Source organism: Mchenga conophoros, linkage group LG5 (genome assembly GCF_057382185.1).
Source record: "Mchenga conophoros isolate Kocher_MC1m ecotype Shallow Benthic linkage group LG5, M_conophoros_male_GT1.1, whole genome shotgun sequence".
NCBI lineage: Eukaryota > Metazoa > Chordata > Actinopteri > Cichliformes > Cichlidae > Mchenga > Mchenga conophoros.
In genome coordinates this window covers 6,701,689-6,836,022 of record NC_140530.1, presented here as the reverse complement: position 1 = coordinate 6,836,022, position 134,334 = coordinate 6,701,689, and the positions used below count along the sequence as shown (strand labels likewise).

At 41.4% G+C, this 134,334-nt stretch overlaps 5 protein-coding genes across 10 annotated transcripts in view; 3 read left to right on the top strand and 2 right to left on the bottom strand.

The window, feature by feature from the left end:
- sox13 (SRY-box transcription factor 13) overlaps positions 1–49,424 on the top strand; it is a 51,791-nt gene extending 2,367 nt beyond the window's left edge. Inside the window, exons 1-14 of one of the 4 annotated variants that reach the window (XM_085272968.1) lie at positions 3,740–3,771; positions 26,891–27,107; positions 27,243–27,345; positions 29,044–29,130; positions 31,330–31,502; positions 31,899–31,967; positions 32,098–32,212; positions 34,603–34,679; positions 35,241–35,406; positions 35,911–36,029; positions 38,593–38,698; positions 40,317–40,487; positions 42,600–42,816; positions 45,093–49,424. In XM_085272968.1, coding sequence (XP_085129094.1) covers positions 26,892–27,107; positions 27,243–27,345; positions 29,044–29,130; positions 31,330–31,502; positions 31,899–31,967; positions 32,098–32,212; positions 34,603–34,679; positions 35,241–35,406; positions 35,911–36,029; positions 38,593–38,698; positions 40,317–40,487; positions 42,600–42,816; positions 45,093–45,378 — 1,905 coding nt within the window. In that variant the 5' untranslated portion in view covers positions 3,740–3,771; position 26,891 and the 3' untranslated portion in view covers positions 45,379–49,424. Of the gene's footprint in view, positions 1–3,739; positions 3,772–17,990; positions 18,074–26,890; positions 27,108–27,242; positions 27,346–29,043; positions 29,131–31,329; positions 31,503–31,898; positions 31,968–32,097; positions 32,213–34,602; positions 34,680–35,240; positions 35,407–35,910; positions 36,030–38,592; positions 38,699–40,316; positions 40,488–42,599; positions 42,817–45,092 lie in introns of those variants that run through there. The other 3 variants (XM_085272966.1, XM_085272965.1, XM_085272967.1) reach the window with 3 other exon arrangements.
- Positions 24,926–25,967, top strand: LOC146573668 (uncharacterized). The gene is made up of 2 exons (XM_085275433.1): positions 24,926–24,966; positions 25,067–25,967. The coding sequence occupies exon 2, from the start codon at positions 25,311–25,313 to the stop codon at positions 25,965–25,967; it is 657 nt and encodes a 218-aa protein (XP_085131559.1). The 5' UTR covers positions 24,926–24,966; positions 25,067–25,310.
- Positions 49,425–56,939: 7,515 nt separating the features above from the next.
- Positions 56,940–75,843, bottom strand: etnk2 (ethanolamine kinase 2). Its single transcript, XM_085272964.1, has 9 exons — positions 75,431–75,843; positions 70,456–70,593; positions 70,246–70,367; positions 69,639–69,779; positions 66,033–66,175; positions 61,651–61,734; positions 61,398–61,558; positions 61,227–61,300; positions 56,940–60,934 (listed from the first exon to the last, which is right to left on the bottom strand). The coding sequence occupies exons 1-9, from the start codon at positions 75,575–75,577 to the stop codon at positions 60,862–60,864; spliced, it is 1,083 nt and encodes a 360-aa protein (XP_085129090.1). The 5' UTR covers positions 75,578–75,843; the 3' UTR covers positions 56,940–60,861.
- Positions 75,844–91,933: 16,090 nt separating this feature from the next.
- LOC146573665 (EF-hand and coiled-coil domain-containing protein 1) lies at positions 91,934–98,703 on the top strand. Of its 2 annotated transcripts, none has more exons than XM_085272963.1 (8): positions 91,934–92,666; positions 94,143–94,584; positions 94,688–94,822; positions 95,200–95,270; positions 95,568–95,709; positions 96,564–96,651; positions 97,077–97,190; positions 97,637–98,703. In XM_085272963.1, the coding sequence occupies exons 1-8, from the start codon at positions 92,060–92,062 to the stop codon at positions 97,844–97,846; spliced, it is 1,809 nt and encodes a 602-aa protein (XP_085129089.1). In that variant the 5' UTR covers positions 91,934–92,059; the 3' UTR covers positions 97,847–98,703. The 2 variants fall into 2 exon arrangements, with proteins under 2 accessions (XP_085129089.1, XP_085129088.1); XM_085272962.1 differs by having other exon boundaries at positions 94,143–94,611.
- A 900-nt stretch (positions 98,704–99,603) lies between these two features.
- On the bottom strand, positions 99,604–128,807 carry slc41a1 (solute carrier family 41 member 1). 2 transcript variants are annotated; one of them, XM_085272959.1, is made up of 11 exons: positions 128,554–128,807; positions 125,967–127,097; positions 119,565–119,672; positions 113,763–113,834; positions 110,329–110,473; positions 108,305–108,451; positions 107,228–107,375; positions 106,610–106,689; positions 106,144–106,278; positions 104,454–104,602; positions 99,604–104,309 (listed from the first exon to the last, which is right to left on the bottom strand). In XM_085272959.1, exons 2-11 carry the CDS (start codon positions 126,450–126,452, stop codon positions 104,124–104,126), a joined length of 1,656 nt encoding a protein of 551 aa, XP_085129085.1. In that variant the 5' UTR covers positions 126,453–127,097; positions 128,554–128,807; the 3' UTR covers positions 99,604–104,123. The 2 variants fall into 2 exon arrangements, with proteins under 2 accessions (XP_085129085.1, XP_085129086.1); XM_085272960.1 differs by lacking the exon at positions 128,554–128,807 and adding an exon at positions 127,255–127,476.
- Between the last annotated feature and the right edge of the window lie 5,527 nt (positions 128,808–134,334).

The following is a 134,334-nucleotide window of genomic DNA, read 5'->3' as shown; positions in this document are numbered from 1 at the left end:
TATGCATTGGATGTCTCCATCAGGGCAGCAGAGCAGACTAAGTTTTTTCCTCGTCTTTCCTCCTGACCTCTTGTATCCTCTGGACATTGTTCTCTGAATCCTATTGAACCAGGAGTCCACAGATAAACAGCACAATGGAGAATAATGGTGTGTCTGTGTGTGTGTGTGCGTGTGTTCCTCAGCCTGTCCTTTAGCGCAGTGTGAGGCCAAGCCAATCAAAAACCCCCACCATCACTGCATTTTCTCTTTTGGAAGAATCGCAACAAGCATGAGCGCTACATACATCACTACATCACTCTGCCGCTTGAGCGACAGTATAAGCATGTTGTCTGTCCGACTCTTCAGACGGGTCGGCATAAGGACTTCACTTATATTGTGCAGCAACCTAGAAATTAAATATACGGTGACAGAGTCATATCATTGTATCACATCAGCTCACTGTGCTTTAAATTTTTGCTGTTAATCCATCTTCCTGAGGGTTAAACCTCCAAACTGAACAAATTAAATTAGTTTTCATGTGCAAAGAATTTGGACAATGAGATTTAAAAATGAATAACATAGTGTAGTATAGTCGACAGTCGATCAGCTGAATCATTATTTAACCCAGGAGTCTTGAACCTGCAGCTGGTCCTGAATGTGGCTGTTTTGTCCATCTCTAGATAAAAAGTAGAAATGAATATTTAAAAAAAAAAAATTATTCCTTTAACCCTCTCGAGGCAGGCATTGCCGATTTGCAACAGTTAAAAACTAACAACCTGATTACCCCACATACATATTTTATGAGTTTTTTTACTCAGAAGTACCACTGCAGGACTTAGTTGTGCATTAGCAACAAAAAGTTTAATTTGAGCCTGAGGGGGTTAAGTGGTTCTTTACATTCTTCATCACATTAAAAAAATATTGTGTCATAGCACAGAACAACAGTCCCTTGTGGTGTGTGATACTTTAAACTGTGTACAATATATTAAAGCTAATCAGATTCAAAGCGCCCTGCAGAGGATAGTTACAGACAAACATTTTAGAACTGTGGTAGAAGTTTTGCAGTGTTTAGCACTGCTGCCTCACATCAAGAAAGTCTTGGGTTCAACTCCAGCAGGCAGATGGACCCTTCTGTGTAGAGTTTGCATGTTCTCCCTGTACCTGCATGGGTACTCTGCCTTCTCCCCTTTTCTGGAACTTGGTTGTCTGTGTGTTAGCCCTGCGTTAGCCTGGTCACTTGTTCAAGGTGTAACTTGCCTCTTCCTCTAAGACCTCAGTTGGAAGAAAATGGATGGATAGACTCTCGCTTTTACATGTTTCTATTAATTAGTAATGAGCAGTCATACACAATTCCAACAAAGACAACTTAGCGATAGCCAGTTTAGTAGTGCCTAAGTCCTTTTCATTCTTTTTATTTTATTTATTCCATATGCTGCTGTGAAAAAGATTGGCGTTGAAAGAGTTTTGTTTTACAAAAATGCAAAATGACAATAAAGAATTTGTTTACTTTGGCAAATAAACCTGAAAAAGTAAACAGTTAAAACATTTTTTTCATAAACAGTATTATTCAAAATATTCCTCCAGCCTGCTGTACTATTGTTATATGTGGTAAAAGATTTAAATTATTCACACCTATTAGTAATGTTGAAAGGGTTTTTTTTATGTGGGCAGCAGGTTCATAATAAGGCCCAATCATGTTTGAGATTTCTTTTGGTCAGAAATTGTTAAAAAACAACAACAAAACAGCTCTTTGATAGTAAAGTTTACCTGACTTAACACTGATTTAACTATATATTCAAAAAAGTTGCATGTTTTCTGATCTCTGATGTGATGATTTACTGCTTTCCCTACTTTTGCATGTTGGCTGGCTAAAATATGACAGCTTTAAATGTAAGAAAACATTTTTAAACAATTTAAATAAAAAAAAAAATTCACAGTTAGATATCGAAAAATTTGTATTTGTATTTATTATCATTTTATTAACATAATATTAATAATTATTATAATATTAATTAATTAATTAATTAATTACTCTTTAATTATAATATCAATTAATTACTGTGGTAATAAGTTCACATGTGATAGAGTTTAGAGACTTGTACTTATATTGATACTTCTGCAAAGCCAACGTTTAACAATCCCTTAAAACATATAAAATCATGTGTTGTGTTTATAGAACATTATTAGAAAAGAAATTCAGCCAGCTGATTGTTATAAAAACAAAATAATATCTACCTTTTAATTTTGACAAAAATCCGTTCAAATCGCAGTATTTTATGGCGTCATCGCTGCCCACTGTTGGACAAACTATGTAATGGCAACACTATACCTAATGTCCCACCTTCATCTACTCTTAAATGTCTTATTTGCCTTTTTTTCTGTCTTATCTTGTAAAGCCCTTTTTTCTTTGTTTTTAAAAGGTGCTACATACATGAAGTTTATTATTATTACTATTAATATTATTATTATTTTCTGAGTCAAGGCTAGCCTCTCAGACCTGCGCTTCAGTTTCTTATTACCCACTTTTACTCTTACTGCACCTGACTTGTGTATAGGTGTATCTCCCGTAAAACGTCTCACTGACTTATCTTTTGGTCTGCAAAAACAAAAAGTTAAATTGAGCAAAAGTAATTTGGCTCCTCGTGCAGAAATAATGTGCAGACCAGTTTAAATGGCTGCGTGTTCAAAAGCTCTCCCGCCTGGTGCCTGCCTAAAGGAAACATCTGTTGAATGCAGTTAGAAGAGACTCATAAAAAAGTAGGTAAACTGTGACATATTAGGTGTCAGTCACCAAGATCAGTAATAACTTTGCTTTGTTGTGTTTTGTGGCAACAAGTTAATCAACTCTTGCAATGCTTTAAATCATGTTCAGTGAATTGTTTTTGAGTGCATTTGGATTATTTGATTAATCGATGGCGCTGTTGATGCTATTTGCTGTTTTTCTTAAATGAAAATATGCTGAATATCTAAAAAAAACTGTTTTTTTTCTGGTAAAAACAGTGCTTAGATATTCAGTTTAATTTGATGAAATATTTCTGTTTAAGATCACACTGTGTAAATTCCTGCCTGTGTTCAGGCTTCTCTGGTGACGAAGGTGCTTGGCTTTTATAAAGTGTGATTATTCTGGTTAATTCTTCACCATGTCCCTGATAGGAACGTGATATCGCAGTCAGCTTCTGTGCCTCACAATGGGCTTTTTTGCATTATCTAACAGCCTCTTTTTCCTCGCGTTAAGCCATCGTGACCCGTGAACATGTAGTCTTTAATGATTCTGTACATCACTATCACAAAGACCAAAGTGTGGTGCGTCGAGCACACGTGCCGAAGAGAGGGAGCTTTTGATAGAGCGGATGAACGGAGAAGTTTCAAGGTGCTCCTTGTATTCATTTCTGTTATCTCTGAAGCAAACGGGGTGAGAGAGTGCAGTAATTAAAAGTGGAGATGGAAGGATCTCAGGTGGAGATGTTAGAAGTCATGTCTTTGTGAAGGAAACACAAAGGTGGAGAGGTTGGTTGAATGCCTTTGCTTCATCTTAACATCGCTCATCACTCTTCAGAGGACTTTTTAAAGACACTTTCCACCTGTTGCCTTGGTACAGGAAAGAAAAGAAAGATAACTGTACACACTTGAGAGGAAACACACACACACACACACACACACACACACACACAGGAAGACTCATCCTGGGCGGGTGATAAAACACAAGTCTTACACTGGTGATGGGCCACTTTCAGAGATACTGCAGCCGCGCACACACACACCCTGCTGTGTACATCTGCACACACCTTCAAGGTAAGATACCTGCTTCAACCTCGGCAAAGCCTTCTTTTACCAAACTCACTGTGTCCTCGCGGTTGACTGTCTTGCAGGCTTATATCTGATTGCACGGTTGAAGCATCTAATCACTAAAAGCTTCACATTACACTTGTTTTGTTTATCTTTTTAAAATATATCGACGGGATTGCTGTACCCCTGGCATGTCATTCATTTACATTCTGCCAGCTGTGCTTTGAATGTGCGCTCACCCATCCGTGAATGCTGTCATAAAAACGCGCTGTAAAGCCAGAGGAGGGGGGCGAAACCACAGCAGGCTATTTATCAACAGCTGTAAATCATCTCCGAAGAAGAAAGAACGGAACCCTTCTCGAACGCTGGCCCCTGCGCCGTGTTTCTCATGCTACTTTTGATCACTTTCTAATCCCTTAAGAAAAACACACAACAAGGAGAGAGGGAAAAAAAGTTTTCTGAACTTTTCCTCTCCACGCCTGCATTGCATGCACGTGTGTTCATTCAGCACGCAATGTCAGAATACAAGCTCCTACAGGACTTAGGTGTGTTTGGCTGAATGTTGCGCTGGAGAGGGAGGCTTTTGTTGGAAAGTATGCAGCGAGTTTTTCTTTTGTCTCTCTTGTTCCCATAATGCTCGTCGCATAACGGCTCTCTATTGTTTGGCATGCGGGACGTGAATGAGCAGGTTTATGTAGACTTTTTCGTGCCCCTTAATTTGAAGAACGTACAAAGAACAAAAAAGGAATAAACATGATGATGAGTGGATTTTGTGCCACTCTCATCAAGATAAAAGTGCGTTAAAGAGGTTATTATTGGCTTAATAGATAGCATTAATGCCTGCACTGATCAGGTTCGCTGACAGTTTATTCATTTTTTTTGCTGCTGAGTGACATAAAGGCCTTATTAAATTACGTTTCAGCGCCTTTTACTGCTTTCTCAGAATTAACCAACAGATTTGCATGGCTATCAGAGAAGTGCACATGGACATACGTCTGTTTTTGTTTGCCACGGTTAAAGATAAAGGTATAATCGGCTTGCTCCCACCCTTTTTCCAGCCGATTTGTTTATTTCTGAGAGAATTCACAAAAACTCTATTGATAGACGAGCCCTGCACACACAAATAAAAACACACCGGTTTCCTGGTTCATTTACATGACTTTCTCCTGCACAACGCTGCTCTGTTGTTATGTGAAACCTAAATTTTCAAAAAAAAAATTCAGGACACAAAACTGTATACCTGTTTGTTGTTTGTTGTGTGTGTGTGTGTGTGTGTGTGGGTCTATAGTGCCATTTGCAAATGACCAGAGACCGTTTGTTTGCTCCGCAACAGCTCCACCAGCATGATTTGCATTTCCTTTTTAAAAATCAATGAAATCTAAAGCGACAGTAGGCCATTATGTGCCGGTTTGCTAGAAGTTAGTTGCGTATTTGAGTTTGTGGTGTATGTGTAGCATGGAAAACAGGCCAGCGCTCCTCCGCTGCATTGAACTTCTTTGATGACTTATCATTTGTGGGGTAACATTAGATTGTATTAATGTTAAATGAAAGAGGGGGCATAGGGGCGCAGACACACATCGTCGGTAATGCAGGAGACACTCTTATGGCTTTTATCTCCCACTCTCCACAGCTGAGCGCGATAACTTGTCTAAAATCATGCGCTCACATGCATCCAAGCTGTTGTATCTCTGCAAAATAAAGAGAGAAGCGAAGCCGAGTTACAGCAGTGGACACCGTCATCCTCCGAACACCAAACCTTTGCTGTTCTTACTGCTGTTCCTTTGAGATAAGGATTTAGTTTTCCATGTTTTAATTCTTGTTCACTTTCTTTCAGTTTTATCGCAGCCTGAAGTTTAACACAATTGAAGGCAAAACCACCCAGATAAATTTCTGTATGTGGCATTGAAGCACCTTATCAGCCCGTCACCTCCAAAAACAAAAGATGCCTGCTAACTGGAAAGAATGGTCAGCTTTCTTTTCAAATCCTAGAGCTATATTTAGTTTACTCTTTAAGCTACTTCATTAGTCAGCAATAGTATTTAACTAGAAGTAGTCAAAATTGGGGGAAAAAAGCATTTAAAGTTGTTTTTTTTTCTTTTTTTTAAAAAAAAAGGCTCTGTAATTAAAACAGCTGGGCACAAACAGCAGGACATAGTGCACTTGTCTTGGGACTATTTTCAGCTGTGGATTCGTATGCATTTAGTGCTCTAGTGAGTATTTACAGCAGCAGCACAGGTGTGTGCCACAGTAAAGTACAGTGTGTGTGTTTGTGGCGTTGAAAGAGCATGTCAGCCGGTGCAAAAGCGGGCCTGAGTCAGAGCAGTTGTGAAAACAGCAGAGCTCCGTGAAACAAAGGAATTAAAAACGATAACACAGTAATTGCTGGCAGATTCCATCAACTGCTGATTTTTGGCTTTCTTCACCTTATTCATTCACAAAACGAAAAGCGTGGAAAAACACAAGCTTACCCTCTCAAAAATAATCTGCTTGGCAAAAAGTGTTCAGTCCTGTTTGTCAGCCTAAAGTTAACCTTTAGCTGTTTCTGCACATCTAATAGGAAAGGCAGCAAATCCATTTTTCTACCTGGGCTCTTCTTTCTTCTCTGTCATCTGGCAGCCCAGGAGATAAGCACGCTGTTACTGAATCTAAGAAAAAGGAATGAAAAGAACCTTTTCATTTTCTCCCCAAAAGTCGAATGACCACATTTTTTGTGGTTAATGCAGATAAGAAGAAGGGTCTGCACGGGGTGGAGGTCAGAGTGGATGGATGGGTTAACAAAACATCAGACAGTTGGGTTTTAAAAAACAAACAAACATTGACTATTGATTTGTGGCTGTGACTACATGTTTGTTATTACATTATATTGTGATAATGAAGACCTGCTAACCTTACCTTAGTAACTATTTTACTCCATATCACCAAGCCGTTTTGTATGTAAAGCCAACCAAACTTTTACCGTAATGTTAACACACCATAACGGTTTTATTAATGTCTTTGTATCGCTGCCATCTATGATGCCGCATCAGATCAAAAACTCTTTCAGTGTATTTGAGCAAGTGAAAACTTTTGCTATATAAAACATGGTGTTGTAGGCAGCTAGTTACTGAGTGCAGGCAGCTGGTAGTACTCAGTCAAGCTCAGCCCCAAGATTGCTTTTACACTTATTATTAAACTATAAGTCGTAGTTGCTTTACACACGGTATATGCTCACTGGTCACTTTATTAGGTATACTTTGCTTGTGTCAGGTTGGACCCCTTTTGTCAAACGTGGTGCATTGCATTGAGATCTGGTGACTATGGAGGCCAGTGAAAATGTTGTAGCACATTATACTGGTGGAAGCAGCCATCGTAAGATAGGTAGTGGACATAAATGGACATCCTAAGCAACACTGCTCAGGTAGGCATTTAAACAACCCTGAACTCGTACAAAGGGGCCCCCAAAGTGTGCCAAGAAAATATCACTACTCCACCAGCACCAGTCTGAACCTTTGATACAGGGCAGGATGGATCCATTTTCTTGTTCTTGTTGACAAATTCCAAATCTGTTATGTTGCAGCAGAAATCAAGGCTGTGTGTTTCCAGTCTCCTGTTGTGCAATTTTGATGAGTCCGTACGAATCGTAGCCTCAGTTTTTCTGTTTGTAGCAGGCGGAAGTGGCATCCGACGAGGTCTTCTGCTGCTGTTGCCCATCTGCTTCAAGGTTTGACCTGTTGTGCGCTCAGAGATGCTTTTTGGTTGTAACAAGTGGTAATTTGAGGTCAGCTCGAAGCAGTCTGGCCATTCTGCTCTGACATCAACAAGGCATGCTCTCCCACTTTCTGTTTTTCAGATCATTCTGTGTGGCAAAATCCCAGTAGAACTCCAGTTTTTACGACATCCTGATGTACAGCCTGAACTTCAACAGGGCGTCTTGATTGTGTCTACATTTGTGAGTTGCTACCGTGCAATTAGCTGATTAGACATGTAGCCTAGCAAGCAGTTGAACAGGTGTACCTAACAAAATGGCCAGTAAGTGCATATCCTGACTGTAGAATATCTAGAGCTCCCCTACTGCTTTCTGTTCTCCTGCTTTCATCTCTCTTTCTCCTTCTTGAACAGGCCTCTCTATGTGAATGGATTTCTCTGTAAGCCCTAACATAAGAGGCAGTGGCTTCTGTTGTGTATTCCTATTTTCAGGCACTATCTTGATGTATGTGCTGTGTAGTCAGGGCCATGGGCTGGGTCTGTGTGCGTAGCGAGGCGGACTGTGTCATTACGGCGGTCAGCCAGCTACTTCAGACATGATCTCCAGCTTATTGGAGCTGGTTAAGATCTATGGCACTAAGTTGTTGCATACGCAGCTGTACTTGTGAAGCTGAAGCACACATATGCACTCGCGTGTGCGCGCGCACACACACGCAGCAAAGACCTCCTGCAGTTTGCCAGTGCCGAAACAAACAGTCCCTCAGCAGAATCACCTGTTGTGCTCCTACTGCTCAAAGGCGTTGCCATAGTAACGTCTCAGAGTCCTGGCCTCTTGGTCTATGAGACCCTCTGCAAATATAGACCCCCCCTCTCCCCCCCACTACTGCTACCACCATGACCATTAGAAACTCCTGAAAACATGCACACACACACACACACACACACACACACACACACACACACACACACACACACACACGTTATGTACATGTGGGTGCTCTCAAGAAGCAGTAAATGGAGTGAGGATATAAAGTGTGCCAGGCTAAAGGAGAGAGAGCACATTGTGAGAGTCGGGCCTCCTTTGTCTGAGCTAGCCTGAAGGAGCAGGGGGTGGAAAAGGGAATGGGGGTGGAGGGGCTTTGTGAAGGAAGAGGAGAAAAAAAGTGGCCTTCATACACATCCTTTCTTCTCCTTCTCTTGTTCTATCTCTTTATTGGGAGTGTGTTTTGTCTTCTCTCTCCCCACTCACCACACCACCACCTCCTCCTCCTCCTCTGATAAATGCCACAGTAGCCTTTCGCTAGCCGCCACAATAGACGACCTGTTTCGGTGAACGCAACGGGAAGAGAGAAAAGGGAGCGAGAGAGAGGGAGAAAGAGGGACGAGAGTGAGACATGAAAAGAAAGATGGCTGCTTTTTAACCTGTGCTTCTGAAAAGCAGGAGAATAAAAGGGGCTGTGACTAAAGCCAGAGTCCTGTTCTCCTCTCTTTTCTCTCTCCTCGGTGTCTTTGTGAAGGGCACGGTTGTGTCATCAGCCTATTTATACATCTTATTTAGAAAGCTTTTGAGAAAGAGAGAGGCAGTGGTCATAGAGAGAGCACATTATGAAGCGTATTAAGCAGGATTTAAACACAGAGGACGGGTTAGATGTGTTTGACGTTGATGTTAGTGTACTGGAGACATACAGTCACATAAAGTTAACAACTGAGTTAACTCTAAATGTTACTCAGACTTACTTTTTTATCACTCTGGAGTATTTTCATATGGATGGCTGTAGTGGAAAACGAATGCATAGACTTTGCATCAATGTGTAAAAAGTACCATATTATAGAAAACCTAGTAAATCATGCATTTAAATGTTGTAGAAAATGAAAAAAAGTACATGTATCATCTGCAAATTTTGAAAAAACAAACAAACAATAGAAGCGTGCATTATACTGTCACTGAATGGAGTACACTGTGTAGCGAGATCAGTTTCAAATTTGTATACTTGGAGTATTTTAGTCGGTGACAACGAATTCTATTTTAATCCATTTTTTTGTTGGCCATATGATTTGAATAAAACCTCATTTGCAAAAGAGCTCTGGCTGTATTAAAAAAGACAGGGTATTGTGGTAGGAGCATCACAGTATACCTGTACTGATGACAGTGACATTTCAAAGTGAAATGCTTTATAATACAATTACATAAAGTGTATAACATGGATTTGTTAATACTGTAACTAGTAGTACAGTTTCCTGTGTTTGCACAGTTCTTGCTGCAGACTGCGTCCACCTCTCTATTTTCTACTATTTTCTCATTTTTTTCTTTCTTTTCTTCCATAATTTTCCATTGAAGCACATATAGGCAAAGGTCAGCTCTACTCTAGTCAATATTCTACAAATGTTAACTTTCAGCCAAATACACTATGGAGGTGCATGCTGTAAGAACATATAGGCATCACTGTCACGGCTGATATATTTCAGTACAGTGGTGTTACCATGATTAGTAGTACTGTGGAATATTTTTATATTCCATATAAAAACAGACAAACACAGACACATAAGTCTTATGTTTATTTTATCTATTTCTTTTACATATATGGACAACTACTAATGGATTTGTCCTTTTTTAGTGTTTTGGACACTGAAACACTTAATTCTGCTGAGAATCACAAACAATCCGTGCTTGAAAGCAGCGCATTGAAGCAGCACAGCAGCTGCTGTCTGGAGAGCCTGTGAACTTTAAACTGTGCTCTTACCTCGCCTCACGTACCTGTTGACTGGGAAGATTGTTGAGCTGAATCTTTTCAATATTGCCTTAAAAGTCTTTTTTTTCCCTCTTCACCTCCCCGCGCTGTTTTTCTGTGCTTGTAAAACCCTCACAGTTGTGCTGCTTCTGTTGGAAAAGAGAAATTAAATTGATGGCATGCATTTGTCTGTATTCGCGCATGCTGCTCTATCTGACAAAGATGAGAAAGTAATTCCATTCTGCATCAGTCTGCTTTAGTTTAGCAGTCAAATACACGGACTGTATGTTGTAAATTGTAACAAAGTGCAGTAAATTGGGACTTTGTGTGGCAACAAATACCCAAACTTTTATTTTGGAGTACACCAGTGTTGGCTGTGGTTGCTTCTACCTTGTTAAAAGAGAAACACAAAAAGCTTGTGCTTATCAGTTCTGCTGAAAGTCAGCCACACCGCAACAAGATGAATAAGAGAAACCACAACCCCTTACACCGTCACTCAATAGAACAGATGAAAACGAACAGAAGACAGTAGTATGCAAACCAAGGTAGGATGCAAAGTCAAAACGATTCCTTTAATGAGCGATGTCAGGGGTTAGTAATATTCATCTTTAAATGTAAATTCTTGATTGTTCTTATCAGAGATAGACTGAAGCTGTTTGACAAATACCACACAGAGCTTAAGACAAAGCCTGACTCATTCCTGTATTAATAAGAAGGACTGAAATGGGACTGCTTTTGAAATCAAGCAGTTGTCCCTGATCTCTTGACGACAGACAAAAGTCTTAGTGGTTTTGCTGAAGAAACTAAGCACATCTTTGTGGTCTGTGTTGACTCATACGCAGTGCGTGTTCAGTCTAAGTCCTTGTTAAACCTTCAGCAGATACAGATAATTTTTTTTAGGGAGGAAGGAAACAAAAGCAGAAGCAGCGTTGCTGAAGATCTGCAGATGACTCAGTTTGGGTGAACTCATTTATAGGTGCTAATCAGTTATTCAAACTCTATGTAAATGTATTATTATAAGTTACAAATAAAAACACCTATGTGACAGATGGACAAATGCTGACATGCAAAATTACTTTAATCACCTAGTAAGTAAGGCATTTATTTTTCTACTATTCTGAGCTCATCGGTGCAGGAAAACAAAGGGGCACGCCTTATCTAAGCTAGCCGATCATACATCGGGACTGAAAGATGATCTTAACTTGTCTCTTAGTATTCTGGTAACGTCTATGTTAAACCCATCTAATTAAAATGCATACTTCATTGTGTGGAGTATTAGAGTAACTAACTGATGTTGAGTTAGCTTGTTTTTCTGCAGCATGCAAACCAGGCCTTGATATTTAGAACCGCCCATCTCTTGTTAAAGAAATGTCCATAAAATCAATGTGATGGTTATTAGCAAAGACGATATCTCCGTCCTCTATTGTCGGGCTGATGAGGAGACAGACTCTTTTACTTGCTGATCTAATAGAAATAAACTAAATGTAGGTTTTGAAGCCTTAAGTCTCAGATCAAGCCAAACTAAGGTTTACTCCTGCTTCAGGCTTTTGCAACCAGAGTTTGCTCAGTTATTATGGTTTTCCAACTGTCCGTGATTTCATTTACCTGTGAAAAGCACAATCCTCTTCCTGTTTTGGTTGCACACTTGAGCCTCCATTTTCCCAGGGAATTTCATGTGCAGTTGGTACTGCTTGAATATAGCTGCCGCATTGGGCAACCAACATTTATTTTACAGTATAGTCAGCTAAAATTGTGATGTCACTATGAATCAAAGCACTTTCGACTCCAAGTCACATTTTAACCCTACTTTGGTAGATGTTATGCTGTCCCCTTCTACACACTTTATCTACGGTTAACCTCACGTGCACGTCTTTGTCCTCTTGCTTTGAGGTGATGGTGCCCATTTACTAAGAAAGCAGCTGTCCCACTAATGTTTCCATCTTACTGATGTTAGGATTTGTATGGGGAGCTTGTGATGGGAACTGCAAAAACTAGTTATTCAGCTCTATATTTGGTTAAGATGGCATGGGTTACAGTTGACCATAACAACAACAATAGAAGGAGGTAATATGTGTTAACCCTCTGATCGCTAAGTCATGTAAACACTTAGAACAGGTCGATATGACCAAAAATATTTATCACGATATACATTTGAAAATTTGCGATAATGATATAACTGATGATATAATTGACACTAGACAAAATACTTTACAACTCCACAACTTTATTAGTGCAAAAAAAACCCCCATCAATTTATTTTCACTTAAACAAGCAGCTGTTTTTTATGTGCATTAAAGTTATATAAAAACGTAACAGTGCAAATTCCTTGCTGACAGTTTAATCAAAAAGCATTTCCAGTGGAAACTGGCCGACATATCCTCAGCATAACCATGTATAATATCCACAAAACTTAAAAAGAGGTTATACACACACAATACGGTAATATTATGTTGAAGCACAGTACGTATCACTCCGCGAGGCTGCTGCCTACAATAGCCGTAATGCTCCGACAATCCATCAAGCGGTGTGGGTTCGTAGCTTAGCAAAGTTGTACTGAAACATTTGACAGATTTTCGAGTGCCGTGTACCACATAAAATCATTTCGAGGTCAGTAAACACAACCAGAATTCATACATAAGGCGCACGGGATTATAAGGGGCACTGTTGATTTTCAGAAGTGTGCCGTATTTTCCAAAAAACACGGTAATAACGACAGCCCGCTAGCATGCTCTACCAAAAATAGTGCTTTGTTGTGTATCTGATGGACGAAAGCCGCTTTCGCCCTTCTCATTCTCCGTCGCCACCATGCTTTTTCCACCATGTGCGTATGAAAACAAAGGCACTGCGCATGCGCATTTTATCCATATTCTATCGCGATATTTCATTTTCTTATCGTTGCCCAACATTATACCGGTATTACCGTGAAAGGTATGATATGGCCCAGCCCTATAAAAACTAAACTGTATTGTGGAGAAAGGCATCATGTACTATTCTGGGGAAAATACATAGTTTTTAATATGTCTCATTTAGAATGAGTGTTGACTTGTTGACTTAGAGGAACAATACAATAAAAACAAAGATGACATATTCTCATTGACTGGAGATTATTTGTACTTTTGTATTTTTCGGACAATAAAGCACACTTAAAATCCTTTAATTTTCTCAAAAATCGACAGTGTACCTTATAATCTGGTGTGCCTTATGTATGAATTCTGGTTGGGCTCTCAAAAATCTGTCAAAAAATATTTTAGTATGACTTTGGTAAGCTACAAAGCCACACCTCTTGATGGATTGTCGGAACATTATGGCTACTGTAGTCAAGAGGAATCTGGGTCCAAAACTCCGTCTGCTTCAGATCCCGAAGTCAAACAAACACTGAGAGTAAAAAGCTGTCTAAATTCTTTCATCTGTAATAAAATGATCAGCGTTGCTGCTTCACCAGGTGTAACAATTAAGTCTAACATCCAGGCATCCATGAAAACAGAAGTTATTCAATTTAACTGAGTTAGACGTTAGCAGGAAGTTAGCTACATGTGCTACATGGTGGCTAGCTACACAGCTATGTTAGCATAGCATAAACACAGTGAAGCTTGAGGATGAAAGCCAACTTTTTTCCACTCGATAAAAATTAATGTGAGGGTTCCCGATGGTTAGGGACAAATGCAATCGCATGGCAGGATGCTGTAAACGGACCAAACTTCATTTAGGAGAACGACTGAGATAATCCATCCACAATACCAGGTTAGTCATTAATAAACTGCAACAACACGTGAACAGACGAGCTGCGAGAGACTTCAACATTAATGAATCAATGGTACGCAAGTGGAGGAAGCAGGAAGAATGAGTTGAGTAAAGTTTGACTTATCTGACTGTTTTGTTTCGCTTAATGCGTCTTATAATTCGAAAAATACAGTATGTATTTGCTGCAGCATTTAGTATCATATTTAAACTATTTGGCACTCTTGTAAGTGAAACTCTTTAGATATGCTATCTTAAATTTCTGATAGCAGAATTTTTCATTTCATGGTAAATTAGGAAAATGTTTGATGTCTACTTTGTACGAATAAATATAGGTATACTTGTGTGTCATTTCGTTTGATTAGCTCACAGCCAGAATATATTTCCCCATGAGTTTCTTCTACTGCAGGTTACTTCATGTATGCCACAAACACCATGAGCAGTGCATAGAATGATTCTAGTACCTCAGATTGTCAGGAAGTCTATTCAGGGGCCAGCAAGCAGACTTATTTTGTTTTTCTTGCCACGCTCATGGTGTGTGTATGAGATTTTCAATCCTCTTGCTTTCTTATCTGACATGCAAAACATTTTTTCTTCGCTCGTTCGTGCCGCTGCTGATTCTCAAATGTATTGTGATGTAGGGCTGTTCGATATAACGATATATATCGGATGACGATATAAAAACGTCTATCGTTTCATTTTACGCTATCGTTTGTTTCGTGGTGTCGCAAAATAAACTGTTTACAGCAATATTTTTTTCATCGTTTTGATGGTCACTGTAGTGGCTATATTAATTTCTTAAAGTTCTCTCTTTCTCTTATATTTTATATAACCACACTACAGATGGACAAGTGCCTGTTTTTATGCGTTGTCGTTAGCAACAACGACGGTAAAACCATCGCGTGTCCGCTTGTTTATGTTCCACATAAGCCTTTCACAATAAAGCTCAATATCCTGTTGAGACTTTTCAAAATACACTGAATCACGTGAAAGAGCAGATTATTTACGGATGAGAAGCAAAAAAGAGCCGTCAGGTGCTAAAAAATAAACCATAGACTCAAACCTTAGAACAGGCTTTTTCCCCGCAGCACGCCGTGTAATAAATACTCACAAAGAAAACGGCGGCCGTTACAACTTATGTCTGAAAATGTATCGTTTCATGCATCGGTTAAAACACTCGACTCCAGCTACACGATGCAAAGCTGGAAACACTTCACGCAAGTCGAGCTGCCCGAGATTCACAGAATTTACAGAAAATGTTACATTTTTGTGATTTATATCGTTATCGAGACGATAGAATTCTTATATCGGGATATGAGATTTTGGTCATATCGCACAGCCCTATTGTGATGTGTTCCCTTCTTGTAACTATTTTCTTCCCTTTATTAAATATGGATTTTAAACTTCCAACCCAAACAGAGCTCAGTCTACATACAATAAAGTTGCTCCACAGTGTACGAATTAATATGCATCTCTGCTAAATGTCTTCATTCATGTTGTGTCTCTTTACGTAACCTCCACTAAATCTATATTTGTTGCATTTGCAAGTACGAGGTGATGTAGAGATGTAATGGAATGGTGTGTGTGTGTGTGTGTGTGTGTGTGTGTGTGTGTGTGTGTGTGTGTGTGTGTGTGTGTGTGTGTGCTCAGTGCAGTGGGTGGACCCCTGAGGGGCAGCCCCTGAGCTGCAAGAGGAAAAGGGGAGTAAAATGTAGTCTTTGTGATGTCTCTATCACTCTATCACAGTGCGGGAGCTCCCAACACTGCTCTTTGTGTGTGATGAACTGACCAACGACCACAGAACAACAGCAACTTATCAGGCCTTATAGTATGTACACACACACACACACACACACACACACACACACACACACACGCATTCATTGCACACTAAAAGGAAAAAAGAGAAACTTGAAAAAATTGGAAAACTGTGTGTGTATGCTTGATGAGGTTATTCTTTGGACTATGCACCATGGTTCAGTACTCTTGACATCAAAAGGCCAAGAGAACAGAAGAAGAGAGGGGAAGGAAAGAGGAAGAGAGCAAGGCTTTTGTGTCTCCAGTCCTAAGAGCTCATTCTCTAATGAGGCCCAGTCAGCAACACAAGGAAGCTGCTGTGTGTGTGTGTGTGTGTGTGTGTGTGTGTGTGTGTGTGTGTGTGTGTGTGTGTGTGTACCCACATGTTACCAAACCTCTCCAATATTTAAAATAAATAAATAAATAAAAAAATCCAAGACCAAAACATACTCTCACAAATCTTTGAGACCTCATCTCTCAGCGCGATCTTACAAGTGTTCAGTACAAGTGTTGTGTTGGACGGCCTTGAAATGTGATTGAAAAGCAGCTTTTGAATGTGAAAGCAGCCAGGTAGTGTTAAATAAAAGTGACTTAAACTGTTGGAGATCCAGAGAAGTAGAGCTTGAAAAGGTGTGTAAGTCAAGTAAAACTGTGTGCATGTTTGAAATTCAGGAGTTTAAAGTGTGATTTGCAATTGTGAGACAAATTGCAAAGGAATGCTCACAATAAGCTGCAGTACATGTCTTCGTTTTTTTCTTGCTCACCTGACATCATCCACTGGTTTCTAGAGTTTGAATTTTTCATCCTTAGGCCATTGAGATGTTTATTTTCTTTTTCTCAAGTCAGGGATGATTATATTTAGATGAGCGGACTGAGTGATAAAATTTCTGAAAACACTGCCATGCATCCATAAGCTGCATGAGTGCAAACTTTCTAGATACTCTGTACCTCACATCAAGTCATAATACACTATATGGACAAAGGTACTGGCCACTCACAGGTCATGAAACACGGCGTGTTTACGATGCACCTCAGCATAATGGCTTAATGGCTCACTTTGGCTGTAGTCAGCGCCTAATGTAAAGAATAAAGTAACATGCCTGACGGGACAAGTAGAACAAGAACTATTCTGTGCTGGGAAATAACTGAGTATCCAGTTCCTTTGAGGTTGAATCCCCACCAGCACCTTTAACTGTTTACGCTGACAGACACATGGCATTGCAGAGGTTCTTATTAACGACACATTTTCTCTTCACAATGACAAACATCATCACGTTGCTATATGGACCACATGGAACGGCTTCTTGTTATCTTTCAGGAGATAATTAGTGCTCGGAACAAAAGAGGGCAAGTAAAATCATGTGTGTCTCCCATGTAACCTTTGTGGAACATCATAAAGGTGCGTTTGCTTACTTGTATCTATTTACAACATAGTTGACTAAACATTGTTACCTCACTGAAGCTTTACTTATTTTCTTCAAAAAACTACTCTCGCAGCGCTGCCAAACTGGCTGATATTGTATCTCGCATCACACCAGAATTCCCTACATTTTCAGCTTGAGTGTGTCCGATCAGATTACCTCTGCACTATACACCACTGTGCACTTACGGCAACTAATTGTGGAGCTCCTTTCCCCACTTGCACGCAGGAGTCAGAGACCAAACTACATCCAACAATGTAAAATGAGAGGTAACAGTGAGGGAGGGGGCTTTATAATACTGCATTGTACATCAAAATGTTGAAATTTGTGCTTTATCAAATGATCTGATCACGATAAAGCAATCGGAGCTTTGATTAAAAAGTTTTTGGTAAATAGTAGGGTAAAGATTTTTTAAAGAATTTTTTTTTTTTTTGCTTCGTTTTAAAATCGTTTGCTTGTCTCTTTGATTCGTTGTGACCGGTTGCCTTATTCCCTTACCTTTACAACCACCCACCCGGCATTTTTCTGTCCCCCCACCCCTCCACCCCGCCACACATCCTGGAAATCATAAAAAGCCTAGAATAAAGCCGACTGTGTTCGAAAGTGTCTAAAGCCCGTGAATGTGCTTATCACACCGCAATCAAACCTGTTGGCTGGTTGAGGTCCGATCAGTGTCATGCACGTCTGTAAGCAGCAAAGGTTACCTGCAAACAGCATGCTAATTATGCAAACACGGCGGCTATACGATGGGATTTGAACAGGCTCTTTGTACTTCCCCTCTTGGGGGGGGGGGCTGGTCAGAGGTAACAGAAGAGTAGAAAAGACAGGCGTTACCGGTGAGGGAGAAACACTCACTATGACCTGTGTCAGCAGATCTCTTCCAGTTCTTCCAGTCAGGGAGCGCTGTTGGATCTCCTCACTTCCACTCTGCACTACCAGGTCAGTACAGACAGCTACAGAGGGTAGATGGATAGGTGAGAGTCCAAGGTGTGCTTGTGTAAGTGTTTGTGAACATCTTTTAATTCAGTCTTGCTTTTCCTTTAAATAGACACTGATCAAAGTAGGAGATGCATGTTTCTTTAAAAAAATGAATATGTGTGTTTTTAATGCTCCGTGTTACTAATGAAGCACAACCACTGACTGAACTGGTGATGTGGTTTGCTTGAGTAATGTTTTGCTTGACGCTCTTGCCGTGATAAGGCTGAGCCAGGCCCTGTGGGCACACTGGCTCTATAGCTGGTGCGGAACGCTAAATTGTTTTATCATCCCTAATCAAATAGTGCTAGCTGCAAAACATATCCACAAACACTTGTTTATACATTGGTTCGCACTTGTCTTAACATGACTGCACAGCAGGTTGGAAACTTATAGTGTGAGTTCGGTCATGGGACACCGCTGACAATTGAACAACAAGTGAGAAAATTTCCTGAATGCGATTGTGTTTCAGAGATGAAACTGGCTACGGAAACTCGTGCAGATCAGGGTCTGAGTTATTTTACCTTCTTCTTTGTTTGTTGCATTTTTTTTTTTTTTTGACCTGATAGATTCTTGTGCCTGAGCCAAGTATAAGTAAGTGATTTTGTGTTTTTGTTTTTTGCATTTGGCAGAAGGAACCTTCTGCCATTACAGCTGTCAGTCTCACTACCGACAAAGAGAATGTCTTTATTTGTTTATCACCAAGTAGGCTGCTTTAGATGTCTAACATTTTATCCTGCTGCTCGCTACTGCTGAGAATGGCTCCTGGCACTCTCTCTTACGTCTATTGTGCATTCTGTGCTATTCTGCCTCAGGCAGCAGTTAGAAAGCGACAAGGACGATATAAACCCAGCAGCCTGCTCTTGTTGGGAGGGGTAAGGTGAAAAGAAAAACAAGCGGTGAGAAAAGAATAAAGAAACAAAGGAAGAAAAGAAAAGAAAGGGAGAACAACAGAAGGGATTTGCATTGCCAAGCCTCCTGGGGGGAAATGTTGGGTTTTACATGTTACAACTTGTTGGGTAACTGAAGGTTTTGTGTGAAGTGATTCTTGTGTCATGGGAAGTATAACGTTTCAGTGTTTTGAGTGCTCAAAGGAAAGGAGGCCATTTTTGTCAGAGGACAGAGGTATGCTCTCTCCCTGTCATTCTCCAGCCCCTCCCTGTCTGTTGTGGCGGGAGCGCTCAGCTCGCAGCGGGTAGTCCTGGAACAGCGCAGCCATGACTGTGGTTGGATAGCGAGGCCACTGTGGTCTGCTTTCAGAGGATCAACTCCCCGAATCCTTCCTGTCAGAGACTAATTACGTGTTTTGTCGAATGTGATCGTATTTTAATGACGCTAGAGCTAGGAATTATTAATTAATAACAAAGCTAGCCAGAGCTAGTGGAAGTTATCAGCTAACGCTAGGTCTGGCTAGCTTTATTCTAGTTTGTTTAGCTAGGTGGAATCATACGTCTCTTTAATTTTGGCTAGCAAAAACTGCAGTTGCTTGTTTTCTAAGCAGTTAGGTTAAGTTAATAACTTGCAGATATAGAAATAGAATACTTTCTTTAATATAATTATTTAATATTTTTGTCCACAAAGAAGAGCATGTTACCAAGAGATGCAACTTGCCACAAGGCAAAGTATGCAACTTCTCGGGTCTCCAGTCAATTTATGGTTCAGCAAGAGGAGCTTGCTCATAGTGTGTAGATAGTTAGGGATGGTCGGTCTGGCCGTCAGTGAACAAAGTATGTCGTTCAGCCAGTCCATGGGCTATTCTTGCTTGTGTCACTGTTGGTCTGTCAAACTGCTGAAGCGAAAAGTGACGTTCTAACATACAAAGAGCTGAAGTGGAACAAAGAATTAAACTATGCAAAGTGTCCACTGCAGCCACTGTCTGTGCTTTTCATGCTGTACTTTTGATCTTTAACGTCTTTTCACGCTTCTTCCTTGTCAACCAATCAGCATTTGGCAGACGCTTAAATAACGTTCGGAGCACTGCATGGGGGGACCCTGAGGGCCAAGAACCCTAGAACTCTAGAAGTACAGCAGTGGCATTGTGCAGTGTTCCTCTTTTTTAATGATCTGCCAGGCCTTTACTGCAGCAGCTTTCAGTTGCTGTTTGTTTGTGGGCCTAACCCTAAAGTTTAGTCATCAACAAGTGCATGCTCATTTGGGTTAAAATCAGGTGACTGATTTGGCCATTCAAGAATATTTGACTTCTTTGGTTTAATAAACTCCTGGGTTTCTTTGGCTGTATGTTCTGGGTCATTGTCCATTTTTATTATGAAACACTGCCCAATCAGTCAGACACAGTATGTCTCTGAACTCCTCAGAATCTGTTCGGCTGCTTCTGTCCTGTGCTACATCATCAATAAACACTAGTGTCCTGGTGCTACTGGCAGCCATGCACACCCAAGCCATTGGGCTTTGGACCATGAGCTGTTCCACGCCTTCTCCATATTTTTTTCTTGGCATCATTCTGGTAGAGGTTAACCTTGGTTCCATCTATCCAAAGGATATTTTTCCAGAATTGTGTGTTGTGGTGCTGACTTCATCGGTGCTTTCTGTCTTTCTCAGAATGTAACAAACGCTGTATCAATGCTGTATCAATTTCTCAGAAGGGTTTTTTTCTGTTTTCTCAGCTTAAGGGTCGATCGTGGCTCAAGAGTTGGGAGTTGGGAGTTCGCCTTGTAATCGGAAGGTTGCCGGTTCGAGCCCCAGCTTGGACAGTCTCGGTCGTTGTGTCCTTGGGCAAGACACTTCACCCGTTGCCTACTGGTGGTGGTCAGAGGGCCCGGTGGCGCCAGTGTCCGGCAGCCGGACAGTGCGCCCCAGGGTGGCTGTGGCTACAATGTAGCTGCCATCACCAGTGTGTGAATGGGTGGATGACTGGATATGTAAAGCGCTTTGGGGTCCTTAGGGACTAGTAAAGCGCTATATAAATACAGGCCATTTACCATTTTACCATAAGGGTGGCTTGTTTCACCTGCATGCAGAGGTCCTTTGACCGCATGTTGTCTGTTCACAGCAAAATCTTCTAACTCAAGCACCACACCTCAAATCAACTCCAGGCCTTTTACTGCTTAATTGATAATGACATAACAAAGGAATTGCCCATACCTGCCTATGAAATAGCCCTAATTGTGCATTTACTTTTGGTCCCTTTAAAAAAAGGGTGGCACATGTTAAGGAGCTGAAACTCCTAAAACCTTCTTCCCATTTGAATGTGGGTACCCTCAAATGAAAGCTGAAAGTCTACACATCATCATGTCCATGTCTATTATATAACTATAATTGGAATATTTTTCAGTAAACGTGAAAAAAACAACTCTTGGCTGCTCTGAGGTCTGTTTCATTGTGATTTCTTAGCAGCATGTGGTGAGCGCCTATAAAAGCTGAATAACACCGTAGGTGGTTGAAAAACAGGCCTCAATCAGATAACCTTAGAAGAAGCCAGTGCTATTTAAGTCATGCAACACACCGCATATATACATGTATGCACAAGGTCAGGTTCCACGTAGGTGCAGTCAGTACAGATAGGCTAAGTGTGTGTTTAACTAGAGAGAGATGTGAAGGCAAGCGATAACCTGATAACCTTGACTGGTTTGCATTGTTCACCCTAAGGCACAAATTGTATTGTTTTTGAAGTACCTTTGTGCTTGTGAAAATGCTTGCACCTGGACGCACATTCCTCGCTGACAACAACAGTGCGGCCTTCTGAGATTCTGTGCATACCTCTGCACTTGCTGACACACACACACACACAGAGTATGTGCAGAGGCGTGTGAAAGCCACCTGTGGCAGCTCTGCGGTCCAGCCCCTGTGGAACGTGAAGGGAAGACCCAGGAATAACTTGCTGTGTGGGACTCAGCTCGGTATGTTGCCACTGCCGCCTGCGCACAACCCTCCAACCCCCTCTCTTCCGGCAATCAGCCCCTCGCCACCACATGGACGGTGACTGCTGCGGTTTTCGCTTATAACAGTTTCCCACCTCCATCCCTCCACAATCGTTCCTTCCCAACACCCTACAAAACTACACACCACAGCTGAAAGCAGACGTCAGACAGGATTAGGCTGATGAACAGTGTTGTGGGTTTGAAGCTGATGGTAACTTTTCCCAAATATGACAGATAACAAATGCAATCAGGCAGTAAAATTTGAAGCAAAATCACAGTTGTTGTTTTTTTAATATGAAAGATATACAAATGAGTGTGATATCATCTTTAAACCAAGAGTAATCAAACAGGTGGCAACAAATGAGTTCAATTGCTGGTGATCCCCCTGCTTGCAGGTGTGTTTATTGTGCTTTTTAGTTACCGTCAGCTGTGTAAATTAGATTTTCTTTTATCGCTTTGTGATTTGAAAACACAACGAGTAATAAATGCACACACATTCACACAGGTTTAGAGCCTAGCCAGGCAGGTGGGTTTGTGTTAAAATGCACCAACAACATTACTGTGTGTTTCCTAGAGTGCTGGAAATGTGTTTTTCATGTTGCTTGGCGTTGGCAGAGGGGCCGGTCAGGAGCTTCGGGAGTGTTCCCAGAGGGCCGCGTAACTGTTGAGCTGGTGTTCTCATAAACAAAATATGTTCATTAAACTCATCAGGTAAGTAAGGGACGTGTCTCACTTTACAGGGTTGACACTGCAGCCTTTGTAGAATTGCAAAGGGAAATCGCCCTCTTCAAGTTGGTCCAAGTTGTCATTATCCTTTCTCAAGAGGTCATAGGAATCCACGTCATCTGCTGAGAAAATTAAGTGTGGCATTTATTATTGACGAACTGAATTTATAGTTCAAGACAAATATCAATCTTTAAAGATTTTTTAATCTAGTTGTCAGGATTTCCTAAAAAAACAAGCTCATAGTAGTGAGTGAAATTCAAGTGTTTAGCTGTTTATTCTGCCAATTTCCTTGAAGATTAAATTAAACATTATTCCAGTAGACAAAGTATCTCAATAGTTTTCTGTGGTTATTCTTGCACCACATAATAACCTTAGATTTGCTTGATGTTGCTTGCTGGACTAGTACCAACTGCAGAGCAACTGCACCCATTGAGTTTTTCACCTGAATTATGCTCCGTTGCAGACATGTACAGCTGACGGCCAATTATTCATTCCTGTTATAGTTCTTTGAAATCTGCCACCTGGAGCGTAGTGTAGTTGGTGCATTGCGATGTAAATTATCTGCAGACAAGTCCTTGTGGTCTCAGGAAACAAACAGACTTCACGGACGTTCCTGCAAATGCTTGCACTCTCTATCCATTACTTGGAGCTAAAATCAGACTGTAAACAACTCTTCTGTGACCACATGGCAGCTGAGTTCGGTGCACAACGTTTCTACCTGTGTTTTGTAGCTTTTAACACACACACAGACACACAAACGCATGCATATACATCACTGAGGTTTGGAGTCTTGGACCCTGGCAGACAGGTGGCTTTGTTTGGAAACACAGTGTGCAAGCTAAGGGGGGGGGCACTAATCATTCTTATGCTTTCCGCAGAACGGTGGCGCTTTTTTTTTTTTTTTTTTTTTTTTTTGCCATGTTCCTGAGTTGGTCGGCACATTCCGCTGGCATTGTTATCCGGCCTGTTTCCTGCGGCCGGCGGCTTTTGTCAGCCTCTCCCCCATTGTCTCGGCTTCCTTTGTTCCCCGGCTCCAACAATGGCTTTTTTTCTGCCTCTTTATATATATGTGCACTTTTTGCCCTTGTGTGTTCTGTTTGTTTTGTTCTGCTGTCTGCTGTGTTTTTCTTTCCTCCTGCTGTAGAGCTGGGAAATAACACGTATGCACACAACCCTGAGTTGATTTGTTCAAGTTCACTCTGGTTCAAACCTCTCTCACTCAACCTGTCCCCTCTTCAGTTTTCTGCTTTTCTTCCTCACTGAGGCGTTGTCTGTCTCCCTCCCCTATAACCTCTCATTATTCACTGTCACAAACTGAGGGAGACACACACACACACACACTTTAACACAACCACCACCTAACTCTCAAAACTGAATTCAGGAGTCACCTTTTTTTCTTAAATTTACCACCTCAAAATTAGGGTTTCCTTTAAGAGGCAGAAATGTCACAAATTGATTTAGCTATTTGTAGCAATTATTAAGTTATAAGCAGGATATAAGAAAATTGTATCTAATTATGGAAAACCAATAAGAATCTTTTTTTTTTTTTTTTTTTTTTTTTACAAAAGTCCTTTTTAAAATTTTAGATATGCTAAAACTTGCAAGAGTAATAAAAAAGTACATATTTCGATTGCTTAGAGTCAGGGTTTAGGGTTAGGGATATCACTAATGATGACTTAAACCTTGGAGGGATAATGTGAGGTACTACTGATGTGTAAGGCTGTCCTGATACTGTTTTTTGGGCTTGGAAGATGTGCCTGATGAGCATTGGGAGAGACTGGGTGCTGACGGAGGTCAGGCAGAATAGCTCTCTCAGTGACGTCATCAGCGAGAGACCGGTGACCAGCATCGCGGAGCATGACGTCCGAGCGGCACTGAGGAGAGTGAACACAAGGAAAGCGGCGGGGCCAGACGGCATCACCGGCCGTCTGCTGCGCTGCTGTGCTGACCAGCTAGCAGGTTAGTTCACTTACATCTTCAACGAGTCCCTGGCGAAGTCTGTGGTCCCCACATGCTTCAAAAGATCCACCATCATCCCTGTGCCCAAGAACAGCAAACCCTCATCCCTGAACAATTACCGGCCAGTTGCACTGACCTCGGTAGTAATGAAGGTGTTTGAGAGGCTGCTGAAGAACATCATCTCCTCCTCCATCCCAGACACCACAGATCCGCTGCAGTTCGCCTACAGATCCACAGAGGATGCCATCGCCCACGTCCTACACACCACTCTCAGCCACGTGGACAAGAAACAGGGTAACTATGTGCGAATGCTGTTTGTTGATTACAGTTCAGCGTTTAACACAATAGTGCCCTGCAGACTGTTCACAAAGCTGAGGGATCTGGGACTCAACAGCCGTCTGTGTGCATGGGTGTTGGACTTCCTCACTGGCAGAACTCAGGTGGTGAGGGTGGGCAGGTGCTTCTCCAACAGCATCACCATCAACACAGGAGCCCCTCAGGGATGTGTCCTCTCGCCACTGCTCTACTCCCTCTACACTTCAGACTGTGTGGCCACCCATGGCTCCAACACCATTGTGAAGTTTGCTGACGACACAGTGGTGTTGGGTGCCATCTCCAACAACGATGAGGCGGCCTACATGGATGAAGTGAAGAATCTGGCATCGTGGTGCCAGGACAACCACCTCCAGCTGAACGTCAGCAAGGCCAAGGAGCTGGTGGTGGACTTCAGAAGGGGTCAGCACAGAGACTGCAAGCCCATCATCATCAATGGAGCTCCAGTGGAGAGGGTGCAGTCCTTCAAGTATCTTGGTGTCCACATCTCCTCAGACCTGACATGGGCTGCCCACATTCAGGTCCAGACCAAAAAGGCTAGGCAGCGCCTGTATCACCTACGACAACTGAGGAAGTTCAGGGTCTCTCCAAAGATCCTCAGGATTTTCTATACAGGCGCTGTGGAGAGCATCCTCACACAGAACATGACATCGTGGTTTGGGAACAGCTGTGTGAAGGACCAAAAAGCTCTCCAGAGAGTGATCCGTACAGCAGAACGCTGCTGCAGGATTGCTCTCCCCCCGCTTCAGGACACCTACACCAGGAGATGCCGGACTAGAGCAGCGCAGATACTGAAGGACCCGTCCCATCCTGACAACAAACTGTTCCAACTTCTGCAATCTGGTAGAAGGTTCCGCATCTTCCGGGCAAGGACAGAGAGACTCAAGAGGAGCTTCTATCACCAAGCCATCCGTGCCCTAAACACACACACCCGCCCTCTCACATCATCTATAATTGACTGAGACAGGACTCTCTTCCAGACACTCTAAACCAAGGCACAATGTACACTTCAATTCCTTTAATTTTAAATATGTTTATATTGTCTATCCTGTAAAATAGTCAGATGTCTATTCATATTAATGTACAGAATTCACCTGCTTGCTGCTACTACTGCACATTCACCCAGTGTATATACTATATGTCTGTATATATATATATAATGTTCTTCCTCTACACCCCCCCCCCCCCCCCCAATTTTTGCACATGTCGAGGAGCGTGTCAGGCTACATTTCACTGTGTGTTATACTTGTATAACTATGCATGTGACAAATAAAGAACCTTGAACCTTGAACCTTGTAAATGTCACAAAACAAACAAACGAACAAAAATGAATATCCAAAACCCTAAATGGCAACCAAATGGTTTGGCTATCTGAGAGGTAGAATATTTGTGTGCATGCCTGTAAAAGTAACAGCAATCAAAATAATGGGGAAACAGCTAAACCGAATTATTTTTGGAGTAAAAGATCGCATAAGTGTTGGTATCCAGTATAAATGCTCATAGTACTCATTATTTATTATTCACAGCTTACACCTCTTTGCTTTAATCATGCTCTATAGCAGTATTTGATTACAAACTTCTGTTTAAGACCATATTGTTTATTTTCCCTATGACCGTTCATAAAGCTTCATAGTTGTAAGAGTCTCTAGCCCAGTTGCCGACACACCTCTAAGGATTCCTTTTTCATCCTTAGCTTTAGTCTAAATAAAATATCTGAACAGCAAGGGATGAAATTTTCCACCAACAAATTTTCTATTATTTTTTCTTCTTTGCTGTCAATATGTTTACTCCCAAATCTAGAACTGGGAGATGATTACCCAGTGCCCAAACCTCACCACACCCAAATGACAGCTAGTATTGTGTATTTTTTTTTGTCTTTCAACAGAATGGTTGAGCCCAGCCCTCCAGCACTTCACATTCACTCCAGTGGGGATGTCAACATGGCAGGCGTTGGTGTCAAAGTAGAACGTGAAGACTCTGGGGGAGGGGCTGCAATGGATACCAGCGGCGAACTTCGTAAAACGTCTCCTTCGCGTGATTGGTCAGGAACTCAGCCCCTCGAGGCTCGCCAGTTGACCCCACCACTGTCTCGCTCCCCTTCAGTAAGGATTACGAAAGGCATGACAGGGAATTTTAGGAAGTCAACAATGTGTCATAGATTGGTATATCAAAATATAAAGTATATTTGCATGTTCTTGGTGAGATTTTAATTGAGGTTCTCTTTTCTGTCCTGACAGGAGGGATCTCCAGGGAAGGACCTGCCTCACAGACAGAGCCCCATGGGACTGAAGGAACCTAGGATGCATGATCGATCAGAGGGACAATCCAACTTGAAAGAAGGTCTGTCAAAAGCAAACGCCATTTCATAACTTTATTTACAACCACAGAGGTGCAAACCGAGAGTCAGTTCTGTCTGCCATGGTGTTGATGTTCATTAGCCTATTGAATTAATACATATTAATAATATGTAATTATAGGATTCATTGCTAGTTTTATTATTTCTTGATTGTTTGATTGCGTGCTGTTTTTAACTCAAGAGAAAGTTTTATTTGTATCATACTCTTATTTATAATTTACTTGGTGACTGACTGTACCATTATGGGTTGATGTCTTGTGCTGGTTTTATCTGTTTACCCCCAGTAGAGTTGTTGTTGCTGTAGCAACAGCTCACAGGGATCGGAATAAAGAACAAAGTCAACCTCCCAAGAAGGAAAGAAACTGTCCTGCTATTAGGAGCAATTTGGGGTTGAATGTCGAGTATTTACCAGGAGCATTTCATTTAACAGGGTGGCCCTAATATTAGTCATTGAAACTTGCTAAGTCAATTTAGCAAAGTACTTTATACATACATTAATTTTACTTACAAATGTTCTGCAAAGAATATTTTCCCAGTTTTATAAGAGACAGCACAAATACTCGCAGACAGCCAGATACCGACAATTAGATGATATCATTGTCACGCCTGCCTACAAGCACGAGGCCTGAAGGTTTAAGCTTAGCAAAACAAGCTTTAGTCACTGACATGTAAAGTATGTCATTTTTGACTCGTGTTTTATGCAAATATTGAATGTGTGTTTTGCTTGTATAATGCCAGTTTACAGCAACGGTCGTACGGTTAGTAGCCAAACCAGGATTAGACAACTGTGGGAAGGAAGAACTCAATTTTAACAGGAAGAAACTTATAATATATTATTATTAATTATTATTATTAATATAAAACCAGGCTCAGGAAGGCATAAATACTTAAGTTCATTAAAATTGTCAGTTGTGTATCTTGAGAGTAACGTTTTAGATCCAAGCTGTTTGGATGTTAGCATGTAGTCGGATTGGCACTTAACAGTTTTGCCTCAGTATTTACTGGATTTCAGACAGTATCAATTCAGCCCTCAGCCTTTCTCTTTTCTGCACCTCAGTGTTATTACCTTCTGTGGGAGTCTTTCTCTCTTACTCGCACACACGTCCATATAATTTTCCCATCTCAGACTTTGATGACTCCATATCTTACGTGTTTGAGAGCGCTACATTCTGCTGCTATTCAGCATTAAACAATGCAGTCTGCTTAAAATCGATGTGTGGAAGTGATGGTTTGTCTCACAAAGCGGGGGTGTTGTTTGGATTCCTGAACGAGTTCAGGGGCTTTTTTTTTTTTGTATGTGTGATTGTGTTCAATTTCTTTGGTAGGGAGTGAAGGGCTTCTCTCTGAGCCGCGTGCAAGACTCTCGTTGCCCTCTAGTCTTTAACCAGCCTGCACTCCTTGCCTTAAATCTTTCTCAAATTTGCTCCAGTCACTGACCTTGAATTGTTCTCTGTCCAAATATTGATCCACTCAAACACTCAGAACTTCTCCCTGATGCACAAACAACCTCTGCCCTTCGACACCTCAAACGTCTTCTTCAATCAATGCCATTAGAAAAGCAGAAGAGAGGCTCAGAAAGTAGTTTAGTGTTAGATGTATTTTATTTGACAGAATATATTTTTCACGCCATCTACTGCTGCCCACTGCGGTCCCGCTGAGTACCATTAGTGTTCTCTTAACAGTGATGCCTACCATTGAGAAGCTGCTGAATGCTGACTGGAAGGACAAACTCCTGGATAAAAGCACAGTGGGGTCAGGACAGCTGAAAGGTTAGTTTCAAACACTACAAATGTTGTACATATACAATTAGACCGTATGAATTACAGCTTTTCTATTCTATTTCTCATTTGTTTTATCAATTTAAAAGCATCATATATAACAGCTTGGTGCATACAGCAGCATGTGGCAAACCATTGGTTTGACATTTAGATGGAAGATATGTAGATATTTCTTCTTCTACCTCTTTTTAAAGGTAAAACATAACCAGTGTGTGTGTGAAGGCTTAATTAACCCTAAATTTTCACCCATGCGAAAGTGAATAGAATAGAATACAATAGAATAATCCTTTAATTGTCCCACAAGGGGAAATTTTTCTTACATATTTACATTAAGGACAAAGTGTAGTGATGGCGTTACAAAACTCGTGTGTGTGTTCTGGGGTTAACAATGTAATATTTATCATATGTACAGTGATAACACACACACACACACACACCAGTGAAATCCAGTGCTGGCTGTCACTGTGCCCGTCTCACTGATATAACCACACTCACAGCACATGTGTGCTGCTGTTATCTCAATCATTTCACTGAATTATTTGATCCCTTTTTTTAGTATTTGTTTGCACATGAATGTAATGATTATCATAAACCCACATTTGCCACACCATGTTTACCACTTGGTAGAACTGAGCAGAGAGATAGCAGACTCTAGCTGCTCGGCAGTCCTGGGTCTTCTTTTCAGCGTTTTTTGTTTCACCTTGAGGCATTAGTTGTGCCTCTCCAGATGTGCAAACTGATAAATTCACCTCTGTGCCATCAGGGATGCAAACTTTTCAACTGCTTGCTCATAACAAGCTGGATGGTCCTTCTCATTTTTAGACCAGAGGAAGTGGCATTTGTGATTTTCAGAATTTCGATTTGTCTGATCTAACAACAGTTTTGCGCTTTGCTTCAGTCCAGCTTCAGAAGGCCCGAAGATAGACGAGCATTCAGAGGTGGCCTCCTGCCTTGTCTCTTGTACACAGAGAATCCTCCAGAATCGCTGAATCGTTTAATGATATTATGTATATTTATAATCTTTCTGACTTTGCATTCAGAAACATTATTCTGAAATCTGTAGCTGCAGTTTTTTTACAGATTTGTTATCCTCTGATGTACTTCTTGGAATCTCTGAGATGCTCCTTGTATAACCAGTCATGTTACTGACCTCCTGCCAGTTAACCTAACTGGAAAGTGCTTCCCCAGCTTTGGTGCTCCCATCCCAACTTTTTTTTGAGATGTGAGATATTTTGAAGTTTTACAGTTTCTCAGCTCAGACATTTAATGTGTCTCTACAGTGAATAAAAGACAAGTTTATGAGATTTACATTTGACACATTTTTGGAATTGGCTTTGTAGTTTTGGCAGCGATGAAAGATTCATTTTCATAGTGAGGACGCGTCTGTCCTGCAAACATTATCTACAGTTTCTGATCTAAGCAGTTTGGTATAACAGCTTGTTTCTGCAAAATGGGGAAAAAAGATGCTTATCAGTTTCAACCCTTTCAACATCCTTTTCTAGCAGTTATGAGATTACAAGATAGCAATTGATTTTGAAATATAGGAAACATAAAGCAACATGTTACGAAGAAGCTTCAGGTTTTTTTTCTTTGAGATTTTGGTTTTTCTGAATGTGTGAAACTTGACCCACGGAGGGTGTGAGGAGATAAAAGACAAGATATTACATTTGAAAATGATCCTGTGAAAGTTAGAAAGGTTTTTGTGAGATTGAGAAGTTTGTTATTATAACAAGATGTTTTTAAAAGAGGGAAAGTTTAACATTAAAAACTTTGCTGAAAATATTGTTTTGTGGAGGAAAAAATTACCTTTTTAGGTAATTACAAGAAATTTTTCTCAGTCTCATAAAAATGACAAAAGTTTTGTATTTTGTGAAATTTAATTTAATAAAAGCAAAAATATCTTTTTGTAAAACTGAAAAATATTATTCACCATAAAAATATGATTTTTCTTTTATAAAGAGAAGAAAAGCTTCATGTTTTGAGAAATTTTGTGGGAAAAATGGGAAAACATGAGAGGTTATATAACAAAACTGTAAGAACAAGAAGAGAATAGTATTTTTTTTATCCCTCCGGTATAATAATGGTGATAGTTGGAGACATTACTAAAGCAAAAACGGAATAAGAAGGAATAAAAAAAAAAAACGGCCTTATCCTGCATAAAAACACAAAGCCTCCCACTCCTCCCACCAGGTACCCCCGAATCTCTGGCAGAGAAGGAGCTCCAGCTGTTGATGATGATCAACCAGCTGAGTGGTCTGAGGGAGCAGCTCCTGGGAGCCCACTCTGAGCAGAGAAACATGGCCGCCCTGTTGCTGGAGAAACAGCAGCAGCAGATGGAGCTGGCTCGGCAACAGCAAGAACAGGTATCTCTACCAGATCTTTGCATCGCTCACCCAGTTCAACAGAACATGCAAACATGTGGACATCTCAAAACAAATTTCTGTCTCTCTGCTGTGTATTATCTTGATAAAGAATATAAAGGGCCTTTCTGACCAAACAGACGAAAAGCCCCTGTGTGCACTGGTGCTTGTGTTCTTGCTCCATACAAACACTAGGCAAATTAGATGGCCGAAATTGAAAAAAGATCTTTGTCTAATGTGCCTTTTTTCACACAAGTCCACAGAAGGAGAACACCGCACGCACTCGCCAGCTTTTTTCTGGGAATAAATGAACCGCCGCATGCGTGCGTCATGGCTGATCGTTAGAATTTATACAGGCTAGCGCTCACTTGTTGTGTGTCTCGTTTTTCTGTGTCTCAGATCGCCAAGCAGCAGCAGCAGCTCATCCAGCAGCAGCACAAGATCAACCTGCTTCAGCAGCAGATCCAGGTCAGCTCCTCTCACGACCTTTCGCACATCTTCCTGAATCACTTCAAGGAGCAGAGTGGGAGATTAATAAATGAATGTGTGAGACGGATGGGGCTTGTCTGTAACGTGCACGTGTCCTGCTCTGTCCCAGCAGGTGAACATGCCCTACGTGATGATTCCAGCTTTCCACCCCACCACCCAACCCCTCCAGGTCAACTCTGACCCCCAGATGACCTTGCCACTGCAACCGATCCCCTGCAAGCCGAGTGAGTAATCAAGTGGAAAGGTTTCAGTTTTATTATTATTTATTTTTTCATATGCAGGCTGACAGCAGTGCAGCATTAAAAGAAAGCTCGGAGCTGCTTTGTTGGGGCAGAGTTGTTGACTCAGGCTGTGGGATCTAGGAACACCGCTCTGTATCCGTAATTTTAAGGAATATCAGGCAAACACTGCAGACATTTCTAGCAATGGCAGGCAGGCTTTTGAAACACTGGAAAGTTATGACGGCAACAACAAGGTAATATTCTTTCTAACATTATGTAATCTTTAATCCATCACTCATATTTAAACATGTTTGCAACCGTATAAAGTAACTTTCAGAGAAGTGTCCTTTAACAACCTCTGGGCTGACCTGTGTGAAGGGCATTCTGCCTCCACAGAGTAATGCATTACTTTATTCCTTGGGTTAAAAAAAGTAATGAATCATGTGTAATACGTTACTTTTACTGAGTAATAAACACAACACTGACACTGATGGTCCATTTTAGTCAGAGAAACTCCCAGCAAATCAAAGTATTTCTGGAGGGTTCAATAAGGTCATGCTGTATACTACATTCTTCTTCAAATACTGCTGTGACCTGCTAATAATCCTCCAAGGATTCCCTTGATTTAGTGAACACTGTGTTTTGTCAATTCATTCAAAGCCTTTTCTTATGCACCCTGTTGTGTGGGAAGAATGAACACTCTACTTACCAATGACTGCAAGCTTTGAAGGCCAGAAACTTTGTGCTGAAAAGATATCTCCATCAGTACAGCTCCATAAGTTGCCATCCCTGAGTGTTTATGTACTTCAACTCAGGGGCTATTTTATAGGAACTAGAAAGGCATCCGTGAGACTCCAGTGCAACAGTGCTTGAATGTACCTTTCAAACACGTATGCTTGTACAGTTAGCAGGCTACTGAGGCCACGGCTTCGAACGCCACAGCTTTGTAGAAGCTTGCTTTCACCAGCCTTAAAAGCTGTGCTTGTGGATCTTTTCAAACTTAAAGACACAAGGCCAGTCTTTAAAACAGTGTAGGTGGAATTTAAGGATAGCCATTATATCGAGAAGCGCACGTGTGCGTGAGCGGCTCTGAATGTTTTGACACATGAATGTAAAATGTGTCGGAGTGCTGGGCTGTGTAGAAGAGGTCAGCAGTAACCAGAGCGTTTTTAAAAACAATATGCATGGAGTGAAACTTTGAGCCCTTTGCTTTCATTTTGCTCAGATCTTTTATTTGTTTGGACATTTGCATGTAACCTCACGTATCAACTGGACATTGTATTTTGGGGAGATTCCCTGCAACTCCCACTTGGCCATGCGCAAATTATGTTAATTCTCAAACTGTAACAAAACATCTACTGTCTCAGAATGACTATCACTTACTCACGTTATTATTCAACCTTAGCTGAATAAATGCTATATCACAAATTTATCTTGGCAATAGTTTGAGATTTGCCATTGGAGAGGTGATATTGCCTTATCCTCTGCACTCGATATTCTGTATAAACAAACTGCCTTCGTATTATGGTGGATTCATGGCTAATGATGCTGGAAGTGAACATTTAAATGCTAAAATGAATGTAAGGCTGTAGGACAGGGATGTCCAACAAAGACAAAGAAACCACTTTAATTACTTTGGTGTGGCGTGTATGGCAGTGTTGGGATGGGGTGGGTTTTTTTCAATAGGAAAAGCTGTAAAACTTATGAAAATACCGTTAAAAGCCCAGAGTCTATGTCTTCCTTCACACTTTCAAAAGCCGTCCACTGGGCCAGATTAGAGTCTTTGCATTTCATCCTAGATAGTCCTCAGTGAGTGCAAGTTAATGGAGGTGAAGAGCTGAAATAAACACCTGCGCTACATAAAAAGGCCACATAACATTTTAGTTTTTACAAGTATGCTATTGATCATGTGTCTGAGCTTAACAAAATTAGGCTAATGTCCTTTTTTCTTAAGCTCTGAGTATACTCTCCACGTCTGCTGTGGTCCGCTTGGGTCTGATGGGTCCACGTGACATAAATTTGGTCATCAAGGGCGAGGGTCCGTGCATATGTTTTGATGACTGCGTGGATTTTACCACTAAGCCTTTACAGTGCACTACACCAGCTGAGCATGAGTCCCAGCCATGGAAGGCTGCTTGGCTGTTGTGGCTCCAGCTGTCAGTGTCTGCAACAGGCTTTACAGTGAAGCTAATTTTACCCATAAAATGCTAGCATGTTGCTTGGTCCGTTAGGATGGTAACTAAACAATTTTTTTTAACAGGCTAATGATAATAGTAATGCTAATAGTTTTACTTTTAAACTTGGTTCTGTCTAAAACTGCTGTTCGTTCTTAACCCTTAAATCGATGCATTAAGAATGGTCATTTATTTATTTTTAATTTTAACCTTTCACAGCTATGGACTACTCCATGCAGCTACTGTCAAACACTCACCCCACCCCCGTGAAGAGAAGCAGTGGTTCCCTCCGACAGGTACAGTATCACTTTATTGTGCATACCTTGTCCAACTCACTTCTTTATATGAGCACATTACTGAGAAGTCAGGGAATTATGGCTGTGTTTGCTTGCTGTATGGTGTGCGTACCTTCTGCATGTGTGTGGTTTTAGGAAGCTTAAAGAAAGTGAAGTCTTCTGGAGCGAACAAATAATATCCTTTTCTGGTATTTGGGAGGCTGAAAAGCTTTAGGAATACACCACACCCTCTGTTGAAGGTTTAATGTGTGTGGCCATAGGTGTGTGTTTTCTCGACGTGCTTGTGTGTGTGTGTAAATGTAGTGCGACTCGTGTTTGCACGGCAGGTTCTCAAGCAGGGATAGATCAACATAGCTTAAATAAACAAAAGGGAAGAGAGGAGGAGGATAACTTGAAGACAAAAGACTAAAAAAAATACTACAAAGGTGTGACAGATCTGCTCCGACATGCCAAATGTGCCGTGCATAGCTGGAATACACGCACACCCTTGGCCTTTGCGGTTTCACCTGAATATGTCGAAGTAGCCCCACCCCTGCTCATCTGCTCTTGCTGTGTGTTTAGGAAGCAAGTCAGCCCTTGAACCTGACCTCCAAGCCCAAGGGTCTGGAGCTGGGGAAGACACCCAGTCCACAGAGCCTGGAGCTGGGATCACTGGCGCTGCAGGGGGCATACAGACCCAGAGATCTCCAGAGAGAGATCTCCCACAGTCCACCACGATCTGCGCTCAGTGAGTTGCACACAGTCACACTGCTTTGCATGGTAAAGCATTAAAGCATTTGACGTTAACCTGCAGCACATCATATTTCCTGTAGATCTATTCACTGTTGATTTAAGGAGACTGAGCACAACGAACATAACTTTTTTGACTTTAGTGCGACAAACTAAGCATTAATAAAGGACGCTCAGATACTCATAAACAGTTATTCTCTATTTTGTATAAAATACAGTAAATACTGAGCAAGTGGCTGAAATGAATTAAAACTTTGTGCAGTCGTCTTTTTCCACAAGAGGATGATTGCATTCTTCAACTGTCATTTCCAGCAGCAGGATATGAAACTAATCATCATCTGTAGGTGACTGTTCATAAGATCCGTGATGTGTTTCTAGAGGAGGTCTTCTGATGAGAACTGACACTTTACCTTCCTCTGTCTCATTTTCTTTTCCTTCATCATCATAATTATCTTGGTCCTCATTTTGTGCTCTCCTCTTCGTGCTTTGTTTTTGTCTGCAGGTTTCCTGGGAGACGGCGACGTGGTCACCCAGGCTATCCACGATGCCCAGCAGCTCCTGAGGAGCCACGGCAGTGCGGGGCGGGAGAGGGACCGGGAGAGAGAAGTTGGTGGAAAGCCGGTGAGCTAATGTTTAAACTCCAGTTAGAGCGGTGTGTTCGAGCCACTTTAAGACACGGACTTCGTTCTGGAAATTGCCATTGTACATACTGTGCCATTTTTAGGTTAGGTTTCACTGTAGGCTATCTCTAGTAACACTGTGGCATATAGCCTACAAATGCACAAAACACACACAAAGAAACTTAATACGTGTTTTGTGTCGTAGCATTATCTCAGTCTCTTACCTGAGAATTCTTCACATCACTTTACAGTGTTTCCCACACATAGACTTTACTTAGGGCCCACCCAGGTATCCTGAAGGCCACCCAAGTATATTTTGCAATTTGTTTTCATTTTTTCGTCTGTCCGAGACCATATGAATTTGTACTGGGCAGTCAACTCAATATTATTTTTTAAATTTGTCTCTGCTAGCTAGCTACAAAAGTGCTTCCATCCCAGTGTTTTCCTATGGATGGGTTGCCTTTGTGAAGTCTAGATCAGCGGTCTCCAACCCCCGGGCCACGGACCGGTCCGTGAGTCGTTTGGTACCGGGCCGCGAGAGTTGAGGCTCGGGTGTGAAATTTATGGTTTTCAGGGTTTTTATCGTTTTTAAAAAAAAAAAAAAGTTTATATCGTTAACTCCCTGGGTTTTTCCCCGTGTGTTATGAATAAATCTTTTTTTTGGTACTGGTACTGGTTTTATTTTGTTGTATTTATCCGCAATACCTTAAAGGCCGGTGCGTGAAAATATTGTAGGACATAAACCGGTCCGTGGCGCAAAAAAGGTTGGGAACCGCTGGTCTAGATCATAGACCTGCCCCCGTTCTGGCCACACGGGGGCAGTAAAAACATGTCGCAGATTAATGTTGCTTTGGTGATATCCTTCCACATATTCCTTTGTCATAGTGTGTTGTTTTTTTCCAGTGTTGCCACAGAACCATAGTCATAGTCATAGAAATCTAAATATTAGCTATCTTTTAGTTCTGCATGTCTCCACCAACTTCTGTCAATAATAAATAATTAATGAACTTGTAATTTACAAAATAAACATCTAATAAATAAAACTAGGGACTGAAATCACAAATTCTGTAGGATAATTTTTCCCAACGCTTCTGACTGGCTTATAAGTGTGGATTAAAAATACATATATATATATATATATATATATATATATATATATATATATATATATATATATATATATATATATATATATATATATATATATATATATATATATATATATATATATATATATATATATATACACGCTAACCTTTCAGCAACATTCGCATTCAGAAGTTTTTTAAGAACGCAGACCACCTGCCTAAGGCCTGAGTCGAGGCAGGCTGGCGATCACCTCATAACCACTGGTTGCTGGAAGTTGCCAGGAGGTTGCCAATCGGTCTTTAGACCTGTGTGTCCCTCTCTTTGTTTGTTACAAGTAGCTGATATATTTATCCAGTTCCACAACCCGACGTCCATCTTTTATTTAAAATCTATGAAATTAAACCAGCACAGCTTCACATAATGTTGTACAGAACTGACTGTGTTTGTGTGCTTAATCACACCACTCAGTTTACGTTAGCTGTATTAAAATAAATATATGGACTCCTGATGTAAACGGTGTATTGCTCTTTCTCTGGTCGACATTTAGAGGTTGGTTTAGGGTTACATGGTGCTGCGCTCCTCCTGAGTATCCAATAGATCCGCACCCACATGCAGAAGCACATTATTACAGCTTAAGTCAGCTGAGTAAACTGTAAACTGCTGTTTGTAAGTGCTACTAGACTATCTCAAAATTGCATATTTTGTTCGAGAACCTGCTGTTTATTTTGTTTTGCTTCTTGTGAAAATGGTCTTCTATTGGGTTCTTACGTTTTTGTTCTTTAAGGTGGCTAAAGCTTTGGTCTCTGCTCCGTCCTAAGCAACAGCTGTTGCAGCCTTACAATACCACAAAGGCCTCAGTGTGGCATTGACTGAGCCACCTGCCCTGTCTCTTTGTCCACAGTAATACTGTAATCTGTGGCTCTCCTCCTTCTCCTCCTCCTCCTCTCCTCCATTATCCTGCTCCATCTCGCCTTGGCGGCTGTGTTAACACCAATACTGTTGACTGACCTATTTTGGTATTGCGCTTCACACCGCTGCATGTGGATGAATAGCGTTTTACAGCGCGGGGAATGGTCGACAGATAATACGCTGATGGTGTGGTAGTTTTGCAAATTCAGAGTTGCCACATTCCCGTCCCTGCCTTGTCTTCTTTACCTTTCCTCCCTCCAACAATAAATACCATTCTTCCTCCTCCATAGTGTTGTCATTTCCTGTCTTTGCATTTACAGCTCTGCATTTAAGCAGCGGCTGATATGGTGAGCGTGCCATGTCTTTACCTTAAATAGCACTCCAGTGTAACACGTGTGCCATGAACACTCCTCTTCGACATTAGGTCACCTTTTTTTTTTTTTTTTTTACTGCAGTGCAAATTTAAATCGTCTCTTTGTGCTGGTGTGTGAATATTTGTCTGACTTTAGACCATTTCTGAGTTCATATGTCTTTGTTTTTTCTTTTTGTTCTTTTAATGTCTGCAGGATTTTAAGGTTTCTCCTCGCAATGAGAGGATGTCTCAGAGTGAGAGAGGTGAGAACAGACATGGCCTGCCGTCCACTGAGGACCACCTCAGCAGTGATTCTGAGGGTAGGCATCCCTGAAAAAGTCTGTTTAATGCCTATCTGTGTTTTGCCAAGTTGTTGTTGTAATGAGACCAACATTTGTTACGCTGCCCTGATAGCTTATTATATCATTATGGTACCCATCCATTTATCTTTGTCATTATATTCAAATATTTTATTTTATTTGATTGAGTCATATAATTTTATTAAAATTAGCATTTTTTTCTCCATGGAAGTAGCATGCAGTATAACCTGTTTAGATTGACCTAGATTAGATTGGGTGGCTTTAGCTCGGACGGTAAAATAGGTCATTTGCTAATCAGAAAGTTGGAGTTTTGCTCTAGTCTGCAAGACACTGGACCCTAAGTTGCTTTTTGATGCGTTCATCAGAGTGTGAAAGTGTGTGAATGCTACATAGAAAGTGTTTAAGTTAAAAAAGTGCTTGTATAAATGTGTATGAATGTGTGAATGAGGTATGTTGTGTAAAGTGGTTTGAGTGCTTAAGTAGAGTAGAAAGGTGTTATAGAAGAAGTCAAGTCAAGTCAACTTTATTTGTCAATTCTGCCACATGTACAGGACATACAGAGAATAGAAATTTCGTTACTCTCAAACCCTAGATGAACCAGTCCATTTACCATTTAACAGATTGCTAGCAGGCATGAGAACGCTAGAGAAGCCACAAAGTGAACACTGAAGAAGTTTCTTTGAAGTCAATTCAGGTTTTTTACATAGCACCAAAACACCTCAAGGCACTTTGTGCTTATTTGCAAGGAGTCACCACAAGAGATATTAGATTTGGCAGATTTTTTGCACCAATGTAACCTCTGATGCAAACTCTAAAAGATTAATGTCTCCTTCTGAACTCTAATCAGGAACCTTCCACATGTTAGGCATATGCCTATATCATTACACTATAGAGCTAATCGACACAGCAAGTGCTAACTTTAATTTTAGCACTAAAAGGTGCTAATTACCTAGTGTGACTTTAACTTGAATTCTGGCTCCCTTTTGTCCAAGCTAATAGTCTGCAATACTGCCCATTAAATTACCTGTTTTATCGCTCCCCTAAGCGCCACTGTCAAAATCTAGCTAGCTAAATGCTCATCTGCATTGCCTAGAAGCAACCAGGCAAGCTCATGTATGCAAGCTAATATTAGCTTACTTCCATATTGGAAAAATACTAATCAAAGGCATTACTGTCACTCAGATGTTGATCTCGGTAAAGCAACCACTTGGCTAAATCAGGAGAGCCTGTTTAATGTTGTTTGTTTCTGGGAAATAGCACGATTAGCAGAAATGTTTTCTTCCAAACATGCTTTATTAATGTGCCATCAGAATATGGCACAGACATTTAAAGATGAAAATACAATATCCAAGACCTTCAGATTTAGCTTCATCAAAGTAATAACCTTATCTTTGTAAAGCTTAGTAACTCCTGTCTTTGGTTTAAACGTCAGGATGGAGAATGTGAATCATATGAAATTGGATGTTTGTGGGTGAAGAGAAACTTTCACCAATTTTAGTGTTGCAAGAAAAAAAGGTTAATATTCAGACATGCACCACTTACAGCAAGAAACAAATAGCTATTCCTCTATATATTTGTAACATATTTACAAGCCAGCCTGTACCCTTGTTTACTGTAGGTACCCTGAACGTTTCGGTCCCAGGCGGCTACGCTGAGGCACGGCCGCCTCCCTCCTCAGGCCACATAAAGAGACCCATGAATGCCTTTATGGTGTGGGCCAAGGACGAGCGCAGGAGGATCCTGCAAACTTACCCTGACATGCACAACTCCTCCATCAGCAAGATCCTGGGTGAGAGCAGCAGTGGTTAGGGGTGGGTTTATGTCTCTATTCTGAGACCCTGCCTGGCACATGTGAGGCAGTAAAGACCCACCTGCTTCTTCACACACACACACACACACACACACACACACACACACACACACACACACACACACACACACACACACACACACACACAGGGATGAATCCCTTTCCCTCAAACAAACATTTACATTCCTTTGTATTGTAGAGAGTTTGTGTGTCTATCTTTCACACAGACACACATAAAAACCACTAATTTGCTTAAATACATAGTACTGATTACTTGCCTAATACTTATCTTTCAATGCAAAAAACACAGTTTTGACCACAACCCTAAACATGCTGCTTTTTGACCTTGAATTATTTCAAAGTGTTTGCTTTTGAATAACCTTTATGGAAGCATCAGGTAATTTGTGGCACAGAAACTAATAGGTAATTCTGCCTATCACCATATACTATGAGTTAGCTTTAGAGGTGCTAATTCAATTTTATTTATATAGCGCCAAATCACAACAAAAGTCGTCTCAAGGCGCTTTATATCAGTGAATGTGAGAGAGTGTGATCGAGATAGTTAGTTGAAAAACGAAACGGGAAAGAAAACACGAAGAAACGGGGCTTTGCATATCATGAGATTTAGATGTGTGGATCTTTTTGAGGGCAGCATCAGTGCAGTCTCCATTCACTACAATTTGATTTATGTTCTCTGTAAAGAGAGACTCAGAGTATTTTAACAGGAACTTTCAGTGTTAAAAATTAGGGGCATGACTAAGTCAAGTCTGAACACAAACGCATATTTTTAGAAATGAAGTGAAAGAATGGTTAGAAAGGAAAGATGAGATTCTTTGGAACTTGCTGGGGAATCAGCAGCTTTTTAGGTTTTCTTCAGTCTTGAGGTAATCCTTTGAGAATTACCAGTAAATGCAGTGATAAATAAACTTTCCAAAATGTAAAGGAACACGTGTATGACGTCTGAGTCTAGGTCATCAGCATAGACTAACCCTTTATTTTGGGTGATGGCCCAAAAATGTGAACGTGTCAGTTAGAGTAAATTTCTTTTTCACTTTATTGCCAATAATTGGGAGAATAAAGTAATAAAGGCAAAAATGACACATTCTGGTAGTCTGATGTTAGTGTTGGGCTCATCACCAGTGATGAATTAGACTGCAGAGGTACCAGAATTAACGGCCTGAATCTTTCGCCAATTTTACTTTCTCTTCTTAAGAAAGACTTAAAAATAGTGGCACTAATGTCCCCCACTGTGACGAACCAAAAAAGAAAATTGCTGTATTTAGGTAGGACTGTAAAACCCCGATAACTAAACCTCATAATTAAGAGATATTTTTTCTAATATCCAGAAGGAGGGCTACTGCAGCCTCTTTTTGGTTATATTTTGATGTTAACACTGTAGCAGCGTCCTTGGGAAGACTCAAATAGGAAAAGAGCTATCATCTAAGATAAGTGAATGTTGATGGGAGTTTAAAGGTGCATAAAAAATGAATAAAATCTGCTTGAAACTTTTTGTCGAAATCTGAATGAATGAGAACAAAAATGAAACCACGTGGGCCCGACAAGCATTTTAAGCTTCCTCTCTTGCATAACCATTCTGTTAATGGATTAACAAAAGGAGGATCCGAATGAAGGACAATGCAAACCGGATACCAAACAAAAGGGCAAGCTTTCAGCAGCTTACTTAAACTTACAGCAGAGAACAATGAGGGGGAAGAAAACTCCAAGGTTGGGTTAATCGAGAAACGGGAATCCAGGAGAGTAAACAGATGGAAAAACTGAAAGAGTGACAAAAAGACTGAAGGTGAGACGGGATAAATAAACAGGGATCTAATTGGGAACAGGTGGGACAATGAGGGCAGGGCTGATGATTACAAAGGAGGGGAGACAAAAAGGAAGTAAAATAACAAAAGGTGTGCAAGGAAAGATAATTACCAAAGTAAGACAACATGTAGATGCAGGCAGAGTAGCACATAAAACACAGGACAAATGCTTCAAAAACCCCACAAGAAATGAAACATGGCGAGCCATGACAGCTTCTGCTGCTGGAGAACATGAACTCACTCCTTTGTGTTGATGCGTCTTTGTCTGTAGGCTCGCGGTGGAAAGCCATGTCTAACCAGGAGAAGCAGCCTTACTACGAAGAGCAGGCGAGGCTGAGCAGGCAGCATCTGGAGCGCTACCCCGATTACAAATACAAACCCCGACCCAAACGGACCTGCATAGTGGAGGGACGGCGGCTGCGGGTGGGCGAGTACAAGGCCATGATGAAGAGCCGCCGGCAGGAACAGAGAGGGACCTACGGGCACAGGTAGAGTCTGAGCAGCTTTGAGAAACAACTTGCGAAAGAATTTGTCCCTGGCAGAAAAACACTGACAATTCAATCCCCTGACAAGAGTTTGTGCTGCACCTCCACACACTGGAGACAATGCTTGCAGCTCTCAAAGCCCCCCCTTTTTATCCTCCTTTATTCTTGAAGACACAAACAAAAGTGGAGTACTGCAACTGCAGCTGGGCTGTTCACTGTGTCCTCGACAATGAATAGAATCCCTCTCTATTGGTCCCTCTAACTCCTTCTAGTTAAGCTGGAGGAGTTGGAGGCTGGAAATGTTAACAGTGGTTGTTTTGGAGTGCTTTTCTGTTTCACTCTTGTTTGTCTTTGCTTTAGCACATGTAGCCTCTATTAGGCTCTTTATAGAAACAAAACATCAATATCAGGGTGTCACACTGGCCTAAAGCTTCAATCCTGTTTCTTTCATATTGAAGACACTGGTAGACTGACTGGCTCGTATACTTATGAAGGAGAACAATACCGGCCTAATGTGCCATTGGGTTTTACCATTTTAGCGTTAAAACAGCTCTAACCTGTTGAGGCCTGGGCTCCAACAGGACCTTTAAAGGTGCTCTGTGGTGTCACGCACCAAGATACCAGCAACAGAACCCTTAACTCCTGTAAACGGAGAGGTGGAGTTGCTGCGGATCAGACTTGTTCGAGCACTTACCCTTAGACTCGGTTGCTGGTTTAGGATCTGTTGACAAGTATTCGGCATGGCCGAACGGGAGCGCTCCGGGAGCCTTGCCCGCTCGGAGATGATCCAAAACAACGATCTGATATTTGTCAAAATTTTTTAAACCATTAAAGGTGGTTTATTAAAACATAGATTACAAAAAACAACTTACTGCCATGAAGCGTGACTACAGACGCTTCACCCAATCAGCGCTTGTGATGTTGAAACAGATCGGCTGCCATGGCAGCAAAACATACACACACGCATACAAACAACACAGACGTGAAAATGTAACGTCCAGTTTTAAAATATATGCATTTTACACTCTGGTGTTACAGCTCTCATGATATTGTAATCTGTGTTTATATATACTGCCTGCTTAGCACTACCTAAAAAACCAAAGCTAAGCTAACTCTTAGCTAAACAACACTAAACATATTTGGTTTGGAGGGGGATTAGCACAAATATCTAGCTTTAGCTAATAAATTAAACACTCTACTTTTTGATGTTTAGCTGGTTGGTGAATGGTTGCTGCCAATCACTATCTAACTGATTGCCAAGCCCCATTCACACAGGACTAGAGACCTGCCACTAACACCAGTAACCACCGTTTCCTAAGGGATACTGTGTCAATCCGGTTGTTCAGTGATGACGCGACGAATCCTACTTCCGGGTCTAAAGTAGTCTGCGTTTAATATGGCTTTTGTGTTGTTAACATGTTTAATGTTATGTATTTTCTTCTATTTGATCTCAAAAAGCTCCTAAAACAGTCAGTGATCCCTGTTGACCTCCCTTGGCTTTTATTACCACTAATCATTTATTTAAGCTCAGTTTTTAAAACCTTAGGATGTAACTACAGCCCAGCCCATGCAGCAGTATATGAATGACTAACCTCGTATTGTGGATGGATTATCTAAGTTGTTCTCCTGGCTGAAGTTTGGTCCTTTTACAGCATCCTGCCATGCAATTACATTTGTTCCTGATCACCGAGAACACTCACGTTAACTTTTATCGAGTGGAAAAAAAGTTAGCTTGTTTATATTATGCTAACATAGCTGTGTCGCTAGCGGTCACGTAGCACATCATTATATACCAGCTAGCCCAACTTCAGTAACCCTACAAACGTCACTGCTGTTTAGTTTTCTGTCTTCATTTATGCTGAAAGTGATATCAGAGCTGTACGTTTTAATTTGTTTCCAAAACCCCGCAGTCAGGACATGCTATATTGTATTTAGATAGAAGCTAGCGAGCTAACTCCCTGCTAACTTCTAACTCCGTTAAATGTCATAAATTCTGTTTTCATGGATGCCTGGATGTTAAACTCAATTGTTACACCTGGTAGAGCAGAACGCTGATCATTTTATTAAAGATGAAAGACTTTAGACAGTTTTTCAACTCTCAGTAATGCCATAGTGATCGTTTGATATATGGACCTGCAGCGGAGTTTAGGTCCAGACACGGCTAGTGACGTCAGACTGAACAACCGGATATCAGCATTTTAAAGCCCTTGATTAACTTTTTCATTGACAATAAATGCCTCAGAATATCTGAATATACGTGTCACTTCCTGTCTTTGCAGTCAAACGGAGCCACAGCAGATCCATTACCCCCACAGTGATGGCCAGTACCCGGGGGGTAGCAGCTCGGTCTCTGTCGCTACCATGCCTTTTCACCCCGCGCTACTGGAGCATTACCTGCCGCAAGTCCCGCCCATCCCTCGCAGAGCTGAGGGACAGACCACACCCACCTCTCTGCCTAGGGAGAGAGAGCGGGAACGCAAGAGGGAGCGACCGCCATACAGCGAAGGAGAGGAAAGTGATGGGGGAGAGAGGAGTGAGGGGGAACTGGTGCTCCTAACGGACTAAAGAAAGGCAACTGGTAGAGGAGCCAGGAAAAGGAAAATTAAAGATGAGGGATAGGATGAGAGGGGAGGGTAGCTGAGGTGGGCGTGTTGCTCTTTGATGAATGACAGTCAGAGAGGAGGAATGGAGGATGAACTAAAGAAATGGTGAGGGAGTGTGTGAATGGGGGAATAAAAAAGTAAATGTCATACTCACCCCGTTGTAAATTAGCCTATTCTCCAGTAAAACCTCGCCTACACAAACGCATAAAGGCAAGCTTTTATCATTTCCCGTTACACGTATCATGTCATCACATGCTTTGTGTCAAAACTTTGGAGTTATATTTATGAAGGTTTAACATTTAATCCCTTCTGCTTCTTGTTTTCTCCCCATGTTGACTTATGGCAAACAAAATGCCCCCACAGGGACTGGAATTAAAGCAGATTGATTAAAAGTTCAGCAGAGTACCTGTTTCCTCCTGTCAGACAGCTGAGGATCAGCCACTCTGGGGTTCAGTATGTCAGCTTTGCCACCTGCTGGAGAAGAGTGGTTATTACTACTGTTGCCACACATCCTATTTAAGTTACACCACAAATCAAACTGGAGGGATAAAATAATTTGGTGATTAAAGGTGCATTTCAGCAGTTTTAGTACTGTGTGCTTAACGAGATTAAAAAAATAATGGTCATATTCAGTAACAGTTGCCTCGGGCCATAGGATGGTTCAAGACGGAAAAAAATATATCCTATATGCACACTGCCACTTAAATGTGTGTGCGTTTGTAACTCAGGCTTTATGTTAGAAATGTTCAGTCTTTAAGCTCATCACTGCACACAAATGTGAGGCACTAAAAGTAAAGGGTAAACAGCCTGCAGGGGGCTGAAACAGCAGGTAGGGCAGCAGCAGTATTAACATGTCAGGGGGAGAGATTCAGTCATCTGGCCAGCAGACGCTGCTGCGACCTTCCCTGAGTCTGTGCAGTGAGCGTTGAGAGTGCTAACTCTCTCTCTCTGACTTAGTCTAGCTAACGACAAAAAGCACAGATTGTGTTTGGCACACTCTTATTCTGCATTTGCACCAGTTGGAGAGTTAGCATTAAAGGTTTATCTCAACAATCCTTCTCCCCAAATTTGCATGATCCATGTTTGATCTGAGCTATCAGCCTTTCTACACATCCAATTGGCAGTTGTTGCCGATCTACAAGTCACTTTGCAACTCACCTTTCCACAGGATTCTCCTTATATACTGAATCTGAACTAATCCATTGTCATGTCTGCCGCTCTGTTGTGCACAGGGCCCTCCCATCTCTGGCTTTCTATGTATGGAGTGGAAGGGCATCCCAGAATAGTGACATGCCATATATAAATATATATACGACAATCTTTTCTGTGTATAGATTTATATAGCACCAGCCAAAAGCAAAGCTAGCTTTGAGCTGATAAAGCAGGACTTCATTCAGGGTAGTTCAGGACGTGCTTTTTTTCAAAAGTCTTTTTCTGGTCGGACAGGCCTTGTTGCCCAAAAGTAACGTACAATTAATCAACACTGCAACCTCACCATCATCCTCCCACATCTCACTGTTAGTTTGAGCCATGCTGCTGTCATCGTGTGTCCATCAGTGCCCTCTCCACAGCATGGTGGGTTAACTTCAGCCTATCCTATTTTTTTATACCTCTGTTTGCTTCTTTGCATGTTTACTGGATGTCGTGTTGAACACCTCGTATCTGTGTATCCAAATGTCTGCTGTGTTTTTCTTCTGAGATGCAGCCTCTCGCAGCATTATTATTATTATTATCATTATTATCACTATGCTTTTTTTTAATCTTTAAAAATGTTTGTCAATTTCATCTAAAAAGGCTAAAGTATTCCTTTCATCATCTTTTACGTTCCTGTTCCTGTAACAGAGAGGCAGATCATCCCTAAAACTGTGAGGCTGTGTCCCTAATCACTGCTTCTCTCCTGCCTTAGATCTGTTATACACAGCAGTCAGCAGCAGGTTTTTGGACAACTGACCTTCATTTTGCATTGTTGAGTAGTGCAATGCCATTTAACACACACTCATACACATATGTGTGTGTGTGTGTGTGATGTAAACTGAGAATGCAGTATAGAGTAATTAGGGAGTGGTTTTGGACACAGCCTGTGCCTCAGATTGGAGAGAGAGCTGTTGTTTATTGGTACAAAACCCCCATTTCCTTATGATGGGAACAAATGTTTATCTATAAAAATTTATATATAATATTACCCAAAGCAAAAGGAAGGTAGATTTAGCAATGAGAACTCCAGACACCATAATCATCCCTGCGTCCTTAGTATCATTTACTCCTCGTAAGCACTTACTAGTGTGTATTCTTTAGCAAGTTTAACATGCTGAAAAAGCAAAACTAGGTTTTTTGCAGTTAGTCTGCATGTAAAAGATGGACTGGGACTTTACCCATTTGTTTTGCACTTGTGACTGATGCCATGTTATTTCTTTTAAATTAGTAATTAGCTAATGCTGGCAAGCTTGGCTAGCAAGTTACAAATATGGACAGGTGTAACTGACTGCTTAACACTGCCAATTAGGTTTTTTTAGGCAACCCCCCCCCCCCCCCCCCCCAAAAAAAAAACAACAAACAAACAAAAAACAATGCCAATTCGTGCAGAAGACAAAAAAATACTAGGAACACTCACCAAAATGGAAGGACAGACTTCCACATGTCAGGCTGTACCATAGATCACATCTATGGTATACCATTTGTTATATACTTAAGTTAAAAGGATAAAAGAAACAAACATGGTTTAGTGAGGGAGTGTGTGAATGGGGGAATAAAAAAGTAAATGTCATACTCACCCCGTTGTAAATTAGCCTATTCTCCAGTAAAACCTCGCCTACACAAACGCATAAAGGCAAGCTTTTATCATTTCCCGTTACGCGTATCATGTCATCACATGCTTTGTGTCAAAACTTTGAATTAAGTGGCTTCATGTCAATCAGTGTGGCCATACCCCAAACTTATTTCCTTTGTAATGCTAGTAATTTGGGTCTTTTAATGTGAAAGCATGTGGACTGACTTGCTTTTGGAGAAATGCTAACAGTAGCAGCTTTGCATACCCCCTCTATTCCTAAATCAACAGACTGAAGACAAATCTGTCTTTTTTTTTTTTTTTAATACCTTAAACCAGCGGTCTCCAACCTTTTTTGCGCCACGGACCGGTTTATGCCCGACAATATTTTCATGGACCGGCCTTTAAGGTGTCGCGGATAAATACAACAAAATAAAACTAGTACCGGTACCGAAAAAAAGAAGATTTATTCATAACACACGTGAAAAGACCCAGGAAAACTGAGCTAACGATAAAAACGATGACAAAATAACGCTGTAAACCGATTAAAAACCCTGAAAACCATACATTTCACACCTGAGCCTCAACTCTCGCGGCCCGGTACCAAACGACTCACGGACCGGTACCGGTCCGAGGCCCGGGGGTTGGGGACCGCTGCCTTAAACCCTTAACTTTTTAAGTAGCAGTAGTAAAGGTTAGTAAAGATTTTTTAACAGATGAGTAGAATAGAATGCGTTATAAATGTAGCAGCTCTATTCTTTGATCCACTGAATAAACTAAAGCTCGAAATAGTCTTGCTACTTCCTGGAAACATGCCAGGAAGTAGCAAGACCCAAGGATAATTTAACTTTTAGACCCAAGGATAATTTTGGTGCCTTTGTTCTCATCATTCAGTGACCTTGTTGACTGAACATAAAGTTTGTGCGACTGGCTCAATCCTTCATTGGCTGACTGCAAAGTTGACAAATCAAAGTGGCAGACCTCCTTGGGGTTGGGGCTCGTTGTAAGGATGCTGGCTTTTGTGTACAGAGATGGATATCAATGACATGTTTAAAATGTTTATCCTATTTTAGTGAGACGTGATGAGGAGTCACCTGTCGTTAACCCCTGCTGATGTAAATATAGAAAGAGACTTTATTTTGTTTATAAGAGCTTGTGTAATTTAAAGGTGTACATTTCTCTATGTTTTCACAGTTTTGTGCTTTTTTTGTTGTTGTTTTTTCAAAAGATATTAAAATTGCTTGTGTTAATTGTGTCTGGTGTGACTTTTTTTAAACATTTATTTATATATATATATATATATATATATATATATATATATGTATATATATATATATATATATATATGTATATATATATATATATATATATATGTATATGTATATATATGTATATGTATATGTATATATATATATATATATATATATGTATATGTATATGTATATATATATATGTATATATATATATATATATGTATATATATATATATATATGTATATGTATATATATGTATATATATATATGTATATGTGTATATATATATATACATATATATATATATATAACCGAAGGTCGGACAGTCCTGATCCCCAAGGACCCCAAGAAGGGACCGGTCCCCTCCAACTACCGACCAATAACCTGCCTCAGTACTACATGGAAGCTCCTGTCAGGCATCATATCGGCTAAGATGAACAGGCACATGCATGGGTCAATACATGAGCAGGACACAGAAAGGAATTGGCAAGAATACCAGAGGCGCAAAACACCAGCTACTGGTAGACAGAGCAGTCAGCCGAGATTGCAAGACCAGACTGACCAACCTGTGCACTGCCTGGATTGATTACAAGAAGGCCTATGACTCAATGCCCCACAGCTGGATACTGGAATGCCTAGAATTGTACAAGATCAATGGGACCCTAAGAGCCTTCATCAGGAACTCAATGGGGATGTGGCGTACAACACTAGAGGCCAACTCCAAGCCCATAGCACAAGTCACCATCAAGTGCGGGATCTACCAAGGAGATGCTCTGTCCCCACTGCTGTTCTGCATAGGCCTGAACCCCCTCAGTGAGATCATTAACAAGACTGGCTACGGATACCGACTACGGAACGGAGCAGTTGTCAGCCACCTCCTGTACATGGATGACATCAAGCTGTATGCCAAGAGTGAACGAGACATCGATTCACTGATCCATACTACCAGGCTATACAGCAATGACATTGGAATGTCGTTCGGACTGGAGAAGTGTAGTCGGATGGTAACAAAGAGAGGGAAGGTAGTCAGAACTGAGGGGATTGAACTACCAGAAGGCAACATTGCAGACATAGAGGACAGTTACAAGTACCTGGGGATCCCGCAGGTGAATGGGAACCATGAAGAGGCCGCTAGAAAGGCTGCAACCACCAAGTACCTGCAGAGGGTCAGGCAAGTCCTGAGGAGTCAGCTGAATGGTAAGAACAAGATCCGGGCCATCAACACGTACGCCCTGCCTGTGATCAGGTACCCTGCTGGGGTAATAGGCTGGCCAAAGGAGGAGATAGAAGCCACTGACATAAAGACAAGAAAGCTCCTTACCATGCATGGAGGGTTTCACCCCAAGTCCAGCACCCTGAGGCTGTACGCTAAGCGGAAGGAAGGGGGCCGGGGACTGGTGAGTGTCAGCACCACAGTCCAGGATGAGACAAGGAACATCCAAGAATACATTGGGAAGATGGCCCCAACTGACCGAGTGCTCAGTGAATACCTCAGGCAGCAGAAACCCAAGAAAGAGGAGGGAGACGAGGAACCATCATGGAAGGACAGGCCCCTGCACGGTATGTACCACCGGCAGATAGAGGAGGTGGCTGATATCCAGAAATCCTACCAGTGGCTGGACAAAGCTGGACTGAAAGACAGCACAGAGGCACTAATCATGGCAGCACAAGAACAAGCTCTGAGCACAAGATCCATAGAGGCTGGGGTCTATCACACCAGGCAAGACCCCAGGTGCAGGCTGTGTAAAGATGCCCCAGAGACAATCCAGCACATAACAGCAGGGTGCAAGATGCTAGCAGGCAAGGCATACATGGAACGCCATAACCAAGTGGCCGGCATAGTGTACAGGAACATCTGTGCCGAGTATAACCTGGAAGTCCCGAGGTCAAAATGGGAGATGCCCCCAAGGGTGGTGGAGAATGACCGAGCTAAGATCCTGTGGGACTTCCAGATACAGACGGACAAAATGGTGGTGGCTAACCAACCGGACATAGTGGTGGTAGACAAACAGAAGAAGACGGTCGTAGTGATCGATGTAGCGGTTCCGAATGACAGCAATATCAGGAAGAAGGAACACGAGAAGCTGGAGAAATACCAAGGGCTCAGAGAAGAGCTCGAGAGGATGTGGAGGGTGAAGGTAATGGTGGTCCCCGTGGTAATCGGAGCACTAGGTGCGGTGACTCCCAAGCTAGGCGAGTGGCTCCAGCAGATCCCGGGAATAACATCGGAGATCTCTGTCCAGAAGAGCGCAGTCCTGGGAACAGCTAAGATACTACGCAGGACCCTCAAGCTCCCAGGCCTCTGGTAGAGGACCCGAGCTTGAAGGATAAACCGCCCGCAGGGGCGTGCTGGGTGTTGTTATATATATATATATATATATATATATATATATATATATATATATATATATATATATATATATATATATATATATATATTATATTATATATTGAAGAGAAAATCTCCGTCCCGGTTTCCCTCCAAGGCGTGAGCACCGATAAGCAGAGTTTTGTCCTTTCCTTATAAGATTCCTAATTATTCAAAGTAACACTCAGGTATGCCGCTCAGCTGGGTTAGTTACGACGTCGGGAGCAGCTTGGGAGAACAAGGAAACACAGACTGCTTCAGGTTGCCTTCCCAAATCGACTCAAAGGTTTATTTATCATACAACAGCTTATATAGAGGAAAAAGGTTCGTGTGTCAGCAGATTCTCAGTTCAAACCGGTACAGACCAAATAAGGAAACGTCTTCCTTCCTTGTGAGCAAAGAAGTATCCTTTGTGTAGTTTATCAGTTCAGCTACAATTTATGATCATCCCAGCAAAATACACTCCTAGACATAGAATACAGAGTTCTTTCATTAGTGAATTCTGAAACGAACCACCTGGCTTTTTAACAAGCTCTTTTATAAAAGATAAGGAAGGGAGGATGGGAGTAAGGAAGTGGTCTCGTCTCTGTGGTATTTTCGACCTTGGGGTACCAGCCTGTGAGTCTTACACATCAATACATGGGTCAGAGAGAAAGAAAAACAACTAGTAAATGGGCCTTATTGAGTAACAGTTTTCCTGTATAATATCACTATAAAACAATATCCTGTAAATGCTACCATGGTATCAAAATATCACAACATATATTATATTATATATTATATTATATATAATATATATGTACCGGTCCGAGGCCCGGGGGGTTGGGGACCGCTGGTCTAAATGACTCGGGTAAAGTTTGTAGCATGCGTGCTTGTTGTTTTTGTCTGCTTCCACTTGTCTTTGCACTAGGATGATGTCGGCATAAATGTTAAGTCATATTTGTTGTGTTCCCACTAGTGCTGTCAGCGTTAATCTGAAATGACGTTAACGCCACAACACGGCAAATCTCCGTTAACGAGCTACCGCGGATCGCCCCGTGCGTGGGGCTGGACGACGTCAACACGTTAACGAGCTAACTGCGCTAACGCACTAGTTCCCACCCATGTAATTGAGCATTGCGTGGCACATCCGACATACTGTTTTACTTTTGTCCATGACGCGCTTACCTTCAGGGTCATACTTCACATGAAGACCAAAATACAGTGGGGCAAAAAAGTATTTAGTCAGCCACCGATTGTGCAAGTTCCCCCACTTAAAATGATGACAGAGGTCAGTAATGTGCACCAGAGGTACACTTCAACTGTGAGAGACAGAATGTGAAAAAAAATCCATGAATTCACATGGTAGGATTTGTAAAGAATTTATTCGTAAATCAGGAGAGAGAGCGACAGATTTTCTGCTATAACCTTCATTTTATGGAGGCACATTTGAGCACTCGGGTCGCATCAGAGCATCGGGTGGTATAGTGTGAGACCCTGCATCGTGACCTATGAACTTCTAACCCCTGCGAGTCAATCGTACAGTTTGAGCAGGAGCTGAATCGCGCGACTGAAAAAATCGCACAGTGTCTGCCCAGCTTTAGGTGTACTGTCGTCCGAGACTTGCACCGCAGTGTCGGTGTTTGTTTCCCTGTTGGCCATGCTTCTTGTTGTGGTCATCTGTTGTCTTCCGGTATTTTCTCCGTAAGCGACCTTTCCTCGACCAATGAGATGAGCGGTAATCTGAATTGTCATACTCGAATTGTCATAAGTGTGCTGTCAGCACATTGGTCACAAAGCAGGAGAGGGGCTGGGAATTATGTTTTCAAACAAAGCGTTAATTCCATTAAAAGTTATAGACTACTTTTGATTCTGCCTGTATTACGGGACAAAGTGCGTCCCTTATTAGCTCAATGCGGGACGTGTACTTTTGTTTCTAAATACGGGACGATTCCGTTTTTTAAGGGACGGTTGGCAACCCTAGCCAGATCTGAATGAGGGTGGGGGAGGTTCAATTTGCCATGTTGCAACGAGCTTAGCTTCTGTCTTGCTAGCTTGCGCTGCGCTCAGTGGATCTGCGCTCGACAGTGCAGCCTAGGCGGAGTAGTCGAGCGCAGATCCACTGAGCTCTCAACACAGACAGCATCGTCAGAAGAAAAGTTGATAAAATAAATTAAAAATTTGTATTGTTCGATACATATGCGTACCGAACCGAAAGCACTGTATCGAATGGTTCAATATCGATACGAGTATCGTTGCACCCCTAATATATGTATATATGTATAGATAGAAAGATAGATAGATAGGTCGTCTGGTTGGTTGTTCTGGATTTACATTGCTTCTCATCATCATCACATCTGTTAGTGAATTCCCGGCCTGCAGTGGTCCGTATCTATCAAAAGTACTCCAAAGAAGGAACAGTGGTCAACCAGTGACAGGGTCATGGCTATATCACACTTCTTCAGAAACATTTTGCTCTTAGTCTGTCTGAAAGAAATTTCAACCAATCAAAAGTTATCACATGTATTTCTGGGGTTCTGAGTAAGCGAAGGTCAGGATGAGTGGCTGTCATATTTTAGTGGACTCCTGCTTGCTCCAGTCTGTGTGTAGGTGGACATAAACACACACACAAACATGGCATGTTTTTTTTGTTTGTTTGTTTTTATTATCTTTGAGAGGACATTTATTGAATTAATACAAATTCCTTTAACCAGCTCCACCATATTCTGATAGATAGATGCCAATTTATAGAAAATTATAACATTTGAAGCCATTATATATCATTCAAACTGCATCAGCCTACAATTGAGTCTGCAGTGTGTTCGGTAGTGACTGCTCCTTTAGTGTGCCAGTGTCGCCATCTGCTGGACAGGACCAGTGTGGCTGCCAGCTACATACAGTTGCAGCTTGTTACCAACTGCAGTTGCTGAGAACACAAGAAAGCCCCTTCTGGGCTCTCACATTGTTTCCTCTGATTTTCTTGTTGCTGTGTCTGTCTCTTTCTTGCCAGTGTCAATGCTCACTCATGAGTTCCAGCCTCCCAGCCTCAGTGTTCAGTCAGCCTGCATGCCTGACATTCATCCAGACACCAACAGCTATGAAATCACTGTCTACTGTTCAGTATGTTGGAAAACGGCATCAGTGTTCCTGCAAGATCCTTCAGACATCTCAAGTCTTCAATTCAATTCAGTTTTATTTATACAGCACCAAATCCCAACATCCGTTGCCTCAAGGCGCTTTATATTTTCAAAAAAGATTTTCCTTTCACAATGTCACAAATGGAAATCAGATTATTATTCTCCTTTCTCAAAAAAACCCAAAAATTAAAAAAAAAAACAGTTAAATTGTTACTTAAAAAGTATACGTTTTATATAAAAGCCAATCTGGGGGGATTTCTTTGTACACAAGTAAATTTGCAGGTTTAAACTGTAACTTTTCCTCTTTTTTGTGGAAGTGGGCCAAAATTCCTTCGTAAGGACTTGAGAGACTGAGACAAAAAAAACATTTACATCAAGTCGTTGCTGCTTTGACAAGCTGTTGAATCGTGGGAGCATTTTTTTATTCTTTAATTAATTAATTAATTTTTTTACATGCTATTTCTGCATTTCTGCTTTATTTTTGCTAAATAACTAAAGACAGGGCATAATATATAAGGAGTTGCTGTTGTTCACCTCAGACTGTTTTTTCTGACTTTTATGACCTGGTACAGACTAGATCTTTTTTATTATGTCCTGATGATAAGCAAAACCTTTTTTGGTGGTACAGGGTGTGCGCTCTTTTTACTCTGGCTGTATTTTAATGACGAAACTTGTGGACCTACTGTTGTTAAGCACGACTAGACTAAGCATCGTATATCATTTTCTATTTATATACAATCTTTTCGGTTAAATTAGGCCTGTGTGTCATCATACTATACTATTCAAAGTGTATCTATGTTCTTCATTTGGCCTGGATGAGCGGATGAAACTTTGCATAAACATCGTGTAGAGTAGCGGTCCCAAACCTTTTTTGCCCCACGGACTGGTTTATGTCTGACAATAATTTCACGGACCGGCCTTTAATAAAACCAGTACCGGTACCAAAAAAACCAGAAGATTTATTCATAACACACGGAAAAAGACCCAGGAAAACCGAGTTAACACTAAAAACCGATAAAACCATACATTTCACACCTGAGCCGGCGTGGCCCGGGGACCGATGATCTGAAGGACACGTGAAGTTTGGAGATCTGTAGCGATTAACTCTGCAGAAACTTAGTGACCTCTGCACTTTTACACCTCAACATCTGGTGACCCCGCTCTGTGATTTCACATGGCCTACTACTTTTTGGCTGAGTTGTTGAGTTTCATCCCCAGTGGCTTCCACTTTGTTTACAACAGTTGTCTGTGGAATATTTAGTAACGAGGAAATTTCACAATTGGAATCGTTGCACAGGTGGCATCCTATCACGGTACCACGCTGGAATTCACTGAGCTTCTGAGCGACCCGTTCTTTCACAAATGTTTGTTGAAGCAGTCCCAATGCAGAGCTGCTTGGTTTTATCCTGCGGCCACAGAAATGACTGGAACGCCTGAATTCAGTGGTTTGGATGGCTGAGTGAATACTTTTGGCAGTTCCTCGGAGAATGGCACAGTCTGAATTTGGAGTTAAATTGTTGGGATGTCCAATTTTTGAGAAAATTGTGGTTTTTATTTGGCACAAAAACTGCCCACAGTTAAGGTTTTACTAAGGTGATCACAGCAGGCTACTTCTTGGCCTCTTCATTCCCACAGAAGCAGTAAGGTTGAACTTTTCTCAAACACTACTCCTGGATTTTGGCTTGTTTTTTCTTAAATCACTAATAACACAGTGTTACATGTCATGTATTATTCATCCAAAGTTGTTTACACTTATTTTTCAGACCCGCTAAGGACCATAAGATTTTTAATATGTCCTGATACATAAAACCTTAGGAGGATGCATTTTCTTTCTCATGTGGGTAAAACAAAAAAGGTGTGAAAGGTTCCACTCCTAGGGAAGTTAGGGATCATTAAAATAGTCTGTGTGTTTTGGCAGGATGTCCCCCAGCACAAGTTTTGTAGTTGCTTCCTCCCATCAGGGCCAAATTCACAGAGTCAGCTGAGGCAACCGACAAATCAACAAGTCACATGCTAGTACATAACAGGACAAATCAAAAGCCAAACAAGGTCTTTTAATGGAAATATTTACTAACAACAGTTAAATAATCTTGCCACTCCTACAGAGGTGTGAAGGATCACTGTACAGTAAGCTTTTCACAGTATTTCTTACAATATTTACATCCCCCATCATCATCTCCTTTAGCAGTGGATGAGTACATTTACAAAGTCACATCTGCAAACCAAGCGCTGTGTCCTTTTACACAGCACTCTACCTTTCAAATCAAAGCACTTACAAAAAGTATATGTCAGCATACAAAGAAAAAGAAGTCAGTTTTCTGAACAGTATTTTGTATAATTAAGTTAGTACATTCACGCACACAAACATAGTTAATCTCAAATTAAATGCAATGCAAACTGAAGCTAACTGTTTTGGTATGACTGGACTGCAACAAACTAAGTGTGGAGTGCAGATTTAGAATCAATAATAAACAAACTGATTTTAAAACAACCGTATAAAGTGACGACATTATGACAGTGAACCGTTTCAATGGCCAGCGTGGAACAGCAAATTCAGACAGCCGGTCTCAGCAGTCGACACAAAAACACATGAAATGGATGCATTTGTCTGGAAATGGGGATCAGAGTCAAGTTCATTTTCTGTTTGCTGTCACCTTACCCAGCACCCAGTCTAAAGAGAAAAAGTTGTTGCAGCATTGTGAATACGGATGCAATATTGTGTCAATATCGTGGATCAAATATCAGGTTTCGCTTTCTTGTCACGTTCGTTTTAACACTGGTTGGATGGATTTATCACAGTTGAGATGTGTTGACAGCTCAGTTAACGGTGTCTTATCTCACATTAGCCATCTCTGTCTCCACTCCCTGTTTGAGGAAGTGCACTCACAGACAGAGCAGTGAAAGACTTGTGCAAATAAATAAAGCCAAACATTTTTTATTTGGTATATTTGTCCGGGCTAGTTGTTTTTTTTTTAAATTTGTTCTATTTGGCCACATGAAATCTGATCACTGCATCTTTAATGGGTGATACTACAGCAGTGGGTAAGGTGACCAAAGATCCAAACAGCTGCTAAATAAATGCAAAGATTAGTTGGAATGTGTCTTCAATTCATCTCCCACACACTCAGCGTATAAGATACAATGTTACAGGAACCTAAAATGCCTTCCCTTCAAAAAGCTGTCAGCAGCCTGTATAAGTGTCCTCTGAAGGGAATGGAGATATTCACCCAGTGCTCATGGAGTGCGAATGCCCTCTTTATCCCGGCTGATGTCCTACCTGGGTATTAGAATTGTGTGTTCAAGCAGCAAATTCACCAATTTGGCCTTTGCAAATGCACCAAGCTGATTACTTCACTGTTAGTGGCATAAAATAAGTCTCTTGATAACATTTAAATAATAAAATTCACTAAGTGAAGTAAAAGACTCCTGAATATGTGCCAGTGTATGCATCAATAACTTTTAAACCCAGTGAGTTTTGTACTGTTGCAATCAGTTCTTATTCACACTGAGGAGAAGAGAATTATTTTACCTAAAGTTAAGAACGATTAAAGACTTCAGATATTAACAGCACTCCTCAGAAAATCCCTCTCGGGTTAAATGTTCTGAATGAAAGCCATTAACATGCTTTAGTCCCTCTCTCCTGCAGCTCAGCTGGTGAATTATTAAGCCTTCCAGTTACACGACACCAGCAGTAGAGGACAAAGGTCAGAGCTCCCTCTTTGGTGCCAAGGAGGAGTAATACCCCATGACTTCTTTAGAAAGCTGCCAGTTCTGCTCTGCTTTTAGCCAAGTTTGGCCAACGGTGATGGAAACGAAAGGTTCCACCCCACCAGCTCTACCCTCTAGTTTTGCACTGGGATGCCCTGCAGTGACTGGGATGCCCTGCAGTGACTGGGATGCCCTGCAGTGACTGGGATGCCCTGCAGTGACTGGGATGCCCTGCAGTGACTGGGATGCCCTGCAGTGACTGGGATGCCCTGCAGTGACTGGGATGCCCTGCAGTGACTGGGATGTCCAGCGGGGAGGTCACAAAAAGACATCCAACTGCTTAGAAGCCTCTGGAAAAACTTAGTTTTTGAACTCTGTAAACATATCATTGATGACTTTATTGTCTGAATAGTTACTAGTTTCAAGTCTTACACTTTCCAATATGTAATTTTTGTACGTTATTATTCTTATTCTTATTATATTAATTATTAACTTATTACTAGTTATTATTGAGTCAGAAGTTAACTACAGTACTGTACGATTTTGCATATGACTGACAAAATCTGTGAGCCACATCTCAGAAAGAACTCGAGGCTTCAAAATGAGACTCTGCTCACCAATGGCTGACATCACAGTGCATTACATCACATTACATCCATCTTTTCTATACAGTCTATGTTTCACATTACACTCAATCTGTCTGGCCTTTTGAAAAAGGTGACAGGCTTGAACAGATACATTTCTGCTTAGTTAGGTGTTCAGTCAAAAGTTAAGCTGAAAAAAAATTATTTAATAACAAACAGACAAGCTAGATTTCAAAGAAGCCTGCTTTCTAAGCTGTGAGTACTTTTGTGCATTAATGATTTCTTCGTCTTTCAGAGTCAGATCTTTTTCCCAGGAAAACAGTAGCTGATCTCGTGACAGACACCCCCCCCCCAGCTAACCCACGCCAGATTCTTTTTGAAAGCTCCACTTGATTTGACCCCAGATAAAACTTATGCAATATGTAATTATGTAAGAAGTTTTGACACTAAATCTGAGATGAATAGAGTGGATTACAGCATGGGACTGAGACTGGGCTATGATTTCAGGACGGTTTGAAAAACAGATGCATAAACCTCCGCAGAGTAAAGGGAGAAGCAACCAAAGACCAAAACTGGGAACTGGTGACCGATCAAAGATGAAAGGGTATAAAGGGAGAGGAGGACATGGCACAGGGAGGATGACAGAGGTGGTGACTTTCCAAAATGTCTGGAAACCTTAAATGGAAAATTTAACAGAGCGATGCGCTGTAACCATAAAAGTCAAAAAGGTGGAAATAATGCTCAAGGACAGGAACACACACAGAGGTCTCGTCTTTGTAGCCATCCCCTCCACCTCCTTCAGTACCACTTTCCAAAGAGTTGTTAACCTGAGATGTTAAATACAAATAAATAAATGCACATTTAGCTTTCCATTTGCTGTTCCAAACACGTGGCGTTTGGCATGAAACACCAACTAACACGCAGACAAGTCTTACAATTCTAGCAGCATAAGCAGCAGCAGTTTGCTGTGAATAAGTGGAAGATGTGGTGAAAGAAGCTGAAAGTGCTTCAACAGGAAAAACAGGGGGCACAGGAAAGGACACCCCGAGGAAAGCTCAGTGCAGAAAGCTACGGGCACTTAGCACCAAAGGTGATGGAAAAAAAAACGAGAAAAGGTCACAATGTGTTAAAATATGTAGAGACAGAGGAAGGAACACACACAAGACACAAACATACAATGGGACTAACACCAGGCTGCACCTGTAGTCAGTTTCAGAAAACAAACCATCGTCCTGACACTCTTCAACCCTCTCCTTCCTCTTGTGACATCATTACCAGCGTTGTGGAACATTTTGGTGTCCTATCCCAAACACAGACCTCTCTACGCCTGGTTCAGCTGCTCTAAGAGGAAAAGCATGACGCTTTTTCAACATATATTACAAACGCAGACGAATGCACTTGCACACATACACACATGAAAGTTTTGTCATTCTCGGGCTACAGCGGTGACGTACGTGGAGCTAAAGTTTGGGGGAATCAAAGAGTAATTGCGCTTGTTGCAGGAAAAGGATGCCAGGCTGACCGAGGAGTGGTCCATCAACAGCTGGCTCACAGAAGCGTCTTCATGGGAGAGGAAGTCCCAGCATTTAACCTTCAAACACACCTCCTTCTGGGCTCCTCTCCTCGTCCTTCTGGCTTCCGTCGCCTCCTCTCACTCTGGGATCTGCAGGGCCATCACTGCAGGTTTAGTCTTGAAGTACTGGTTGAAACGTAGCACGGCGTACCTGCAGACGGAGAGACAGAAAAGACTGATTTTTGACTTTGTCGCTTGCACAGAGATGTCTCTTCTCTAAGATTTCTTCTTGGAATGTTACAAATGTGTTCTTTAGATAAGATAAAAAAAGTTTGTGGACACAATTTTTGGCAGATTGGTGAACCTTTGCCACATTCCCAAACACATTCAACCATGACTTGCTTAACTCATCTGCACGGATGTGGTGGTGTGTGCGTCTCTGTGTATGTGTGCGTGTACAGTCATGATGCTTAGTGCTAACCTCTTCACACACGCACACTTACCCCAGGAAGTCAAAATCGATGGAGGAGTATTTGGCTTGGATGAGAGCCCAGAAACCCCAAAAGAAGTGAGAAGCCTTGAGAGAAAACAAATGAGATATCAGATGTGTACCATGAAACAGCAGGGTTGAGCTTGCAAGAGATACTGTGTGCATCTGTCAACATCTGTCTCACCAGAGCAAACTTGTTGACCTGAACGTAGAGCGTCTCTAGCTCTCGCTGGCTGACCTCCTCTGTGTTCTTGGTGAAGAGTTTGTAAGCCTGCAGATACACCTTGAGCCACTCCATTTGCATCTCCCGACTAGGATAGAGTCCATAGTTCGGCTCAGTCATGCCTGAACAAACACATGGACGTGCAGTTGAAGGATAAGCTGTGCACCACCAACACATAACTAACTCATGTAAATCACACTGTGCTTTTGCTGACCTGCAAATTCATTGAAGTGGTTGCCAATGTCAAAGGCCTGGTAGTTGTAGCTGGAGTACTCATAGTCGATGAAGCGCACATGACCTTAAGGAGACCAGAGAAAGGAAAACACGTATGTTACATTATTATGCACGTGGTCATTTACAGCAAAGCTGAAGGGAAGCAATATGAAGCACTCTTCAGGTACTGCTGCCACATGCAGTGCACGGTCACATGACAGACAAAGTCAGAGACAGTTAAAAAGCCTGCTAGCTGTGCTGCCTCTTCACTCAAGTGCTACTGACTGAACCTGAAGAGCATCTTTACATGGAACCGCTGTGTGCTTCAGTTAATCTTCCTTTGTTGGGGCAGGGATTGTTTTTGATGGTCATCTTGAGACAGCAGGAAGTAGAGGGATTATGTGACTATTAGACGCACTGGAGGGACTTGTTGGTCAAACTGTACACCAGTCATCTACACCTGGATGACCGGAACAAGAGCCAGTGAACAACGCCTTTGCAACATTCATGGAAATTTACATGAATGCACTGAAACTGCAAATCTTTGATCTTTGTCTATAGTAACAACAGTCTGTCGTTACTATAGACAAGGAGCAGATATACAAAGACCAGATAGACAGACTTAGCTGGGCAAATTAACATGAATCCACAAAAACTGAATAATGCTTGTGGCTAGGGCAGGGCGATATGGCCAAAAATATTTATCACGATATATATTTGAAAATTTGCGATAACGATATAACTGACGATATAATTGATGCGAGACAAAATACAACTCCACAACATTACTAGCGCAAAAAGACAACCTTCCATTTATTTTCACTTAAACAAGAAGCTGGTTTTTATGTACATTAAAGCTTTATAAAAATGTAACAGTGCAAATGCAAATTCCTTGCTGAAAGTTTAACCAAAAGGCATTTCCAGTAGAAATGGGCTGACATATCCTGAGCATAACCATGTATAATATCCACTGAAGTTAAAAAGAGGTGCTTTGCAACATTAAACTGCAGTGTGCAGTACGCATTTTTCGGACCATAAGGTGCACGGGATTATAAGGCACATTAAGCGAAAAAAAGCAGTCAGATAAATCAAACTTTATTAAACTCATTCTTCTTGCTTCCTCCACTTCCCTATCATTGATTCATTAATGTTGAATTCTCTGGCAGCTGCTCTATTCCCATGTTGTTGCAGTATATTAATGACTAACCTCGTATTGTGGATGGATTATCTCAGTTGTTCTCCTGACTGAAGTTTGGTCCGTTTACAGCATCCTGCCATGCGATTGCATTTGTCTCTAACCATGAGGAACCTTCACGTTAACTTTTATAAGTGGAAAAGTGTTAGTGTTCGTCCTCCAGCTTCACTGTTTATGTTATGCTAACATAGCTGTGTCGCTAGCAATCACGTAGCACATCATTATATACCAGCTAGCCCAACTTCAGTAAATCTCTCAGTCAAAACATGCAATATCATGCTTAGGTAACTAGCGAAACTAGCGAGCTAACTTCCGCTAGCTTGCTGCTAACTTCTAACTCTGTTAAATGTAATACATTTTGTTTTCATGGATGCCTGGAAGTTAAACTTCATAGTTACACCTGGTAAAGCAGCAATGCTGATCGTTTTATTAAAGATGAAAGAATTTAGACAGTTTTTAACTCTCAGTGCAGTGTTCGTTTGACCTGAAGAATACGGATACCAGATACCCAGCCCTACTTGTGGCTCCAGAGGTGATTTAGTAACAATATGTATGACAGTAAATGCTGCCACCAATAACTTACTAACAACATATGCACAGCTTGTTGCTTATAATCTAAGCAAAGGTTTTTTATTTCTCGAACTGATGGGGACGGAGCAGGGAGTAGTCCTTTATATGAATCCTGAGCTGAGTCTTTACATAAAGTCTGTTTTATTACAAGCAGTTGCACTATATAAACCCAAAATATATATCAGCAGACCTGACCAAGCAGCATTTTGGAAGATCCTGATGAATGCAGTGTTAATGAAACCACTGCAACTGGTGCACAAGCATAACTACACACATCACGCTCATTCATTTTTTTCCTGTTTTGCTTCTTGTTTCACGCTGCATGTGTTTCTTGATCCTACAATAGAGAACTTTTTGAATTGTAGTACAAGAGGTGCTGTTGCAAATAGGGCTGGGCCATATTATACCGTTCACGGTAATACCGGTATAATGTTAGGCAACGAAAGGAAAATGAAATATCGCGGTAGAATATGAGTAAAACGCGCATGCGCAGTGCCTTTGTTTTCATACGCACATGGCCGATTGTTGAGTGAAACAGATGAACCAGAATTGGTTTGTAAAAATGGTGCAACCTCAGTGATGTGGAACTGGTTTGGTGTTTGTCCGTCAGATACACGACGAAGCACATTTTTTTGCAGAACATGCAAGCGGCCGTCGTTATTGTCGTATTTGTCGGGCTAAGATGCTCTTAAATCTGGGAGTAATCTGGGTCCTAAACTCCATAATTCTTCAGGTCAAACAAACACTGCAGCATCACTGAGAGTTAAAAACTGTCTCAATTCTTTCATCTTTAATAAAACGATCAGCATTGCTGCTTTACCAGGTGTAACTATGAAGTTTAACTTCCAGGCATCCATGAAAACAAAATTTATTACATTTAACGGAGTTAGAAGTTAGCAGGAAGCTAGCGGAAGTTAGCTCGCTAGTTTCGCTAGTTACCTAAGCATGATATTGCATGTTCTGACTGAGATTTCTAGAAAAATTCAAACGTACAGCTCTGCTATCACGTCCAACATAAATGAAGACAGGAAACTAAACAGCAGTGACGTTTGTAGGGTTACTGAAGTTGGGCTAGCTGGTATATAATGATGTGCTACGTGATTGCTAGCGACACAGCTATGTTAGCATAACATAAACAGTGAAGCTGGAGGACCAACACTAACACTTTTCCACTTATAAAAGTTAACGTGAAGGTTCTTCATGGTTAGAGACAAATGCAATCGCATGGCAGGATGCTGTAAACGGACCAAACTTCAGTCAGGAGAACAACTGAGATAATCCATCCACAATACGAGGTTAGTCATTAATATACTGCAACAACATGGGAATAGAGCAGCTGCCAGAGAATTCAACATTAATGAATCAATGGTACAGAAGTGGAGGAAGCAAGAAGAAGGAGTTTAATAAAGTTTGATTTATCTGACTGCTTTGTTTCGCTTAATGTGCCTTATAATCCCGTGCACCTTACGGTCCGAAAAATGCGTACTGCACACTGCAGTTTAATGTTGCAAAGCACCTCTTTTTAACTTCAGTGGATATTATACATGGTTATGCTCAGGATATGTAAGCCCATTTCTACTGGAAATGCCTTTTGGTTAAACTTTCAGCAAGGAATTTGCATTTGCACTGTTACATTTTTATAAAGCTTTAATGTACATAAAAACCAGCTTCTTGTTTAAGTGAAAATAAATGGAAGGTTGTCTTTTTGCGCTAGTAATGTTGTGGAGTTGTATTTTGTCTCGCATCAATTATATCGTCAGTTATATCGTTATCGCAAATTTTCAAATATATATCGTGATAAATATTTTTGGCCATATCGCCCTGCTCTAGTTGCAAAGATCATGTTTCTGTTTTCCTTAAAACCTAGTAACCGCCAGATAAATCCTAGTTATTGGGAATGCTAACATTACGGCTGAATTAATTTGCTAACAGGCAAATGCTTTTCCCCCCAGAAACCAAACTAACATATAATATTTGTTTATGGGTGTTTCTTCTTCATTTGTAGAGCACACAAATCCTTTTTTCCGGTCATTGATGGTTATCAGCATGCTGCACTGTGCATCATGGCTAATGCTAACGTAGTCAGCTATTGTGGATTCAAGCTAATTTGTCCAGCTGTTTGCATTAGCCAAGCTGTGGTACAAAATATTAGAATTCTTAGTATTTTGTACCACAGCTTGGCGAACACATGTGACAACTATCTGTCTGTTTTGAAACTCCTCAAAGCCCAAGGCCATTTCTATAAATGTTAGCACAGACTGCCTAAAGAATAAAAGGAAACAACTGTAAAATTCAGCATATGATATTAGAGAGCTGTATGTGTGCATGCTGGTTGTTATAGATGCACAAACAGAAAGTTATACTAAAAGGGAAATATTATGCAAATAAAGCATTACTTTAGTAACTCCCAACCTTTACATGTTAACACCAAAAGATGTTTTTGTGCTGGTGCAGGCAGTTAGTATAACATGCCTCACTTCTAGTGACCCAGCTGTCAATGATCCACTGGAATGGGGGCAGTGTGGGGAGTGAAGTTAGAAGTGCTGCTGCTCATTCTGGTTGTAAAATAGAATCACAGCCGTGAGACGAGAAGCTCAGATTAAGGCTCAGACACTTACCCTCTTTGCTGTTGTGGATGATGTTCTTGCAGAGCAGGTCATTGTGACAGAGCACCACAGGTGAGCCCAGTGTGGAAAGATGTTCCTTCATCCAAACCATCTCCTGCTCCAGCACCACCTTGCTGGGAACTTCCTGCTGTATTCTGGACAGGGAAGGAAATGGAGAGAAGGTCAGTGTAGTCGCGCACATTGTTGTGACAACCATTCAGAATAGCTGCACGCACAACACTGTGTCCACCTGTTAAGTAAGTATCACAGGAATACTTTCACTGGCCGTTTTTCACCTAAATAAAACACCTTTCATTATTTTGGTATCATGCCACGTGGGAACATATGTGAAATGAAAACAACTGAGTGCGACATGCACAGGCAGCACACACAAGCTCAGTGGGGCTCTGGCCTGCTGACTCCTGGGAACACAGTTGCAGAGAAACAAGTTCTCAGTGGACCCTTCTGTTGCTGGAGTCACTGTTATTACGGCTACATTACACCTCATTTCCTGAGTTTTCAGACCTGACTACCAACATCTGATCTGCGATTTATTCCACACTGTACTTGAAATAATAACCTGGAGACCGCTGGAAGCACTGTGAGAATCATGTTCTTTGATTTCTCCAGTGCCTTCAACACCATTCTTCCCTCGGTTCTAAAGGACAAGCTGGTGAACTCTGGAGTGGACCATCACCTCACTACCTGGATCCTGGACTACCTCACCGACCGACCACAGTATGTGAGGACTCAGGGCTTTGTGTCGGACAGGGTCGTCTGCAGTACGGGGGCCCCACAGGGAACAGTTCTGGCTCCGTTCCTCTTCACCATCTACACTGCAGACTTCTCCCACAATTCCACCCAGTGCTTCCTGCAGAAGTTCTCTGATGACTCTGCAATAGTCGGCCTCATCACTGATGGGGACGACAAGGAGTACAGAGGTCTGACCCAAGACTTTGTGGACTGGTGCCAGCTGAACTACCTCCAGATCAATGCCAGTAAAACCAAGGAACTGGTGGTAGACTTCCGCAGGCACAAGCATTCTCCACTGCAACCACTGAACATCCAGGGTATGGACATTGAGGCTGTGGACAGCTACAGGTACCTTGGTGTTCATCTGAACAATAGACTGGACTGGACTCATAACTCAGACGCCCTCTACAGGAAAGGGCAGAGCAGGCTGTACCTGCTGCGGAGACTCAGGTCGTTTGGAGTGGAGGGCCCACTCCTGAAGACCTTCTATGACTCTGTTGTGGCTTCTGCTATCTTTTATGGCGTGGTCTGCTGGGGCGGCAGCATCTCTGCTGGGGACAGGAAGAGACTGAACAGGGTGATCCGAAGGGCCAGCTCTGTTCTAGGATGCCCTCTGGACCCAGTGGAGGTGGTGAGTGACAGGAGAACGGCGGCTAAGCTGTCATCCCTGTTGGACAACGTCTCCCACCCCATGCAGCAGACTGTGACAGCACTGAGCAGCTCCTTCAGTGGGAGACTGCGGCACCCACGGTGTGGGACGGAGAGATTTCGCAGGTCTTTCCTCCCCACTGCTGTCAGACTCCATAATAAAGACTTTAACTGATCAAGCACACACATCCATACATATGCAATAATACTAAGTGCAATAATCCTTTCTGTCATCGTTGTATTTTTACTCAGTTGTATATAGTATTTGTATTTGTATTCTATTTTTATCTTATTGTATATTTATTTTATTTTATTCTACTGTATATAGTATTTTATTTTATTCTATTCTGTACAGCTGTGTACTGTATTTATTCTTATTGTATTCTAATTTTTGCCTCATAACTTTTGCACTGTCCACTTCCTGCTGTGACAAAACAAATTTCCCACGTGTGGGACTAATAAAGGTTATCTTATCTTATCTTATCTTATTAACATTCATGCATATCCTGCACCAGTATTTATATAAATCTTTGCTCTTCTCATCTGTGTGCACATGACACAAACCTACTGAGGCTTCACGCATCACGAAGGGTTCAGCCCAGCTAAGATTGTGTAGTCTGATCTGATGGTAGTCCAAAGGTGGTCTTACTAGATAGCAGAGAAAGAGCTAAGGTAGTCTCATCCAAGCAAAAGCTAAGAGTGCTGAGTAGAAACCCCTTTGTTAAATGTAATGGGCTTATGTGGATTACTCCAGTATCAATCTGAAGACAGTCTGAGCTCAGAGAAAACCAGTGTGCACACAGGATGCACCCTCTCCTCTCAGATTTCCATCTAGCTAGCTCTCTCTCTGACACTCACTCAAACTTAACTCATCTAACATGTCATCCACAAAGGAAATGTTACTGAAATGATTCTGATTTAGACTAAATGCTACAAATAACACCGGCCTATTAAAATGAAGCGCAACATGAGGGCTTCTCAGATAGCAGTGTGCAACAAGTGTCTGCTGTCCAGGACCAGGGACTCTAGCTGTCTGTGTTACCAAGGACGGGATAAAGTGATCTGATAGACCGGGCTAAGCAAACATCTGCTGGCCCACTGAATGCCAAACACTCCCTAATCCAGTCTGCTATTATTGTTACAGTTATATAAGCCACATGCTGGACTTAATCTAACAGGGAAGAGAACAAAGATATTAGCTGGGACTGGGCAGCTGGCCAGGTTATAAAATGGTATACTTTATCTGCTCCACATGTCTCTGCCATGCTATCCTCCTTATTATATAGAGATGAATTTACATTTTCATTAAACACACTTCTAGGTAAGGCTGGGAAATTACATCTCTATTACATCTCATCTTTTGGCTGACAAATATCTTGGTGTTTTCTATGCTGCAAGCCAAGTGTTCAGTTTTATGCTAAAGCTACAAGTCAACGATATTTTACTCATATAAAACACAAAGATAAGATTAAAAAGTTTACTGTCTCCATGCTGCTTTGACATATTTCAGTAGAAATATAAAGCTTGCTCCATTGTTGTAATGAGCTAATTAGCATAGCAATAACATTATTGTGTCATTGGTTAATTCTGCCCGGCGTCTGACCTTAGCACATGTTTACTTCTCTCTACAGACTTGATTTGGGCTATATCCCATATGCTGTCAAATCATGCGACTTTGCAGTATGTGTGCTTGCAATGGAACAGGAGACCTTGTATTTGCAGCAGAGCACCTAACTCTCTTCTACTGAGACTAGCTAAGGTGTATTGCTTATTTAGTCCTACGTGCTTTTTAAACAAACCTGGAAAAAAAAAAAAAAAAAAGAGAACTTGAGTCAGTGCCGAGTATTTCAGCTGCGTGACAGTCTTAATTGCTAACGCATTCTCAAATGGACAGTGCTGTGCCAACAGGAACATTTGTTAGCCTTCAAACCCAGAAATAATGTTAAAGTTTATATTTGGACATCAATACATGAACCGCACAGGATACAGTCGTACGCTTTTTGCAGTTATCTCTGTCATTTTTTATGCAAAGAAAGCCCAACTACCCCACTGCTTCATCACGGAGAACTTGCAGAATATTTCAGGCTCTATGCAAACAGCTTATGTTTTCATTTAACAGGAAACTCATGCTGGGCTTTATGGACTATTTGCATCATTATCACGGTGATAATGATAACCTTAACTTTGAGCTTTGAAAGTAGATAAGCAGGAGCTCACCTGATGTTGGAGGCTTGCTCTGTGAATTCTGTGGCTACAAGTGAGAAATATTTCCGCATCTTGATCCAGAGGTTGGGTTTGGGGATGCAGCCGTTGTGTGCATGGATGGCGTGGATACGAGCCATTTCCCTGGCTATCAGCCTAAGCGGAGACAGACAGAACAAGGTTACAGTCGTGGCAAGATTTCAACTACAGACCATTAGTATCTAGTTGTAAAGAATCCCCACAGTACAGTGGCAGAGTGTCCTACTTCATTTATCTACAAGGACAAATTTTGGTTACAGAGTTCCTGGAGATAGTTGAATTAAAACAAGAAAATACATAATGTCCACTACACAGAGCTGACGTCCACAATGGGAAGACTGTTTCACAGTCAAAACATTGTGTTACCAGATAAAGCATTCCCTCTAAATGTTGCGTTTCAGCTCAGAACCTTGTGGAATTGTCCGTTTTCTTCATTATACAGTTCTTTTTTTGTGTGTCCTGTGCATTTCTCCATGTGTCTAATCTTTGTTGTATGAGGCAGAAAAGCACTGATGTTAAAATTTTCACCATCTTTGAGTAAACTCAAAAAACCCATTCAAACATTGCTGTGACAAATTCACACCTGAGCAGAGTAGGATCTCTGACATCCTGCGTTCCAAGTGCATCTCCCTGCATGAACTCATAGCAGATGCCATTTAGAAAGGTGCAGTAGAGGCGAGGAGCACAACCATTAGCATGCAGCACCTAGGAGACACAAAAAGATGACAATGAGGTAGGAGCAAACAACTGCTTACGTTAATTAATTTAGGACTCTGCAACGCGGCAACACTACCTGAAAGCTCTTAAGCTCATTGTCTCGGTCCACAATCAGCTCTGTTTTGTTTCCATATACTCGGACCAGGACTACGTCATTTGGACTGTCGTCCACGTAGCAGCCCACTAGCTTGTTGGTGGTTCCATCGGTGAAGAGCTGGAAAAAGATGAAACCACATCTAGTCTCAAACAGAGCCTCTGATTGTACAGCGCCATGGTGCTTCAGGACTGTTTTCCTGAAAGCTATTAGTTACCTCTAAGTCAACATCAACCCTGAAGACACCATACAGCTTTGACCTACATGAGATGAATATGTCAGAACGCCTCCGCAGGGTTCACAGAAGACTTGAGCTAAATGTTGAAGTGGTTTTTAAGTCATCTTACTAAGATTTTGTTTGAATAATAGTTGTACAAGAACATGAGAACAGGGCATGGTCAGTCTGTGTTAGCAAGAGCAGTGTATGGACAGTGACATGGAGAGGGATATTACAGTAGGGCATAAAACTCATCAAAAATGAATGCACACTACAGAGTGTAGTGGTTCAACAGCCCTCTGCAGCGGTCTACACAGATACAGTCCTCAGATAGAGTCATCTGCCACCATGTTCTCGACAAGTGGTTGAGTGTTTGTGTGGCATCCACCAAGCCCACTTGTCCCCTTACGCTGATGACGATGATGACATACCAACATTATACTGAGTTACTCCCTTTAGCCTAAGAGGAAACATTTTTATCTTGATCATATCATCCTGGACGGTACGGTGGTGCAGTAGTTACAACTGTCACGTCACAGCAAGAAGGTCCAGGGTTCAAATCCATCAACTGTGTGGACCTTGCATATTCTGCTAGTGCCTGCGTGGGTGCTCCCCATGTATTCTGATTTCCTCCCACAGTCCAAAGGTTAACTGGTGATGTTCTCTATCTGGCTACAGGATGTTTTTTAAGCTTGTAATGTACACCCAGTATTTGTTTCATATCGGCTCACGTTCACATTGTAAACGAACTGTAAATGAACCTCTCTGGAGTTCGTTTGGACTTTGGACTGTTGGTTCTTGGTGTGGTTGTTTTGGTCCACATGTGAGTGCAGTTACTATGTTCACATCCACACAAACAAACCGCACCAGTTGGGAAAACGAACCAGAGTAAAAACACCCTGAGTGTTCCTTCATATCACTGGTGAAGACTTCTTGCACGTCGCCTGATCAGTCTTAAAGAGTGATGCTGTCAACAAGCTGAGTCAAATGCTTTTTCTAAAATGAAAAGTTAGCAAAAAGCCTTGTGTGTTTGAAACTTGGCCTTAAAAAACAAAAAAATCGGAGTGACAGCGTGGCTCCAGTGGACAGTGGTGGGCCGGTCCGTCCCGCTGCAGCGGACACAATAACAACATACACACTGCCTGCATCTCCCCCCAAGGACCAGACGCTCACTCACGCATATCTGGCATTCCACACGTGGCTCACCACAAAGATGGGCGACAGACATCCCTGTTATGACTATTCATACACAAGCATACACGCCTTTGCCAAAACGTGACTGATCCCTTCTGCCCGCCACACAATACGCTGCTAAGACCTACGATCAATACATCGACAGACAGCGATAAGCTTGGACCCAGACAGAGGTAAACATTCTGCCATATACTGCTTGCATGGGACATTGATGGTGGCATCCCCCCCCTCAACCACCCCACTACCAATAACCAGCTCCCTGTAGGGTGACCTCACTGTACAGGCTGGAACAGGTTTCCTTTGATTGACGTGAATCTTTGAGTCTTCGTTATGTGAAACTTGTAAGAGGAGACCATTTCTCTGTCGCTGCAGGCACTCTGCCATTTTCAGGAAGTGTGTGGATGTTTGGCAATAGACAATAAAAATCTCCCTGTCCAGGTGGCAGGGCCGGTCAGGTCTTCCTGTTAGCAGTGCAGGTGTATAAATCTACTGTCAGAGTGGTAGTCGTTGAGAGAAGTTTTGCCAGTCTGGCCTGGAAAAGTTGAGATAAACACGGTCACATCCTCAGCTGCAGGTGGCTGTTGTGCAAGGCCCAGGGAGAGGAGTAACCAGGATGTAAATACAGGGCTGAAGCAGCTGGGCTTAGACTGTGCCACTGAGGACATTTAACAGTTCTGTAGCGCTCACTGCTCCAAAAACTTTGACCCAGCTACGACACAACAGTTACTAGATCCTTTTACCTGGAATCAATTATGCATTTTTCTTTCCCTGATGAGTCAAGTCTCTGTGGATTACCTAACACCACCACACTTCTAGGGAAATCTTTTAAAGAAAGACTTCTTGGAACCACATCTGCCACCAACTGTTATTATATTACAATGAATAAAGGTGCTGATACGCACCATTGTCTACATACCCAATGGTACAATATGTCATGACGTTGTTATAGGGGTGGATGTTTAGCTCATGGCCTATATTATTAAAGCACATTGTTATTATCGTCCCACATCAAAGTATAAGCAAAAGCACAAACCTGAGGTAGGCCTATGACGATGAATTGCATATAAGAGTTTCCTTCAACTTTGTAAATCAACATCAAGGCTTTACTTCCAACCTTTTAACTTTGCATTAAACAGGGGATTAATTTGCAAATATTAGATATAGATTTTAATCCCACAGTAGGGAAATTCACTTGTTACAGGAGCATGAGGGTCCGAAAAAAAGGGAATTATAGATGTATTCAAAAACAATAAAAATAAACAAATAAGGTACTAAAAAAAAAAAAAAAAAAGTTAAACCTGCTAAAAATTAAGATCAATACAATTCATACAATTTTTCTCCTGTTGACTCTCAGGCCTGATCACTCCATCAAGACAAAATGATTTCCACTGTTTAAAAATTCATGACAACTACTCAATAAAAGTTCAGCTCTAACATAACGAATGAATAAATCGTCCAGTATCTGATAATGGGATGCAGGGGCACCAGGCTAAGCAGGGAGCCCAGATCTCCCTCTCACCAACCAGCGAGCCCTCCAGTTTATCCGGGGACTTATTGGGGTGTTTCCAGGCCAGCCGAGAGACAGAATCTCTCCAGCGTGTCCTTGGTCTGCCCCATGCCTCCTCCAGGTAGGACGTACCCAACTGAAACACCTTACCCAGAAGGCAATACCTCAACTGACTCCTTTCGATGTGGAGGAACAGCGGCTCTGCTCTGAACCCCTCCCAAATGACTCAATTCCTCTTCCTATGCTAATGGAGAGCTTATCTACAGTTCGGAGAAAGCTCATTTGCAAAGCATGCATCTGCGATCTCATTCTGCCTGGTTCTGCCGGAGGTTTCTTCCTGTTAAAAGGGAGTTTTTCCTTCCCACTGTTGCCAAAGTGCTTCCTCATAGGGGGTCATATGATTGTTGGGTTTTTCTCTGTATCTATGAAGCGCCTTGAGGCGACTTATGTTGTGATTTGGCGCTATATAAATAAAATTGAATTGAATTGAATTCTTTCCCCTTTAAAAGAACCAACAATGTCCTGTCTGCCTGCATCTGAATTTGTATTCTCAGATGGCTGGCATCACCATCAGCCCACATACCATAACAGTAGATGGCTTTTGTATGGATAAAAGGATAAAAGTTTTCAAACTACCACATGTAAATCTTACGGTTTGCTGACTTAGACTTTTACAGTGCAGGGTCACTAAAATTCCAGTAGTAATAATTTGTGACATTAATGTTATGACATAACAGTAAAGTATTTTTCCATTGTCAGGTAAATCATTTTTACAGTTTAAATGAGCTGCCACTAACAGCCTGGGCTGCTGGTGAGAAGCAATGATTGGTGGGATTTGACCTGTAAGGCAGGGTTGGCAGAGGTGTGCTCACGTGTTGGTGCCCAATCTACAGCAGCTATAAATAAATGCTGATTAGCACATCTAGTAGCACAGTAACTATTACGCTAAATTAAACTCAAAGTTCAAATGATTGCTGGAGGGCAAGCAGTACTGTTTTTGCCATTCAGGTGGGCGTGTCCCAGTAATCTGACATCACCTGAAAGCTAGAGAGACATGTTGGCTTGCTAATGCCCATCAGTGATAAGATACATATGACTGGGGCTGATGTTTAATCTCTGCTTTTGTAGCTGAGGAAATGTTCAAAGAGACGAAAGACTTTAAAACACTTGGAAAAAAAAGTTTTTTATTTTACTTGTATAAAATGGGAACAACAACAATATTATCCGGAGACTCAGCCTATTTGCTATATCCTCTGTAGTGGACATAGTAAGACTGGAAGATGTTTTTTCCCAACGGTTCTTTGTTTATTAAAAAAAAAAAAAAAAACACACACACACACACACACACACACACACTTACACTTCTTTAGTACTATTTTTTAAGAAAACATTTAAACGGTTTAAAAGAAGAGACCGTATATCTTGGCCTCCAACATGTACACTCCATTGAAGTCCAAAATCTAGTGTGTCTAATATCACTAGGATTCACACACATGTATTTGGGAAGAAACGAGACACAACAATCAGCTGCAGGCTATAATGAACACAAAGCTCAGGGACCTGCTGTAACACAGTCTGTCCCTTTGAACTAGTAATTATTACCAATCACCGTGTTCCTCTATCAAACTGACCATCGCGCCACCATCAGCTGTCCTCCAACACCAAGATGACAGCGCGACTTATACCAGCTTTCACACCGTCTTTAAGTGCCCTACGCGATGTGCACTTTGGGCATACACTACAGATAAGAAGCGTACCAAGCTTTGGGACATCCTGGTGCAAGTTTGCTAATTAGAACACCTTGATAGCTACGGTAACCTATAAATGTAAATTTTCTCTAAAGCAAAACCAATTTAAACTTCTTAGTTGGTAAAGAAAATAGAAATAGTCAACTATAGGCGGTGCAATAAAATTAATTCAGCTAGGCGACATGTCAGGTTGCCACGACCCTCCTACTAGCTTGCCGGTGATGCTGCAAAGCTGTCAATCCTTTCCTAGCCTAGCATAATCAGTACAGCTAGCTTTGCGGCTAACGTTACCTTGGTCTTGACGTCGCTCGAGTCCCACGCCGGTCTCAGCTCTTTAATGAGCTTCATCGCTCCCTCCGTTACGTTGCGCTCGTCCACGAAAACTGGGATTTTTCTAATTACCGGCGAGCCCACGGGTACATGTATTTGCGTCTCCATCCTGCAGCAATTTCTCTGAAACGTTAATTTCCAAGCCCTTGGCGTAAATTTCTAAAAAAAAATTGCACCATACGAGTGCCGCTTGGTTTAGAAGTAAGTGTTGGTGTGGTTTTTGTGAGTGACCTAAGACTGGCTCAAGAGATTTAACACGCTGCTGTAACGTTGAGTTGAAAGCGGTACAGATGTACGATGAAACTGCCGGGTACTGATGGTCGTCGCCGGTTTTCTTAGGAGGAGTCAGCCAACTGTACCATTTCCTCCTAACTGGCTCCGCCCGCCCGGGATCATCCGATTGTACCGCCGGTTGAGACGCACTGCATTCGAGCACGCCCATTACTTCCGAAGATGCCCGAGCAGTGCCGGGTTCAGCCGAATGATAGCTGATAAAATGGAAAAATTAATTTTGAAAGTGAAGCCTGGAATTAGTGATGGGACGCGCTGCGCCGTCGAGAAATCCAGGAAGGCTTTTATCAAGCGCGTGCCGAGGCTTGCTTCTTTAAGGGCGAGTGACGTCACTAATGACGTCTGAAGCCTCGCTGTTTTAGCAGGTGGTTCGAGAGTTGGTGTGATTTATGATTTATAGATATTTAGTCTTCCTTTTGGAGTTTCACATCTGACATAGACGCGCTTGTTATCATGGAGCATGCTAAAAGGAGAAGGGCTGACATTGTCCTTGCAACATTGGAATTTCATAAATGCACGAATGGCTTGGCGCGCAAAAGAATAATGTCACAACAATGTGATTGGTCACTTGCAATGCTGAACCTGGAACAACATTTTCATGATGGTCTGGGAACAACACCAACACGAGGATATCAGATCATCCAAATAATGATATGAAAATATCATTATTTTGTCATTATTTTAAATGTCTTACACTGTAGGCTATTTTCTTTGCCATCAGAATCAGAATGAGAATACTGAAACATGCAACCACACCTGAATTAAAAATGCACAATTAATTACCCAAACACTTGTAATATAATCTTAGTAATGAAAATAATAATACAATGCACCTTTGGGTCATATAGTCTGGAAAGGAAAGTGATGCTAACCCATTTCTACAGTTTGTACATAACTTTAAAGAGAACTTTAATTCAAAAACACCTCACTTACATTCAGATATTTGATGTAGGGATTATGTCAGTCTTGGCCTGTTTGCATTAGCAATGTTACAGAGTTGTTGCCAACTAATCTAATTAGTTGCCAAATGTTTCTCGACCTGTTTCTTTTTAGCACCACTTGCTTTTTAGCCAATGATCTTTTTTTCCCTTCCTGACAAAAAACAAGATAATAACAAAATAAAAACAAAGGCATGTGTCTGTCATGATTAGGCTGTGTGGCAGGCAGGAGAGGACCCAAACGCAAACTCACGGGGACACGGGGAATAAACTCAGAAAGCACAGCTTTATTGCTGGAAAGACAGATCACGAGTAATACAACTGGGGAAAAACTAAAGATAAAGCTCACCAGGAAACACAGGGAGAATCACACACAGCACGAGGGAGAACGCAACACTGAACTGAGGGAGACGTGGACATAAATGCACAGAGGGTAAACGAGGGAAGTGGGAGCACATGGGGAACACAGCTGACACAGATAATTGTAACAAGGCAGGGCAGGAGTGAACACAACATGACACATACTGACGAGAGACTGTCAAAGTAAAACAGGAAGTACACAGAGGTTCAGACAGGAGGAGAGAGAGCACGGACATAACGGACTGGGGAAAACGTGGAATAAAACACAAGGAGGGGAAACAAGGGTTCACAGATACACAGAGGGGCACACAGGGGGAAAAGAAAGAAAATCAGAATACACTGACATAAGGCAAGGACTATCAAAATAAAACAGGAAGAATGACATCACGACTTGAAATGGAAACACGACAGACTCTGGAACAGAAGAAATACAAAAGCACTAGATGTGGCACACAGGGATATAAAGAACAGGGAAAACACGGGAACAGAGACTAACTGCAGGCTGAGATAAACGTTAAGGGAGAGAGAACTAAATAAAAAACTCAAAAACACGAAGATCAGTAATCAAAGAATATAATTCCAGATGTTGAAACACAAATACTGGGTCACAGCATGAAGACAAATGAAATGGACCGACACTTTCATCAAAATATAAAAATGGCTTGAAAAATTTCTGGAGAGATGAGCTCCAGTTAGCATGTGTGATGGACCACTGTGCGGTAGGCAGAGAGTCGACCCAAATGCAGAAGTCAGGAGGCAGAAATAAATGAAAAAAAAAGCTTTATCTGCAGTCATGGCGTACGGGAGGAGTAAACAGACTGAAACCTTGACTCCCGGAGACACACAGCATCAGAATGAGTAAGATGTCCTAACTTAATTATTGTAAGCAAGCTTTACTTTGTTTTTTGAGCCAATGAGTCTGTATAATTTTTTAAAGTTTTATCAGCTAATTCGATTTTACAGTGCATAAACGAGGATCGGACAAGGAACACACGCAAACTGAGAGTTTAACGTGATACACAGACACACAAATGAAGCTAATGCAGGTGACTAAACATGATGATAAACACTGAGTGAGGAATTAACTCTAAAGCAGAGAGGAACAAGGAATAGAACCAAATATGCCAAAATGTGAACCCTATAAACCAGAAACCAAATCAATAATTCAAAACACTGGGTCCAACACCAAGAACCATGGCAGTAAGACATGCCCAGGAAACTGTATCATTTTAGATTTAGTCAAAAAGAATCTTATGATATTTAGTAATCACATGAATTCAGATGTCTAAATTCTGACAATAACTAAATGACGCTTCAGTCAAAAGATATGGCTAAAACTAAATTAAAAGTTGCTCTCAAAACTAACCCTTTTTACTGTCAGCCATAAAAGACAGATGGGGTATTGTCAGGACCCTGCCGGACGGGTAGGCTAGCGACACCTGAGTTTCAAACTCTATCTACTAAAATCTTGGATGACATCACATCTCAGTGACCTCGGCCTTAAGATCAAGGTCAGAGGTGAAGTGTTTTTAAAAATCTTGTGAATGCAATAAGTTGAAGAACAAGGTGATGTAGGTATGAATTTTGAAATTCATACCATTGCAGCATCCATATGTTTTTAAAGATATCTTTCTGCATTCACATTCAAAATGAACTCAAAGTTTTTAATGAAATAATAAAATGACTCTCTTTAAACATTTAATATATTTTCTGTATCATACTGTGAATAAAATACAGGTTTATGATACTTTGGTTTTGATGTGATTATTCTGCAGCTAAATTCAAAATACCACAACCACACCGAGAGCATTATTTTTATTATCATTATATTAGGAGTAATAATTTGTACTAAATGTAAGACTAAAGAATGCATGTTAGACTGACATATCAAAAACAGAACAGGGTGAACAACACAGTAAAAAATACATTAAATAAGTTCTATAAAGTGTATCTACATAAATGTGAAATATAAAAGCAGCCATGTATGAAAATCACACAAAAATTTAATTTTGTTGGTGTAAAAATATGATATTCTTGTTAAATGTCCAGATAAGTCCAACAAAGTTGTTTAAAATGTACCGGTATGCATAATAATTTTTAAGTGACAAATCATTATCACTCAGTTGCGTTTTCAAATCTACTTGTGCCTTACAAAACATGCAGCACTCTCAGATCAGCAGTGACAGGTGTTCTCTGTGTGCCCAGAATTAGAACAAAGCAAAGTGAAGGTACTTTTATTTTACCATATAAACATGGACATCTGTGAGTGTGGTAAGACCTGACTTAAGAGGCCAACGAAGTGCAGGAGACTGATGCTGTCCAGTGTTTGTGACCAAAAAATAAATACTCAACTCAACTCAACTCAACTCAACTCAACTCAACTCAACTCAACTCAACTCAACTCAACTCAACTCAACTCAACTCAACTCAACTCAGCTACACTGACCTGGTCCTTTCTCCCCAAACACCTGAATTCTTCTGCTTAAATAGTCCACTTAACCAAACAATTTCTCCTCTGGCCTATTCCATTCAGTAGGTAAGATGAACATTATCATACTCAAACCTCTACTGCTACTCTTTACTGGCAACATAACTGGTTACTGGTGTAATCAATACATATTACAACAATAAATCAATTTCTCCATAAACACTCTAAAATCAACTTTATTAAATTACAAGAATTCTTCCCCTTCTGCACTTGGTCTCTTCCTGTGACCTCGGATTAACCAAGAAACTATAAAGCAGGAAGTAAAACTACATTTCCTCCTTTTGTTTCTGGAAGACAGGTAGGTAAGGTAAGTTTAAACAAATTAACAGTTGAAATAAAGAACATGTTAACTTAACAAACTTGTAGGAATTGATTTAAACCAAGATGTTATATTATATAATCTGTAAAAGTGCAAAACATAAACAAACCCGGGATAGTAGATGTTTGCCTATTGCAGATTACATGTGAAATATGGTTAAATCAAATCAAGAATGTTAACTAAGAATATGGATAAGTAGTGTTCTCACCCACTTTGTCACTTTGAAACAGCTCGTCACTTCTTATGTCTGTTTATATTTCTATTATCGGTTTTAAATCGCTCCTTCTATCTCTCTGTAAAACACTGTGAATTTACTTGTCTGAGTTGTACTGTACAGTTTGACTGAATAAATGCACAAACGTCCCACCAAAATGAAGAGAGCACAAAGCCTCCACTCTGACACTGCCATTTCTCAGCCACATGGTGGCAGTATAGTGATAAATATAAGCAGGGGAAACCGTAACCAAAGAACGAAAACTTTGATCTCCTGGGTACACTGCTGCTTCTGAAGAGTTTCCAAAGCCCTTCATAAGGAGTGCAGATCCACTTCAGACCAAAGATCCTCTTACTTGATGCATTATAGGTCTCAGTCTCCTTCTGTTACAAGCCTCGCTGTCAGGTAACATTGATCTTACGGTGAGACTTCTAATCTAAACAACTGGCTTAGCCATTCCTGTGTGCTTAGAGCAAAATAAAAAGAACTAAAAAAAAGCTTCCCCAGTGAAGACCGCCACTTGTAATTTTGGAATTACAGAATTTCATCATTCTTTTTCTAGTATGTAGTTAGTATGTCAAGTCTTTAGTATTCAGTATACCCCAGACTTACTGTATGCAGGTCTCATTAACATCCATATGCATCCAGTTTCATAAAGTGCCAACAAAAGCCACAGCACAGTGAGCTAAACAGCCAAGATTAAATTTGCCCAGACTTGTTACATGTATAGCTGAAGTTTTTTTTTAACCAGAAAGTAGAAACAAGTCCACAGGAAGTTTGGGGATTCTCATTTGTATTATTTGCTGTTTCGAGGCAGAATATGGACCAACACAAAACATTTTTTAAAGCTTTTATTTACTTCACTAACCTTAAAGGGATTCATCAAGTTTTTTTGTGTGTCTGAGACAAAGATGCAAATGTATGTTCTGTTTATTTTATGTTGATATTTACTATGTAAAACTGTCCTGCCTACAGAACTATTTAATGTGCGTTTTCCCCTTATAATAATGGATTGCATTTATATAGCACTTTTTGAGACCCTCAAAGTGCTTTACAATTCCACTATTCACTCACTGTTGTAGCCACAGCTACCCTGGGTCAGACTGACAGAAGTGAGGCTGCCATATCGCATCATCAGCCCCTCTGACCAACACCAGTAGGCTGGCAGTAGGTGAAGTGTCTTGCCCAAGGACACAATGACTGAGATTGTCCGAGCTGGGGCTCGAACCAGCAACCTTCCGATTACAAGATGAACTGCCAACTCTTGAGCCACGATCTACTAGTGTCTGCTATTGTTTTTATCCAGCTCTTTAGTGTCAAAGGTTCCTTAATAAAGATGCTGTTATGGGTTGTTTGAGATGTTTAAAGTTAACGTTACATCATAGAAGTATTAGGTATTAACAGATATAGTGCAGCGATGGGGACCTTAACAGAGAGTCTCCCTCTATTTGTAATCCAGCAGCAACCTCTGAATGAAGCTAATACTGAAGTGCCAATGCAGTGCACTTCCTCTTTGCCACAATCCCATCAAATGGACCGAATCCAACGTGTATGAAACTTTTAATCCTTTTTGCTCCTACTTTGTGTTTCTGCCTGATAGAAACACCATTCAAACTCCCCAGTAACTGACTCAGTTGTTGTTGTTTTTGCTGGTCATAACAAAACTGAATTTTATAAATCATTGTGGAAACTTTTATCATTTCAACCAGTCTCATAAAGCTTTCAGTACTTTAAACATTTTACAGTAAGAAACTGTAAACTGGATGATTCTATTCAAGCATTCAAGGAAGCTTTATTGTCATTCGCATCACGTTTACATGAGGTGGAACAAAATATGTACACACGGTCCGCGAGCGAAAAGAACCAGAATAAAAAACTAAAACACCAAACAAAAATAACCAGAAACACAGAATAACAAGTAATAAAATAATACAAATAAACCTGAGTACCAGTATGGAGTGTAGATATAGAAATGCAAGTATAAATACTTTAGCAGCAAAAGGGCATGATGACCAGCACTGATAAAGTGACGTGTCAGTAAGTGTCAGTAGTGATTAAGGTGCTACAACAACAGTTCATGCCCATTATGCATTGAGAAGTCTCACAGCTTCTGGGATGAAGCTGTTTCTCAGCTGGGGTGAGATATTGGGGTGACTGGTGATTAAATAGGAACACATCTGACTGTAGTATACTATAAATCTTTTATTTTCTGGAGTACAGCCTTTTTTGCACAGTCAAACACTAGTTTGAAGAAGGATTATGGTGATCAGTTTGATGGCTGGTTCTGATGAAAACTGTGAAGTGAATGGGGTGGACGAGGATTACACTGAAGTGACAGCTAACAGCCACACAGGAAACAACACTTCTATTATTTGGTTTGCTCACAGTGGTAATTTTGATTTTGACAAGATTAAATTCTCAAGTTAAGGACTGACCTAGCTGACATCTCTGTCAAAAGCACTTTCTTAAATTTCATATACCTAAATAATGGTGAGTAAACCTGACTTAATTGGGAACGTCAGATCAAGCAAGAATGTGCAATCGAAAAGGAACGCATGTAAAAATGTGTTAACACCCACAATTATGAGCAAACTTTATGTTTACAAATGACTAAGCCTTGGAGTTGTACAAGACAGTGGGATGATTTGCAGTCACACCCAGACACTGTCCTTTCAGTGGGAATGTAGAAGCTCAGAGCAGCAGCTCTACCTGTAGCCACATGCCTTATCTGCTCCCTCTAAACTTCTCATCACGGGCACTTAGGAATGTGGTTGGTAAATTGTGTGCCTGAGTGTGTATGTGTGTGTTCTATATCTGCCATGACCTTGCACACAGGTGGGACAGCTTAAAGGTATAGACCGCCACTCCTTTGATATCTCAAGAATGGGGAAATGTTTGCACACTGCTGTTTACAAAGTAACACAGAGACACAAGATAAATCCCATCACCGCTGAGAGAGCAATCTCCAGGCCTGCTTCTTGTCGAACCCAATTTCTCATGTTGAGGCTCTTGTTGACATTGTCCTCATCTATCACGGACTGCATGGTCGCAATGAAAGGGGGCTGTTTGGGAAGAGGGGCTAGTCCACATGAGGGGTGTTTTAAAGCTAATCCACATCCTTCTACAATCAACTTCATAACCTTTGTTCACACCCACAAAGGAAGTGGATTGGCTTCAAAACTGACCGTCTTTGAATGGAGGAAAAATGCCAGCACTTTATGATCTGTAACAAATTATGTGCAAAGTCGTTCAAGGATGTCCGACCATCTGGACAGTTTGACAGTTACTGGACTGAAAAAAAAGGATTTTTTTTTGTATCTCTCGATGTTCACTATAAATGTTTATATGAACAGTGACACTTTGGTGAGTATTGTGCCCATTTAACCTGTTAAAATAGCTGGTTTGCTTAAGGTTTAAAAACACTGTACACATATAAACACAACCGACTGCATTTAAACATGAATTTTATTAATAACTATTAATAACTGTTGACTATATTCTACAAATGATGCTTGCTAGCTCAAAGGCAGAAAAATGACAACAATTCCAGGACACGTTACAACATTTAAAGTTGCTACGTGTTAGGTGTAACACATTCCAGCATAACATGTTACTGTAATCACATTCCGTTTTTAGTGATGCAGTAATGTAACAGCATACTTGACTAAATTCAGTAATTACATTACAGTTACAATAATGTCATTACTTGCATTACAAATGGTCTTCAGTTATTTGTATGCTGGGTGAAGAAGAAAGAGGGACAAAAACATCAAACACGTGCTTTTTTCCTTCCTGTTCCACTTGTGCTGCAACCAGCTGATTTCACTTTGTGTGATGTTGGAGAAAAGGTGGTGTGGTCTGCAGCTTTTGAGGACACAAAATTTATTGTAATTACACAAAAGCACAAGTGCACGATGATAAACTGCAGACTGCTGCCAGGACAGAAAGAACTGCACTATCCCGCTAACACAACTTTAGCTCTTTGCAAGCATCTGCACAGACAGTATGCTAACACAAAGCTAGCCAAGAACCCAGAGTGACATTAAAATCAAATGGACACCAACCCTAGCCTGATCTTCAGCAGAGTCAGTGATGAGTAGTCAGGATTGCATCCTCCACTTGTACCTGTTGATGTTTCCACAGCAGAGTCACTGTAGTGATCTCTTTGGTCTCTTTGGGCTGCTTTTTAAGTTTGTTTTCACGTGCAAACACTAAGAAAGATCATGTGTGTCCTCATTAGGATGGGGATTTGTGTTAGTGTGTGTGGCAGCCTCAGGTTTTTATTGTTAACTGGTAATTATGTGAAAATGTGTTTCAGGCCTTTTATGGAGTAATGCAAAAGTAATGAATAGTGTAACAAATTACTTTTCTTAGTAATTTTCTCTTTCTTGTATTTGTTGCTGTATAGATAGTATAGAGTATGTTCCATGTGCTTTAATACAAAACCAGCTAGCTTAAATAAGATAGGAAGCTCACATGTTTGTCTCTGTGAAAGACACTTCTTGCATTATTCCCACCTATTTATTTTAGTAAAAATCTGAAACTATTTTAAAACTTAGTTAAAAAAAACAACTTTTGTTGTCAGAGCTGTACAGCTGTTTGAATCAGTTCTTTGTGCGTCTCTTGTATTGATACACTGTAAACTTTTCGCCCGTTCTTTCTTTAGCCATTTTGTGCTTTTCTGTCTATACTTTTACCCATTTTGCTCATTCCTCCCTTTTTATCTCTCTGCTCTCTAAAAGTCATGTCAGCTGCCTCATATAAAGTCTCCTTGACTCTCTAGAGTTGATTATTTTGTCAGATTTAGGTCAACAATTGTCCCACTCTGCATCCTTTAGATGGCCACACCTGAGCACACACAGTCGAGATCATCAAAGCGTTCTGAGCTGACAAAAGCTCATTTGTTCTGTCATAAATTAAAGTTACCTGTTATGTCTCACACAATATGGCTGTTCAAGTGCACATGTACAAAGATTCAAATCCAGTGTAGTCATCAGTGATAGAAGATCCTTGATCATATACAAGCACACTGCATAGGCCGTATTTTTTTAATAGCATTTGGCTATCAAATTAACACCCACAGAGACATCGTGTGACTTTGCATACTGCATAGAAACGTAAAAACTGTGCTGACAAATCAAGCAGCTCATTTGTCAAAGTGAGCTGAGTGAGTTCTGATCCTTCAGCTCGACTCAACATTTGGTCGTTTTCCATTACGGTCAGTGTTGGGAAGGTTACTTTTAAAATGTATTCCATTACAGAATACAGAATACATGCCCCAAAATGTATTCTGTAACGTATTCCGTTACGTTACTCAATGACAGTAACGTATTCTGAATACTTTGGATTACTTAATATATTATCATGCTTTTTACGACTACGTGAATGTACTATTGCTGTGTGATTTATTACTATTACTGAAAGTCCACGACTCCGAACTGTAGTAAAGGGACCTCTGACTAATACGGCGGGGTCCCTGTCAGCTCGTAGCCGAAAAATAGCTTTACTTTGTTGTGTGGGTCAACTTTTCTTGCGAGAGACAGAGAGAGGCGTTGAAAGGCTGCTCCAACGGAACTTATTGTTTTCGGAGGAAAACACGAACATGGTGTACAGTCGAGTCTTAATAGCTTACTTACAACTGGGCTCGTCAGGCACTCTTCTTGGCTGCAGTGGTTATTATTATATTTACATGCTTCCAGCTCCCGTTTTTCCTCGATGACAACTCGTACCTTTCCACTTCCCTTTTTCTCCCTCCTCGCGCTCACAGACACATAACGTGTATGGCAGTCCATTCTCCCTGCAACACGGACTACACTGCCCATGATGCTACATTCTTTAGAGCAGGGCTGCCCAATCCCAGTCCTCGAGAGCTACTATCCTGCAGCTTTTAGATGCATCCCTACTCCAACACAGCTGAATCAAATGAATGGCTTGTTATCAGGCCTTTGCCAAACACGATGGCATGCTGAAGAGGTAATCAAACCATTTGATTTGCATCTAAAAGCTGCAGGACGGTAGCTCTCGAGGACCGGGATTGGGCACCCCTGCTTTAGAGCTATGCTTGTAGCATTCTGCCTGTTAGCTTAGCACAACAACAACAACAACGAAAAGGCGCTCTCTCACCCAGGAAACACACAGTCGCAGAGAGAGAGAGAGCGTCGCCCTGTAACCATGGCAACCGTAACGCTGCCGCCTGGAACAAAGAACGTAGCTGTCAAACAAAACCCAAACAGTCCTGACCCGCGACAAAGTGAAACAGGGAAGTACCGCCGTGTAATCCATTTATTTCAACAAAGTAACTGTATTCTGAATACCACCCTTTTAAACGGTAACTGTAACGGAATACAGTTACTCATGTTTTGTATTTTAAATATGTAACGGCGGTACATGTATTCCGTTACTCCCCAAACACAACACAACACAACAATGGAGGACGACGAGGCGACGGTACACCTGCTGCTCGGTCTTGGTTTGGCAGATTTGGGTGGCAGTTTTGAATTTTCTGGAGTCATTCTCACGACTCATCGACTGACATCTCTATTTGGTCAACTTGTGTCATGTAGTCAGCTGACATCACATTTTTGGATTGACTCAGCTCCTTTGGAACCCTGGATGAGTATGTACTAAAAAGTACTCCAGGTAATACCACCTAGTGAAAACTGCAAAAAGCTGAGCTGAGAAGGTACTAGTGGAAAAGAGGCAGATGTTATACGCCTGCGAAGCTAAGTCGTGGACATGAAGTGAATAAGAGTGCGGTGTTTTGTTGGGTAAATTCAGGTCCTTGGTTTTACACCTTAACATTGCCGGAGACCAAACACCCACCTTCCAGGAAAAATGTTGCAGAATGGTTAAATTCTAATGAAGAACTCAAAATGGTTACATAATCCATTTGAGCATCCACATGACAACCCTGATTCAGGATCGAAACTCAGCTTCATGATGTCAGAACAGAGGGGAATGCCAACACATGCATCTGTCAGGTTGCTATTCTTTTATTATAAAAATGCCTGACAATGGAATCAGGAAGTTCAAACAAAAGGAAAGCTAAATCACAGATTCTTTTCAAAGGTTTTTTTTGTTGTTGTATTTTTCACTTACAAACTGCGAAAGGGATTTTCCCTTTAGTGTAGAGGTTTTGCTACAGGAGGTTAGGGTTTAGTCAGTTTTACAGCTGAAGTCTTTACTTGCTTTGCCACATTATCTATTTCCTTTATCCAGCATCTGAACCTGCACTTTTTACAGCCACAGGTGACACTGTGGTAACATTGTGCGACCCACATTTTAGTCCCTGACATGTGTCACAGTCCTGAAACACAGAAGCTGTGCATCATCAGTGAAAAAGTGAGTGGACAAACAATAGCTCCCCCCGCATTCAGAGACCTCAGCACAACTGCAGGGTAAACCAGTTCGAGTCCCTCAGTGAATCTGGCATAAAATATCTGTCAGTGTCACTACTTTAAAAAAAGGTGGTGAGTGTGTGTGTGTGTGTGTGTGAGTGTTAGGAGTCTGTGGTTCTATTTGGCTTTTAGTTGACCCTTGGAAGAACATATGGGAGTGCAACGCTAAGCCTTAACCCAACTGCAATCAATACTGATAGTGCCTCACTCCTCCTCTCCAAGGTGAACAACAGGACACTTGGGTTTGCATGCATGAGCGCACGAACACACGCACGCACGCACGCACACACACACACACACGCACACACACACACACACACACACACACGATTTTAGATCTCCACCTCCCCTTTATTTATAGCCTCTTGTTGTTTCTTCCCATCCTTTCATTTTCAGATCAGGTCCTTTCACCCCGAGCAGGCAGCAGCTGGAGGACTGTCTGTCAGAGGGGGGCAGGATGACAGCAGGACTCAAGGGGGGGTCCTGCTGTCTCATATTAACTACTAATTACCCCACACAAACACACACATGCGGCATTTAGCTCTATCAAAACACCTATTATGCAATTTATTTAAGCTCCTTCTCATATTTTTTTTTGAAGCATCTTTGATGGAGAAACACGAGATTTAATTAAACAAAAACAATGCGTGAGTTTCTCACACAACGCAACTTGAGTTGTCTCTGTGAAAATCCTCATGACAAGTTGTCTGTTTTTTTCTCGTTGGATGCGTGGCCACAGGTTTGAGCTGACAGCTAACAATTAAATGTAATACTAGCACCAAAGGACACTTTCACACTGTGTGGGCTTTTTGTTTGTAGCATAGTGCAATATGAGCTCACTTTAACATATACTTTTCATGAGAGAAGAGCATTCATGCATTTACATTTAAATAGTGTTTACTCAGGGTTAAGGCCCACCCTTAAAACCCCCCTTTTATGGTCCCCTTTAAGCTGATTATTAAACACACATAAAAAGTCATTTCTGCATATAGTGTTCTTTTTTCCTTTCAGTTGAACTAAGTAGTGTAACTAGTGTAACTAGTGTAGCTAATAACCAGAATGGGTTATTAGCAACCAGGTTACTAATAACCAATTCATTTATTTCTATAAATAAAATCGGTGCTGTTTAACGTTTGCCTCAGTTTGTTACCATCATGCATCACACGTGCATCACTGTGCAAAATGAATTATAATGTGTTTCAAGTTTCAAGATCCACAAAGTTTGTTTAAGTCACTGAAAACTTTAAAAACTTCCATCAACGAGGTTTTTTGGCCCACAGATCTGGCACTTGGCGGATATTCTTTTCTTTTTTATACAATTTGCAGCAAGCCCTAGAAAAGCACGTGTGGATAAAATGCCAGCCTGGCATCAACAACCACTTCATGTTTAAAGTCCCTTTCTTACCCATCCTTAACTTAATTCCAGCAAGTTATCTTGACTATATCTACATCACTAAATGCAGTGAGCTGCCATGTGATTAGCTGACATTTGTCTTAATGAGCACTTGAAGACATGTTCCTAATAAAGTATCCTCTAAATCTGTGACAGCTGATTTGAATGCAACATTGTCTAGTTTCTGAAAATCTGCTTATTTAGAGTTATTATAACCGTAGACAGTTAGGTAATCAGAAAACAACAACTTTAGTTGTATTATTATTTATTGTTTATAGCTTTTGATTAAATGTATGACAAACTGTTACTATTTAGCAACAGCAATAAAATACATTATTTACAGTTTAATACATTTAACTCTGTGATGGAGGTCTGCCAGCCAACAAAGAGATTATAGCTGCCGGTCTGCTAAACCAGCTAAGGGCCTTTAGCTTGTTGTGAAGATTTCATAAACTTCACATTTTAGGTTTATAGATATAAAACTAGTGAAAAATAAGAAGATGAAGTTGGGTTTTTTTTGTTGGTTTTTTTTTAAATTATTATTATTCTTTGACTCAATAGGTATCTTGCTCCAGTGCTAACTTTAGTGACTAGTTTTTCTTTATCTGAAACTGTGCTGTTAGTTAGTATCTACAGCAAAGCTTTGCATCTATAGTTCAGGCTTGGAGTTCAAATTTGGGGTTTACCTAACGAGATATGGTATATAGTACCTTTACTGACTTTGCTTTTTCCACTGTAAAAGTACATGTGTGGTGTGTAAAAGTAATGTGCATTAAACTTGACATTCTTCTTTCAGCTGCTTTAGGGGTCACCACAGCAGATTAACCCTCTTCATGTTGTCCTTCAGTCGTCTTACCCTTCAGTTTCTGCCTGGCAGTTCCATGTTCAGCATCCTTTGTCTAATATCACTATCCGTCATCTGTACGTGCCCAAACCATCTCAGCCTTGTTTCTCCAACATTGTCTCCCAAATAAAAGTAATATGTGCCTGTTTCCATATCAGTAGTGCATGCCCCAACCTTGACTGCCTTGGAAGGAAAAACAATGTTTCTGAGACACAATCAAAGGACTTAAATTGGCTTCTATTATCCTGCATGCCTCCACATGTTTGTGCCTGTGGCCTCAGGGGATAATTGTCTTTTATATTTTCTGGACACTTTTTATTTTTGCCTTTAAATAGCACTGACTGAAACAGAACACCTTTCCAGGGTAAAAGCCTCCGATGAGTCACTGTCGAGCACTGTCAGTCAAGCATTTTCAGATTACAGCTGGAAACCAAAACAGACTAAACAATATCTGGGATTTTCTTGTGTGAGCTTTTATAAGTTCTATTAACACACCAACTAGCCCGTACGTTAGTGTGTGATTTGCAAATGAGAAAAAGTACTGGTCTTTATCTTAAATGGTCTAGGCGTGATGATTCATTTAGAAATATCCTTCTTTAAGTATCCGAGTATTCTTCGTTCCTGTTATGCATAAAAGGTATTTGCGTTCACGAGTCTCAATCCTCTCCTGCAATGTCAACAAAACTCATTTCTGTTGACTTTCACTTTAACAGTATACTTATTTACTGTCTTGTTGAGAGTTAGAGAATAGATTAAAATCACTGTTATGTCTGAAAGCCAAAGGTAGAGATGAGGTGATAGCCAAAATGCAGGATGCATTTGCATTGCTTTGCTAAGCGGCTGAAAAAGGTTTCAGTTAAAAGCGGCTCATAATGTTCTCGTTTGGTCACATTGCCAGATTGTGTGTGAAACATGAAATGCACTCTAGTACAGCCCAACCTTTAGTGGTAAACCATAAGCAAAAATATCTGTTATAAAAGTACCACAACTTGGCATTATGAGTTTCCTAATGACAGATGCTATGGCAGGCCTGTTATGTTAGATTGCATAATGGCAAATGTGTCTCTACACCAGTGACTCCTGAATATCTATGTAAGGATTAAATGTACTGAGAACATGACAACAGCTTCCATCCTGAATGGATCATATTGTAGTTTGAAGAGGTAAAAGGGGAAGGGCTTCTGTTGAGTCAATAAAATGTTCACAAACACAAAGTCGGCTCCATCAGAAGTCTTTTAACACAGCTTTATCTGTGTCTGTGTTGAGCAGCAAAGAGTACTGAGTACAACGTATGTTGAAATAATGTCTGTCTGACTGTGCTTGCATGGAAACGCACTGCTTTTGTCTTTGCTTTAATTGCTGCGTTTGTGTAAACAAAGGGCAACATTTATTGGGAAAAGCCTTCGGAGCCAAACAGGACATCTTTAGATGAGTCTTTGTGAGTAACTAACCAAACACAGAACTCAGTGACCACAGCTGAGAAGCTTTTTTGCTTTTCTGACTGATAAACTTCCTAAATGTCAAACGCATTAATGTTGGTTTACAAATTGTTTTGGCACTAGTTCTGAAGAACTGATTTCTTTTCTGTGTGCCATGTAAGTGCAGCAGAGGAGTGTGATTAATGTGGAATCTGCGCTTTGTGGTGCAGTCATGCCCAGGTAAGTAAACTCAAGAAGCCCTCTTTGTTTTGGCTGTCAGGTGGGTGATAAGTGGTGAGGTCAGGGTGTGGGAAGGTATTTCCGGTTGACGTTGCTCAGCTTCCCAGAAACAAATTCACATTTGACTTCTAAAGGAAGGTATGTTTGTGAGATCAGTGGACAGAAGATCCAAAAGGAGTCAGGTTACTCGTCTTTAACAGGCAGCCCAGTGAGACCGATGCAGAAGAGAAACCCGCCATGACTCATTCTGGACGCGTTGTTGTCACAAAATACCCTGCAGATCACAATTTAACTGAAAAACGTGCAACAGATTCATATATGGAAATCTTTTGCTCTTTGTTGAGATTTCTTCTACCTGACATTTGATCCACTTTCATGACAGGCATCAAACACCCGGAATGCTTCGCAGTAAGCGGTTAAAAACACGTATTAACGCACTCACACGCACGCTCATGCGGTCACTGTATGCACACAGAAGGGTGGAGCCCTCCCTTAGTACTTTTTTCCCCTTACCGGCGGGGATCAGATCTTGACTTGATGCGTCGCTGTGAGGAATGTAAAGTGAGGGTTTTCAGGGAAATGCTCAGGGGCACACCAACCCGTAAATCGTCTTAGCCTCACACGTTTTTAGATCTCATCCAGTGCTAATTTCTCCAGTCTGCTTCCGTTTGATAATATCTTTTAATTTATGTGCACTTCACCGGCCATGCAGCGCGTACAGCCCTCACCGCGCGCAGCGCGTAAAAGCGAGTGGCTCCGGAGCGCCCTGGCACATCACCACTGCTCCGATCCTGGAGTGGAGAACGAAATCGTTGTTTTGGCCACTGGAATAGACCAATATCTGCAAGAAGTCTTCCACCACCTGGCCTTCCCCAGCCGGGACGATACTGTGTCGGCGAAAGATTTCACTGCGCTCTGTGCCGTTCTGGGACTGAACAGAGCTGAGGTAGGAAAGAAAACTGCGACCGTAAAGGAAACAGCGGGAGCTGGAGAACGAGAAGAGGAAGATGAAGAGTTTAGAGATATATGCTCTGGGCTTCCCAGCCAGCTCTCTTTCAAAGAATTTCACTCACGGCTCTGTGGGTATTTCCGTGTGCGCAGTGCGCGTAGAGGTACCGGGGAGTGTGCCTTGCGTCTGCCCGTTAGCGAGGATACAGAGCTGGTAGAGAAACAGATCCGGCTTCGGTGGCCACGAGTTAGGCGGAGAAAGTGTGTCAGTTTTGATCTGACAAAGGACCAGAATGGATCAGTCAACACATCTGTGAAAGATCGGACCTCAGAGCACCGTGAACCAGGTACTGGAGAAGGAGGTCTGTCTTATATGTGCATTTTAATAGCTCGATGATGGAAGCCAGAACATTTCAAATCCCTGTTTAGAATGTGCTCTGCTGTCTCACCTTTATTAAATTGTGCAGGATGACCTTATAATTATATACAACCAAACACTATAATATCACTACTTCATATACCAATTGTTAGTGCAGCATAATCCCAGGCTAATACAAAATGTATTATTACACTATCAAAGACCCGGTAACAGCTGTCATGGCGGCGGGCAAACTGGGCTTTTGGGCACAAGCGTTTTAAAATTGTTATCTTTTTATATGTTTTACTAAAGAAAGTTTAATTTGCAGCTTCATTCAGGGTTTCCTCCACTGATCTTAATTGTCACCTTGCACACAAAAACTCTGTAACATTATTACAATGTTCATATTATAAATCAGGCTTTAGTTAGCGTAGGAGACATGGTTTATGTTCTGTAATCTGTTCTTAATCTGAGGTACTGGCTCCACAAGACAGAAGATGTCATCACTGTTGTAGATAAGAAGAAAGCATTTATCCATTGGGATGTTTTTTTCATTCTTCTCTTTATGTTTTTGATAAAGTTTTGGAACATTCAGCTTCTTTGTGTCTCAAACTGTTATAAAAATGAAATTATGAGAGAAGTTTAGATTAGATTAGATGAAACTTTATTAATCCCTCGGGTGGGTTTCTCCGGGAAATTCAGTAGTAGTTTAGTAGAACTGTCATCCACTTATCGGCATATAAAACATGACAAGCAGCTCAAACTAGATGCTGAGTATCTAAAAGGATGAAGAGAATCTGTCTTAATAGTTATCATGTTTATATCTTCATTTAAAATCTTCTACATATTTAGCGTTTTTGCCAGACAGGTATAGTGGAGTAAAAAGTAAAATCACTGAAATCTAATGAAAAGAAATATGCAGCAGAATAAATGGTAAATGGCCTGTATTTATATAACGCTTTACTCGTCCCTAAGGACCCCAAAGCACTTTACATATCCAGTCATCCACCCATTCACACACAAACATTCACACACTGGTGATGGCAGCTACATTGTAGCCACAGCCACCCTGGGGTGCACTGACAGAGGCGAGGCTGCCGGACACTGGCGCCACTGGGCCCTCTGACCACCACCAGTAGGCAACAGGTGAAGTGTCTTGCCCAAGGACACAACAACCGAGACTGTCCAAGCCGGGCTCAAACCGGCAACCTTCCGATTGCAAGGCGAACTCCCAACTCTTGAGCCACGATCGCCCAAAATGAAATAAAATAAATAAAATAATAAAATAAAATAAAATGAAATAAAATGAAAATAAAATGAAATAAAATGAAATAAAATGAAAATAAAATGAAAATACACGCACTTTTAAAGTTCACCTATAAAGGTTATTAATGTAAAACTATGGATATATTATTATGCACATGATCTGGTTTCACTTCACTTGTTCCTCTTTCTTCTTCTCCAGATGAGGTGGCAGTTCTAAGGGAGCTGGTGGAGGACCTCCGCTCAGCGCTGCAGGGGAGCGATGCCCGCTGCCTGGCCCTGGAGGTGGCGCTCCGACAGGAGAGGAGCAGCACCCTCCCTTCTGCATCCTGCTACAACCCTACGGTTTCAAAGCCTAAGACTTCCATCACATTTATCCAGGGAAAACTAGTTCCAACTCAAAGAATTAAAGGACAGTTAAGCAGTGCTGCAGGAGACTCAGCAAGGAGAGTGGCAAGGAAACGAGATATCAGAGACCCACTTCTAAGGGAGCTGAAGCTGATCCGCTCCTCACGTGATGGGCAGCTGGAGGAGGCCATCAGATTCAATAAGCATCTGGAGGAGGAGCTGCAGTGGGCGTACCAGGAGGTGCGCAAGTTGCAGGGGGTGGAGGCTGCACTGAGGAAGGAGAACACTCAGATCAGGTTGGAGTTACTATTCATCAGTGGAAGGTTTTTAAAAGCTTGCTGGATGATATTTGAGTGGATGTAGGAGACTAGTGAGATGATCTTTGGTGATCTCCATCAGGAAGCGGGCAGAGGAGGCCAGGGAGGCTCTGAGCTCGGGGCTGCAGCAGGTTCGGCTGATCCAGGAGCAGGCCCGGTCTGTGCCCCAACTCCAGTCCAGGATCACCCAGCTTGAGACTGAGCTGCACAGATACAGGTACCATGTGTGGTCATGAGCAGGTGAAGGAATTCAGTACATGGGTGTGTTTGTGCATCTATTTACACATCATTTGCTTGTGTACTCTGCTGATTTGAAACTTGATGCCACAGGGTGCCCAGGTTAAGCTGCACACAAGTTTGTGTCTAGGAGACCTTACGCAACCCCTAGAAAATAACATTTAATAAGCAACTTAACTTAGTTATGCAAAACCTGAGCATAGCAATAAAATGGACAGTTCTGATTATTATGGTACATGCATCACTTAGTTATTGCTATGCTATTAAATTTGAAATGTAATTGGTAAAAACAAAACAAAAAAACATTTACCTTAAAAAGGCATTTAAGGTATGGCCTCTGCCTTTTACCACCCTCAGAACCAGCTGCACGTGTGTCCTCAGCCCTGGAAGTCAACAGAACCACCCCAAAGACACTTGCAGCAAAACAGGTGAGTAACTGAAAAAACACAGATCAGTATGAGAGTGTTAGTGTGGTCTTATTGAGGCTCCACTTAAACAGGCCTAGAGACTGCTCAGTAACTCTATGGACATCACTGGTCGCTATGGAAAAGTATGTATTCTGTAATTGTGGGAGGTTGTTTGCTGTCGCTATGTGAAACCGGTCACAAAGAAACCAAAACCTTATTTCTTTAACAGTTGCCACAGAAGAGAAATCCTCAGTATTCTGCAGTCTTGGGCCCTAAGCTGTCTTTGATGACTGAACTATGCAGTTGCTCTGTCTGCAGATGCTGAGTGTCTACAGAGGGCAGTGGAGGGAAGAGCTGCATCTGATGAAGAGGAGGAGGACAGTAGGATGAGAGAGGAAGAACAGCGCTGCCTGATGGAGGTGAAGAGGCACATTGGACGAATGCACGGCTGTAGCAAAGGGTTAGCTAACATCTTGTGTTCATACTTGGCATTTTCTCTAATGTTAATCTGACAAATTGATAGCAAAAACAAAATACAGCTGGCTTTCTCACATCTGTTCTACTGTTGAAGAATTCAAAAAACAGTTTTCACGACACAAAAATGATTGGTTTATGTTTAGGGTTAGGCAACCGAAGTCACCAAAGATGTGTACTTTTTACTTTGCACCAATAAGCTCAAACACATATCTTAACATTCACTCTCTACACAGACAACACTAATGGTAAATGGACTGGTTCACACAAGCACTTTTTCCTATGCAAGTGCTTTTTATCAAACATTCACACACATTCATGCTCTGATGGATGCATCGGAGAGCAGCTTGGGGGTAGTAACTTGCCAAAAGATAGTTAACATGCAGACTGGAGCAGATAGGGATTGAACCACAAACATTCCCATAAGTAGGTGAGCTGCTCCTCCACAGCCTGTTTCTTTGGCTGGATTAAACTTTGGATATCTCAGTGTGGTGTGCATTGGGTCCTTAAAAAACTGAGAAAACTGGAGAAGTAGAGGGCAAACGAAGAGGTGGGAAGCCTACAAACCTAGAGCAGATGAACAGTCTCTGAACATATTCTTGAGGAATAGGAAAAAATCCATCCATGTATGCATCTGGTCCTTCAGCTCATCCATCTGCTTTTTGCTGAAGCATCTCCAGTGGTCTAAGTGGTAGGGTGGGTTTCAAGAAGCCTTTCTTAAGGAAGAGAAAGAGGGAGAAAAGGCTGAAGTATGCCAGGTTACACAAGAACTGGACTGAAAATTATTGTAAACAACTTTTTTTAAATGATGAATCAAAACTGAAAATTTGAAATTTTCAGTTTCAGCAGCACTTCTAAAGACAACAGGGGGCACTTCTGTCAGAAAGGACCAAACCAAGAGCGGCCGCAGGGAGGCTTTAAACAAGCGGTGAGGAAAAGATGCTCTTGCTTTTTGTCAGTTTGACATATAAAGTGTCAGAAATGTATTAACAAAAGATTTTTTCTTATAAATCATAATTTTTGACATTTGCGTTTCTAGATTTTTTGTTGTTGTTGCTATAAATACACTTTAATGTTGGAGAATATCTTCTTATCAATATAAGTCTTGAATGTCCTGACACATCCTTTTCAGCTGGCTCATACTCATCTAGCTCCTTGAGCCTGGATGTCTCTTCCTCTTAAAAGGGACTTTTTAATTCTCACTGTCGCCAAGTGCTGCTCATAGAGGATCCTCTGACTTTGAGGTCTTTAGCTTATAAAAAAATGCACCTGGAAGCACTGAGCTTTTTTTGTTTTTAAACCCACCCAGTTTGAACAGGATTGTAATGGGCGCATGCATTTCGTGTTCACTAGAGTCCTGAGGAAGAGGAGGAGAGGACACAAGAGGAAAATGCGAAAACACGTCTGTCTTTGTTGGAGGGCAAACTCACTGATTCGCTCGCGTTGCTGCTGCAGCTACGTAACAAGGTATTCGTGCATTGTTACACCTCATCAGCGCCATCTAGTGGTTCCTCCATTTCATTTTCTGTTGCTTACATTTTATATGTGTATTTGTGATGCGTTAAAAAGCCTCTGCTGACAGAGGTGCTGCTCATAAAAATGTATATAATAGTTTATATATAAATATTATATTCACTGTGTAATTAAGTTCATTTGAAGTAGGATTTTGGACCTCATATATAACATTACTACGCTTCCACCCCAACAAAACGAGCCTGTCATTAACTCGTGTTTATTCTGTTTAAAATTACACACAAAAAAATCAGGAATCTGTGATTACTTAACATTTAAGTGATTCAGACCAGGGTGTAATCAATGTGCCAGTATACTGTGCTAAGCACTGGTATGACATCATGCTGTTTTGGCTTAGCAGTAGTCTTACAATGAGTGAAAACGTTTGTTTTTTCTTCTAGAACATGTCCAGCAGGGGGCTGGGGAAGATGGTGATGGATACTTTGGATGTGTGCAGCAGGGGTGGAGCTGGTGCGTCTGCTCTGAGCTATCCAGTTTTATCCAAATGCTCTTATTTCTTCATTTTTGTTACTTTTTCAATAGCTTTTATTCCCCTTTCTCCGGGACCGTCCCAGATCCTGCAGGTCGCTGATTCTCTCTCCGTCCACTGATCCACAACTGCTCAAAGATGGAGGAGAAAGGATGACGGAGGAGGAGGAGAGACAGAGAGAAACTCCTGCTTCTACCCTCAGGATATCAAACTAGCAGTGTCAACCCACTGCTCATCTCCTGCTGAGTCAGCTGTAACACATGTGCTGTATTGCATGATTAGCTTGTTTGCACCATGTAATTTTTAAAGTATTTAATAATGAAATAATTTATGTAATTTAGTCTGCTAGTGTTTTATTCCGCATCTGTTTAGGTTGAATGATTATTTGTTTTTACTGGACTTTTCTTCCATTTCTGTGAAGACAGAAATTCCAAGGCCATCTGATCTGAAACACACTCAAGCTGAAAAGAAAAGCACATCCAAGAGACTCTTCAAAGAGACCAGTTCATCCAGCTTTCATTTACTAGTATAGCAAACGTCTACTAGACACGTTTGGTGGAATATATTGTACTTCAGTGATTCTTGTGTAATTATTGTCTCATTAAGTTGTGTTAAAATATATCCAAATACCTTTATTTTTTGAAAAGCTAATGTTTTCCAGGTTTCATTCTAATCAGATAACACTGAAAACCCCCATTAAACTGCACTGCTATCCTTGTGTCTCTTCTAATGTATCCGCTTTGAGTCTAAGCTTTATTTGGATGATTTGAGGATAGTCGGAGAATATCAGGTCATATCTCAGGTTGTGTCAGCACACACGAGGTGTTATTCAAAGAACATCCCTCTATTTGGCAGCCTTCATTCACCGTTTACGTCTGATCAGCCTCCTCATATGTGCTGCTAGGAAGTACCATCATCACGTGATGCCGTGTGTCATTGTTCAGATGTTTTAGGTAGCAGCTGGACAGAAATAATGCTTGAAGTTATGGCTAAAGAGTTTATGCACCAACAGACTTCCAGATGTTTTAAATGCTGCTTGCCAAACTACCAGAGAGCTGTCAGGCAGCCTCTTACCTCAAGGTAAAGCTCAAAGCAATGTAGTGCAGCTGAGATGGCATGTTCTCCGGACACTGCAGAGAACTTCTAAATGTCTGTTAGAGTCATCTTAACTCTCTGTGGTCGCTTCCCTACTTGCTTAGTTACGTTTCAGGCAAAGCGCGAGTACTGTTGGTTTAAACACAATTACTGTTCACAATTATTGATGAACTGTGCTTCCTGGTACGCTGAAAGCTTTAGAAACATTTGAGAGCCTGATCTGATGTGTGATTTGTCACAGTTTTATGGATAGCACCTGCAGACATCATTGGTCTTTATGGCTTAGGTTTTGTAAATTCTTCTTCTTCTATATGAAAGAGCTTCATTCTACACTGTCCAATCAGTCCAGTTCTAATAACAGATCAAGAGTAAATATAGCACCACAATTTACTGCAGCAAAGAGTCTAAATGTTTTTGTTAAGGAGAACTGTGTAACATTATCATTGTAGGCAGTGTAGTTTGGATTAATGTGGAAAAATGTCAGTTTTAGCCGTTTCAAAACAAATGTCTGCAAAAATTGGAGAGATGTAGGAGGTCTGAATACCTCCTGAAGCAAGTATAAAATAAATGCATGTTCCTTGATGGCTAATTAACTGTACTAAATGATATGCAGCAATATTAATAACTGCTAAAAATATAAAGATACACATCAGTGTGTAAAATAAAATTATGCAATTTAAATAGATCTTTGGCCAAGTTTAGCAACCATTATATTGACAATGAATTGGGCAAAAACGCGCGCACACACACACACACACACACACACACACACACACACAGGGATGGTATGAAATAATATAGTTTATTTATTTCCAGCAATTTACAAAGACCTGCAGGAAGAAAGCCTTCCTCCTGCCTCACAGAGGGAGGCTTTTACAAAAGGAACACACAGAGAACACAAAGACCTCAGACCCAGTAAGACTGTCCATGTGTTTAAAATAATTTTGACATTAAGAGTCAAAAGCTGATATTTAAAGTCAGCGATGGCAGTCTGGGGGTCAGCGTGGTTCCCTGTGAGTTCAGGGGTTCAACAATTCGAAGCACTGAGGTTAACAAGGCAGCAGGTGGGTGGGGGGTTTTAAAGGCTGGATATGTAAGATAGAGGGAAGGATACATCTGGATTCATAAGAAGACAAAGAACCAGAGAACTCTGTGTTTTCTTTAGGTGTGTTGGACTCTTTATTTCTAATCCCAGACTTCCCAGATGCCGTGTAAAGCAACTTGCTGGGGGGTCTACCAGCTTCCGAACTGAACAAGAACTGATCTCCACTGCAGCGTCATATAAAATCATTATTACATTACACATAATCAACATATTGTACAGTTGTTTTTTTGTTTTTCAAAATCAGAGCTAAATAAACAGACACTACTCTGTGGTGAACCTAGTTCCTGATTAGTTATTCTGAATAGAGCTTGGCTCTGATAGGTTAAGGCCATTCTATGTCTCATAAGTATGCTTTCCCTGCGCGAGATAGGGCGCGTGAGCGTGTGTGTGAGGTGTGTAAGGACAGATATTAGGCACTGTGCTAGTCATTAGCCTCACTGCAATTCTATCGCAGAGAGTGCAAAAAAGCTCTACTGGCCTTCAGCAAAGAATAGAACGAAGACATGGTGACCGTGATACTGAGCCAAAATTAAAAATAAACAACCTTATATATAGAATAAATATAGTATGTACAATTTGCTTTGTGTGTTTCTAAAAATAAATAAAGCATTACATGCCCCATTTTTGAAGTATTCACAACTTTCCATTGACGTCGAGGCAGAATGCTGGCACCTGGTCAGTAAGAGAGTGGAGGGTACAGACTGAGTGGAGGGGTGCAACTCTTACAAGTTAAATACTGTAGAAAAGCAGACAAAACCAATGATGTCACTCCAGCTGAGGATGTGAATCCAGAGGACACACACAGGAGATGTACAGTTAGGAGAATCCCTGCAGTGCCCTCTGGAGGCGGTTTTGCAGATTACAGTACAATGTTGCATTTGACCAGCTTGGAGACAGTGTTTACAGTGGTTGTTTGATCAAATTCATGACAAAAAACTATAATGATGAAGCGTTAAGAAGAAAGGAGGCAAAGAATTAAAGGAAAACAAAGAAAAAAAATCACAATTTTAACATAATTGACACTTTAAAAAACATCATGAGATCAAAGATTTTAAACAGATACAATAATCAAGTTTTGCACATTCACACCATGTTCCCTGCACATGCATTCTGCTGGCCCCCTTTGGAAACAGTTAAGTCAAGCATCACATGCAGGTTTCTCCTGGACTGACACCGGCACTCGATACAGTCTGTCAACATGGCTCACCACTTCCCGTTTCATTCTCCTCCTCACCTGCGAGCCCTTGAATACAGAGTTAGCTGATGGCAGATCAGTTGTGTGGATATGGGGCACATGCTAAAGTTATCTCATTATGTCAATGATGATTAAAATGTGGTTAAATAGTATTCAGTTACTCCTATGAAACACTTTCCTCCCTTATTATCAGACATCATTTCAAAAACAAAAGGGAAAATACACACTTTGGCATAACTGGGGAAAAGTAACAACTAATAATGAATTCTGCCTCGGTGCTCAATCACACCAAGCAGTAGAATGGTAACATTAGTCTGTACTCGAGAAAAAAAAGGTGGAAGAGTTTGGCATTTTGCAAACCAATGCAGTCAAATCAAAAGAAACAGAGCTACTATGTTACAAAGGAGTTAGTCAGTGCAAATATACTGTTTACAAGACCGGAGAAACCTGCAGTCAGCTGAGGCTGAAGAAGTCGCCGTTGATCTGAAAACACTACGTCCAGATCAACAGAATCAACGTTCTGGGATTTGTTAAAAAGCAGTTTCCTATTGGCAATGTGATTTCACACCCAAATCCTATATTTGTAGGAAAGCTACAAGCTATACTTTCATAAAACAGCTATCTGCTTTGTGACTCTGTCCTATATACTAATAACTAATAGTAATAAACATAATTCCTGACAGTAAGTAAACAGGTTCTTGGAAAGGGGTAAAAGTTCCCAGAGATGGGGTTAAGGTTAGTGTACATACATGCAGCCTTATGACCTCACATGTCATCCACGGTCTCTTTCCATCATTTCCTGTCACTTATTACTGACATAGGAAGCTTTTGAGAGTCTGAAAGAATCTGAACTTTCTTTCTTTTAAACTAAGCTAACAATTGCTAACTGACAGCTTAGATGGCTTAGTGAACTTTTAGCATCATGACAATAAGTTAATTAATTAACTTATTGTAGTGTTAAACTCTTTTTTTTTTGTCTTGAATTACTCTTTTTTTTTTTTCTCGGGGGGTATTAACCTAACTGTATGCATGTATTTCAATGGAAGGACAAAACCAGGTCTCCTGGTGAAATTTGCCCAAGAACAAGGAGCACAGGAAACTCCACAATGGCCGTATCAGTGTACAAAACCAGTTCTACTGTTACTATTCTATACTACAGAAATCTCCAAACCACATTTTTATTCAGTAATTTATAGTAGCAGAGGGTTATTGCTGGTTAGTGAGCTATGACTCTATCTGGGTCAAGGGTTAGAACTCAAATTTGCTGCACCTGATTATTGCAATTCTGCAGGAGATTTAACTGCTACATGTGGGACTTCATTGTGTAGTCTCACCGGGTTTTCAGGCAGACGAATTTAGAATTACAAAGAATTTGGAAAATTATGTTGACATTTGCATGAATCTGAATTGACTAAAATTCTTCCCCATATCCTCCTATGACCTGACGCAGTTCCTTGAGCTGTCTCTTAATTCACTACCCTAACGTGGCCTAATTGCTCTGTGGGAACCAAACATTTAGTACGGCCAAATATTCACACAAAATATCTGCCATCATTACCTTTCATCTGGTGCCAGACTGAACACGAGTCAGCATAACCTGGCGGCCTGGCTAAGACAACTTAACACACTTTCAGACTCTGTCCCAACTCTGCAGGCTTGTTCCAGTGCACTACAGCGTGTTGAGCCTCTTGTCACTTACTGAAAGCCTGGCTTGGGATACACAGCAACAACCGTTTTGTTTGTTCAGTAGAAAGTTGGCAGAAGCTTACATACAGGGGCACTGGTGCTGTTCTCACCTGGAACCGCTCAGGGTACAGTTCGACCTTTGCTGACTTCTTGGCACCACAAGTGGAGCTCAAGCTCAGAGGGAGTCGAGTTTTGATACACTCCTGACTGACAGTCACACAGCCATTACACACATATTTATTTTTTCTTAAGTGTATTTGCTTGTTTTTTCTGTGAATAAGGATGTTTTATGAGCACAGTTGGCCAACAATGGAAGCAGTGTAACCTGTGAGGACAGCACGGCTAAATAAACTAATTATGTGATTTCCAACACATCATGTTAAAACTAAGAGACGAGTCCATTGCTATAGTGACTGTCTGAAGTGCTGGACTCCCCTCAGGTCTGGTAGTCCTTATTTTAAATGCCAGAAATGGGCGTGAGCAGCTACGGAAAACAAAGCCTCACGTCTTCATTTTCATACCCTGACTCAAATGAAGCCATCCACCCATGGAAACAATGTTAAAAAGGGATTTAGCTAGTTGGTGGTCCAGTCTCCTATAGTGAAACCCCCTAAAAGAGCTCCCTACTAGGAGGACAGTCCTATAGGTTCTAGTAAATCAGATTTTCCATTAGATCTCATATAATTATCATTCTATATACGTGAAGTAGCACTTGGTGATTATGCATTCTAGGCTTGTTTGGATGTTTTTTCTTTTTGCTGTCTTTTTTCTGTCAAGGTTTCAAGTGTTAAATGTTTTTAAAAACAAGACGGCGAATGTTCCCATTGAAAATAATGAGGACTGGCCGTGCACATAGAACAAATATCCATTCATATATCAGCTATCAAATGCATCTTTTTGAACAATAACAATCATTGTCAATGGTATGATAACAAAAGTGGCAGGACTCATTAAGTAAAATAACGGTGGAGTAATGAATCCATCACTGGTGGGGTTTTGTTGCGTAGTTGAGGTGAAGACATTCCATTTTCTCTAAGGTGGATTTGTGGGCTGCTGCTGAGCAACAGTGTCCTGATATCCTGAAGATGAAATGCTACGTGCACTATATGCACCGTCAGTCAGAGCCTGACAGGAGTTTAGCCCTTTCGTTGTAGATGTCCAGTTTCAGTGTTCAGACAATGCGAGTGATGTTCGTCACTGCTCGAGCGTGCAAGGATACAGTAAGGATTTAAGTTGTTTTTATGTGTGTGTGTGTGTGTGTGTGTGTGTGTGTGTGTGTGTGTGTGTGTGTGTGTGTGTGTGTATCTGTGCATGCATTCAGTTGCCCACGTTAGTGTCTCTGTCCCCGATGAACCAGCGCAAGTGGAAGCACAGGGCTAGGAAGCCAGTCCCCAGCAGGTCACCCAGGGCGGTCAGGTACGGGATGGAAAAGTTGTCAGGGTCCATGCCCCGACCCCACATCCAGTGGACCATCCAGTCTGCCAGGTAGAGGAGGATCATGACCTGAAGAAAGCATAGCCAGATTTAGTGAACAATGATTTTTACATAATATTTGTATGTCATAACCAAGACGCAAGTATCAATATTTCGGAATTCCTCAACGACACCCTTACAATGTTGTAAAATGATGTACAAACATATCTGTACCTGCAGTAGTGCAGCAAACAGGTAGAAGGTAATGAAGATGGGTGTGAGGGTGGTGTGTCCCCCCCTCAGGGAGTTGATGGTGTAGAGGAAGACGAGGTGCCCTGGGGCAACCAGCAGGAAAAGTACACGGGCTGAACGGGAGTTCACAGCTGGAATGGAGAGAGACGAACATGAGTTACATACGAGGCGATAGCATGATGGAAAACGCTGGACAACACTGGAAAAGACTCTCCTGTGAAGCAGAACAGGACATGCCAACAAGGCTGTGTCATTAAGGTTATTTTTGTACTTGTTTTCTTTGAAATTCTTTAAAATAGTTTTGTTTTTCATAGTTGGTTTGTCTTTTAATGGTTCTTTGACACACTGTTGTGGTTGTTTTGTCTCTGTTGTTGTTTTCTGTCTCTGTTGTCAATTTGTGACTTCGTGGTTGTTTTCCCTTTGTTGAGGCTTTGCCGTTTTCTTTGTTTGTTAAATGTTTGTAGTTATTTTGTCTCGCTGTTCGTGCTTTCTCACTTTGTCTGTTGTTGCTTTGTGGGTTTTTTCGACCTTTCCTCTGTTTTGCCTCTTTGTTGTCATTATTTTGACTTTAAGTTGCTTAAAATTTTTTGGTGGTCATTTTATGTCTGTAGTATTTTTAAACTCATTGTTGTTTAATTGCAGTCATGATGCACCTCATTATAATTATTTAATGGATTTCCTGATATCAAATAGTAACATCAAACTGGGCCCTGCACGAGCTGGCTTGAAGGATAAACTATGAAGAAGTCCAACACAGTTAGGATTTCTTTGTATTTGCTGGCTTGATAAAACCTCGAGCCCAAGTTGTAGATGACGGGTATCACAACAGTGGTAATCAGCTGTCTCTGTTAAGCCGGGTTTTCTGCTTCAAGCTCCGTGTGTGTCCATATGAAAACATGCATTTTACAGGTTTTACTCTTGTTTTGCACAAATATCCCCATGAGTGCCACCTACATGAGTAAGATCTAGTAAAATCTATGAAGTCATTGCTGCAGATAAATGTTAAACTGATGATTAACAATTGTTTTATGGCTGACTGCACTGTCTGTGCTGCTGGTTATTTCTGAGCGGATAGACCTGTGAAACTTTAAACTGGACCCATTTAAAGATTAAAGATTACTTTAGTGTGTGAGCAGATGAAAGTGAAATAACGTTATTGATTGATTGATTCCTGGTGTGTGTTTTCTATTTTAGTAGCTGCAATCTCAGCGGTGTAAATAAGACTTAACCGCACATTAGAATAAAATCTAAAATCATTTTATATATTTTCTCTATAACCAAATGAATACATGCACATTCCTGTGACAATGCAACACACGGTTTGCACTTCATTCAGTGATTTTTACTAAGGTAGGGCTTAACAACTTCTACACTTCCCCAACAAAGAATCAGTATTGCTTTTAAAATACGCTGCAAATAAAAGAATCAGTAAAATCGCAGCACCTCCACCTGACTTTAAACTAAACTCTGCGTATAGCCTGCTCCCGCCCAGGTTACATTGTCAGCATAATGTAAAAAAGAGTGGCTCTTATCACACAGAAAACACTTTAAGCTCAATATAGCCAGTAGTCTCACTTGTAATACACCCTCCGTATGGAAAAAACTGTTTGTATGAGATAAAGAGTGGGCGGGGACAGTGGAACATTTATTCCACTGCTGCCTGATAACTTACTGGAACCAAAGAAGGAAGTGCAGGGTGTGGGACACTTCCTGGGGGCTGGGTTGGGATCCCCCATGGGTATACCGTTCATGTGTAGATAGGTGGAGATTCGACTTGCCTGAACTGCTACCAGGTTACCTCCCACACCTGGCACATGAAAACATGACAAATCAACCTCAGTACTAACAAAAACATTTCTCCAGTCGAGTATTGTGGAGCTGGCCTTTAGCCGTGCAAGAGCACGGCGCCATGCCAGCTCCATCGGTTAGTATTACCGCAGTGCACATATGCTTCCTCTGGCAGGCATTAGTCAGTGTGTCACTGTTACATGACACAGATGGGTGAGCACAGCAACAGCTCTAAATACACAATTTAATTGGTTCCAACAGATTTCTCTGCATTTGTTGTTTTACTAGTTGGCATATTGAGGGTTGTTATTTCCACCTCTTTTGTACACTTTTGTTCTCTGACTGCTCACCATTGATGACTGGAGTGAAGACAGCCATGCCAGCAAAGTTTGGGTTGGTGACAGTTTTGTCGAGGATCAGACCACCGACACTGAAAGACACACACAAGCAAAAAAGTGAACAAAAAGTGAACATACTGCTATTTACCATACAAAAACATGGGTAAGAGAGAGAACTACAATCAGACATTTAAAACACTTAAGGACCCATCTGTAATCTCGTATACATTATAATCCGTTATCCCGTGGAACACATTGGAGGAATCTTGAGGAAACCCTCGTTGTGATTTAGCACTGTATAAATAAAACTGACTGTAAATGTACTCAAAAACATATTTAAAGTTTTATTTATTAATTTAATATATTCTGATGGATTCAGCCCTGAGCCTGAAAAGAAAACCTAAGCACCCTAACTAGAGGCTTCCTCATGGCCAGCAGGGGGAGACTCCTGCGTGTGCAAAAAGATGCCTCATTGGGTTTTCTCCTGTTCTGAGGATCGGGGTCTAGGATGGTGTGGAGCCTAGGTTGTTGGTAGGCTCTGTGACATCATCAGTGAATACAGCAATAGTAACTGAGAAAAACAAAGGCAGCACTGTGAGTTAAAAATCCACATAAGCAAGCACATCCTACCTGCTGATGGCCATGGCGATGATGACTGGCTCCCAGCCGCAGTAAAGGACCTCTCTGGTGGATGGGATCTTCCTGGCTATCAGCACCCATAGTGGGCACATCGCCACAAAAACTGCACACACTAGAGGGTTGGCATAATCATTGTACTCTGAATGGGGGGAAAAAAAGATATTGATGCTTTAGCAGGAACATCTTTGTCATATTTTGACATAACAAATTTTTCATTTTTTCATTTTCTGAGAATTCTATAAAAAAACCACCTTGGACGTGACTGAAACGCAACATAAATCACACACTGGCAAATTTTGACTGTTTTCATTTGGATTGCCGTTAAATCATGGCCTTTCCTGCAGAAGGCAGTACTGCAGCTTGACTAACAAATGCAGGAGATTACAAAGCACCACAAACAGCACATTAAGTACACGGGCTGGTTACAACACCCAGACACCAGCCGTGTTTGTGAGTGTCTAAGCCAAAATATCCCAAATAAGCTCAACAAGCAGCAGTGAGTAAGACTATAAAGTCTGTAGATTCTCTGACAGACTAAAGAGCTACAGGATTACTCCACACTCTGCGTGTCAGTGTTTGTCACTGTCTGTGGTGTGCAAATGATGGAACAGCAGGGAGCTCGATGGAGCTGGGTGTGCTGCCGGTGAAGATGCTATCACAGCGCTAACAATACAGCCACACAGCTGTGGAGTTTCTTGCCCCGGAACACAGCGAGAGTAGGTGTGGGCGGCTTTCATCCTTATTTACCAAAAGCAGAGCAACATTTCATACATTCTACTCATGCCGCTCCCTTTTCTTTAATAACTTCAAAGGTAAAGAAGACTCTGGAAGCTGTTTGATGGATCTACCAACTATCAAAATAATGTTGAAATGATTCTGTCGGAATTTGGGAGTTACCTTCAGTTGCGAATCAGAGGCTCAGTTTAAGACATGCGAGAATTTGAGACGGCAAGTATCCACTATTCAAACCACCTAATTGAGCACATCCAGGTAAAATAATGGATCGCACACCTGTTTTCAAATGGAAAAAGCAAAAAGATCTGTGGGTATGCTCGTCATTTCCGTTACCTAGCTCTTTGTAGAGTCCTGTTGAGATGCCTGCCAGCAGGGACAGGGTGATCAGATCTCCTAGGCTAGCAGCGATTGGCGTGGCCACATTGTCAGGGTTGATGCCGACTTTTCTGGATGCAACAATCACGCCGATCATGATGAGACCTGTGAGATTTTAGATCAGAGGCATCACAACACAGAAGGCAACAATGCTCTTAACTGTCCAACAGTACTCACTTAAAAAAACAAAAAGAGTTATTTTGATGCTTGATTGCTCAATTGGGATTCTTTTATTTCCCTTAAAGGAACTGACTTTGGCAAATACAAAGCCTGGTTACAAACAGCATGTGGGAGTAAGAGCCAGCACAATGTTTCCGCATATCTAAAATGTTTAAGGTTCTTTCCTACAGCAACCACAGACAGCTCATGTTGGTTTATAGCAAAAACAAAACAGCAACAAAAAATGGTTTTGTCTGAAAAACAGTTTCGAAAACAGCTTCACTCAAACGTAGTTGTTGAGCTGATGAAAGCCAGTAAAAACATGACGACTGCACCTATAAAGCAATCTGATGTTGTCAGCGTGGTTCCAGGAATGTGTGATCAGTCCACCACTGTGGTTCAGACTGAAAGTTCTCAACAACAACTGACATCCGCTGTCCCCAGAGTAAGAAACCTACCGAAACCTATCACCCAACTTTTCAGCTGGTGCTACTTTAAAGTTTGTGGGTTTTACTGAAATGCTCTTATATTTGCTAGATGGAGATTTGTGGTGCACACAGAATGAACCCTGGTGACCTATGAGGTTGGACATATTAAAGGTTTTTGTTCAGATATAACAAATATGGATACGACTTCCATGTACCTGGGTATAGATACCTCAGGATGAACTGTCATGTTTGTCACTTAAATGTTGATCTCACCAAAATTTTCAAATGTTTTCCATTTCACACTTTGTGTTTAGTACTAATCTGCATATAGCATGCTAACACACTGAGCCATGATAGCATGTTGGGACTATTATAGCAGCTACATCCAAATATTACACATTTAATCCTACATACTACAAAGGCCAGCAAAACATTGACCAGTTCAATCTATTAGAATTATCCAGATAACTAATACTTTAGTTTTATTTTAGTTTAAGGCATTTCATTGATTAGAGATAAGAGATTCTTATTTCTTCTGTGGATGCTTATTTACACACAATTTATTTGCAAAGCATGTTTTCATTGCACTTTACTAATGCATGTACCATATTATACACCTTAGCCAAAGGCAATATTTTTTGTGAACTTTTGGCACATCATATTAAAGAAAATAACATAAAAAAGTACCATAAACTACTACTAAAGGGGCTAACACTAAAGACATCTTATCTAACTGATAGCAAAATGAGGTTAACTTATTTATCAACTCCTTTTTGTGTAGATAACTATGGTATATGGACTGATTCTCATATAGTGCTTTTCTACTCTCCCGGAGTACTCAAAGCGCTGTATACAACATGCCACATTCACACCAGCATTGTCTTCTAAGTTTCTTAGTGCTTCCTAACTACCATTCATACTCCGATGAACACATCGGAGAGCAATTTGGGGTTAGCATCTTGCCCAAAGATACTTGGCATGCAGACTGGAGGAGCCACAGATCGAACCGCCAACCTTCTGATCAGTAGATGACAAGCTGAGCTACTGTATAGCCACCCTATAGAGTGGTTCACACGTTTGCCTATCAAATAAAGAGCTGAGGTTCAAGAAGGAGGCACATGTGCCTTACGGTGGTGCCACGAAGGGCATCAGGTACTAAAGAAATCTGTCAAATCAAACTCGTGGAGCTACCTGCTGTGGTGACCACTTGTGAACAAAGAGGCCGCTAAATGTAGCTTCTTCTTCTTCTAGTTGTAACTATCAAGAGCTTAAACAGCACTTGAGTGAAAAAGACTTGCTAATGATGGCAAATTAGCACTGAGAGTTACATAAAATCCCGACGTGACTGATGAGTAGCACTGTGAACACCCCTCACTTCCCAACTGGTGACCATACCTAGCAGCAGAGAAGCGATGAAGGCGGTGGCCACACTAGAGGCACACAACAGCACTGCATGGCCCAGCTTGAAGTGTCCCTCTGGGATCCAGCCAAAGATCACAGCAGCTATGGAGGCCAGGAACCCCACTACTGTGGCTTGGACCTGGGTGAAAACACACATATACAGATTTACCATAAGATAGTTCTTGTTGCTATGACTCACAGCTAACATGTAAACTCCTGATGAATGATATTATTATGGCCCATATAAGCATATTTCAGTCAGTCCATATACAATTTTTGACCTCATCTTCTTGATACATACAGTAACATTACAGGCTGCTTCTCAAAGTCAAGGAGGGATTCTTATCATCATCACCATCATCAAATACTGTTGAAGGGCTGGTCCATTATCTACCATCTTTCTAATTCAACCAAGGACTGCGTGGGAAGGAAGGTGTGTATTATTACTATTCTTACAGAACAATAAGTACAGTTATCAAAAAAAGAAAGTTTTCACAGACTACACAGGACTATGTAGTCTGTGAAAATCTAAGATCACTCTTCCATAGGAATTAAGAGAATAACTAGCAGCCAAATACTGCCAACAGAATGGACTTGATTAACTGACCATCAGCAAATGTGAAATGTACCTCCATATAAACAGAATCTCTGGCTGTTTGCTGGTTTGGGGCATTCACATGTATGTTAACACAAAGTTATAACCTTCCCAGGAGTGGACGTTCCTGCAAATTCATCCCAAGGTCAGACCGTGCAGGGCTCGAAGAAACAGCAAGAAGCTCTAGAAGGCCTCAGTTTGCATGTTAAATGTTACAGCTCGTGACGGTACAATTGAAAAAAGACTAAATAAGTATGGCTTGTCTGGGAAAGTTGCCAGGACAAAGCATCTTCTCTCTAAAAAGAAAATGGCAGCGTGGCTTAGAGTTGCAAACCTGCATCCAAACAAACCACACAACGCAATGTGCTTTGGACAGAGCAGACAAAAGCGGACATGTTTAGCAACAATACACATTGCTATATCTGGGAAATCTATCTGTCCGTCCACCAGATAAAACTTGGTCAAAAACCGGGTCTTGCAACAGGAAAATCATCCCAAGCAAGCCAACATATCTTCAAGAGAACGGCTGAAAAGAACCCAGTCAGAGCTCAACCTGACTGGATGCTGTGGTGGGACCTTAAGAGAAACGTGACAAAGACTGTAAGGAAGAATGGTTCGTGACAGACTGTTAAATTTACACAGAAAACAGTTACCTGAAGTTTTTGCTGCTAAAGGTGGTATCTTCACAATGCTAGTATTATTGTTAGCGTAGCATGCCTCCCTCTTGTCTAAATATGGTCACTTCTGGCTCCAAAAAAAAAAAAAAAAAGATAGTGACTGCCATAAAGGTAAAGTGGAGGCTTGAGTGTGGAGTTCACAAATCAATGAGTAATGTCACGGCGGCTATGGTGCACACTCGCTATCTGTTTCAGTGTGAGTTCTCAGAATCATATGAAGCAGTTTCCAGTGTAACCGCCTTCAGAGAGCACCACTGTGACCCAGTGTGAGTGCAAGATAACCCTAGATAGAAAGTATTGACAGCATCGGCCAACACTGGCTTAGTGTTCCAGGAACAAGGACTCACCAGGTATTATATAACTATAAGCTCACATCACTGCAAACTACTAGGGTCGGGGTCTGTGTCAAGAGAGACCAAACAAAGACTTTAAGCAATAAAGAGATTTTCATGCCTTTGTTTGTGTACAATAAATAAAACACACTGCAAACTAATATAAAGAGCCGAGTACATGCAGCTTGGCTGCAGTGAGAGCAAGTAAATCAAGCACAAAATAGACCATACTCGACTGACATGTCTGTTCTGTCTCGATCCTTTTGAACGTGAGGTCAGCCCCTATCTCTTTTACAAATGTTACTGTGCTCTGTAGTGACTGGTCAGTGTGTTTACTGTGTGCAATAACTCGTGCAACAAGCTTTTCCAGACAGGCTGGTAACTGGCTTCCTGAAATGCGACATAAATGTGAAACACTGTACATTTGGGCTAACCCTCTCACGGCAGACGATGCAGATTGGCAACAAGTAAAAGCTAACAACCTGATTACCCCACATACATATTTTATGAGGTTTTTTTTACTCAGACGTACCACTGCAGGTATTCTTTTGTGCATTAGCAACAAAAACTTAATTTGAGCCTGAGAGGGTTAAAGGACAGACTGTATTATGGGGACCACAATTTACAAAACGATCATCTTGCTTTATACAGTAAGGCTTTAAATCAGTGATAGGGACCATAAACACATCAGAAAAGGGTTTACTGAGGTAGCAGAGCAAAGTACCTAGGAGCCTTTTTCCTCTGAACTCCCAAATAATTTGACTTTCAAACTTGACGGTGACAGTAATAAAATTTGGAATACTTGCTGAGAATGCAGATTTTGACTTGTTGATTAGGACGTTTTTGTTAATGGGAAAATTTTTTATTCACAAATGCAGATACTTTAAAGCTAAACCATGTATAAACAGATGGCTGAATGACTTTAAACTCTGGGCTAAATCGCTGAAACTTGTGAATAACAAGAAAGCTCATAAACTTGTTGTTTTATTTAACGAGTTTAATCTATGTTAAAAAAGAAACCTCCCTATTTTATAATCATGACTGCCCTTTTTTGTTCATGTTATTTTTTGCCTTTGGTTCAAATTCTTCAATGACTGTTCTTTCTTTTTGTGCTAACTCTTTTGGCTTTGTGTTTATTGGTTTTTGTTTGTTTGTTTTTTTCTTACTATAATGCTCAACCGAGGATATTACATATTCAGATTAATGATGGTGCCTTGTATGTTATACTGTTGTTTGTAAATAAAGTTCTTAAAAATAAATAAATAATAATAATAAAAAAATAAATAAAATTTTTTTTGACCTTCAAGCAGAGAAATCTACCCCCTGGTGGCCATCAGAAACACTGCAAGCTTAACCTGTTAACATCTACCAGTCACCTGTGACCTGTTCTCATCTAGATGCTTATATAGATTTTTTTTTCCTGCATGGCATTAGTCAGTGGTAATCCTACAACTTAGTTTAGGTGCATGCAAAAGGGTTGATTTTAAAAGTTACAGCTAGTTTTGGTGCTTGTTTAGCATGTAGCTAAAATGCAAGCTAATCCTAGTCCTACCGCGAAGTGGTTCAGCAGGGACCTGATGAATGTTAAGCTGTTAAGGCAGTGCACTGACCTAATTTTAAACCCATCTTTTATATTCTGTTTCAAAATATTTTGATTTCAGTTTGAGATTTTTTAAAACTTTGCTGCTGCTTTGAGTATTACGACATGATTCCACTAGTACTATAATGCATTTCAGTGGTCTCGTTATGAGACTGGTCTGTTTAATGGATGTAAACATGGTTGAAGATGCTCCGTGACAGCAGTCTTCATTGTGTTTCCTGTACCTGGATGAGGGCCAAGTTCCCCATGATCATCTTCCACATGTCCTTGGCTGTGTCCATGTGCCCAATATTAGCCTGAAAAACACATAAGAACGAAAACGTTATCATGACCATGTGTAAGTAGCTGTGTGTGTTTGTGGGTGCGTGGGGGGATACAGAGTGTTCACAGTCTGTTGCCTCTTGGTCCCATCAGAACAATAGGGCGTCAGTTCTCTGGACAAAGACACTCTGATCTGATCCCCCACCCTGCGGCCGACTCCACTTATCTCATCTCTGCTCTTTCACATACACACCCTTAAAAACACACACACACGCACACACTGATGGTCTTGTGTATCAAGTGGCTACAGTGGGCTACTGTGAACCCAGATCAATGATCCTAATGCCCATCCACAGTGAGAGGACACAAACAGACAATCTCCTCTTCCTCTTTGTCCTCGCTCGTTTGCATATGCAGAAGGAAGGGAGACAGCTGGATACATGAAAATCGCCCGTGAGGATATCACTTCATCCTTGGTTCTTCATTGAAAAGTGTATGAACTGCATGATCCCACTGCATGACTCAAGACAGCTTCCAGAGCTTTAAATATTTTGTGTTACCTAATCTGTGAATTTAGTGTAATGCCACGTGAGATACGGCTTTCACCTTTAATTTTGTCTCTAACGTTTATCCTCTGCTAGAGTGTTTGTTAATCACTCGTTAAAGTGATTTTCCCTGAACTTGTACTAACGTTTCTACATGAATATAGTTAAATGATTGGTGAAGATCCACAGCCGAACCCATAGAGATGCTTTCACCAGTAGGCGTGTGTGTGGTTGGTATTGTGGTGGTTTGATTCAGACAACATAGCTTCACAAAGCGCCTGTGTATGCTCTTCTAACTGACTGATTAACTTTTAGGGTTGTTAGTAGGGGTGGGGGAAAAAAATCGATACTGTGTAGTATCGTGATATTTTGTTTGCTAATAATGTATCGATACAGGGACAGCAGAAATCGATATTTTGTTACAAAAGTTTTTGTGGACTGGAACTCTGACTTCAGAGCATGTTGATCCTTTTTCTGAGCAAGAATCCTGACATTCCTTCACTGTCCAAACTGCATAGTTTTCATAAATTGCATAGTTCAGAATAACTATAATTGTACCAGATGGTTGCATTCAGTTAAGTTGGACTAGACTGTAATACAAACCGTTCAGTTTGTCAACAATAAAACTGAAATGAGAGAAAGACTGAGTGCGAGACTTTGATATTAGATAAAATGAATATTGATAAAGTTTACCTTTATGTACAGAATTTGAATATAGCAAAATATTTTAAAAAATTGCAATAATATCGTATCGTGGGATGTATGGTGATTCCCACCTCTAGTTGTTAGAGTTGTCAGGTATTTCCTTTATAAGTGCAATCTGTTCTACTTTCTTTGTGTCCCGAGTGCGAACTTGTGAGAACAAATCAGAGCTCGGAGATTTAAATAGATGCTAGCTGTAATAAATCTAAAAAAAGAACATTTTCGAAGAGCTACTCAAAATTTTTTTTAACAGAAAATAGCATTGTCCAGTGGCTGGTGGTGTTATTCTGGTGTTGCAGACAACAAAGCACTGTTTTATCAAAAGCATTTGCGCGATTGGTGTCTGTCTTTGGCTAATGATCCACAAAACACCTCACAACTTTTGGTTGAGATCAGGCAACTAAAAGTTCCAAACACCGGAACAACTCTCGTGTTTGTGGCTGCTAGATTATTTGACCTAACAAAACACAGACTGGAATTCACCCGCTCTGCCTATCAAAGGCAAACCCACATACCAAAGTATTTAAATGAAAAAACAAAACAAAACAGCATTGAGAAACAGCAGGATGGTCTCTATGCCTCAGTGCGTACGTGTGAAGCATTACTCATCCTCTTACATTTCACGTAGTCTAGCAGCATCCAGTTAATCTGGCACTAAAACAACTAGTCTTACATGATATATAGTTATATTCAATATAACTCGTGCATCTGCCAGATACAAAGCATTAGAGTCACGCCACGCCCATCAGTAAGTATGTGCGTGCACGCCTGCTGCTACGACAGCCGTGCTGTCACTCAGAGTGGGAAGATTGCCACGAATGCTGATAAGAAGGTTTAAGGGAAACGGATAATACTGAGCCAAACAGCTGTGCAACTCCACATATGACTTTCTTTAAAACCTTGGAGCGTAATATAAGAGCCTCAGTTTCAAAGAATATATCTTGATGCAATAAAAAGGCTTTTGAATTTCCTAACCACATTTCCCTTTAGAACAACATGTAAACTGACAGAGTACACAGGCGACACACAGAAATTCTCAGAAACATAGCCTGGCGTTATGTGATGATGTGTGATAATGATGCCAAATCCTTAGCTCTGTGTGTCTGTGTGTGTGTGTGTGTGTGTGTGTGTGTGTGTGTGTGTGTGTGTGTGTAGGAGGCTGGATTAATGGCGTTGGGATCATCAGAGAGATGTTGTTAAAGTGATTCATAGATGACATAACATGGATATCTTAAAATTCAAAAGCAGCACCATGTTTTTCAGCTGCTGGCATTCACTCTTATTTAATAAATACAGAGCAAGTCTGCAGTTTCCAGCTCTGAATCCTGAACATACATGAGTTGAGTATACAGGGAAACAGCGACTGTTGTTGCCATTGTAATCTCTGATAACACTTTGCTATTTTTCCCAACTTTCTTTGCAATGCAGGTGGTGCTGGCAATCCATCAACAATCATACATAATCAATTAGGCCCAATTATATTCAACAGAACTGAGAAAACAGCTGCTTATTTCCTCATTCCTTAAACGCCTCAGTAAATAGGTTAAAAAAGTCCAAGGGGAAAAAAATCAAAAAGGAACCACAGTCATGTGAACTGAAAACTCCGACAGCCAGCCAGTACTGGGGATTACATGATTTTTTTCAGTTATAAGCGCATTAGGAAACTTACAGTGGTCTTAATCTGCTCATAATTAGCGGCGGCGTGGAAAGAAACGTGGTCCTGCTGAGGCCAGCCAGCAGAGAGCTAACAGTAATGTCTCAGGACAAGCACCAGGGTCGGGCCTACTTTGTGAAGATGGTTGTGAGAAAAGTGAAAACTTTGCAGACTAAAGAAAGAATTGATGCAAAAGTCTGTTTTATTTATTTCCATATTTCCACGTAGATGCATGTAACGTTATTATGACTAATGCATTTTGTGTTTTCATTCCTTTGAATACAGCCAATCGAACTACACAACGTTGGTTCAATCAGTGCTGAAGCTCTGACAAATCATTACTACTTCCACTTCCCAATCTGACAGTTATTAACCATTATACACTGGGCTCTGAATTAAAACAGAAATAAAATAGAAAGTAAAGCAAATCATTACAAAAATCTGTTGAAGTTTGAACCTTAAATCAGCATCAATGGTGTTTCCTCAAATATTCAACTTTTCCCGTTTGTTTTCCTCTATCGTTGGGCTCTTACTGAGAAAATATGGAAATTATAAATATATAAAACCTCTGCAAAGTGCAGTTTTAAGTAGTGCACCTGAAAATCATATTCAACATTCAATTCTGCATCTGAAACCTTTGCTGTAGCCACCAATTCACAGGTTAAACCAACTGGTGTATTTAGGAGGTGATGACATAAACAAGATTTAAAGATTTACCTTTAGCTTGGAGCAGAATGAGTTGGTACACTGGAGCAATTTTCCAGAACAAATTTGCAAACATATGACTTTTTTTTGCAGCACGGATGAGGAGTCACTGGTTTCACACAGGCTAGTGGAAAGAATGTGAGGATTGGTGCAATTAAGAGCACTACTGGACTAATTAAAAAAGTGTAAGTTTTGTTGCTAACCCCTGGTTACCTGTGCTGTCAGGTCATCGACCCTGCTAGCTATGTACAATGTGAAATGGTATTGTTAGCTCACAGATAGCAAAGCCGTAAGAATTGCCTCTAGTATCAAACTGCAGTCATAGAATCACTGCACCTTCACAAACAAAAGCATGTGACTGTATACATTTGGCTATGAATGGCTAGATGGGTAACTAGCTGAAATTAGAGCTACTAAGAACTTTGGTATCTGTGAAACACTATAAGCAGCTAATAGTTAACCAAATGTTATATGACAATATGTTATTAAGGTTTCATGTTATGTGACTCCTAACAATGTGACGTTAACTGTCGAGCAAATAAAGTAGCAGTCACACAGGCCTAGAGAGCAGCCCATCACCCTCCAGCAACTGCTGGTTACAAGGAGCAAATAAGTGTTCTGCAACCAGTTGGAAAGTGGTTGCAGAACAATCAGTGTGTATTCCTGACCGGTTGGTGAAAACTTCTTACAGTTGCTATCGATTTCCGTGGTACTGACTAGAGATGGACCGATCCGATATTACGTATCGGTATCGGTCCGATACTGACGTAAATTACTGGATCGGATATCGGAGAAAAATAAAAAAAATGTAATCCGATCCATTAAATATCAAAAAAGCACCTCACAAAACTTGCGACATGGCGTAACTCGGCTCATAACCGTAGCACATCCAGCAGTACGGGTCACGTGATAGAGCGGCTGTGTGTATTTGTAGCCTCGCTAGCAATCCGGCATTTCATCTCCGAGGAAGTTATCCCAGAGAGAAGTAAAGCAAGTGTGTAAATTCATCTCTGAATGTTTGTAAAGCATTCCAGCGTTAAGCTTAACAACCGATATATGGAGCAACTGCCTCTTCTCTCTCTCTCCCTCCCTCTCCTGCTGCTACTTCAATCGAAACTGATCAGGTTGCTTAATATTTCTGCTAAGTACTCTTTAAAATACCAGAATAGGGAGGATGGTGTAGGTTTAAGTTTATTAGATTGATCAGTATTGCTGAACTATGAAATATTTTGGGTGCAGTGTATTTTTTACATACAGGTATAACAGAATGGCTTTAGTGTTTTTTTTTTTTAACTTGAGTATGAACTTATACAAAAAGCAGCAAGATATTAAAAAAAACTGTTTTATTGATTTAAAAAAAACACTATATCGGATTCATATCGGTATCGGCAGATATCCAAATTTATGATATCGGTATCGGTCATAAAAAAGTGGTATCGTGCCATCTCTAGTACTGACTCTGTGAAAATTGCGACACAAACAGGAAATGAAGACCATTTGCCTTCAGCTTAATTTCACCTAGCGAAAGGCAGCAACCTCCAGCAATAACTCCTCAGACAATTGGAAATACTCATTTTTCCCTCACAATTGGTGGTTTTATGAAGTCCAATATGACAGAAAGTTCATGTCGCATTATGCAAGAAAGCTCTTAAATTATCTCCCAGCTCCAACAGTGATGTGACACTGGGTTGAGCTATACCAGCATATTCTGAGAATTCAATCAATTTTAGCTACTAGATCAAAGGAAAACACTTTTAGTTCAAATTACTTGATATTTGGAGTTCACGTCTTCAGGCAGAGGTAAATAAAAACTTCCATTCACCTTTAAACAACCTGCTAACCCAGGTGAACAAGCTAGATGGGGTCAGTGGAAATATTTAGTGAGGAATGTGAGGAATCAGTTTGTCTGAAACCTATGTCACATAGGCAATATAACCTCTGAACCTACGCACAATCAGCTTTGAGGGGTCTGACAGTGACCATAGGTCTGGCAATAGATTGAAAAACTATTAAAGAAAATTCAATGCAACTTAAAGTAAACAAATCCAAAATTTATACCTCAGTTACTCATCACTGCTAGGACAGCCTTTCAATATAAGATAAAAGGTCATGGAAGACGTGTAACCTGTAACAGGCTAGTAGTCTGACAAGTTTCTTACCGCTGTAGAAAGTCTGGAGGCCAGCGTCATCTCCAAGTTGCCTTTAAGCCCCAGCAGTGCAGGAACTAGGATGAACACCTCAGACACATCGGTGAACACCGTCCAGTGCTGCAATGACATAGCAAAACATTATTATCAGCACCACAACATTAACAGAGCGCACACTCTGCCATACTGAAACTGGTTCACAGCCACACAGAATGCTGTCACCCGCATAGATAGAGGTTAGCTGCAGTTCGGAGCAGACTGTCTCTGGGTCTGTGCAACCTTTAATATTGATTTACAGGTGAAACCACTCCTGCATTAAAGAGCAGAAAATCTGCCTCTATAGACCTTTCACACTATGTATCATGCCAGCTCCCTCTTAACAAGAACAAGGGCAGTAAAACCTAAAGCTGAAATGATTGATCACTCTCCTACTTTAGCTTGCATTCTGTTTTCCTTCTCTATCACCTTTACCCACCATCTCCTGTAGTGTAAACACAGGGACTGTCTCATGTCTCTGTGTAATCATAATACTATACACATTTATATTTATATCGAAATCTGTACTGTACAAGATATTCCAGAATAAAAGCAGACTGCAATCTCGGTATTCTTTCACCCCAACCGGTTGCAGCAGATGGCCCCGCCCCTCCCTCAGCCTGGTTCTGCCGGAGGTTTCTTCCTGTTAAAAGGGAGTTTTTCCTTCCCACTGTCACCAAAGTGCTTACTCATAGGGGGTCATATAATTGTTGGGTTTTTCTCTGCATCTATTATTGTACGATCTACTGTGCAATATAAAGCACCTTGAGGCGACTGTTGTTGTGATTTGGCGCTATATAAATAAAACCGAATTGAACTGAATAGTTTTTGATGGGCGGAACCAGATCTTGTTCTCCACACGGCCGTTTCCCCATCCAGTGCCACACAAATGGAAACACGGCACAGCTAAACAGCATCAGTAAGATAGATGGGACTGAATATTTAGAAGCCAAGTGAACTAGATGATTAGCAACTCTTAAAGACAAAGCATTATGTTAATTTCCAGTTCAATGTCTGAAACAAGTCGTTTTAGCTCCCTCACACCTAAGCCAACTCTCTTCTCATTGGTTAAAGATACCCAATCTCATTGATATCATCAAGCAAATGCTAAACCTGAACACTGTTATGGCTTATAGGATTACTTGTACATATGGTACTCTGATTATCTGAAACTTTGCCCATGTTTAATATGAGCATCCACCACTGTAATCTATTATATAGTATGCATACGATAGAAAATAAGGAAAAGCAAAATATTTCTCAGTGCTCTGCCCTCCTCATGGGGACCCTCTGTGACACATAACACAGCATGAGTGTACAAAACATCCGACTGAATTAATAGAGTAAAGCCAAAGCCCAATGCATCATGTACCATAGAAAAAATAGTTTGATATTACTCTTGCCTACTTTAGTGCTTCAGCATCTGATCATTCATTGCCAGGGGTGCGCTTGCTTGCTCAGCTCTTACCGCAGCATAAAAAAAGCTACATTTTGCTGTACACACTACTCCGAGAAAGTCAGCCAGCAGCTCATCTATCTAAATCAGCTTTGAAGGTAGTGGCCTAGCTGGACAGAGCCACAAATAAGGGAACAAGTAAGGGAACAAGACTGCTCAGCTGTGTATCCAGTAGATGGTCTGAAATTACATTTACAGCTAGTATTATTAGGCCTGACCTTCGATAACCTGGTCCCTGGCTGCTGGCCAGTCCTCGAGAGGTGGGTTCCCTGTAACTCCCTCTGTGAACTTCTCCCTCCATTAGACTTCATGCAGCGATAGCAGATTTGCGGTCTACTGTGGCCAGAAACAAAGCTATTGCTGAAGCTAAGGCCATCGATTTATCTCCAGTCAAAGTGCTTATCATAGGTGCCGGTCCCACTGGCCCCCAGCACTTACAGTCCAGTCTAACCCGAGCGGAATCAATATTCACTGAGGCTGGCACCGAGCAGAAAAGAAAGAGGGGAAAACAGATGCTGAAGCTACAAGACAACACTGCTGGCCTGCATTTCTCACACAGAGGTCTAATGTGTGTGCTTGCTAGGTTGCTCCCACCAGATGTACAGCACTGATAAGGAGTGTCGGCTACACTCGTGTTGTCTTTAGAGGTGGTGGTTGAACTCTTTCTGCCTATCCCTTTAGCTGTCGTTAAGCCAAGCAGAGCTCGTTTCCAACAACCAGCCTCTCAGCTTGGCTCACTGCCCTCTGCCAACCCGACAGCCTTGTGAGCACTTCTCTCTTCTTTCATAGCTGTATGTTTTCAAGCTTTCCTTCTGTCTCACTGGCCTATCTTCCTCTTTGCCTCCCCTGTGGTGATATATGTTGTTGTCTCCATGGAACGCTGGCTCGGAGCCAAACAAACCCTCCCTCCTCGCTTCTAAGAACTCGACTGGAGAACTGCAGTACCTCTGTGTACAGACCTATAGGAGCTCTGGTATGCAAGCCCCGCAAGGGTCAGGATGCCCAGTTGAGAAACGTGACCTTTTATTTTATTTGTGATAATTGCACTTGCTGTGTTGAGCGGGACGCCGAACCCCGATGGCATGCAATGTCAACGCAACTCCAGCAGCGTCACAGACACTACAGCAGGTGGTGTCTGTTTCATTTTTCTGTTGCTGCAGCATGGATGGTACAGTCAGGGTCTAGTTTATCTGTATAAACTAATATCTGCATTTAGATAAGAAGAATATGTAGGGCAAGCTACCAGAGGAATCTGTAGTCTATATGTAGTTTTACCGAGCAGGTTTTGGCTGCATGAATGGAAAGAGTCCAAGTGGGGAGCTAAAGAAAGTCAAAACTCCATCTCAAAACCATCAGCTATCATCACATGGTAATTTACCTCTTTTTAGATTTCTATGAATTTATAAGGAAAATCAAACACTGTCCCCACAGTTCAAGTCGGCAACCTAGATAATGCGTTCGCAGGCCTGAGCCTGGTTCTGCTGGAGGTTTCTTCCTGTTATGAAGGGAGTTTGCTGCTCATACAGGCTTGTATGATTGCTGGGGTTTTCTATCTACTATTGTGGAGGCTTTGCCTTATGATACAAAGTGACTTGAGGCTGGTAATGTTGGGATATGGTGCCATATCAATAAAACTGAACTGAATTGTTTGGGACCAGATAAGAAGGGCTGGGGTGGAAAGCCTGAACTCTGTGATGAGGGGGCAGCCTAGGATCAAAGGTTCCTCAGGATCTTTCACACTGTGAAAGATTAATCAGAGCATGGGGCAACACAAAGGCACTCTAACCCACTAATCCTGTCCATCCCTATCACTCACATCCTAACCAAGCAGCTATCTGAGATATGGTCACGTTTTAAGAGCTGCGAGGTGATAACATTGTTAATGACCGTCATCAACGTTACAAGCAGAAGTCACCAAAATAAAACAACTACTCATAACAAGCAGTCAGTCACTGCAATAGGGAGGGCAGAAGTTTAGAAACTTATCCTTACATGGGGTTATTAAATTGTGATTTTTAAGATTTTGGTGATTTTGTTCAGACAAATTCTGGAAAACATGGAAAAATAGCATACTGTGGTGTGAATTTAAGTAGTGTCTGATTGGACACCAAAGTCTGGGTATGAAGCTAGAAGCTGAAGAGACAATGCAGTTTGAGGGAATTAAGCCCACGTTCTGGTTTGAAAGTGACTCCTGAGTGAAAACCAAGCACGTGGATGTGGTTGGACCAAAATGGTATCTGGTGGGTAGTGAAGGCTTGGCCACAGTTAAACCTTTGTGTGGACTATGATTTCCTGTTTACCGGTTGCTGTATTTTTAGACCGTGTGTCTTTGAGGCTGAAGCTGTGTTCTATTCTTTTTCCTCTTTTTTGGTGTTTCAGTCTACAGACACCGCACACCAGGCCAGACGGCTAACTCTGAGGCAGACAAACACACGCGGATGATTATCATAACATACAACACTGGACACGCATATTTGCTTTTGTCTTTTTTCAGCTTTTTGTTTGTAGATTGATTGCACAAATGATGAAATCTTATGTGACTGTGAGTAAGTGTGCGTGTGTTTCAAAATAACAAAAATCACCCATTTGGCCTTGGACTCCGACATCCCCAAGAAAACTAGCACTGCGTGACCTTTCCAAACCACACGTAACCTTCAGTCCAACTGAGCAGGTCAGTCCTGGGTTCCCGGCCCTGCCAATGAGAGACTGACAGTTTTAGGTCATTTGCCTGCCAAGTCACTAAGCACAACTATGCAGACGTCTCACTCCTCTATACCAGTTGGACAATCCTTTCTGGGCCAACCTTGTGAGGGAAAAAGGCCAGAAAACTCTGTGCGTGTGTGGTAGATGGTCAAAGTGACCAGGATTTAAGAGGTCAAAGAGCCAATATAGAAAGTGACACAGAAAGTCGAGTACACAAGTGTCCAAACCACAGCTTTTAAACTCAGGCCAGGCAGACACATTAACTAAAGGTTCAGGCATCCCAGAAGAAAAGCTTGCTACTGGCTATAGTGCTTTCTTTGTCTCATAACCAACATATCATCTTTGGAACTGGAGATTACTGAGTCCTGACCTTTTTATTCTAACCTCCAGGAGAAATAAGGGGTAAACAAATGAACCAAAAGAACAAACAAATAATTCTGTCTAATTTGAGAACAATCCAAGAAACACAAGAACAGCAAGACCCAAATGACTTTGAATTTTATCCATAGAGAGAAACTTCTGAACTCAGGAGAGCTAGTTAAGTTCTCCTGGATCACTTTATCTCATCTGATAATCAAATAAAGATCTGTGCTTTACTTGTCTGCATAAATTAGCTCCTTATTTAGCGAGACAAATAAAGATCAGTGCAGCAAGAAAACAGACCTGCCTCGTGTTTTAGCATCAAGTTAAAACTTGTTCTATTCACGTTTTGGCAATCAGGAGACAAAAAAAAAAAAATAGAGTTTTCCAACACGAGAAACTACATCTACCTTTTCATCAGCTTCATATACATTAGGTATTGGGGCTCGACCTAACCCTAAGCACGTGACCTCAGAAAGTTATGCTCACTTATAGCCGAGGATCAACTGCAGTCCCAACGGGAGAGAGAGAGAGAGTAAGATCGAGTTAGACAACTACCTTCCTGCAAGGACAGGGGGGATTAGCTGAGTTAGCGTTTCATGGTGTCACGGGGGGAATTAGGCAGCCAGACGACCTGCTGGATGCTCAGCCGACCTCAATGGAACTGCAGTAAGAAGCCTCGCATCTTACTGCAGCCATTTCTTTCAGCTATTTACTCTCAGGTACAAGAGTGCTAGACCAGCAGGGAGGGATACGGCCCTCTACCTTCTGTGTGAGCTTGTTTCCAGTCACACCTCTGAAAGAATGGTGCACTGAGTGTTTTGGAAATTAAAGAGAACGCAGCAGCATGGTGCCTAAGTTGAGGCAGCATGAAAACTTTTTTGACCTCAAACCTCTGCATTCCTGGTTTAGCGAGGATACCTAACCACATGGCAATAGAGGCCTTGGCGCTGAATTGTATTTTGTTTTTACTCCAACTCTAGCTCAGCTGTAGTACGCTGCCATTTCAGGTGCTCAAAGAAAGTAAACTTATTCCCCCGCCTCCCCCCTCCTGTCTGTTCTGAGTTTCTGGGGTCCACCATGTTGGCATCAGCGTATGTGCACACAGTTTGCCCAGACCTGGCGGACTGACATGGCCGGCTTTATCTGCATTCCAAGCGGACTTCAAATAAATATATAACATTTCTACAGAGCACACTTGGATCCTCTCAGAGCAAAGGCAGTGACTCATCAGGAAATCAAGTCCTATTCTCCTTTAAAGGCCAAGTGGATCATATAGCTCCCTGGCTATGCACTGCTATGCAAATACCGTCTATTGTTTCTTGTACTTTATGTGAGATTTTGAAAAGAGGTGTGTGTGTGTGTGATGACTCGTTAGAAGACACACCAGTGTGTACCAGTATGCGCCAGCCACAGGGACAGTCAGCCCAGCCGCTGAGGAGAAAATGTTATGTAAATACCCCCATGGTGTCTGATAACTGCCCCATACACACATCCCCAAAGACAGGCAACCAGATAGGCCACCAGCACGATGACTGACACACGCCAAGGCAAACCGGCCTCGGTGCACTAGATCATTCAAATGTTTCACGAGCCTATCCCGTAAGTGTGACTACACATGGCCTGCTTGGTGCAGTGGATCTGCTTAGAAAAACAGCTGTGAAATGAAATGTAAATGCCTGCGAGGAAAAGTTGGGGTTGTGCATTGACACCAGACTTTTTGAAAGTTCCAACAGCCGAACCCCTGTCAATGCAAAAAACAAAACAAAAACTTTTTAAAGAGTAGACAACACAGGATTAACCAGCCTGAGTTCTTTATTCTGAGTTGCCAATTACATTGTGTAAGAAATCTCACTCACCTGGACGATGTCTAGCACCATCCCTGCTGCCACCGTCCCGAACCCGGCCAGCAAGAAGGGGAAGACCACCTGCAGTCCGATGGAAAAGGAGGTCTCCTTGAGGGGTGCTGTTGGTTCGGGGCTCTGATCGGTGCTGGTGTCATCACTCTCGTTGCTCTGGCTTGCATTCTCCAGGAGCGCATCCTCCTCTCGCTGACCTTTGGCATTGGCCCGACAGTCCATGGCCACCACAATCTCCGACCTCTCGTCGTTCTCCCCAGTCTCATTCACTCGCTCGGGGAAAGATGTGACCTCGGTGAGCTCAAACTCATCCCCGGTCACCGGGCTCACTTCTTCGGGGCCCTTTGTCAGGATCACCGGGTGGACGGTGCAGTTGGAGTTGAGGAAGGCCGAAGTGAGGGGGCCTCCCTCCTTCTTCATCTCAATGGCCCCAGAAGACATGTCGATGTCGGGGAGCTTTTCTTGTTCTTTCGACCAAAGTACCATGCGGAAGCCTTTGAAGACAGTGGGCTTGATAAGAAAAGGTCAGCGTGCCTCAGCCTAACGGTTTTATGGGAAAGTCAGAACTGACCACCGGATCTGGTTTTGAACCTGATCAGTCCAACTGATTTATCCCATTAAAGAGGCCGACAAGGTGTGGAGGTCGGTCATAAAGACTGGGAGAAAAACACTCTGCCAGAAAAAACCTGCAGCGAGGCACATGCAGCCGTGCGTCTGCAAAGCCTGTGTTCCTGTCGGTGCTTCGGGAGCAGAACCAGTATGTTCTCCATTCACTGCAAGGTGCTCAGGTTAGGCCGGCAAAAAACAGAAGACATACTGGTTCAACGTAGAAAAGGATAGAAAACAACAGGGAGGGGACTCACCACAGAAATCCCCTGCAGTCAGCTGCAAACAGTCCTTTGCAGTTCAGTACAAGCTGGAAAAATATGTAAATCAGAGACCTGCAGTGGCACCGGTCATGCTGTCAGTCTGCTGTCCATGTGAGACTGGTCGCTGCACAGGGCTCCAAACGTCTCACTTTACACCACGTGGCCGCTGGACAGTTTTCAAATGTGATATTTAAAGGTCTCAGTATGAGGATTGAATTACCAACAGTGGAAAAGTATCTCTCCAACCAGAGTGGACCGTCACCTGGGGAAAGAATGAATATCATTAATTATTCAGTCTTAAATAAAATCATTTTCCAGCAGTACCCCACATCTATTTCCAAAAATCTCTAAGTAGCAGGGCAGCTTTTACTGCCCTGATCAAAATATTCATAAATCAAAAATTCCAAAAAGTTACAAACCAACATTCAGATCTAACTGGTGAGAGGACAGAGACACTGTGCGGTGGTGTTTAGGCTTGGATGCTGCAGCTCGTCATATTCAGGTGTTAAAATAAATAAAGAGGACAGAAAATCACTGTTAGGCACTAACTTCACCGTGGGTACCACAAATGCCCCGTCAGCCCTACTAACAGATTAGTATAGCCCCAGACAATTGTTTGCTCTCCCCTCCATTACAGCAGTGCTGAGCAGATCCCAACAGTGAGTTTAAAAACAGTTTCATCCAGCGCCAAATTTCCTCCCGGTGGCTAAAAATATTCCACCATTAACAGAGGCGCTGCGCACATCCTCTGCAAGCACAGCTTCCAACCACAGCAGCGCAACAACGACCACTGTCACAATTTTCAAAGTAAAAAACACCCCTCACTTTACCCGTGAGCCCAGAGTGCCGTCAGCTTAAACCCCCCAACTCTTAAACTCACTGCAGCAGACAGGAGTGTAGCAAACAGTAACACAACAGAGGTCCCCTTCACACATCAGAAACAACCTCACTGCAGTCAAGTACCGAGCGTGGACACACATGGTTAGTCATTCACACCGACATGAACTACTTGTATCAACAGAAGTAAGCAGCAGGTAAAGCAAAGCATTCAGTGCTGCTTTAATTAAAACAGTAATGTCAGCTACTGACATAAACTGCTGTATTATTCAACTCAGTGTGGTGATGAAGCCTGTTGAAAAAATACCATCACCAATCTATGACGCGATCCTTGGTGAGATCAGGTCACGGTCCACCCGTTTTTACTTCACATAATAAAGCAGCTTTTACTCTGAAGGCCTTTCTTTTACCTTCCAGTGTTGCTGCTGCTGACTTGAAGCAGCTTTCCTCTGACTGCAAGTTGCGACATCCGCACGGACTTTCCCGGCTCAAACAATCCTCTGCTTAGTAGTCAGGACCAACACCACCCGAACCCAACATGGCAAAGGCGTAAATTAGTGCTCCCCTGGTCAGGGCTGAATAGACGAGCCCTGCTATTCTGTTCTGCTTCTCATTTAAACGAGGGCAGAGGGCTCTCTGTTCCATCGCCGGGCTGGAGCCCATGTCACTGCCACTGTAACCACGAGTGTTAAACTCGTGAAAAATTGTGTCCCCCCCACCCCCCTAAAAAAGAGAAAAAAAGTAATCATTCTTCACCATCACAGGTACAAGTTGCGGCTTTGCAGTTTGAGTCTCGAATGACACATCCCGGTAGAAATGTGCACATTAAAATAAGTAATGTAAAAATAAATACATACATAAAAAAGCTCACGGGTGCTTACCTCTGAGTGCCAGTGGTCCTCGGTGTGAGGACAGACCGGAGTGATGATCTGTATGAGTACAGGGACTCCGTGTGCCCGGCTGAATTTATCCTCCACCTCTTGTTAACGCGCTCAGGCTTGTGAGGCGTGGAAGCCGGTACGCACGCCTTATGTGCGGTACCGGCTCTGCACAGCTGATTTAATGGTTAATGTTAGTTAATGGTTAAGCCCTGCCCTCTGTGCGGCTCCAGTCTGCCTGTTACATTGTAAACATGCAGTGCCGCCCGGCTGCCTGGATGCGCATCTATAATACACCCGCACGGTGCAGGGGGCCAGGAAGCCACTAGGCGGGCCCTCCCTCCACAATCTGGATAGTCGATATAGACCCCCGCCCCACCTTTACCTCCCTCCCCTCCATTACCGACCTTCCACCCCTCTGGTTTCCATTGCGCACAAGCCCCCCACAACCTCTACCCAGTGTGTGCCCATGCCGTGCCAGTCTCTTCCACAAGCCACTAATTTACTACTGCAGTTTTAGTTTAACAGTAGAGCTTGATTTCTCAATGAATGGGCTGGCAGGGGTATGAGTACGGTCTGTATGAGTCTGACCAATCTGGGGCAAATTTAGTCACTGATCCACCACCATGGAAAGGACAGCTTGCATAAGTGAAAGTTTTGAAATGTCACCAATGTGACCTAAAGCAGGAACGGTTAGAACTGATATGGCTGTAAAATGTGTAAAGGTGACACAAAACCCCACATTATTTAAAAATAGACAGAGTACTGCATCATTATTATGATACTACTACAATATTTATTTTAAAACCTGTAATGAGTAAAACAAAACAAAAAAAAGGTAGACAACTCATTTTATTTGTGGGCCAATTTCATTTCAAGTGGGCTTCGGTTCAGTTATATTAATGTATCACTTCACAACAACAGTGTAACATTAGAGAGAGAACCCCAACAATTTCACTGTTATCAGCAAGCACTTGGTGATGGTGGGGAGGACGAATGTACATTCTGAAAAGATTCACATGTAATGAACTATCTACACACATGACTGATAGCCTAATAAAAAGGAAAAAAAGATCTTAGGTCTCAAGAAAAACAAGTGTCCTTTCAAGATTTGTGCCTTTGGTCCACAGCCCTGAAACAGAGATGTGTTGAACAAAGTTTCTAAGCTCACCTGTGGAGTTCCGCAAGGCTCCATCTTTGGGCCTCTTTTATGTAACACTAATCCCCATTAGAAGAAGCCAAACTGCTCTAATAGGTTTGTGACCTGAAATGTAAATTTATATCAGATAACCTTTTTGGTCTCTTGTCAGTACACAGACCTGCCAGTTCAACAAAGTTAAAATGTTAAGAAATAATGTTTAATGGTTCTGCTTTCCTCCTGTCATTCAGAAGGTAGTGTACAGCAGGCTTGTTGTTGAAGGCAGCAGCTGCTGTTTATAAGTGTTGCAACACAGAAAGGAAACATAAAGCTGTAGCTCCTCAACACCAAAACAATAAACTGAAAGCTGCTATTGTACTAACAGGATTACACTAGTTTGCCCGTTTAAACTACACTCACTTTGGAGGCATTTTTTATACTTATAAGGATTAATTGCACTGTTTTGCTACTGTTATTAGTTTTTGTTAGTTTTTGAAATGCTATGTACTACAGAAATACCAATACACTTTAAGAAAAAAACAAAAAACAAAACAAGTGCTTGTACAGTATGTGTGGATGTGTGTTTATGTTATCTGCCTCTTCCTGATGTTCCTGTAGAACAACATCTCTAATAATGTCCCCGGAGAAGCAGCAGCTTTGTTGTGCTGTTTGCCTGTTGCTTTACAGCAGGAGTTCAGCTCAGCAGCACCAGGATCACCCAGCAGGCAAAAGCTGCAATTCATCCACACCCTGCCCCTCTGAGCTGAGCCTGTTTGCACACAGCAGAAACATCCAGTGGATGTGTACTTACGCAGGTTTGCAGGTGAACAGGAAGCTGCACTTTCACTCTGCGGTCAGATTACTCATGCTGTAGCAATTTGGCAATTACAATTTTATTCATTCATGCATACTGATTGCATATTGTTTTCCATGAGCGTCAGGATGTGTGATTAGTTTTGGACTTAGTGCACAAATACATGAGCGACATTAGTCTTACAGCTCTTGCAGGAATTCTTTCTTAAACTTAAAGATGTTATTAAGATTTTATTAAGTCATTTGTTGTTGCTTTGTTTTACTTTTGTCTGTAAAAGGCCAGATGTTGTCACCTTTCATGGCTCAAAGCTGAATTTAACCTTGTTTACATGAATGACTATTTGCTTTTGTTCTGGATATGAAAGATAAAAAACTGACTGAAATTACTGAGCATTATCTTAAGATGTCTAAAGGCGGGGTGGGGGTTTCCAGGAAGCAAATCAGTGCAACTAGGAACAGCTCTGTGATCTAGATATGAGGGGTTTTCAGATAACTTGGCAGAGCGGCTTCCTGGAACAGATCACTTTTTACAGTTTGCACCACAATATTGTGCCAGTGTAAATAAGGCAGCTGCAGAAATTGCATTTAAGCACAATTCACATTACTATTTTCTGCATTTTTCATCTATTCATTGCTAGTGCTTTAATGTGTACATGCAACATACACACTGACATTTTTTGATGTCTCTGCTATGACTGGTGCGCGTGTTGCAATCTGCGTTGTAGGTGGACCCACTCCTCTGTTGCTGTCACTGAGTTTTTCCAGCATTTATGTTTTTATCTGAAATTAACTTAAACTTAAAGGCATTAGTTTCAGTTTACATGAATTCCATGGAGAATACAGTTTATTTTAGAGAAGCACATTAATGCAGATTCCACGGGTAACCTGCACTTCTGTGTAGGCACCATTAATGCTGACTGGTTTCGGAGCGATGTTCACTGCCATCCTGAGGAGGTTGGGTTTTTTTTAAGGGAAGGCCAGTCCATGAAAATATTGCAGTTACTCAGTAGATTTCATAAAACTGGAAGGTCCTTCACGATCATTTCCCTTGATTACCAATATTATACACCATTGCCATTGTCCACAATCTGGTGATGAAAACAGGAAAATTAAAATGTCAAAGAACTCTTTTGAAATACAGGACATTTTGTATGCTTCTGGTCACAGTTTCACAAAAATGCTCATTTTTTTCTCCTCAGAATCATCAGAAAACAGATAAGACAACAAATGTCCCAGTTCTTGTTTCTGTTATATTAACCTAGCGCAGTTTTACTGTGTGTACAGTGGGGCAAAAAAGTATTTAGTCAGCCACTGATTGTGCAAGTTCCCCCACCTAAAATGATGACAGAGGTCAGTAATTTGCACCAGAGGTACACTTCAACTGTGAGAGACAGAATGTGAAAAAAAAATCCATGAATCCACATGGTAGGATTTGTAAAGAATTTATTCGTAAATTAGGGTGGAAAATAAGTATTTGGTCAATAACAAAAATACAACTCAATACTTTGTAACATAACCTTTGTTGGCAATAACAGAGGTCAAACGTTTACTATAGGTCTTTACCAGGTTTGCACACACAGTAGCTGGTATTTTGGCCCATTCCTCCATGCAGATCTTCTCGAGAGCAGTGATGTTTTGGGGCTGTCGCCGAGCAACACGGACTTTCAACTCCCGCCACAGATTTTCTATGGGGTTGAGGTCTGGAGACTGGCTAGGCCACTCCAGGACTTTCAAATGCTTCTTACGGAGCCACTCCTTTGTTGCCCGGGCGGTGTGTTTTGGATCATTGTCATGTTGGAAGACCCAGCCTCGTTTCATCTTCAAAGTTCTCACTGATGGAAGGAGGTTTTGGCTCAAAATCTCACGATACATGGCCCCATTCATTCTGTCCTTAACACGGATCAGTCGTCCTGTCCCCTTGGCAGAAAAACAGCCCCATAGCATGATGTTTCCACCCCCATGCTTCACAGTAGGTATGGTGTTCTTGGGATGCAACTCAGTATTCTTCTTCCTCCAAACACGACGAGTTGAGTTTATACCAAAAAGTTCTACTTTGGTTTCATCTGACCACATGACATTCTCCCAATCCTCTGCTGTATCATCCATGTGCTCTCTGGCAAACTTCAGACGGGCCTGGACATGCACTGGCTTCAGCAGCGGAACACGTCTGGCACTGCGGGATTTGATTCCCTGCCGTTGTAGTGTGTTACTGATGGTGACCTTTGTTACTTTGGTCCCAGCTCTCTGCAGGTCATTCGCCAGGTCCCCCCGTGTGGTTCTGGGATCTTTGCTCACTGTTCTCATGATCATTTTGACCCCACGGGATGAGATCTTGCGTGGAGCCCCAGATCGAGGGAGATTATCGGTGGTCTTGTATGTCTTCCATTTTCTGATGATTGCTCCCACAGTTGATTTTTTCACACCAAGCTGCTTGCCTATTGTAGATTCACTCTTCCCAGTCTGGTGCAGGTCTACAATACTTTTCCTGGTGTCCTTCGAAAGCTCTTTGGTCTTGGCCATGGCGGAGTTTGGAGTCTGACTGTTTGAGGCTGTGGACAGGTGTCTTTTATACAGATGATGAGTTCAAACAGGTGCCATTCATACAGGTAACGAGTGGGGGACAGAAAAGCGTCTTACAGAAGACGTTACAGGTCTGTGAGAGCCAGAGATTTTCCTTGTTTGAGGTGACCAAATACTTATTTTCCACCCTGATTTACGAATAAATTCTTTACAAATCCTACCATGTGGATTCATGGATTTTTTTTTCACATTCTGTCTCTCACAGTTGAAGTGTACCTCTGGTGAAAATTACTGACCTCTGTCATCATTTTAAGTGGGGGAACTTGCACAATCAGTGGCTGACTAAATACTTTTTTGCCCCACTGTATATATATATATATATATATATATATATATATATATATATATATATATATATATATACACACACACAGATAGATAGATAGATAGATAGATAGATAGATAGATAGATAGATAGATAGATAGATAGATAATTCAATTCAATTCAGTTTTATTTATATAGCGCCAAATCACAACAAAAGTCGCCTCAAGGCGCTTCATAGATACAGAGAAAACCCCAACAATCATATAACCCCCTATGAGCAAGCACTGTGGGAAGGAAAAACTCCCTTTTAACAGGAAGAAACCTCAGGCAGAACCAGGCTGAGGGAGGGGCGGGGCCATCTGCTGTGATTGGTTGGGGTGAGAGAAGGAAGACAGGATAAAAGACATGCTGTGGAAGAGAGACAGAGGTTAATAACAGATATGATTCAATGCAGAGAGGTCTGTTAACACATAGTGAGTGAGAAAGGAGACTGGAAAGGAAAAACTCAATGCATCATGCACAGCAAATTCAAAAGTGTTAAATGTTTTGGTGTTAATAGTCTTCTTGCAAAAGTAGAGTTAATTTTACTCTAAGCAGAGTCACATTCTTTTAATGTAACTCTGAGGTGTAAAATGATAGTAGTTAAAATCGAGTGTTAAAAATGAGTGTTTCTATGTCAAATCGGGAGGTGTTACAATGGAAACATTAACTCTTGACCTCTTAACTCTGAACTCCTAGAGGGGCTATGACACCAACAGAGTAAATTCACAGACTCCGCCCCCAGCACGGCTCCAATCGAAGCTGAAGTGAAGCCGTTTCAGAACATTTTGCTCTACATATTTGAGTTGTTTGCCATGCTTGGTAAGTCATTTTTTCAAAGATTGTTTCAATTATTTCTATTAGCTTTTACTTCTGTGGCTCTTTGGAGTTGAGACAAAGCTGTGTGAAAGGCATTAGCCATGTTGCTCTGTGATAGCATAATATTCTG

Coding starts and splice junctions, on each gene's coding strand:
- LOC146573668 (XM_085275433.1), top strand. CDS start 25,311: ATGGATGAAGTGAAGAATCTGGCATCGTGGTGCCAGGACAACCACCTC.
- etnk2 (XM_085272964.1), bottom strand. CDS start 75,577: ATGGAGACGCAAATACATGTACCCGTGGGCTCGCCGGTAATTAGAAAA. Junction 70,368..70,455: donor ATGAGCTTAAGAGCTTTCAG/GTAGTGTTGCCG, acceptor TGTGTCTCCTAG/GTGCTGCATGCTAATGGTTG. Junction 61,735..66,032: donor CATCCACAACAGCAAAGAGG/GTAAGTGTCTGA, acceptor GGTCTCCTTAAG/GTCATGTGCGCTTCATCGAC.
- LOC146573665 (XM_085272962.1), top strand. CDS start 92,060: ATGTGCACTTCACCGGCCATGCAGCGCGTACAGCCCTCACCGCGCGCA. Junction 94,823..95,199: donor ACTGAGCTGCACAGATACAG/GTACCATGTGTG, acceptor TACCACCCTCAG/AACCAGCTGCACGTGTGTCC. Junction 96,652..97,076: donor AGGGAGGCTTTAAACAAGCG/GTGAGGAAAAGA, acceptor CGTGTTCACTAG/AGTCCTGAGGAAGAGGAGGA.
- slc41a1 (XM_085272959.1), bottom strand. CDS start 126,452: ATGGTACTTTGGTCGAAAGAACAAGAAAAGCTCCCCGACATCGACATG. Junction 107,376..108,304: donor AGGACTCTACAAAGAGCTAG/GTAACGGAAATG, acceptor CCCCCCATTCAG/AGTACAATGATTATGCCAAC. Junction 104,310..104,453: donor TGTTTGCTGCACTACTGCAG/GTACAGATATGT, acceptor TGCTTTCTTCAG/GTCATGATCCTCCTCTACCT.